General features: G+C 51.2%; 5 protein-coding genes and 1 non-coding gene across 8 annotated transcripts in view; 2 read left to right on the top strand and 4 right to left on the bottom strand.

Annotated features, from left to right (window-relative positions):
* Nucleotides 1–5,857: 5,857 nt before the first annotated feature.
* Nucleotides 5,858–14,583, top strand: PLPBP (pyridoxal phosphate binding protein). Of its 2 annotated transcripts, none has more exons than XM_027962562.3 (8): nt 5,858–6,013; nt 8,481–8,588; nt 8,679–8,714; nt 9,200–9,275; nt 9,803–9,937; nt 11,720–11,862; nt 12,290–12,388; nt 13,262–14,583. In XM_027962562.3, the coding sequence occupies exons 1-8, from the start codon at nt 5,915–5,917 to the stop codon at nt 13,391–13,393; spliced, it is 828 nt and encodes a 275-aa protein (XP_027818363.1). In that variant the 5' UTR covers nt 5,858–5,914; the 3' UTR covers nt 13,394–14,583. The 2 variants fall into 2 exon arrangements, with proteins under 2 accessions (XP_027818363.1, XP_027818364.1); XM_027962563.3 differs by having other exon boundaries at nt 11,744–11,862.
* Nucleotides 14,584–29,700: 15,117 nt separating this feature from the next.
* Nucleotides 29,701–66,173, top strand: ADGRA2 (adhesion G protein-coupled receptor A2). The gene is made up of 19 exons (XM_027962706.2): nt 29,701–30,369; nt 42,242–42,313; nt 53,757–53,828; nt 54,081–54,152; nt 54,290–54,361; nt 54,613–54,776; nt 55,119–55,332; nt 56,135–56,299; nt 56,914–57,112; nt 57,510–57,659; nt 57,780–57,941; nt 58,900–59,124; nt 59,306–59,522; nt 60,146–60,354; nt 61,337–61,464; nt 61,734–61,857; nt 62,273–62,418; nt 63,045–63,134; nt 63,317–66,173. The coding sequence occupies exons 1-19, from the start codon at nt 30,104–30,106 to the stop codon at nt 64,575–64,577; spliced, it is 4,008 nt and encodes a 1,335-aa protein (XP_027818507.2). The 5' UTR covers nt 29,701–30,103; the 3' UTR covers nt 64,578–66,173.
* Nucleotides 66,090–70,386, bottom strand: BRF2 (BRF2 RNA polymerase III transcription initiation factor subunit). The gene is made up of 4 exons (XM_004021774.6): nt 70,173–70,386; nt 69,423–69,482; nt 68,214–68,535; nt 66,090–67,405 (listed from the first exon to the last, which is right to left on the bottom strand). The coding sequence occupies exons 1-4, from the start codon at nt 70,324–70,326 to the stop codon at nt 66,676–66,678; spliced, it is 1,266 nt and encodes a 421-aa protein (XP_004021823.2). The 5' UTR covers nt 70,327–70,386; the 3' UTR covers nt 66,090–66,675.
* A 5,809-nt stretch (nt 70,387–76,195) lies between these two features.
* Nucleotides 76,196–111,307, bottom strand: RAB11FIP1 (RAB11 family interacting protein 1). 2 transcript variants are annotated; one of them, XM_027962502.2, is made up of 6 exons: nt 110,867–111,307; nt 92,963–93,402; nt 91,004–91,793; nt 88,083–89,813; nt 87,314–87,422; nt 76,196–79,381 (listed from the first exon to the last, which is right to left on the bottom strand). In XM_027962502.2, the coding sequence occupies exons 1-6, from the start codon at nt 111,241–111,243 to the stop codon at nt 79,163–79,165; spliced, it is 3,666 nt and encodes a 1,221-aa protein (XP_027818303.2). In that variant the 5' UTR covers nt 111,244–111,307; the 3' UTR covers nt 76,196–79,162. The 2 variants fall into 2 exon arrangements, with proteins under 2 accessions (XP_027818303.2, XP_027818304.1); XM_027962503.2 differs by lacking the exon at nt 88,083–89,813.
* On the bottom strand, nt 80,812–80,885 carry TRNAE-UUC (transfer RNA glutamic acid (anticodon UUC)). Its single transcript has one exon. It is a non-coding gene; the product is annotated as a tRNA-Glu (tRNA).
* Nucleotides 111,308–138,835: 27,528 nt separating the features above from the next.
* The window catches only part of GOT1L1 (glutamic-oxaloacetic transaminase 1 like 1), a 6,422-nt gene continuing 5,176 nt past the window's right edge, over nt 138,836–140,081 (bottom strand). The window contains exons 7-9 of the mRNA XM_004021775.6: nt 139,862–140,027; nt 139,277–139,419; nt 138,836–139,016 (exon numbers count right to left, since the gene is read on the bottom strand). Coding sequence (XP_004021824.1) covers nt 138,865–139,016; nt 139,277–139,419; nt 139,862–140,027 — 461 coding nt within the window. The 3' untranslated portion in view covers nt 138,836–138,864. The remainder of the gene's footprint in view (nt 139,017–139,276; nt 139,420–139,861; nt 140,028–140,081) is intronic.

Raw genomic sequence — 140,081 nt, forward strand, 5'->3', positions numbered from 1 at the left:
GATGGCAAATGCCTTTGTTGTTCACTCCCTGGCAATGCTGTTCAGTTCAGTTCACTTCAGTCGCTCAGTCGTGTCCGACTCTTTGTGACCCCATGAATCCCAGCACGCCAGGCCTCCCTGTTCATCACCAGCTCCCGGAGTTCACTCAGACTTACGTCCATCGAGTCCGTGATGCCATCCAGCCATCTCATCCTCTGTCATCCCGTTCTCCTCCTGCCCCCAATTCCTCCCAGCATCAGAGTCTTTTCCAATGAGTCAACTCTTCTCATGAGGTGGCTAAAGTACTGGAGTTTCAGCTTTAGCATCAGTCCTTCCAAAGATATCCCAGGGCTGATCTCCTTCAGAATGGACTGGTTGGATCTCCTTGCAGTCTAAGGGACTCTCAAGAGTCTTCTCCAACACCACAGTTCAAAAGCATCAATTCTTCGGCACTCAGCCTTACTTCACAGTCCAACTCTCACATCCATACATGACCGCAGGAAAAACCATAGCCTTGACTAGACGGACCTTAGTCGGCAAAGTAATGCCTCTGCTTTTGAATATACTATCTAGGTTGGTCATAACTTTTCTGCCAAGGAGTAAGTGTCTTTTAATTTCATGGCTGCAATCACCATCTGCAGTGATTTTGGAGCCCCCCCAAATAAAGTCTGACACTGTTTCCACTGTTTCCCCATCTATTCCCCATGAAGTGATGAGACCAGATGCCATGATCTTCGTTTTCTGAGTGTTGAGCTTTAAGCCACCTTTTTCACTCTCCTCTTTCACTTTCATCAAGAGGCTTTTTAGTTCCTCTTCACTTTCTGCCATAAGGGTGGTGTCACCTGCATATCTGAGGTTATTGATATTTCTCCTGGCAATCTTGATTCCAGCTTGTGTTTCTTCCAGTCCAGCCTTTCTCATGATGTACTCTGCATATAAGTTAAATAAGCAGGGTGATAATATACAGCCTTGACGTACTCCTTTTCCTATTTGGAACCAGTCTGTTGTTCCATGTCCAGGTCTAACTGTTGCTTCCTGACCTGCACACAGATTTCTCAAGAGGCAGGTCAGGTGGTCTGGTATTCCCATCTCTCTCGGAATTTTCCACAGTTTGTTGTGATGCATGCACTCAAAGGCTTTGGTATAGTCAATAAAGCAGAAATAGATGTTTTTCTGGAACTCTCTTGCTTTTTCCATGATTCAGCAGATGTTGGCAATTTGATCTCTGGTTCCTCTGCCTTTTCTAAAACCAGCTTGAACATCAGGAAGTTCATGGTTCACGTATTGCTGAAGCCTGGCTTGGAGAATTTTGAGCATTATTTTACTAGCATGTGAGATGAGTGCAATTGTGCGGTAGTTGGAGCATTCTTTGGCATTGCCTTTCTTTGGTATTGGAATGAAAACTGACCTTTTCCAGTCCTGTGGCCACTGCTGAGTTTTCCAAATTTGCTGGCATATTGAGTGCACCACTTTCACAGCATCATTTTTCAGGATTTGAAACAGCTCAACTGGAATTCCATCACCTCCACTAGCTTTGTTCGTAGTGATGATTTCCAAGGCCCACTTGACTTCACATTCCAAAATGTCTGGCTCTAGATTAGTGATCACATTATCATGATTATCTGGGTCATGGAGATCTTTTTTGTACAGTTCTTCCGTGTATTCTTGCCACCTCTTCTTAATATCTTCTGCTCTTGGTAAGTGCCAATTTGTAGTTGACAGGGGCATGGCAATTCACTCCAGTATTCTTGCCTGGAGAATTCCATGGACAAGAGGAGCCTGGTGGGCTATACAGTCCATAGGATCACAAAGAGTCAGATATGACTGAGCATGCACGAACCAACAGAAATTGCTTAAAACTATATCAGAACTAAAAGGGCTGCTAGCACTGACTGCCAGGTTGCAGGTCTAGTGAGACTGGAAATCCATGTTTGGCATTTATGCCTTTTGACTTTTGATTTCTGGGCATCACTTTACCATCTTTTGGGAACACTCTTGCCACTTGGGTTTTGATTTCTGGGCATCTTTTTGCCTTTTGTTTTATTTAGAGTGTGACTCCTGGCAGGTGAGGTTCTGGTTTGGTTTGGTATGAGTGTGCAAACATCTGGTGCAAACTTCTCGAGCCAATGTGGGAAGCACTTCCTCTAAGGTTCCACACTCCACCTGGGAACCCCTTGGGAAAAAAATTTTTAATGAGTGGTCACCCTAGCTATGATTCAGTGACAAGAAAACCGGCCTAAAAATATTAGCTCTCTATTGACACAGGATAGGAAAATGGACCCAAGTTCCCTTATCTCTAGGGTTTTCTCCTATAATCAACAGCCTGGGGCTGATCAAACTAAGACCCCCACCCCCCCACTTCCTGAGAAGGACAATCCCTACTGGAACCAATCTGCCCTTGTTATCAGAGCCAATTTGAGCACTCTTTGGTCTAAATGTTGGCTATAAAACTATGACCACAGAGTGGGGAGCTTGCTCAAACTCATGTCCATTGAGTCAGTGATGCCATCCAACCAGCTCATCCTCTGTCATCCCCTTGTCCTCCTGCCTTCAATCTTTCCCAGCATCAGGGTCTTTTCCAATGAGTCATCAGGTGACCCTTCGCATCAGGTGGCCAAAAAAAGATTTTTGACAGTGTGGTCACAATATTCTTTAGACTCCAGAGAAAGCTTGAAGAACTTATCTCTTGCTCTGAGGTAATAACTCCTTCTATGCCTTGAGACCAGAGCTCTCTGGATCACTTATTTAAACCATCTAATTCCTGAAACCAAAAGAGAAAAAAAGGGAAGGAAGCATTTAAAAAATTTTTTTGTTCCAACTGTTATTCACAACTAGTGAGTTTAATATTGTGATATCTGCTTCATAACTAAGTTCGGAAAACAAAGCTGTGAAATATCTTTTGAATCTATTTGTACGTCTCTTTGCCAACAAAGGTCCGTCTGGTCAAAGTTACGGTTTTTCCAGTAGTCATGTGGATGTGAGAGCTGGGCCATAAAGAAAGCTGAGGGCCAAAGAATTGATGCTTCTGAACTGTGGTGTTAGAGGACTTTCGAGAATCCCTTGGACTGCAAGGAGATCCAACCAGTCAATCCTAAGGGAAATCAGTCCTGAATATTCATTGAAAGGACTGATGCTGAAGCTGAAACTCCAATACTTTGGCCACCTGATGCGAAGAACTGACTCATTGGAAAAGGCCCTGATGCTGAGAAAGACTGAAGGCAGGAGAAGGGGATGACAGATGAGATGGTTGGATGGCATCACCGACTTGATGGACGAGTTTGACCAAGCTCCAGGAGCTGGTGATGGACAGGGAAGCCTAGTGTTCTGCAGTCCATAGGGTAGCAAAGAGTTGGATACTTAACGACTGAACAGCAACAATGAGCTGTTAGATAAACTCTATTAAGAATAATTATGCTTTAGGAATGTCTGTCTAATACAGTCGCTCCAGATTAGGGTAACTTTTATTGACTATGCCAAAGCCTTTGACTGTGTGGATCACAATAAACTGTGGAAAATTCTGAAAGAGGCAGACCACCTGACCTGCCTCTTGAGAAATCTGTATGCAGGTCAGGAAGCAACAGTTAGAACTGGACATGGAACAACAGACTGGTTCCAAATAGGAAAAGGAGTATGTCAAGGCTGTATATTGTCACCCTGCTTATTTAACTTATATGCAGAGTACATCATGAGACACGCTGGACTGGAAGAAACACAAGCTGGAATCAAGATTGCCAGGAGAAATATCAATAACCTCAGATATGGAGATGACACCACCCTTATGGCAGAAAGTGAAGAGGAACTAAAAGCCTCTTGATGAAAGTGAAAGAGGAGAGTGAAAAAGGTGGCTTAAAGCTCAACACTCAGAAAATGAGGATCATGGCATCCGGTCTCATCATTTCATGGGGAATAGATGGGGAAACAGTGGAAACAGTGTCAGACTTTATTTTGGGGGGCTCCAAAATCACTGCAGATGGTGATTGCAGCCATGAAATTAAAAGACACTTACTCCTTGGCAGAAAAGTTATGACCAACCTAGATAGTATATTCAAAAGCAGAGGCATTACTTTGCCGACTAGTCAAGGCTATGGTTTTTCCTGTGGTCATGTATGGATGTGAGAGTTGGACTGTGAAGTAAGGCTGAGTGCCAAAGAACTGATGCTTTTGAACTGTGGTGTTGGAGAAGACTCTTGAGAGTCCCTTGGACTGCAAGGAGATCCAACCAGTCCATTCTGAAGGAGATCAGCCCTGGGATATCTTTGGAAGGACTGATGCTAAAGCTGAAACTCCAGTACTTTGGCCACCTCATGAGAAGAGTTGACTCACTGGAAAAGACTCTGATGCTGGGAGGGATTGGGGGCAGGAGGAGAAGGGGACGACCCAGGATGAGATGGCTGGATGGCATCACGGACTCGATGGACGTGAGTCTGAGTGAACTCCGGGAGTTGGTGATGAACAGGGAGGCCTGGCGTGCTGGGATTCATGGGGTCGCAAAGAGTCAGACACAACTGAGCGACTGAACTGAACTGAACTGAATTGAACTGACTGTCTAAGGGTTGTGATTGTCAACTAAAAATGATGCACAACTTTAGAGCTACAAGTTGAGTTTTATCTGGGGCAAACTGAGGATTGCAGCCTGGGAGGCAGTACCTCCTCCGATAGCTCTGAGAGACTGCTCCCAAGAGGCAGTGGGGGAAGCTCAATACATAAGATTTTGTCGAAAAGTGAAAGAAAGTGAAAGTGAAGTCGCTCAGTCGTGTCCAACTCTGCGACCCCATGGACTTCAGCCCACCAGGCCCCTCCATCCATGGGATTCTCCAGGCAGGAGAACTGGAGTAGGTTGCCATTTCCTTCTCCAGGGGATCTTCTCGACCCAGGGATCGAACCCAGGTCTCCCACATTGTAGGCAGACGCTTTACCATCTGAGCCACCAGGGAACTCCCTTTACAAAAGATATTCAGCCAGTATCTGTTGTCCTCATGAAGGGATTTAGTGCTTTTCTAGATATGATGAGATGCAAGCAGCTGTTGACCTTCAGCACCCCCTGAGGGAGTTCAGGGTAGTGAGGTACTCTGTGCTCCAGGGAATCTGATGGCACAGGTCTTTAAATAGGTGGATATTTTCAGGAACAAGTTTTATGATCCTGATCCTTTCATCTCCTCTTATCTAGAAAAGCATAAAATCCCTTCATGGTGGCATCAGATCCTCCTCACTAGGGGAAAAAACTCTTACAAAGTGATTGCATTGAATTTCCCCTGCACCAAAATCTTATATATTGACCTTCCTCCACTACCTCTTTGGAGCAGTCCCTCAGCTATCTGGGAGAAGGAAATGGCAACCCACTCCAGTATTCTTGCCTAGAAAATCCCATGAACGGAGGAGCCTGGTAGGCTACAGTGCATGGGGTCGCAAAGAGTCGGACACGACTGAGCGACTTCACTCACTGATTCGAAACATTTAAATTATATATGCGGCTTACAGCGGGCAGCACAGAGTTGAAGGATAACCAGAGGAAACAGCCATGCATGTAAATCCTGCCGAGTTCTTTAGTAACAGCTTTTTCTCTCTTAACGGTTCCTCCCAAGAATCATCTGAGATAAAAGTCACGTCTCCCCGCTAGAGGAGTAAGACCTTGGCAGCACGCTAGGTTCTCTGCATCCCTCGGGTTCCGCGGGGGCGGCGGGCGGCGGCACCCGGAAGGACGCCAGCGGCACCCTAGAGCCTCGCACGGCCCCGGCGGCGACCTCCCCAAGATGGCGTCCCTGGGGGGGGCGGGGCTACCGCCACACCACCTTCGTCCCACCCCGCGCTGGCGATTGGCTAAAACGACCCGGTGCTTAGTGGTGATTGGGCCTCACGGAAACCCGCGCTGGGCGGGACCGGAAGGGGTCTCTGCCCGGGGTGCGCGGGCCCGGGGCTCCACGTTGGTCCCTGGGGGATGTGGAAAGCTGGCAGCATGTCGGCGGAGCTGGGGATCGGCTTCGCTCTGCGAGCAGTGAACGAGCGCGTGCAGCAGGCGGTGGCGCGGCGGCCGCGGGTGAGGAAGGGGACCGCGCGGGGACTGTGGGCGGCCGCGCCGAGAAAGGGGAACACCTGCGTGGGAACGGGTCGTCACGGTGACGCAGAGGGGTCTCCTGGAGGGGCGGGACCTGCCCGCTGCCTTGGCATTGGCGCAAGCTGCAGAGCCCCCCCCCCCCGAAGGCTAGCGAAGGCTAAGGGGGTCCCCCATTTCCTGTCAGGTTTTCTGAAGGTTAGCGATCCAAGGAAAATGACCAGTCTCTAGGCAGCGCGACCATTGTCCATCCCGCTTCGTGGTAGGGGTCAGCAGCCTTGGCAGAGGGGAGAGGGGCCAGGCCTGTATCCAGAGACTGCAGGAGAAGACGCCCACTACAGGAGCACCCAAAGGAGGCCAGGTCTGCCGGGGGTCACGTGTGTGGCAGCGTCTCAGCCGGTAGATTGCTCATGAAGTAAATGTCAGCGCCCACGCCAGCAAAGGAGAGGGTGAATTGACCCGACTTGAGGAGCACTCAGAGCTGCTCTTGCACGTTTGAGGCAGCAGCGAACTGACATCCAATGCCAAGCAGTTTACGGGGGGAGATTTTTCCTCCCTTGTTTATATTTAGTCTTCTCTTGGAATTTATTTAGACTAAGGTCAGTACCTGCCTCAAGTGCAAGTTTTACATTGAATGGTGAGGAGTGAGCCAGGATTGAATGGAGAGAGGTCAAAGTTCTTTTTTTTTTTTTTTTTCTTAATTTTATTTTTACTTTATTTTACTTTACAATACTGTATTGGTTTTGCCATACATTGACATGAATCCACCACGGGTGTATACAAGCTCCCAATCCTGAATCCCCCTCCCACCTCCCACCCCATATCATCTCTCTAGATCATCCCCATGCACCAGCCCCAAGCATCCTGTATCCTGTATCGAACATAGACTGGTACTTCATTTCTTATATGATAGTATACATGTTTCAATGTTCAAGCATTTATGGTGTCAGAGCTCAGAGTGCTGGCCCAGAAAGAGAAGACCTGCATTAGCGAAGCCTTTGCTTGGCTCTTAAGTAGATGTTTGCTTCCCTGGTGGCTCAGACGTTAAAACATCTGGCTGCAATGCAGGAGACGTGGGTTCGATCCCTGGGTCAGGAAGATCCCCTGGAGAAGGAAATGGCAACCCACTCCAGTATTCTTGCCTGGAGAATCCCATGGACGGAGGAGCCTGGTGGGCTACGGTCCATGGGATCGCAAAGAGTCGGACACGACTAAGTGACTTCACTTCTTAAGTAGATGTTAACCTTGAAAGAAAGTGAAGTCGCTCAGACCAGTCTGATTCTCTGGGACCCCACGGACTGTAGCCCGCCAGGCTCCTCTGTCCATGGAATTTTCCAGGCAAGAATACTGGAATGGATTGCCATTCACTTCTCCAAGGGATCTTCCCAACCCAGGAATCAAACCCCGGTCTCCTTCATTATAGGCGGATGCTTTACCGACTGAGGGAGGGAAGCTTCAGTTTTGCCACTGGTTCTTTTTTTTTTTTTCAATATTTTATTTATTTGGCTGCATCAGGTCTTAGTTGCACCACCCAGGATCTTCGTTGTGGCACGCCCTCTTGTCTCTAGTTGTGACCTCGGCTTAATTGCCCCAAGACATGTGGGATCTTAGTTCCCCTATCAGAGATGGAACTTCCATTGGAAGGCAGATTCTTAACCACTGGATCACCAGGGACGCCCCTCTGCCACTGATTCTGCCACATAAATTGCAGAGTTACCCTAAGGCTGCTTCTGAGAGGCGATATTGTAGACAGTATTGATAACTACCCCAGGATCCCAATGAGTTTCCAAAACTGTTGACCTTGGGGTTTTAGGAGCTTTAAGTGGCCTCCCTTCTAGTCAGAGAGTGATGCCTTTTCTTAACTGATTCTTAAACCTCCAACCTTGCCATGCAAGAGACTCAGCTGAAGAATTTGTTTTAAAGGAAACTCTCAGACTCCATCCTGAGATTAGGACTCAGTGGGTCAGGAGAGGACCCAGATGATACTGGTAATATTGGTTAAAGACCACACTCCTAGGAAATAAAGCTTTTACTTACCTGCCTAGCTCTCCTGAGAGGGAAAGGTGTTCTGCTAGATGTTTGTTTTTAATTTAGTTTTTTTACATGTATTTATTTTTTGGCCATGCAGTGCAGCATGTGAGATCTAAGTTCCCCGACCAGGGATCAAACCCACGCCCCTTGAAAGCACAGACTCTTAACCCCTGGACCACCAGGGTAGTCCCTTCTGCTCTGCTAGATATTAAGGTGGCTAACATATTAGATTTAGATGCCATGCATACAAAAGACATTTCATCAACATTATTTGATACTGATAGCCCTGCTGTATTGGAAAAGTGGATCTTATCAAATGCCAAGTAAAGATCTCTGCCGATCCATCCTACAGGATGCCCTACAGGACTTATCGGGATAATAAGTCCAACATTGACTCATCTGGCTCTTTTTCTCTTGGCAGGATCTCCCAGCCATCCAGCCCCGGCTAGTTGCGGTCAGCAAAACCAAACCTGCAGACATGGTGATAGAGGCCTACAGTCACGGGCAACGCACTTTCGGGGAGAACTATGTATGTGAGGGCCCTCTTCCTGCCTGTAAGCTGCCCTCAGAAGAGTCAGATGTGCCAGGCTTCTGACTTACTCTATTTTTTACCCTGTAGGTTCAGGAACTGCTTGAAAAAGCATCAAATCCTCAAGTAAGTGGAATCTGAATTCTTTGTATCTAAATCTTGACTGTTCAGTTGGAACATTAGACCCACCTTGGTAGTTGAGTTTCAGAGCAGGAGGTCAGGCTGATGGTAGAAATGCCTGCATTCTCTGTGAGCCCCAAATATTTATCATCTAGATTTTCTCTCTTAAGACCGTTTTCTTCTTTGTGGCTGTTTGAAGATGGTGATTTTAGAAGCTTGCTGTAACCTTGGATCCTTTTGAGATCTGAAAGCTTTAGTCAGTTTCTTCTCAAGGGGAGGTATCTGAAAGAAGGGGAGAGTTGACAGAAACAAGGAAGAGAAACAGAAGTCTTCAGTTTTTCTCTAAGTGTCTTTAAGGGCCTGACTGAAGATGCAATAGTGGTTTATCCCTTAGACCAGAAAGGTGAGACAGGAATGTGAGAAGTGTGTGAGCTGGCAAGCCCTCCACAGCCCTCCCTCTGAATTAAACGTGACCACCTCCTTCTCTTCAGATTCTATCTTCGTGTCCTGAAATCAAATGGCACTTCATTGGCCATCTACAAAAACAGAATGTCAACAAACTGATGGGTAAGATAAAACTCTAAATATGAAGACACAGTTTTTTTCATCATTGTATCACATACAGTCCCTTCTGTGGAAGAGAAAATATTTTAGATTATTCCTCATTTATGCTTTGGGGATTCTTTTGGGAAAGAAATCTTTGTTCTTGATTAAAGGGAAAACATCATGATAAGAACAAAATGAACTCACAGTTGGCTGGGTATTATATACTTGGAAACCTACCCTAGCACACATTATGTATTTTTGGGGCGGTTTTTGAAATAAACGAGAAGGAATTGAAGCCCATAAATTTTTTTTGGCTAGCATGGGAAACACTTTTGTCCTTTTCCTTTTTTTTTGTTTAAGGTTCATTTCATTGTGTAATGAACATAATTTTCTTTTTATCTGTTTATTTTTGGCTGTGCTGGGCCTTCGTCGCTGCAGGCAGGGTACTCTTCATTCTGTTATACCGGCTTCTCACTGCAGTGGCTTCTGGTGTGGCGTACAGGCTCAGCAGTTACAGCTACTATAACCTCACCTCCCTCTCGTTACAGCTGTCCCCAACCTCTCCATGCTGGAGACGGTCGATTCTGTGAAGCTGGCAGACAGAGTGAACAGTGCGTGGCAGAAAAAAGGTTCCCCCGAAAGGTTAAAGGTTATGGTCCAGATAAACACCAGCGGAGAGGAGAGTAAGTGAGCAGACGGGGTGTGGCAGACTTTTTCCCCTTAGGACATGGTGGAGCGCAGGACGAGTGGCAGGCCTAAACACCCGATGCAGTAGGTCACAGAAGGAGCTCACAGGGCCATTAAATAAGCTGTTGTATGTAGGGTCTTGGTGGCACAAGGACCTCCAAACCAGTCCACATCTAATTCTTTAATGCGTTCTTAGTTTCTGAAGAGGCCGGCAAGGAGACTCAAGAAGGGGCTTGTGTGACTTTGATCCTGAAAATTCCCGCAGGTCACCCTCCCTCCCAAAAGAGATTGTGAATTTACATGTGTAATACTTCTCAAACCTTAAAAAATCGTGTTTCCATTATTGGGAGAAAATCAAACAAAACTCACTGTGGGCACCAGTCAGGGTGCTTGGGTTAGCAGTGTAGCACAGAAATCAGAGCCTGGGCCTGGAACCAGGCAGACCTGGGGTTTGAGCTCCACCACGCTTCAGCGCTGGAACCTTGAGTGACGTACCTGACCTTCCTACCCTTCATTTTGCTTACCTGCCAGTGATAGCAGAGCGGTAGTTCCGAGGGTGTTGCGAGGCTTGAATGTGGAGATGGAGGTAAAGCTGTTGGTACAGGACCCTGTGCGTCTTACTTGTTAGCTGTTTGCTAAGAATCCGTGTTTACAGACCAGTCGTTTGCTGATGGAGCTTAGGCTGAAGGAACAGGCCTGGCCGGGATCCACATCCCAGTTCTGCACTTCCTGGCCCTGTGGCCTCGAGAAAGGCCCTTAGCCTCCCGGAGCCTCAGTCTCCTCTTTTTTTAGAATGGAGAGAGTGAGAGCACTTATTTCACAGAGCTGCTGCGTTAAATAAAAAAACTGTAGGGACTTGGCGTGTGTGCCTGGTACGTAAACATTCATTAAATCTTAACAATCAGCATTATCTGTACATGCACCTAGATTATACATTACTTTATCCTGATAGCTAAACCTGAAACGGATTCCTGATGGAGTCCATTACAGCATTTCTGGATCAATGGCTATCATTTGCCCTAATTAAAGATTGGAGTGTTACTAGCATCTCTCTTTGTTAAATGAGGGAAGGACAGAATCTGTCCTCATACCTGCATAACAAGTAATGTTTTGCCATAGGCTCCTTCTCTGGTTTTTTAATGAACAAGATCAGGTAAATTTTGCGAAGTTCTAGTCAAAACTGTATGATATATACTTCATTTTTATTTGTTTTTACAATTCCATTAATAATGAAACTGTAGAAGTGCCAGATTTTGAAAAATAATTCTCTGGTTAATCTGGCGTTTGGGCAATGTGAGTCTTCTTGGTGTTTTTTTTTGTTCTTTTTAAATGTTTTGGCTCCACTGCATATCCAACATGCAGGATCTTAGTTCCCTGACCAGGGATATCAAACCCGATGGCTTCCCGCCCCACCCTCACACTGGAAGCACATAATCTTAACCACTGAACCGCCAGGAAAGTTCCAGATATTTTTTTTTCTTTCTATTTTAAGAAAAGCAGTGTTTTGGGTTTGTTTTTTTCCTTTTCCCTCCACTCTATCTATGCTCAGATGCTGAGACAGAATAAAGAGAATCCAGTTTATAGCTCTTCCCTTGAGACACTCAGGACTGGGTCAGAAGGGGAGAAACACAGTCAGACACCTCAGTGTAAAGTCACCATTTCAGTCCTGAGGACAAGTTCTCCAAGAAGTCCTCTTGCCTGAGAGTCGCCTCCCCTGTCCTGGGGAAGGGTGTTCCTCTGGCTTCCTAGAGCCTCTCGGTCTTCTGTCTTTTGTGAAGGCAAACATGGCCTGCCCCCTGCAGAGACGGCGGCCCTGGTGGAGCACATCAACGCCAAGTGCCCCAGACTGGAGTTCGTGGGGCTGATGACCATCGGGAGCTTCGGGCACGATCTTAGTCAAGGACCAAACCCGGACTTCCAGGTACTCGGCCTGGGTGGGGGGCGCTGCTCACGTCCGCTGAGGGTATCCGGGGCTGGCTGCTGCCATCAGCCCCCACAGGCTTTCCAGACGCCTCTTGTCATGCTACTTCATAACCCGCTTCTTAAACTCCTCATACGGAAAACGGGAACAGGTCCCCCGAACCCCCACAGACCCTTCACTCAGTCTGAACCTGCCTGACACACGGTCTCCAGAGAAAAGGAGCTCCGGCTTCCTCTCCAACAAGTGACAGTTTCTTGAAAGAAGGAGAGTTCACTACAAACCCTTTCAGTGACTTGTGATTTTGACAGGCCTCAAAGCCACGAGGAATAAAGAAGTAGTCTCTGACAGAGGTGTTGAGATTCGGCCCCTCTCCACCATCCTCGGAGAAGGCAGGGGTAAAACTGCATCACACTTGTCTCCCGGTCAGGTGTTGCTGTCCCTCCGGAAGGAGCTGTGCAGGAAGCTGGGCGCCACCCCCGAGCAGGTGGAGCTGAGCATGGGCATGTCCGTGGACTTCCAGCACGCGGTGAGTCTCCCAGGCGCCCTTGGGTGCCTGCAGGATGGGTCCAAAGGCAACGCCTCGCCGTCGCGTCAAGGCACACGCAGCAGTGTCTCTCACCTATGCTGACGTCCCCGGCGGCCCCTTCTTTTTTTCAAATGAACTGTATAGAAATTATAGCTTGACCCCTCATTAAAAACAATAAAAATACCACAACTCAGTTTAATTCCCTAAGTGGGATTTAAAGGAAAATTGAAAGAAGTTAAACTGCAGCTTTTTAAAAAGGCGTTTCCCTGTGTTCATGCTTGGGCGTGGTCATATGACACCGAGTCCTGACAAAGTGTCTGATCGTACGCAAGCATAGATCCCCCAGGATGCAGCAGCTCTGAGCACACACTGGTAGATGTGCTGTGTTAGCAACTCACATACACGATCTTCCAGAGCGGAGGCTAATTTGATCAAGTTCCAAGAACCACACTGTAAAACCTTCCTCTGGATCTATAGTAGTCGCACGATTAGAAGATAGAGTATATTAACATGATGCAAAAATGGTTGGTGTTTCTACATAAAATGGAATTCGATCGTTTGCTCGCTCACTCACAGGGAGGCTTGCTCATCTCTGAAACCCCAGCATATGAGAAGGGCGTGTGGGCCACAAGATGGCTCTCTGTCATGCTGCTGTGTCCTACACGGCTGCCACCCCTGTCACCCAGCCCACTAAGTGCCAGTCACCTTCCTCAGTCTCTGCAGAAGCAGAGGGAATCCTTACCTACTTCGTAAACACCCCTTAGGGTGGACCACTGCCCCACAGTCCTTCAGCTGCATTGTCGTATGAGACACAGCTTCAGCATCTGCTGCACCTCATTTTTTTTAAACGTAGCCCCTCCTTCTTCCCCACAGATTGAAGTGGGATCTACCAACGTCCGCATCGGAAGCACCATTTTTGGAGAGCGAGATTACTCCAAGAAAGCAGCCCCGGACAAGCCCACTGCAGAGCTGAAGGCCCCGGAGGTGGCGGCCCAGGCACACTGACCTGAAGCCGGATCCTGGAATCCGGGTCCTCCCACGGGCCCCAAGTCACCGCATCTCCACGCTCTCCTGGGGACCTGGCAAGAGCACGCCCAGGGTGATGTGTGTGGATGGAAAGCGTCTTACTTAGTGTCTGACACAGGAAGCTCACTGCAAGCAGTGGCTTTGGACTAGATTTGAGGAATCCAGATGTTCCTGCAGATTCCAGGCCACAGCCAGGAGTTGAGTTCAGACTTGAACTTTGCCCAGGAATGCATTTCCCAGGTGTTGCCTGTAATTGCCACAGTTAGAGGGATTCCCACTCATCATCCACTTGGATAGAAAATCCCTGTTGCCATCTCCATACAGACCCCACAGAGCAGTCGCCTCTGCCACGCTGGAGCAGCATGGCTTCTGTCCCCCCAGTTTCCATCCCACCCAGTTAACATTGGTCTCCACTCCAGATGGTAGTTCGGGTAACTTCAGGACCCAGCTCGAGTTAACCCTGCACACCCACATTGTGGCCGATGAGAGTTGTGTCATCCATCAACCACCCTGTGACTCTGAAAATTACAGGGCAACTACCATGAGCAGGCCTTGGGCCTTCCTACCATCCCCTCCAGAGACAGGACATTGAGCTTTCACCCAGGGCCCTGTGGTGATGAGTCCAATGATACGATTTTTCCCCCACCGCGGTCCTTGCTGTGGTGATTTCATATCAAACACCAGTGGATCTCCAGTAGCTTCCCAGAGATTAAAGATTTCCCCCAAAGCCAGTTCAGGCTCACAGTTTCACAAGACTTGGCTTTGAGGGTCCTACTCCTGGGAGTACTTTTTAGGCGCATTTATAGCTTCCCCTCCCGACAGTATTTATAAGCCAGGATTTTGCAACTCTAGATTGTCAATAGAGTAGCTAGCTCTTCAAAACCCAGAAAGCACAATTCTCGGGCAGTCTCGACAAACAGCTGTAGTCTGGGTCGTTGTTTGTTTTCTAGGTGGGTTTTTCTTATTTATTCAAACCCCAGTCTTTTATTGTATGAAAACTCCCATGATGCTGCTGCCGAATGCAGTTTTATAAAACTGAAACCATTACAATTCCTATACTGTTTCAATCAAAGCTCTTGTGTGATAATTCAGCATCTGTTAAATAAAAGTATGAGTTTAAATTACACCTGTGCTAATTACAGAGCAATTAAAAGGTTTATTTTCTACGATCTGGTGTAGTGGAGTGAGTCTTAACAGGAGGGGGCATTGGACCCAACTGGAAGCCACCACACCCATCCTGGCATTGCACAGCTTGTGAGGAGGGTGCGCCTTAGGCCAAAGTTCAGTCACTCAGTTGTGTTCAACTCTGTGACCCCATGGACTGCGGCACGCCAGGCTTCCCTGTCCACCAACTCCCGGAGCTTGCTCAAACTCATGTCCATTGAGTTGGTGATACCATCCAACCATCTCATCCTCTGTCATCCTCTTCTCCTACCCTCAATCTTTCCCAGCATCAGGGTGTTTTCCAATGAGTCGGTTCTTCTCATCAGGTGGCCAAAGTACTGCAGCTTCAGCTTCAGTGTCAGTCTTTCCAATAAATATTCAGAACTAATTTCCTTTAGGATTGACTGGTTGGATCTCTTTGAAGTTCAAGGGACTCTCGAGTCACAGATGCAGCCAAAGCCACACTGCAGATAAAAGGAGGGATTCTGAAGTTCAAGGCCAAAGCCTTTGACTGTGTAGATCACAATAAACTGGAAAATTCTGAAAGAGATGGGAATACCAGACCACCTGACCTGCCTCTTGAGAAACCTGTATGCAGGTCAGGAAGCAACAGTTAGAACTGGACATGGAAAAAGACTGGTTCCAAATAGGAAAAGGAGTACGTCAAGGCTGTATATTGTCACCCTGCTTATTTAACTTCTATGCAGAGTATATCATGAGAAACGCTGGGCTGGAAGAAGTACAAGCTGGAATCAAGATTGCCGGGAGAAATATCAATAACCTCAGATATGCAGATGACACCACCCTTATGGCAGAAAGTGAAGAAGAACTAAAGAACCTCTTGAAAGTGAAAAAGGAGAGCGAAAAAGTTGGCTTAAAACTCAACATTCAGAAAACTAAGATCATGGCATTCAGTCTCATCACTTCATGGGAAATAGATGGGGAAACAGTGGCTGACTTTATTTTTCTGGGCTCCAAAATCACTGCAGATGGTGATTGCAGCCATGAAATTAAAAGACACTTACTCCTTGGAAGGAAAGTTACGACCAACCTAGACAACATATTAAAAAGCAGAGATATTACTTTGCAAACAAAGGTCCATCTAGTCAAGGCTATGGTTTTTCCAGTGGTCATGTATAGATGTGAGAGTTGGACTATAAAGAAAGCTGAGTGACAAAGAATTTATGCTTTTGAACTGTGGTGTTGGAGAAGACTCTTGAGAGTCCCTTGGACTGCAAGGAGATCCAACCAGTCCATCAAGGAGATCAGTCCTGGGTGTTCATTGGAAGGACTGATGCTGAGGCTGAAACTCCAATATTTTGGCCACCTGATGCGGAGAGCTGACTCATTTGAAAAGACCCTGATGTTGGGAGGGACTGTGAGCAGGAGGAGAAGGGGACGACAGAGGATGAGATGGCGGGATGGCATCACCGACTCAATGGACATGGGTTTGGGTGGACTCAGGGAGTTGGTGATGGACAGGGAGGCCTGGTGTGCCGTGGTTCATGAGTTTGCAAAGAGTTGGACACGACTGAGCAGCTGAACTGAACTGATTACTGTAAGTTCTAAAGTCCAGAAAGTTAAATGTTCACATTTCAGGAATTATGAAGACAAAGAGGTGGCCTCTTGCTGATAAGAGACTCAGAGCTACCTGTAGGTGGCGACATTGGCTAACCTGAGGGGCAAGCATTGGGGTGGCACTGTTGGCAAATTACCCTGGGAGAGACTCATCTAGCATCACCCTGTTTTTAATAAATGTATTTATTTATCGGGAGAATGGTTTCTAATGGAGATTATTTATTTGGCTGCGTGGCATGGGGGATTTAGTTCTTTGACCAGGGATTGAACCTGGTCCCCCTGAAAGGAGAGTAGAGTCTCAGCCACTGGACCACCAGAGAAAGTCCCATCCCTTCTCTTTTTCAACTTCATCTGAGAGGGTATAGATCTGAGAGAGGGGCCGGGGTCAGGGAGGGCACCCCGCCCACCACACTCACAGCATCTGCCACCTCCCCCTGGCTGCCCTCCGGGGTTCTCCAGTCACCCCTCACCCATTCTTTTTAAGTCAAAACAGAGGCCAGGAAAGACACGGTTTTCCCAAGCGATGTGGCTGACTTCTGCAGAGCCACAAGTTTCTTCCAGATACCTCTTTTTTTTTTGCAAACTTAGCTGAGGGTTCTGAGGGTTCCACGGAAACTTTTGGAGAGACATAGTTGGAACAAGAGACCCCTCAGGCTTGTGCGTGTCTGCAGATCAAGAAAAACTAAGGAGGGGATCCGGGGGGAACCCTGGGAGGCTGATTCAAACCCAGATCACTAAAGGAAACTGAAGTCCAATATGCCCACCGCAGGCCGGGACCTCTTGCAGAGACAGCCAAGTTGTGACTGTCTTGTGTTACGTGGGCCAGGCATGAGTATTCAGATTTCCGTCAAAACCCTGACAGTGTCCACGGCAAGTTTCCTGAGTGACAACCGCACACCATCCTGGATCACACCCACCCGTGCAGCCTGTCTCTGACGATGCTGTCCAGCCCCTGGACCCTGGTGGGCCTGGTACCCAGCCCCAGAAGGTCTGGACACGCAGAGATCCCCCAGTGAATCCTTCAAGGTTTTGTCTTGGGGAAGTTCCTCACAAATTCACCGCATCTCTTAACAGAGCAACCTCTTAATATTCAAATGGTTCTCCTCCATCCCCTTTTATAATCATTCATGTCACACAAATTACCATCCCTACATCCTCTGATTCTGCCCTCACGGCAGCCAGTAGGGTGATTTAGGCTGCTGGGCAGTGTCCCTTTGTGCATGGGGCACCAAGACCCAGGAAGCTTCTGTGTGCTCCTTCCCTGAGGTCAGAGTGTGTTGGTGGCAGGACAAGAAAGAAACTCAAGACCTTTGATTCCTGGTCCAGAGCTTGATCACCACACCAGCCTGGCCTCCTCTGCTGTCTCAGCCTTTAATAATTAGTGAGCGGCATATCCTTAGATTTATAAGCTTCATTTAGTTTATTATTGTTTTGATTTCTTTGGCTGCACCACTCAGCTTGTGGGATCTTAGTTCCCCAACCAGGGATCGAACCAAATGCCCATGGCAGTGAAAGCTCCGAGTCCTAGCCACAAGGGCCTCCCTAAAAATGTCATATAAAAGAAAATTCTTACCATGAAAGAAATGGATGTTTTCCAGCCTGCAGCCATTGTTGAGAACTGACAAGTCTTAATGCAGAACAAATTTTGGAACCCCAAGTAGAGGGGATGGGATGGGAGGGAGGGAGTGAATTAAACCCGGTCTGATTGGACTCACCCTTTGCTTTCTTTTACCCTGTTTCCCTCACGTAGATGCAAACTGTGTCACAGGCTGCAGGGCTCAGAGTGTGTGGATAGTGCCCTTTAGCCCCCATGGCCAGACAGGCGCTGAATTCTGTTCCCCAGGGCTGGGCCAGGAGGAAGGAGGTCAAGTGGGGCATTCGGAAAATCCAGGACATCCTTGTCCTTGAGATGAGAAGTGTCCCCAAAGCACCGAGGGTGGATGCCTCGCCCCCCTGTTCCTAGAGGGCTTCGATGAGACTAGAAGTGCAGCGGTGCAGTTGAGCTGATCTGGGCTGGGAGCCGTGGCTGTCTTTACCATGAAATCAGTTGAATGCTATTACATCAGCCTCGTGACTAAGGGCGAAAGCATCCAACCGTCCACGAGACAGTTTTTGCTAATCTGCCCTCCCCTCAAGCAGCACGTAGGTAGGGAGACGGTCTCGCTCTCTCTTTTTTTTTTTTTTCTACCCACTTTGCCTCAACCACACCCAGTCGTACCCGGCTTTATACCCAGTTTGTAGATATCTCAGGCCGCCTGTGGCTGAGTCTTGACTCGCAAGGTCGAGTCCCTCTCTGGAAAAAAAAATCATTTCAGGGTCCCAAAAGGGACCTCAGAGCTAACATTGTCTTCTGTCAGCTCCAACAGAGGGGGCTGACACGGCACACGGTGGGTACGGAGATGGGGTGTGGGGCGACGGTGGGGGGGGTACTGTAGGCAACTTTTCTTGTATTTAAAAATCAATACACTGTCCAGCTCCTGAGCTTTGAGACCCCAAAGGAGCAGAAGCCATCCTCCTAGTGCTGATGGCCTTCTGGAAGGTTCTCTCCGAGAGCTGGCTGGCTGCGCTCCTGCCTGGAGCTCCCCAGCTTCAGAGCTAGGCTTGACCCAGCTGCCAATCTCCAAAATAAAATCAATGTGTGACCTTATTCACCAGCTGTACCAAAGAAACTAGCGCAAACCAGGGCCAACTTTGAAGCCAAAAAGGGAAGATGAGAAGTTAGGGGAGAGAGAGAGAAAGAACGGGGGTTGGGGGGAGAGCAAAACTTGGCTGGACATGAAAGGTGTCTTGTCTGTCTGTTCCCCATTAGGCTCGATTCTCTTGCAATCTGCAGCCTCGACATAATTCTCTTGACCAGAAACTCTCCGGAGAGATAGTGTCAGAAGGAAAAACAAACAGAATAGCATCTCGGACAGCAAAGTCACTTAAAAAGCTATTGGGGGGTGAAGGGCGGTAGGGAAGAGAAGTCAGCTCCTAGGGGAGGGTGCTCCTCACAGCAGGCCGCCCGTGGAGGACCACTCCCCTGGGACAGAGACACAAGAGAGAGGGCTGGTGGGCCAGGCGAGGAAGCGAAACCCCAAGTCCTCTGCCCTCCCAGCCTCTCTGACACCTCAAAACCCACCTTGGCTGGCTTTCCCAGCTGTGCACTCAACACAAAACCCCACGGTGCTGGGCTTTTCACAGCCCGCAGTGCATGGAGGGGACTTCAGAAGGATTACCTGAGAAAAAAGTGGGCCCAGTTTGTCCTAACTCCACTTCTTGTTTCTGACTGCTGCCAGCAGCCAAAGGCTGAGAACTATAAGCTGGCAGCCAGCTCCCCAGGCTGCAAGGCCTGCTCCCCCAACCCCCTTCGACTTGCCTTTGAGCAAAGCCATCGAGTGTTCCAGGCCCCACCCGCGCCTGCAGGAGCCTAGAGGGGAGGTTAGGACTTTGGAGTCAGGGAGCAGTTCTGCACTCAAGTTTCTGGGGCAGGGATCCTGTGAGAGGAGAAGGTATTGGAAGAAAGACTAATCAGAAGAAAGTAAGAGCTTTTCCCTGCCTTTCAAACTTGTTTATTGCTAGGATATCTGATTTCAGCGGAGGAAGCCGGCACTGAAGCAAGATTTTTATTGGCCCCAAGCAAGAGGCATTCGGGGTTTGCCTTTGAATTGGTTTCCCCAAACCTGGAAGGACAGAAGTGCCCTCGCTGCTTTGATGGTACAGCTCTGTCCTTTGGGGGCCCCCAGACTCCCTGTTTTCCTTAGCATCCTCTAAATGCCCCTTGGAGGATGAGGCGGGGAGCTAGGGGGCCAAGAGTGGGAGGTGGCCTCATGGATATTTCAGAAAGGAGAGTAGAAGAGGGGACAAATAATTAAAAAGTTCAGTAATTGGCTCCAGGGCTGCGCTCTCTGCCCCCCTTCCCCCGAGCAGGGACCTGGAGGAGGGAAGGTCTGGTTTGGATGAAAGCTCAGTGTCTCTAGCTGATGGGGCTAGGCGGGCTGCTCGTAGGGCCAGGCCTGATGGTTTCAATGTGTGTGGAAGATAAAGCCAGATCTGCAGAGGCAGGCCCTGCCCACAGCCCTCCTCAGCTGGGCCGGGGAGGGGGTTTGCCCAGCTGGGCCATAGGCTCCAGAGGCTGCTGCTGACCCCCGCCCCCTCCCTGGACTCCCCACAGACACTTTCCTGCCCAGACAGCAGCTGTTTGCGGGCTGGAGGCCCAGCTCACCTGATCTACCCTTGGGCACAGGCTTCCTGCCTTTCTCTGGCTTCCCAAAGGGGCATCTCCTCCCCTGGAGAAAGAGGGGGGTATACCTACATTTGGGGGCCTCTGGGTGAGCCCAGCCAGCTCACCTTTTACCCTCTCTGCATCTGACAGCTGGCTTTCCCTGGGATTCCCCCTCATCACCCTTCCCCCTGCAAACCACAGGTGACAGGAGGGGCCCCGAAACGGAGGGCTCTATGTGTCTTTGCAGCTTGATCCCTCCACGGGTGGGAGCTTGCTTCTAGGGGTGCCAGGATTTTGGGGTGTGCGCTGATGGTGGAGGGCAGCCCTCTGCCAGGAAAGAGCCTCTGCCCTGGTATGGCCCTCTTCCCAGTCCAGGTTGGGAGCCAGGAGGTCCACAGAGAGCCACCTTTCCCCCCACCCCCCCAAGGGCTCACAGTGTCTCTGTGTCTGTGTGATGGGTTCCTGCCCGACCCCCCACCCCCACCCCCCAGCCCGCTCCCAGAGTGCTCTGCTCACCTGGGACACCCAGGCCCTCTTTGGCAGCCTCCGTGGCTTTTGGCGCTCTGAGCTGAGGCCCGGAGCCTCCTAGGGCAGGAGGTGGGGAGCAAGGAACAGGCCTCTCACTGTGTCCACTGCGAGGAACCCAGGGCCTCAAAAGGGTTTTATGGAGTGAGCTTGGGAACCAGCTCCCAGGGAGAGGAGCTGCAGGCATAGGAATAGAGGGACTGCACTGGGGGAGGGGAGCTGTGTGCGTGCACACGTACTCATACACACGCAGGCGCACGCGTGGCCACAATGCTTGCTCCAAGACTGACACCCGTCTGTCTGGGTCCCAATCCCCAATCTGTGCCCTGCCAGCCACATTCCTTCGAGCCAGAGACTAAGCACCCGTGGTGCCTCCGTCCCCCCAACCTGTAAATCGGGCCTCATGTGTGTCCTTGTGACGTTTAAATGTGATAAAGTCCGTCACGTGCTCTGCACATAGTAAGTGCTCATTGAGTATCAGGGGCCAACGGTGGACCCAGCCCGGCTCGGCTTTGCAGTCTGCTAGAATCTTTGCAGAGCAATGGGGCGAGCGGAGCGCTGATGGATGGAGCAGATAACTGTGGAAGAGGGGGGGAATCGAGGCGGGGGGAACTGCCACCTTCCTTCAGAAATGAAACAGGAGCCTCTGAGGCTGAGGAAGGGGACCCTCCAAGAGGTAATTAAAGCCCTGAGAGCCCGACCGTCTCCCCTTGGGCATCTGACACTGAGAGGGTCACGGGGGCCGTGGTAAGGCCACGTTCCCCTTCACAAGCCAGCCCAGAACAGACACCCAAGCCTCCCCTTCCAGTTCCCCTAGCTTGAAATGAAAGAGCCGGGGGGAGACTGGGGCGCAAAAACAGCAAAAGCTGCCCAGAATGAAACCAAAACTCCACACCATCTCACAGGAGAGGAAAGGAGAGAGAGAAGCACACAGAAGGGGACCTCCCTGGTGGTTCAGTGGCTAGGACCCCTGTTTCCCAAGGCAGGGGGCCCCGGGTTCAATCCTTGGTCAGGGAATGAAGGGCCCACATGCCAAAGGTCCCACAGACTGCAATGAAGATCTCAGATCTCGTGCGCTGCAGCTAAGACCCAGGGCAGCCAAATAAATACTGAAAAAAATAAAAAGAAAGAAAGGAAGAAGAGTACAGAGAGGAAGAAAGAAGCAGAGGGAGGTGACAAGACAAACACCAAAGGACCAGTTCCAGAGCCCCCTCAACCCCAGCCCCACGGGCCCACCAGGCGCCAAGAGGACAGCTGCTGCTGGAATCAAGGTTCCACGCAAAACCCAACTTTTCCAGCCAAATAGAAATCTACGGAATTCCCTGGAGGTCCAGTGGTTAACACAGCCAAGGGCCCCAGGGTTCAATCCCTGGTCAGGGAAGTTAAAAAAAGAAAAAGAAGTCCACTCTGCCAGGCTGTGTGAGTAAGGACGTTTCTCCGAGATCCCTTGTGACTGGAGGGGCTTCCCACGCGCTGCAGGCAGCGGGAAGTGACCTACGGGCAGGGGGCGGTGGCCCTGGGAGAGGGTGACAGTGACCCAGAGGATCGGGCTTGGGAATCTAAGGACCGCCTCTAGGAGGGGCCGCTCCAGAAAGCCTGCGGGTTTCCAACCCACCCCGGAGGCCTCCTTCCCAGGCTGCGCCTACAAAGAGCAGAGAAGTCAAAGGAAGACCAGGTCACAGCCGCCACTAGGAGCAGGACTGGAAAGAGGCCCTGTCTTGCTTCTCTTTACAAGCTCTTGCGCACTGCTCCACTTCTTCACCATATGCGTGTATTCCTTTGATAAAAATAATTCTTGCAAATAGTGGTGAGGGCTGGAAGCAGGCTTGGCTCTAGACAAATGTTTGAGGTTTGCCTCAACCTGGGCCTCCCTGCCACAGGCTTTGAAGAGGAAGAATCACCCCCCACCCGGCCCAGAGCCGCAGGGGGTGACCCCAGACGCGCCAGGCCAGCCTGGGTCGTCCTCCCCTCCCGCCTGCCAGAATAATGCCGCACCCTCCACCACCAGCCGTCTGCTCCTCTTCTGTTTGCCTCAGCCTCCCTGGGGTAAGACGGGGGGCAGATGTGCGAGCCTCGGCCCTGGGGTGCGGAGACTGACCAGGGACTGACACCCGCCCACCGCAGGGCGCTGGGCGGCCGCTGTGGGAGGGGTGTCCTGAGAGCCGGGCCCACCCAGCGGCTCCGCAAAGCGCCCCAGCACAGCATGGAGAGGCAGGTGGCCAGTGAGCCCTCCCCACCACACGCACACACACGCTCTCACACACACACTCATACACACCCAGTCACACATGCACACACACATATACTCACACACAGTCATACACACAATCACATACACACTCACATACACACACAGACATATATACACTCACACACACATACACTCACATGCACTCACAAACACATATACACACACTCAACACACATACACACACACACATACACACACACATAAACACACACACATACACACATACATTCACACACATACACTCACATACACACACATACACACACATACACAGTCACACACATTCACTCACACACACATATACAAACACACTCACACACACATACACACTCACACTCATACACACACATACACACTCACACATATATTCACAGAGTCACACACCCCGTCACAGACGCACACACATATATACTTACACACTCATACACGCAATCTCACACACACACACACACAGGCATACATTCATGCACACTCACACACACATACACTCTCATGTAGTCACACACATGTACACACCCATACACACACATACACACACATACACATGCACTCACACACATACACATACACATACTCATACAGTCACACACACTCAGGCACACACATACACTCACACATACACACTCACACACATTCATACACACATACACACTCACACTCATTCACACACACTCATACACACACATTCACACACATACACACACACCCTGTCACACACACACACTCACACACTTGTGCCCACACACATACACTCACACATATTCACACACACATACACGCACACAGACATACACTCACACACACACACTCACATACATACACACACATACATACACACTTACATTCACACATGCACTCACACACACACATTCACACACATAATAGACTCTCACACACATACACACACTTGCACACACATACACACACTCACACATATATACACACTCAGACACACACTCACTCACTCTCACACACACACACACTCACACACACTCTTCTGGCCAGAGTTGCTTCTCCCCGCTCTAGGCCCTGAATACTCTGACCCTGGTAGGGCTCCGGGAGGGGTTGCCGGCCTGGGACTGGGCCCCAACCTCTTGGCGCCTCTGAGGAGAAAGGCTGTGGCTGGAGCAGCCCCTGCCTGAGGGTTGGGGAGGAGGATCTAAACAATCGTTACGGGCCACAAGGAGCCCCAGCACCAGGTGTGAAGTGAGAAGTGATGGGCACCAGGAAAGCCCCCCGAACCTTGACCTGCCGAGAGGCCCCCTGGGAGATCCCGGGCAAGAGAGGCGCAGTGTCCCCGAGCTCTGGCGCGCGCAGGAGCTCACGGGGGGCTCAAGGGCTGGCCGGAAAGAGGCAGGAGCTGGAGGGGGCCCTCATCCACCCTCCCTGCCACTGCTCCCCACATGTCCTGAGCCCATGGCGCCACGCTCCTCCCTGCCCCAGGACTGATCATCCTCCAGGCCGCTGAGCTGTCACCTCCTCAGAGGCCTGTCCTGACCCCCTCAGGGTTCTCCGGCCCGTGGAGCTCCCGAAGGCCCCCTCCCCTCCCCAGCACTCGTCACGGTGTGTGATTGGATGCCCATTCGTGCCCATCCTGGCCTCTCCTAATGGGCCCATCGACTCCATGAGGGCACCAAGCTGGACTCCCCCAGCTCCAAAGAGTGATGGACCCAACGCTTGATTTTCTCCCCAAATCTGACCCTTTCTGAGGCTTCTCCAGTTTCATAAACAGGATTCCCTTCTCACAGCCTAAGCCAGACACCTAGGGGACCTCCTGGACAGGTTCTTCTCACTCTGCTCACTGTGTCAGGGATCCCAGTGGACGCACTTTCCACCCACACCCCACCTCCCTCACCACCAAGGACTTCACCCACCGAACTGTCACCCCGACCTCTGAGCGGGTCTCCAGGCCCCGTGGTCCTCCCACCAAGTCATCCTCCACACAAGAGGCAGAGAGAAGATGTGAAAGTCCATCTCGGATCAGATCATTCCTCTTTTCAAACCTTCTACACGTCTCTTCTTGTTCAGAATAAAATCCAACATTCTTCCCACGACCTTCAACGCCCTATGTGATCTATAACTGAAGTCTAGGATACCATGTCCACCGCCTTCTTGCCCTCCCTCTCACTGCCGGAGGGGCGGCCATGCTGGCCGCTGGCTCTTCTTTGATGGGTTACAGCTGGGGACCTCCTACCATGCTGCCCTGTCCCCCCAAATCCCTGGGCCACTTCCTTCATTCCTTCAGAATTCTGCTCTAAGATCACCTTGTCAGAGAGGTCTTCCTCACCACTCTTTTTTTGTTGTTGTTGAAGTATAATTAATGTACAATAGTATATAAGTTACAGGTGTACCATATAGTGATTCACAATTTTAAAGGTTATATTCCTTTTTTGCACGCATGCTCAGTCACTTCAGTCATGCCTGACTCTTTGCCACCCTATGGACAGTGGCCCACCTCCCCTGTCCATGGGATTCTCCAGGCGAGAATACTGGAGTGGGTTGCCATGCCCTCTTTTGCGGGGATCTTCCTGATCCAGGGATCAAAGGTGTGTCTCCTGCGTCATGCTGGCATTATCGATCCAGTTATGGGCCATGACCTCATCCACTGTTATCCTGGGTCTGTGTTAGGATCCTGTCTCTGGCATGAGAAGGCACAGAGGGAACTGGAAAAACTAACAATTAAATTCAGACATCCCGATTGGGGCCTCTGACGGCCGGGAGAAGAAACCAGGGCCTGGAACTGGGAGGTGCTGGATATTGTGAGCTCTGATTCTGTATGTGTTTATAATCTCTCATAGCCTTTATTGTTTTTTTTTAATTTATATATTTTTATCTTTTAGACAGGCTGCGAGGCATGTGGGATCTTGGTTCCCTGATCAGAGATCAAACCCAAGTCCCCCTGCATGAGCAACTCAGAGTCTTAACCACTGGACTGCCAGGGAAGTCTCTCTCATAGTCTTTAGAGACTATTCTCTTCTAGCCGTGGTGTGGAGCTCCTTGGGAAAGTCTCTGTCTCCCTTGACTCTGCTAGAAGAATAAGGACTGGGGATCCCTGTTCCACCACTAGCTATGGTTTGGGGGGGGTAGATGTCTGTAAAGGTTCAGCTCAGAGAGGGCCAGAAAATAAAAATGAGACAACCTTAAGCAGAAGTGAGGGGATTTCTTGGGGTGATTACTGAGGGCGCCTTCCTACCCCAGAAATTATAAAGCTCAGTGGTTAAAACTGGACTCTAGAACTTCCCTAGTGGTCCAGTTGTTAAGAATCCACCTGCCGGGACTTCTCTCGTGCTCCAGTGGCTAAGACTCTGAGCTCTCAATGCAGGGGACCCAAGTGCAATCCCTGATCAGGGAACAAGATCTCACATGCTACCGCTAAGACGTGGTGCAGCCAAATAAATAAAGTAAAAAAAATTTTAATTAAAAATAGTTAAAAAAAAAAAAAAGAATCCACCTGCCAATGCAGGGGGGCATGGATTTGATCCCTGGTCTGGGAAGATTCCACATGCCACGGAGCAACTAAATTCCTGTGCACAACTAAAGAGCCCGTGCTCGCAAGCCTTGGAAACGTAACTACTGAAGCGCCAAAAGCCCGTCCTCCACAACAGGAGAAGACACTGCCCCTAGAGAGTCGTCCCCACCTGCTGCGACTAGAGAAAAGCCCACGTGGCAGTGAAGACCCAGCACAGCCAAAACAAGTAGATAAATACATTCATATTTAAAAATCCTGATTTCCATCACTTCCGGGCTGTGTATCCTTGGGTAAGTTTACTATTCAGGGTGCCTCTTCCCCTTTTGTCCATTAAAACAGCCATCCTCACCCTGGTATGAGGACAAAATGAGCTAATTCTCGTAAAATGTAGTCGCAAGTGCCCGGCACATAACAAGCCCTCAGTAAACGCTGGCTGCCCTGTGCTAGCTCTGGTCTGCTCTGGGCTTGGAGGAAGGGGACACGGATAGTGAACCCCCCCATCTCCCATTCTCAGCTGCCCCCAATGGAGGGTCTGGTCAATCGTGGGAAAAGAGCCCCCCAGCCACTGCCTGACGAAGGGGAATGGATCAGCATTGCAGGTGGAGGCAAGAGAGAGGCTAGCCAAGCAGCTGGCACCCAGCAAAGGCACACTTTTTCTTTTATTTTTGGACATTTTTTTCCTCTATTTGTTTATTTGGTTGAGTCGGGTCTTCGTGGCAGCACGCAGAATCTTTGTGGCGCCTCACGGACTCTGTCTTTGCAGCACTCAGATTTAGTTGCTCTGAAGCACATTGGATTCTAGTTCCCCTACCAGGGATCAAGCCAGGAAGTCCCAAGGAAAGCTTCTTTAGAGAGGGCTTAGAGGATGCGAGCCCCAGGGCCCTTAAGGGGACAACAATGGTCTAGTAAATTCAGGTGAGTTACATTTCTGCCCTAGATTGGACTAACATTTTTGATCAGGCCTCCCCCACCCCCACCCCCCCATTTTGTTTCAGGCAGGATTAATTCAGCCTCCTCCCTGTATCACGCTACCTTATCCCGAGTTCACTGAAGAGGTTATCCCACACGATCAGGGCCCAGCTTCCTAACCAGATGTCTTGAGGGTGGGAACTCAGCTTGAGTCATCTTTCTATCCCAAACAAACTTCAACACATGCAGGCAACTCATTCATTCCAGGCCTGTATCTCTGAGAACAGATAACCAGGAAGGTTTTTCATGAGGAAAGCTTTGAGTGGCTCAGAGAAAACAGCATGCAGAAAAAGGAAGCGGAGGATAAGTCCCCAACCCTGTCTCTACCGCTCATCCATCACCTTTCTGGATGCAAAGAGAGATCAAAAGGGATGACCAGCAGGATAGGACAGCATTTTGCAAATGTTTCCTCCCCGTGCCTCATTCCCACCTGTGAGGAATCACTGCCTCATTAAATGTCATTTGGCCTCAATTCAGCCTCAGAAAGTGGCTGTTGCAGTGGAATTCCTTTCCGGACTTAGAGTGTCTCCGCTGAGCAAAAAAAAACAGAAAGAAAGAAATGACAGGAGAGCTGTGTGACCCAGGACTGAGGCGTCCCCTGCTCTCCTCTCTGAGCAGTTCCCTGGCCTGGGAACAGGAGGGCCGGGTGGCAGACCTGCCCGTGGGCCGTGGCTCTGTGATGACCCTTCCTAGGAATGCAGGCCTGCCCCTGCACCCGCCCTGCGGAGGGCTCCTGCTGGGGGGAGGGGGCCGTCCCCTTCTCCCTTGCTCCATTTGCAATCACTATTTATTTATCTTTGGAAGTTGAAGGAACCAGAGCCTGCAACTGGGAGAGGCTTGTGGAGCCAGAAGAAGTCCGTGTCTGGGCTCAGCGTCTGCCGCCCACACAAGGGAAAGAAACCCTTCCCAGGAAAGGGGGTGGGTGGGGGGAACCGGGCTGAAAGGCTACCGTGCTGGAAAAGGTACCACACATACCCGCCGGACCCAAGAAGGCGGCAGTCATCAGAGAGACCACTTTGGTGGCCCAATGGAGGAGGGGGAAAGGGGGCTCGCCTCAGGGGTCCCCCAAACCCCAGCAGCCTGCATCTCCACCGCAAAGGTGCTATTAAGTGGCAGAAAAGGCCGCCTTCGTGGGGAAACTGAGGAACTAGGCACACTGGGCCACACCTCACTCTACCCTCTGTCCCCAGCCGTGTTCCTAGCCTGCATTCCAGCCCATCTAAGACCTACTGAGAGTTTTCATAGCCACCGGAGTGGCCCCCGCCCACTCACTCATTCTCAGGCCAAAACTTACAGTCATAAACTAGGGGGTGGAAGGGCCCCTTTGGACTGCGGAGATTTGACATCCCAGAATGTTAGGGACTGTGTCCTTAGTCAGAGCCGCCCAGACTGGGCCCTCCTGACTCACTGCAGCGCTCTTCTCACAGCCAGTGGGAATCCCTGCTTTTGCCTTCTCAGTTCTGCTCATTCCCACCCACCCACGCCCCCTACACACGCGCCTGCTCGTGTGGATGTGGAAAAGATAGGCCCCTAGATCAGATCTGTCTCGGCCTTTGACCCTTCCTGGCCCAAAGACATGCAGCCCCCGCTGGGCGAGGTCACCCGGAGGGTCCGAGAGCCTCCTTCGTCGCCAGCTCGTTTATATCCTGCACTGACTGGAGCAGGGCTGCGAGAGTGAGCGCCGGGCTTCTAGCCTGGCCCACCAGGTCAGGGGTCAGGGGAAGCCGAGCCTCAGCAACCCCAAAGAGGGGTACAAAGTTCATTCCCACCCAGGGACATCTCTGGTCAAGCCCGCGGGTCGATGAAAGCCCCAGAAGCGTCGGGGTGCAGGCTGGACGGGCAAGAGTGAGGCAGGATTCCGTGGGAAGTGCTAGCGGTTGGCTGGGGTTGTGGAGAGGAAGAACCTCGGCTCCGGGGAGAGGGGCGGCCGGGAAACGTCCAGGGGTCAGGGCGGGCGCGGAGGACGCGCGGTGCCTCCCGCCGGCGGGCCGGCTGCGACTTGGAGGAGGGAAGCGGCCTGGCCGCGCATCGGGAGGCGCTAGGGCCTCGCGGACGGACGAGCTGGCAGGAGGCGCCCTCTCCGGAGGGCGGGCGGGGACTGGAGGCGGCGGCAGCGGCGCCGCGCCGAGCTGCCTCCATCCATGGCACGGAGAGGCGGCGGCAGCGGCGGCGGCGGCAGGAGCCCGGCGCGATCCGCTAGGTCCCAGCCCCGCGCAGAGCGAGCAGGCGACGCGGAGGGGCCCGGCCTCATCCAGCCCGGGCGCACGGCGCCGAAAGTCGGGCCGCGCCGCCGGGAGCCGCCAGCGCCTCGCTGACAGCCGCGCCCGCGTCCTCCCCGCCGGGGCGCTCGCCGGACATGCCCCCGGGGCGCGGCGGCGGGGACCCCGGGGCTCGCCTCCGCCCAGGGCCCCCCGCCCCGCCCTCGGGCGCCCCGGGCCCCCGCTGAGCACGCCTCCCGCCCGCCCGGATCCCTCCGGCCGGCGCGCAGACGGGCCCTGGCGCTGTGGGTCCCCGCGGGGAGATGGGCTGATGGGCGCCGCGGGACGCAGGATGCGGGGGGTGCCCGCGCGCCTGCTGCTGCCGCTGCTGCTGCCGTGGCTGCTGCTTTTGACGCCCGAGACTCGGGGCGCGCCCGGCTGCCCGGTCCCCATCCGCAGCTGCAAGTGCTCGGGGGAGCGGCCCAAGGGGCTCAGCGGCGGCGCCCCCAACCCGGCACGCAGGAGGGTGGCGTGCGGCGGCGGGGACCTCCCGGAGCCTCCCGATCCCGGCCTTCTGCCGAACAGCACCGTTACCCTGTGAGTACCCTATTCGGCCCGGCCGGGCCCCAGTCCCGACGAGGGCACGACAGGAGACCAGACGGGAGGGCTGGGGAATGGGGGACAGAGACGATGCCACCACTTCAGAGACTTCGGGCCTGAGTCCAGAAGCCGAGAAGGGAGGCTTGGGAGAAGCAGGGGAAAGATCAGGGCTCCAGGCGTGGAAGGAGAGAGGAAGGAGCACTGGGGACGGATGCGCCCCAAAGAGAGGCACCAAGGGGCGCCCACTCACCTGTACAGGTGAAGGGGAACGCGCGCTGCCGGGACGCCCAGACCCCTTGGCTTTCTAGCCCGGGCTGGTGTTGCGGACTTTGGGGACCTGAGATGGGTGGGATGGGAGGAAGGCTCAGCGGAGATCGACGCCTGCGGCCCAGTAGGTGCCTGTGGTCGTCACCACCGCGGACGCGTCCCTGGCCGCACTGGGGGAGTTTCCCGGGTTCAGCCCGCCGGCCTGGATCCTCCAGATGGGGGCGCCCCATCCGACCCCGGGGCCTGCCAGCCCCGCTTGCAGCCCGTCTCTCTAGCTCAGACAGCAGGGTGGGTTCGGAAAAATGTCTATCCTTGGGGTGCAGGCGCTTCTGATGTGAACGAGACCCCCCGGCGTCCCAATTCCTCTTGGGCCCCTGTCCCGCCGCGCGCATCTGTGAATTGACCTGTGCTCCTAGTCCTGCATCCCTTCCTCCTCCCTTCCTCCTCGGATGTGAAGACGAACTTTGGCCGTTTCTCGATTGACTTCTTCGCGCAGATTGCAGAGAAGGAAACCTGGCGGAGGGGAAGGAGGCTGCCTCCCAACCTCCCTCCGTCATCCCGTCGTTCCCTTCTCAGCCCGGGCCTTATTAAGCCCTCATTGGCAACCGGCTCTGCCCGCTGCGCCACAGCCCGACCCCCAGCCTCCCCAATGAGGGTCCGAGATCCCGCCAGCCCGCAGGAGAATTACGGACCGCTCCCCACCGCAGCGATTTCCTGCGCGGACCACGTGCTCGGAGCCCCACGCATGCCGTGGAGTGGGGGGCCCGGCCCTGGCGGCGGCCCCTTCCTGTCCTGTCCTAGACCCAGCCTCCAAGCCGCTTCCCCTTCCCTGTCCTCCTGACCCCGGTGGCGACCGTTTCCCCACCACCCCTTGCCCCGGAGTTGGAGCTGGCTCAGGGTCTATCCGATTGTGTCCAGAACAATACAGTAACGACTCTGGTTGGGTGAGTTCAGAGGCTGTGCGCTTCCTGACAGGACACGACTGGTCAGCCTCTGACGTTGGCCGCCTGGCCTGCATTCTCCCCAGCCTGGGGTGGGTGTGTGCCTGTGTGTATTAGTGGGGTGGAAGCCGTGTCCCTCTGCTCTCTCCCGGGTTCCCGCCGCCTAGGGGACAGGGCCATGGCCTGGGAAGACAGCTGTGGCATCTGATTCCCATCCCCCTGAGAGTCCACTGGTGTGGAAGTGTCCAGACAGGCCTGGGCATTCCCCAGCCCACTCAGTTCTGGAGGAGAAAAATGCTTGCTGTGTGGAATGATTGGGCCAGTGTGTCTGTGTGAGTCCCTGCTGGGCAATGAGAATTGAGCTCCAAGAGGGGTGTGTGTGTGTGTGTGTGTGTGTGTGCGCCCTGGATCTTTCAGCCCTGCTCACACACATATGCTGAGATTAGGACATCCTAACGTACTGACGACGGCAGAAAGAAGGGGAAAAACATTAAAGGTGGTTTTGCAGTACATCTTAGAATGATTTGGCAACTAATGCTTTCCAGCCACAGCTAATTCCCATGGATGCCACTCCAAGGAGACAGAGTGGGGTGAGAAGATACATTCTCAGCAAGAGAGACGCTGGGTGAAAAGATATGAGGACAGGGTGGCAGCCAACAGGACCCCTAGCTCACCTTCCCGTCCTTAACCATCCCCAGAGGAAGGGCCGCCCCCCTTTTGTTCCAGGCCACTGACCTACCTGGCCCAAGATACCTTCCAAAGAACAGCCCTCCACCCCTCAGCCTGGCCAGACATCTCAGCAGGGACAACAGACAGGGCAGGCCAAGCTGGAGCAACCCCCTGAGAGCCCGCTGGCCCGTCAGCCCGCCCCGGGGTGAGACTGGGACCTGCCATGGACATTTGCTTCAGAGACCACCCAACAGACTCCACCTAATCCAGATCCAGACTGCAACCCGTCCCCCAAGCTGGCTTCTAAAGGGAAAGAGCCCACATTCTCCTTCAGCAGAAGCTGTGCACGGATTCTCTTCTGGGGGCTCAGTCCCCCCAGTAAACCCATCCCTAGCCAGCATGCATCTCGAGGGAAGAAGGGCTGGGAAGGGGCTTCGGCCACTCCAGTCTGGCTGCAAATGGAGACTGAGAGTGTGGAAACCACACCCTTCCAAACACTTCCCTCCTTTATTATTATTTTTTCCCCCAAAATTTCTCCTTTCCCCATTCTGCCCATGACCTAGGGCAAACAATGGACGCGGGCCAGTAGCTTTTGCATTATAGCTTTCCCCTCTCTCCTCCTGTTTTCCTCCAGAATGGGCCGCCAGCTGTCAGTCCCCTCCATGCACCACCCTGCCCATGTGGGTCCTGGGTGGGCAGGGGGAAAGTCAGGCCTCCACCTTGGGAAGTCTGGCAGGCTCTCCAGGCAGAGAAAGTGCTAGATAAGGTGCCCGTCTGCAGCCAGCCTCCAGGCTGATCAGGGGCAACCCTGTCAACAGAGCCGCTCACCTCAGGGAAAACCCTTCCGCTCCCACCCTGTTATCTGCAGTCCCGCCTTCTGTTTTGCAGGCCCCTCTCTCCACCCTTGGCTTTTTTTTTTTTTTTTTCTTTCCTCTAATGGATTTTCATTCGAAGTTTTTCCAGGAAAGTAGAACTCTTGGCTTTCTTCCTGATCTGTCTGCCCACCCCACCCCCTAGTCTCCCAGCTGGTCCAGGGGGCAGCTGTGGGCATGTCCCTGCCACCCTACCCCCTCCCCAGCCCAGAGCAGGAGCCTTTATGGGCCTCCCTTGAGGGGCAAGTTCTCATGGGGGAGAGTGGCTTATCACAGGCAGGGGATGAAGACACAGACCACTGTGAGCCCCCCACTCACCCCTGAGCAGCAGCTGATGGGCCTGTCCTCTGATCCTGGGCTCTAGGAGTTACAGAGATGGGGACAGTGGAGAGGGGATATTCAGGGATTCCACAAAGAGACTGACAATGGGTAACTCTAGAAGGAAATCTCCCCTGAGGACCTCCCAGGACCTCTGAGCAGGCCCTCAGAGGATACCGGGCAGTGTCATAAGTTTCTGGGCCCCCTGGGCCAAAAAGGGCCTTAGAGACCAGCGGGTCCAGCCTCTACATGAATATCTGACAGCTGAGCAAACTGAGGGCAGATAGGGAGAAGGCCACGTCTTGCTCCAGAGCCGCACAGCTTAGCTGACTGATGCCAGCGTCAGGATTAGCTGGTGGGGTTCCCCTCGTGTTCCTCTCAGGTAAGAGAGTCAGTGTTCACCTGGCTGGACTTGGGAGCCAATGGACACAAAGGCTGATTTAGAAAACCCGGTTCCTTCCCAGCAGGACCCAGGCCCCTTTGACCTGGGAACATTCCAAGGCTGGGTGGGGATGGGAGGCAGGCATGGATGAACCCTCATCCACTCAGTCTGGGGGGCTGCCCACGACATAGGCTGCCCCCACAGGAGAGAAGGAGCTTGGGCCCTTTGCTGTGAGTTTGGTGGTCTTCAGAGCACCATGGGGGAGGGAGGCCCCTTCCCAGCCCTCCCCCCACTCCCCTTGTGCCCTCCCTTCAGCGTTCCTCGCCCCAGCTGTGGGGTCCAGTTGGGGGAGCTGGGGGCAAAGTGTGCCAACGGCCTGCAAGGAGGGGAGGGGAGAGATGCCGACTGAAGGGGCGGGCCCACGCAGCCTCCCCACCCCCTTCCCTTCCACCCTCTTTCCCCCATATGGTTCTCATAAGGTCTGGGCTCAGAGACAGCAGCCAGAGGAAGTGGCTGTGTACAGAGAGCTTTTGTGCGGGAGAGGAGGGGGAGGGGGAGGGAGAGAGGAGAAAGGAGGGAAGGAAGGAAAAGAGGGAAGAGGCCGGGGACTCCAGCACACTCTTCCCCTCAGCGGGGCTCTGGGACCCCCCGCTTGTCTGAAGTGAGGAGCCCTGAAGAAATCCACGTGCCTCCCTGACTCCCCCGACCACCTCCTGGCGTTGCTGGAGGCCACCAGAGCCCAGGTTCCTGGACTCATCAGCCCTTCCTGGAGGTGTTAGGAACCCTGCCCATAGGTGCAGGACCCAGGGTTTCATCTCAGAAGCTCTAGGCAGACAGCAGAGCCCTCCATGCTTCCCTGGGTTGAGTCCTTCTTGCACCCGAGACAGTGGACCTAAAATTCAACCCCCATTCATCCCGAGTCGGGCCAGGACCCAGAATGGGTTATTTGCAGAATTATTCAGAACCCATGCAAGAACCCAGCCACTCCTGACCCCCCAAGGAAGTCTGTTTTTGCTACTACAGCTCACCCCTCTGGGCTGGGCTTTGGGGGAGTGGGGAGTGGGCTGGGATGCAATCTTCAGTCCCGGTAAGTCTGAGAATTTCCCGCAAAGGCACAGGCAAACCAGTGTAATTTGAACCTCACCATAAATTGACCCTTAAATTTGGGGTCATGTGTTTAAAGGGAGCGAGTGTTCCTAAGTTTATGCCACATGGGAGTCATTGGGGTAAGAACTCTTTCCTGAAGGAGAAAAAGTTCCAGCCACCTCTGAGTTGATCTCCATCCTTCCATTCTGGCAAGCATGTCATCCCCAAAGCCCAGAGAGGGGAGGCGAGTTCCCCAAGGCCACACAGCATGGACTAAGACCCCTCCTTCACTCCCCCATTCCACCCTCCGCTCCCCACCCCGAGGTAGAGCCTTGGCCTCCAGGGGCCCAGACGGAGAGCAGGGGAGGGGAGGGGAGGGAAATGGCCCTGGGCTGGGGAACCAGAAGGAAAATCCGGTTGACGGCTAAGACGGGGCTGTTCAGAGGGGCTGTTTATTTTCATTCCCCCAGCCCAGCCGCTCTGTTCTATTTAGAGCTCAGACACTGACAGGACAAAGCTGCCTCCTCCCCTTCCTCCCTCCTCCTCCTCCTCGGGGTGGGGGTGGGGGGCCCATCCTTCCCAAACTCCAGAACATTCCTTTGCTTTTAGGACTGGGTGATGGGGGTGGGGGAGCAGAGACGCTGCGGAGTGTAGCTAACGCCCGGCGGCCTCCCAGGACCCCGCTTTCCCAGCCCTGGGAGTGGGGAGAGACCGGCTGGGGGAGACGGGTGTGCAAGATGGATGGGGCCAGGTGAGGGGCAGGGGACAGTCTGTCACGGTGGAGCAGGGAACCGGCTGGAGGGAGCAGCCCGGGAGGCAGTTCCAGCCTGAGCTCGAAGGCCCAGACGTCTCCCAGCTGGAAAGCAAAGAGGAGGTCGAGAGCCCCCACCTCCCGCTTCTCTCCCTCCCGCTCCGCCCCCCCCCCCCCCCCCGCCCCCAGGGCGCTTCGCCTGCTGGGAGTTGTGTGTTGGAGCAGAAATTCTAGATTTCAGGAGACTCAGGGTGGGAAAAGCCATCACACTAAGGAGTGGGCTTTTCCAGTCCAAACCCTTCTTTTCCTAAGAAGGCACCCCATTGCGGCTGACCTGCCCAAGGTCACCCAACTCCCAGCCAGATCCCTTGACTCCAGCTCCTGGTCAACCCCCTGTTCCCACACTGACCAATCAGAGCCGTCCTCCCTGGGGACCGGGCAGGGAGATAATCAATCCGCTTCCTCCACGTGGATAGTGAGCAAGGAAGAGAGGCCTCCCCCCACACACTGATACACGTGTGCTTAGGGGACCACTGTGCAACATCACTGCACAGAAGACTTGGTGGGGAAGTGGAGGCAAAGAGGAAACTGCCTCCTGACTTGGGAAAACTGGGGGTTCATGGACCATCCCCACTTCCCCTGGAGCTGTACCCCACCAGACTCCCGCGCACCCACCCAGTCCGGCAGTTGCCTGTGTTGTGTGTCTTGCCTCCACTGCCAGGAGGCCATAGAGAGCTGGTCTCTTCCCTCAGGGGGCCTTGCAGTCTCTTGGTGGAGGCTGGATACAGGCTCACAAAGAAGGAAGGAAGGGGAGCCTCCAAGTTCCCAAGAAAAATCTCGAGTGGAAGGATTAAAGGACTAATTTATGCTTAGGTGTAAAAGATTGATAACAGATCCTTTCAGGTTTATTTGTATTTAAAAAAGAAAAAAACACTTTCTTTGCCTAAAAGTCTGAGTCCCCAGTGGTGAGATTTTAGGCCGTGTCTGCAGGAAGTGTGACTGGGAGTAAGTTACCAGCTTCCTGAAACCAGGTGGACACAGCTACACAAATAGTCCACCCTGTCTGACACACGTTCTTCCACCTTGCCTGAGTGGGAAATGGTAGACACCAGGTTTCATTTGTGTTTGCAGTGCTGGTGTGTTCCCCAGGGCCCAGCACACAGTAAGTGTCCATGTAGGATTGAATAATGAGTGAGTGGATGCCCAGGGGTGAATGCTCACAACAGACTCAATTCCAGTGCTGGGGGCTCCCACATCCCAGTCAAGGCATATCAACTACCCACCATGAACAGCTGCAGGTTCGCCTTCTCCAGTTTCTTGGTTTCTGCCTGCTGATCGCCCAGATGCAGTGCCCCTGCAGAGAGGGCAGGTTAGAGAAGAGGACCGCGGGAAGGCCCCGTGTGTAGGAGCCATTGCAAGGCAATTTTCCCTCTTTACCTTGACCTCAGGCCCTGCCTGCACAGCTCAGCTTCAAGGCTGAGGTCAGAGGCTGTCTCAGGACATGGCCCTCTAAAGCCTGGGGAGAAGAGGCCCCACCTGGGTAACCTCCTAACCAGTAGGTGTTCAGGGCTGACCGGACAGTCTTCCAGCCAAGGGAAGGATGGCAGGAGGTCTGGGAGTGCTGTGTCCTCTCCAGCATTTCTGTGCCCCGCAGTCAGGCTCAGTGGACATGGGCACAGCCTTTAGGCAAAGGTGTGTGTTAGAGCCAGGCCCGTGGACCAGAGGCAGTCTCACGTTTGGAGGCCCCATTGTCCTAACAGTCATGCTAAACTGCACCCACATCCTTCATGAAACTGAACGATGATTGCTAATTGGCAATAATATGACATTTAGTAGTTCTGTAGTTAAACTTTCATTAATTTACACTTGCAGCATCTATATTCAGTAGTGATTTTTTTTTTTTTTGGTTTCAGATGCCCTTGTGGGCCTGGAAATGCTCCAAGGCCCTGGGTACTGTGCCCACAGGAGGGGGCTTAGGGGAGAACAGTCTCACATTGATGGTTATGAGCCTGGGGCTCTTCTTGCGTCAGCAAGGAGACCACCCTGCTCCCCACACTGACAGTCTCCCAAAGACACAGCCAAGGTGCCAGCAGCAGGTGTTGGCGACAGGGCCCTCCCAGCCCAGAGGACCCTGGCAGCAGCCTGCATTCCAGGCTCAGGATTCCTGGAGAGCGTGGGGCCCTGGCATGTGTGTGTCTGCTGGGTCGGGTGGGGGCTGGGAGAGCGACACGTGTGACTCTTCCAGCACGTGTGAGGCCCTTCGGTGCAGGCATGCGCTGGCCCCACGCCCCACTGAGCAGGTCCTGCGGGACCCCTACAAGGGTCATCTTGGACATCAGGCCGGGATCTGGCGAGTTCTTGCGGCTGCCTGGAGGCCACAGGGCCCCAGCCGATGCCAGCCACTCGCTCCTGTGGCCTCCAGCCTCGTTAGCAGTAACGCTGCTTGCTCCTCTTCCCTAAAATAGGACCCGGGCGCGAACAGAATTCTGGAATGGACGCTATGCGTCCCCTCTCCTTGGCCAGGTTTCAAATTCTGGAGTAGAGAACAGGGGCCTCCAGAGACTGCCCACCCCCCGCCACCCTTCCTGTGAAAATGTGACCCTGGGTGGTAGTCGGAGGCGGGGGGAGGGAGGAAGATGTTGAGGATGCTGGGCTGGGCCAGCTGGACAGGCAAGTGGCATGGTTGGGAAGAAAACCCACCTGGTGGGCACACTGTGCTGGGGCTGGGAAGGCTGCTGCTGCTGAGGCTCTCGGGAGAGAAGGGTGGCTGAGGGTATTAGGAAGAAGGGGTCAAGACTGCACCGTGTCTGCTACTCTGGACAGAAGCTTGGGGCCGCCCTGCCTGTTTGCCTCCCATGGGAGCCGAGTGTGGTGGGAACATTTTGCTTCCTAATGGATGAGACTGTGTGTGTGTGTGTGTGTTTCATTTACCCCCATGAGCAGCCTTGTGATTGCCAGCTTCCTACCTCCCCCAAACGCTGTCCCAAATTCCTGGCCAGACACACAAGGGGCACCTCCAAAGAACTGAACCCGCAGGCACCATTATTTCAGTCCCCACACTCTGGGACAGAAATAAAATCTCCTCAGCCCAGTCTAGGTTGTTAAGACCAAAAGATCCAGTTTTGGGTACTTGGGGGCTAAACCATAATGGTATCGGTGACATCTTTCCAAGAACTGGAGACGTGGCAAGAAGGGGTCCATTGGAGGGGGAAGATGCAGTGATGTTGGCCTGGGGTCCCCACTTCTGTGAGTGGCTTAGAGGGTAGGGGATCGGGAGAGCATGTTCTCAAACACAAGAGGAAAAAAAAAATCTCATTTCAAGACTCTCTGGGCTGGGAGTTTGCACTGGGGCCGGCAGCTGCGTGGGCTGCAGCCGACCCCTCTCCCACGCCGCTGTGCCCTCTCCTCCCCAGCCCACAGAGCCCGCTTCAGAGCGGGGCAGGAGCCAGGAAGGAGCTCTCCTAGACCAAAGGCTCAGCCTCACCTGCCTCGGGTGCTGGGCCCCATCCTTTGCGCTGCTCCCAGGCCCCATGCACACAGACACACACAGACACACAAACATACACACACATACACACACAGCACCCTGGCTGCCTCGGGATCTCCCCGGCAGCCTAGACTTCCTCATGGGGGGCACTGCTGGCTACAAGCAGACTAGATCAGGGATGAGGGTTAAGGTCGCCAGCCCCATGTGACATCCGAGTACTTGCAGTGTGGCTGGTCTAAATTAAGTTGTGCTGGAAGAGGACAGTGCACACCAGATTCCAAGATAGCACAAAAAGAAGGAACATAGCTCATTCATAATTTTTGTTATGTATATAATTTATATTGTGCATTTATCATATATAAGCATATATATGTAATGTTTCTATTTATAATATAATTATATATTTATAATACATAATAACATATGTATTACATGTTAAAATGATAACATTTTGGATATACTGGGATAAGGTCTATTATTAACTTAATTTTTAACTTCTAAAAAGTGTGGCTGCTAGAACATTCTGAATTACATATGCAGCTGGCTTTGTATTTCTGTTGAGTGACTCTGGGTTAAATTTGGGGTATATGAAAGGTGTTCAAGGGTTAAAGGCTAAAGAGTCTGGGGAATGTGGGGTACCTACTCCCCAACACTACCTCTAGACGTGTCTGGATGGGGTTCTCCAATTACGATCCTGAGTTTTAATATCAGGGATTTGGGAGTTGGAGACTTTAATTTTCTGTTTTCAATTCAGCGATCTGTAAACAAAAATCTTTTAATGATAATTTTGAGATAATTTTTTCTTAGAAGGTATTTATTTTCATTCCTGAGGTCAGTGTTTCTCAAACTGGGATCCACAGATATATTTGCAGGAGATAAACCAGCTTTCCCCTCCCTTTAACAGGTCCATACGCCACTCAAGTTTGGCAGTGTTCTTAGGCTTCCCCCTTGGTGCTCTGGGCTGTGATAACCTGGCTCCCCCATTCCTCTGTCCTTCCATACCCCTGACCCCTCTCTGTGCCCCCCACCCCCATCAGCATCCTAATCTGTCTTCCTCCCAAGACCCAGGCACGAGTCATCTCTGGAGAGACCTTGGGGTAGGGGAGGCTGAAACAGATGCCCTTTCTCACCCTTCCTCCTGGTATTTCAGGATCTTTCCCCCACATAAGGATACTGAGGGTCCTCTCACCTTTTTTTTGACAATTAATGCAACCTCTGAGCCTCAGGCCCTGAGGCTGTATGAAGAAATGAGGTGCAATTGACGAGGGGCAGGTTTGGATTTAAAACTCACACCATCAGGAGCCTGTCACCACCAAGGGGGCAACCTCAGCCCCACCAGACCCTTAGAGCTGTAAGAACTGACAATATTATTTACAATCAGCCACCATAGGTAATGGGAAACAAAACTGTCCTCGGGAAGATCGCCTGGAGGAGGAAATGGCAACCCACTCCAGTATTCTTGCCTGGAAAATCCCATGGACAGAGAAGCCTGGTGGGCTACAGTCCGTGGAATCGCAAAGAGTTGGACACGCCTTGGTGACTAAATGGAACAAGAACAAAACGCATAAAATGAGAATAAAGGGGTTCAAGAAAGTTCTAAGTATTCATATGATGACTACTGTGATGTGCTTTTTGAAATATCAAGGGGCGTGTGTGTGTGTGTGTGTGTGTGTGTGTGTGAAGCACTTTGGAAACAGCACTTCCCCGGAACCTGTGCACACAGTCACTGTGGATGATGAGGTGGAGAGACAGTGAGGTGGGGTCCAGGAGGGGAGGAGGGGCCTCTCTGCAGAGCGGAGAAAGCGCAGAAGGAGATGAGCTGTCCACCTCTTTCCCTTGACCCACAAAGCCCTTCCCGTCCGTGCCTCCATCTGGCCACGGTCTGTCCTCCACGTGCCCCTTGAACTTAGAGTAGCGCAGGTGTCTGGGGTCCTCTCACTGTTGGGCTGGTGAGTGCACCCACCCACTTCCAGGAGGCTTTGCACAGAGCTCCGACAGCCCCTCTCATGCCCAGTCCCTGCCCCCTGCCCTCTCTCTTACTGTCCAGCCCTGAGGCTGCCCATTGGCAAGGAGGCTAGAGGCCTGCCCCTCTGGCCTTCCCAGGTCTGCTCTCCACCACGCTGAGCAAAGATGGGAAACCCTTTGCAAGAGCTTGAGCTGAGAGGCTCATTAAAGCCTTTTTTTTTTTTTTTTTTTGGTCTCACATGGCATGTAGGATCTTAGTTCCCCGACCAGGGATCGAACCCACGCCCCCTATAGTGGAAGCGCGAGTCTTAAACTCTGGACCACCAGGGAAGTCCCTCATTAAAGCTTTTTAATAAGCAATTAACTCAAGGGATGAGCCCTTTGACTGGTCTGGATCTCTCTCCTCCCAGCGGGGAGCCTGGCAGAGAAAGACTGAGTGGGTGGGCAGAGTGGGTTCCGTCAGGAGCTTGGGGCCCCCTTTCCGCCTCCTGCCAGTACAAACGAATAAATAAACAAAGACTCAGAGGCAGAGCCTGAGGCTTGGGCTCCCTGGGGGGGCCCAGGACTCCATCAGTTTCTGGTCAAGGTTGTAGATAGGGACACATGGGCACTCTGTTCCTCTGAGATGGGGGCCTTTGAGGGCAGGGAAGGAGGGGTCACCTTCTGGTGAGGCCCTGAGCTCCCAGAGTGATGAAGACCCCAAGGAAGGGCAATCCCTTCCACTTGCCCCCACACCTACTGGGTTTCTTGTTCTACTTGCTAGACCCTTCAATCCCCATCACTGTCCTCAGGTCAAGGCTGATAGCTTGAGCAAGACAGAGCTATGGGGCTGGGTATGGGGGGAAGAAAGGGCGGGCTGTGGGCGTGGCCCTGTGATTCCCAGGTAGAAACGGGGTGGCGTGCCTGCTTATATGGAGCCCAAGTCAGATCCAGGCGTGGGATCCCGGGCAGGTTGACACGGCCGAGCTGGGGCTCAGGGGGCTGACTATATTCTGCCTGAGCTATTGGCTGGCTCCTCCCCATGGTCTCCTGGAGCCCAGGGTGGGGCTGCTCCTTGCACAACCTCAAGGGGCGCCACTTACATGGAAGGCAAGTGTTCTTCTCCCATCTGTGTTCTCCCCGGTCCTCCAGGCTCTTGAGCAACAACAAGATCACCGGCCTCCGGAGCAGAGCCTTCCTGGGACTGTCCCTGCTGGAGAAATTGTAAGTGCTTGGGCAGGGTGGGCCGGGGAGGATGAGGGTTGCTAACTGCTGAGGGGCACCGTGACCCAGAACCTGCTGGCGGAGCAGGGCCCACAGTCAGACTTGACCACCAAGCGGAGGGGCTGGTCTGGGAAAGAGAGACCCGCTCCCTCCCCAGGGACAGCAGAGAGGCCTGAGGACACCTCGCTGGTCCAGGCAGGGGTGGGGCTGTGGGAAGCTCATTAACGCTCTTTAATGAGCAATTAGCTCCAAGGGCTGAGCCCCTTAACTGGCCAGAAGCCACCGCCCCCCCCAGCTGGGGGCCCAGCAGACCCAGCCGAGGGAGGGTTTAGTGTGACTGGGGCCTCTTTCCTGCTTCCCTAAACACAAGCAATAACCAAGCTCCCAGGGGCCAGAGTCCCGGCCAAGGGTGGGGACAGCGGGTCACATCCAATTCTTCTGCCCCCTGTTCCCCCACCACCCTGATTACTGTTGCATCAGCTGCCCTGTGGGGCTGGAGGTTGGTGGTGGGGCATTAGGTTGGCAAGGGTCCTGCTAGCCTGAGAGAAGCTCCTTCCCCGAGTTGGGGACCTGCCTCCATCACGGGTAAAGGAGGGGACTGAATCGAGCCCTCTCTCAGTTCCCCGTTCAGTTGGCAGCTTCTGATCCACGGCCTGTACAACAGCTTTGGGTCCTGTCTTCTCCACGGGACACCTGGGCCTCCTGTCCCCGCTGGAGCCGGACCCTCTCTAGCTCCCCCACCTCCAAGCCCTCCGCCGCCATCTCCCATCTCTGCTTCCACCCCCTGGGCATTCCCAAGGCCTCCAGCAGGGCCCTGTCCCCTCCAGTACCCTTTTGCCTAAAAAGCTTAGATCAGAGCGATGGAGTCTACTCAAGGATAAGGCGGACGCCTGCTCTCAAAGAGCCAAAGAGATTACCGTCTCGTGAGACCACAGACCATGCCATATATAGAAAAATGAAGCAGGTCAGTCAGGGTTTCTGTGAAGTCCAAAGGAGGGCTCAGGGAAGGCTAGAAAGTTCAAGGGTAGTAGAGAAGCAGTATCTACGTGACATCTTTAACCGGGACAACAATCTCATGAGGTTGTCTCTATGATGCCCACTTCCCAGGAGAAGGGCAAGCCCCTCTCCCAGTCCCCCTGGGGCTCAGGGAGAGCTTGGTGGCCGCCTGGCTGGGTTTGTTGGGGTGGCAAGGCAGAGCGTGTTCCGTGTGATCCGGGCATCTTGGAGTTGGGAGGGGTCCCGGGGTTGCTGGCCGTGAACACACACAGCCATGACCAGTCCTGCTGACCATCTGCTCCAACAGGGAGGCAGGGCTGCCACCAAACTCCTTTTTAAAAGACTCATTACCGACTTCCCTGGCAGTCCAAGTGGTTGAGACTCTGAGCGTCCACTGCAGGGGGCATGGATATGACCCCTGATCAGGGAAGTAAGATCCTGCATGCCAAGTGACGCAGCCAAAAATTAAAAATAACTTTAAAAAAAAACATTCATGGAGATAGAAATGGAAACCCACTCCCCTGTTCTTGCCTGGGAAATCTCATGGACAGAAGAGCCTGGCAGGGTAGAGTCCATGGGGGTCTCAAAGAGTTGGATATGACTTAGCAACTAAAAGATAACAACAAGTTTGCATTTTATAGTTATTTTTTCACACAGAGTATTTTAAAAAATGTTTTATTAATTAAAAAAAAAACTTTGTATAAAAGCAAAAAAAAAAAAAAAAACTCACAAAAAACCACTCGGTAGGTACAAACAAAAAGGGAAAGATTTTCTCTCCCAGGAGCAGCTAAGCACTCGGGAGCTATAATTCCTGCACTCAGCCCAGGTCTTAGAGGGCTGAATTGCCAGAAACCAGATGCTCCCTCCAGGGATCTTTTGGAGAAAGACTAACCGCAGAAGCCTCTGGAAGCCTCTAGGACATCCTTCCAGCTTTACCGTCTTGCCTCATCAGCCCCAGACATGCTAGGTCTGCCCACTTGCTGGGTCTGCCGGGTCATCCTTCAGTCCCAGGAGGGTAGATTTTCTGATGAAGATGAGAAGATGGCCCTCTCCCCCCTACCCCATGCAAACCTATAGTACCTGCAGGGACCTGAATCACTGCACTGCAGGTGTATTCAAACCACGGTGAAAGTGAAAGTGAAGTCGCTCAGTCGTGTCCAACTCTTTGCGACCCCATAGACTGTAGCCCTCCAGGCTCCTCCGTCCATGGGATTCTCCAGGCAGGAGTACTGGAGTGGGTTGCCATTTCCTTCTTCAGGGGATCTTCCCGACACAGGGATCAAACCCTGGTCTCCCGCACTGCGGGCAGAATCTTTACCGTTTGAGTCACCAGGGGCGCCTGTCAAACCATGGAGGCAGGCAGAGAACAGTGGGATGGGAGTTGGGAGTAATGACTAAATGCTCCTGCCCTGTTAGGAACCACCTAGTCGTCTGCTCCCAAGATGTTTCTTGAGCCCCCTCTGTGTGCCAGGCTGCACGCTGGGCATCAAGAATGAACACAGCAGGCCAGGTGCCTGCCCCATGGAACTCACCTGCCACGGACAGGACCCAGAAAATAGCCAAGAACTGAATAGTAGATCGGGAGACCAGGAATGCTGCAGAGAAAAACAACCAGCAGGGGAAGGGGGACAGAAAGCACTGGAGTGGAGATGCTATTTGATGTAGTGAGGTTAAGGCTGCGCTGGAGGTGATGGAGCCTGAGCGCGTGGGAGGGAGGAAGCTGACCTGCAGGTAGCCGTCTGGAGGCAGAGGCAGCAGCAAGTAGGAAGGCCCTGGGGTCCAGTCTGGCTGGTAAGTTTGAGGCGCCGAAAGAGGGCAGCATGACTGGGGAGTGGTGCGAAGTGGGGTCAGATGGAGCCTTAGGTTTGCTTGATGGTTAAAAGTGGAGAGACAGGGTGGTTTCTAAAGTGCCTTCTGGATTTTAAACTCTATGATCCTTGGGTGTGGGCGATACCCACGGTGTTACAGGAGAAGGAAAAAATATAAAAGAGCCCAGTGACACGGCCACCTGGGCTTTCAGAGGAGGGGAATCAGAGTGGGTGCTGCGTTCAGCAGGCGCCCGCACTTCCCCGGGATGGAGAGGCAGTGCAGGGCTGGAGGAGCCCAGGGCCTCGAGCCTGGCTGAGCACCACTGTATCAGTCAGCCTTCTGCAGAGAGACGGCACTGAAAGGAGATGGATGTGTGTGTCCGTCTATAAATAGGCAAAGAAATTAGTCAGTTAGTTGGACTTCCCAGGTGGCACTAGTGGTAAAGAATTCACCTGCCAGTGTAGGAGATGAAGAGCCACAGGGTCAATTCCTGGACTGCGAAGACTCCCTGGAGAAAGAAATGGCAACCTCCTCCAGTATTCTTGCCTGAAAAATTCCATGGACAGAGGAGCCTGGCAGGCTGCAGTCCATGAGGTTGCAAGGAGTCAGACATGTCTGAGCCTGCACACATACATTTAGTTAGTAGTTACATTTTTAGCTGCACAGCAAACTTTCTAGATCTTAGCTCCCTGACCAGGGATTGAACTCAGCCCCATGGTAGTAAAAGTGCCAAGTCCTAACCACTGGACTGCCAGGAATTCTAAGAAATTATTTCTTTATCCACCTGCTAATGCAGGAGACTTCTGTCAAAGTGGATTCGATCCCTGGGTCAGAAAGAGCCCCTGGAGAAGGAAATGGCAACTCACTCCAGTATTCTTGCCTGGAAAATCCCACAGACAGAGAATCCTGATGGGCTACAGTCCATGGGGTCTCAGAGTTGGATGCAACTTAGTGACTGAACAACAACATAAAGAAATTTACTTTAAGAAAATGGCTCGTGTAATTGTGTGTGTGCGTGTGCATGTGCTCAGCTGTGTCTGACTCTGTGATCCCATGGACTGTACTGTTAATTGTGGGGGCTAGCAAATCCAAAATCTGTAGGACCGGTCAGTAGGTTGGAGAGTCAGGTAGGAATGAATGCTGCAGTCTGAAGGCAGAACTTCTCTGGAAAACCTGGGTTTTACTCTCAGGGCCTTCAAATGGCTGGACGAGGCCCACCCATGTTATCAAAGTCATCTCCTTTATTTAAAGTTAACTGATAGATTCATCGGTAGATGTTAAAACCACATCTTCAAAATACCTCCACAGCAGCACCTAGATTAGTGACTGATTAAGTCACTGGGTGCTGTAGTCCAGCAGTCCCCAACTCTTTTGGGTACCAGTTTTGTGGAAGACAAATTTTCCATGGACAGGGTGGGGGGTGGTTTCTGGATGATTCACATGCATTACATTTATTGTGCACTTTATTTCTATGTAGTGGCAATCTCAGGATATTCCACCTTGATTTTAGGGTGAGGGTTTATGCTCCTATGAGAATCTAACGCTGCCACCGCTGATCCGAGAGGAGGCGGAGCTCAGGCAGTAATGCAGGTGATGGAAAGCAGCCATAAACACAGATGGAGCTTCAGTTGCTCACCTGCTGCTCACCTCCTCATGTGCAGCCTGGTTCCTAGGGGCCACGGATTGGTACCAGTCTGTGGCCCTGGGTTAGGGACCACGGCTACAGTCTGACACATAAAGTGATCATCACAGTCACTCCCCAGAGGTGGAGAGAGGCCCTGGGCCCTGGTCCTGGAGATGCTACTGATCAGGTCAGCAAGGGCCTGGGAATCGCTGACAAGGTAGGCAGGCGATTCTCATGCTCGTCGGGGTTGGGAACCAGCGGACCAGATGACCCCTACACTGTGGGCCTATTCATTGTGAATGAGACGCCGTGGCCTGGTGTGCAGTTGGTGCCAGGAAACACTGATCTCTCTGTCCTCTCAGACTGGGCCGTCCAGGCTGCCTCGGTGAATCCAGTGGCAGCTTCACATCCCACAGGCCGGGCAGCAAGTCCGATAACTCAGTTACATAACTCCCATAACTCAAGTCCTGTAACTCCACCTGGTAACTCAATCTGTGCTGCTCCAGAAAGTGCCAGAATTGCCTGCCCATGCCGAGTGCCCCTCTGGCCTCTGCGGATGGGTGGGGTGTAAGGGGCCCCTGTTTTGCAGTGCAGAGCCCGGAGGTAGGGGAGTGGACACAGAAAGGGCACCCCGAAGGAACGTGCCTGAGACGATCCCATGGGTGGACCTGTGGCCCAGGGAGGGGTAGGGTGGGGTGGGGTGGGGTTGGGAGACACACCTTTATCAGCTAGGCAGGCTGGACAGGAGAACCTGAAATAGCTTGGCAGAGTTCAAGGATAGTCCAGGCCTGTGGCTGAAGAGCCCAGACTTCTGACGCCCTGCCTCTGAGCCCCATGGCCCACCGCCCCTCAGCGTGGACTAGACTGTTGTCCAGGGGAAAGACCTTTGGGTGAAGGGACGGATGATGAAAGGGCACAGGACTTTGCCCTGGAGTGAAAAGAGACTGGGATGGAATTGCCCCTCCATCCTTCACCTTCCGGGTGCTTGTGCAAGCCGTGGGCTTCTCGCCTGGATCAAGGGGCCAGGCGCGGCTCCCTGATGGGCGATCACGGAGGTAAGAGGCTCTCACCCAGGAAGACAGCAGGGGGACACTTCGGGCTCTCAGTACAGGTGGTCCCCTGTTCCTCAGAAGAGTTATAAGTGGCAAGATGTAACACCAGCCGCCCCTGATCGCTTGATTCATCCGCAGCCCCCAGCCCCGGGCATGCGGTGGTGGAGACGAAGTGTCTGCGCGAAAAGGTCTCGCCGGCGATCGGATCATTTCTCGGGTCCCGCGCATCTCCGTGCGTTCAGCAGGGACCCGGCCACCGGACTTTCCCAGCAGACCCAAGCGGGCCACGGGGCAGACAGTCCCCCCGGGGGGTGGGGTGAAGGCCGAGGGAGCCCCGGACTGGGCGTGCGGGCCTGCGTGTGGGTCCGCGTGGATGCGCGCACGGCCCCAGTGGCCTGAGCACGCCTGGAGCCGAGGGCCGGGGGTGGGAGCCTGGAGCCGAGGCCCGGGATGATTTGTCGTTGCCTAATGAGATTAATGAGCCCCGGGGGCTGGTATGCGGCGGCGCTGGGGCTCTCATTAGACGCGGATGTTCACGGGAACGGTGGGGGCCGGGCGGGGGGCTGAGGCTCCCCAGCCAGGTGGCTTCCATTAATCTATGGGCGGGGCCGGGGGCCGGGCTCTGGCGTACCCCCGCTCCCACTGCCCTCCCGGCCGCGCTGCCGCCGGAGAGGAACGCGGCGCAGAGGCTGCCCGAGGGCCCGAGCAGGGAGGCTAATGGGTCCGGGGACAGCCCTCCTGCTCGCTGCTGTAGGCCCAAGGCCTGGCACGGGGTATGTGCTCCATAAATACCTATTGGATGAGGTCAGAGACAAGAGGGGCCCGGGGCGCGCGGGTGGGAGGGAGCCTCGGACCGTCTGGGTTTCCCTCCTGGCCGCCAAGACCTCTGCCTTTCCCCGCCCGCCTCCCCTGGACAACCTCTGTACCTGCGTGGGTGTCGTACCCACTCCGCAGCCAGCCCTCCCCCCCGCCCACTTTCTAAGGAACCCTGAAAGTCCTGGAGGGCCCAAGGGAGCTGCTCTGCGGCCTCCAAACCTATAATTTGGTTTTCAAACCCACAAGCAGGGAGGTCTGTGGGGGCCAGAGGGAGCCAGCTTCGTGCTGCCCCACCCTGTCCGAGTGTGGGTACACACTCACACACATACACACACACACTCAAATACATACTGTCATACAAGCTCACACACTCAGTAGTTTAGTGAGACCTAATTTACGTACCATAACGTTCATCCGTTTAAAGGGTAGGATCCAGTGGTTTTTGAGTACACTTACAGCTATGCATTCATCATCATAATCTAATTTTAGAACATTTTCATCATCCCCTAAAGCAACCTTGAATCGTTAGCAATCACTTCCCCCATCCTCCACCTTCTGTATTTCCCAGCCCTGAGCAAACGCTGGGCTTCCCAGGTGGCTCAGTGGTAAAGAATCCGCCTGCTAATGCAGGAGACTCTCTGGGTCAGGAAGATCCCCTGGAGGAGGAAATGGCAACCCACTCTAGTATTCTTGCCTGGGAAATCCCATGGACAGAGGCACCTGGAGGGCTACAGTCCATGGGGTCCCATAAGAGTCGGACACAACTTAGTGACTCAAACAACAAGGAACTACTAAGCTACTTTCTGTCTCCGTAGATTTGCCTGGACCACACCGTATGTGATCTTTGGTAACCGCATTCTTTCAGGAAGCATAGTGTTTTCCAAGTTCATCCATATAGCATGTATTAGCCAAGTTCATCCATATAGCATGTATTAGCACATCATTCTTTCAGGTTTATTTCATTATTATCTTTGGCTGCATTGTGTCTTAGTTGTGGCACACGGGATCTTTGTTGTGGTGCGTGGGCTTAGTTAACCCACGGCATGTGGGATTTTAGTTCCCTGACCAAGGATTGAACCTGTGTCCCATGCATTGGCAGGCAGGTTCTTAACCACTGGACCACTAGGGAAGTCTCTACATCATTCTTTTTTTATGGCCAAATACTATTCCATGTATAAAGATACCATATTTTATTTCTTCATAAGGTGATAGACATTTGGGGTGTTTCCACTAGGGGCTTATGAATAGTTCTGCTATGAATGTTCCTGTGTATGTTCTTGTGTGCGTGTGTGTTCACTTCTCTTGGATGTTGTGTGCCGAGGAGTGGAATTGCTGGGTCATGTAGGGCTTCCCTGGTGGCTCAGTGGTCAAGAATTCGCCTGTTAATGCAGGAGACACAAGTTCAATCCCTGGGTCGGGAAGATCCCCTGGAGAAGGAAATGCAACCCACTCCAGTATTCTTGCCTGGGAAATCCCATGGACAGAGGAGTCTGGCAGGTTCCATTCCATGGGGTTCCACAAGAGTCAGACACAACTTAGCATCTAAACAATAAAACAACAACAAACAATGGTAGCTTTAACTGCCAAGCTGTTTTCCAAAGTGGCTGTGCCATTTTACACTCCCATCAATAACATACAAGGATTCCAATCTCTGTTTTTAAATTATAACCATCTTAGTGGACAAGTATTTCTCTAATGGTGTTGAGCACCTCTTCATGCATTCATTGGTCATTTGATTTGCAAATATTTTCTCTCATCCCATGGGTTGCCCTTTCTTGGGTGATATACTTTCAAGAGCAAAGCTTTAAAATTTTCAAGTCCAACCTATCAATCGATCTGCTGTTTTATTGCTTGTGCTCACACAGTCTTACACACTCAGCTCCTTGCACTCACACACTCAGTCTTACACACACAGCTCCTTGAGCTCCTTTTTCCCAAGAAGGGTATAGGGTGAGATTTGTTCCCAGGAGTCCCCTGCCCCCAACTTCTGCCACAGGGGGATCCTGCTCCTCCGTGTGGGCACAGATAGGGGGAGATGGATATGTCTGGAGTCGGGGAGCCTGGTCTGGGTTAAGCATGGTGAGAGGGTGGGGAGGGAGGTTCCGCACATAAGCTGCCTTTTCTCCAGGTTCCAGGACCAGGGAGGGCCCTGTGGAAGCAGACAGGGGTGGGAGATTACAGAAGGACGCACATCATGGATGCGTCCGTGTGTCCTTGTGACCTCACCTAAGAGATGAAGGGGTCGGATGAGAAAGACCAGAGCAGGGGTTTGTAACCTGGGTTCCACGAGCCTCTGAAATCAGGTGCATAGTACTGGGGGGTAGTGCATTCTTCTGGGGTGGGACTCCATAGCCTGCAGCAGATACTCAAAAAAGGATTCTGCTCAGCCAGGAAGGTGCTGAACCAACTGGTAGGGGCCTCAGAGGCCCACAGAAATACCCAAGTTCTACATGAGCATCTCCTCCTACCTCTTGGGAGGGTACAGCCCCAGAGCTGTGCCCCTACCTTGGGGACCAGGAGGCCTGAGCTGCTGGGGGTGGAGGGGGGCAGCCCGCATCAGGCTATCAGTTCAGCGCAGGGAGCTGCCCCTGACCCTTGCTCCCCTCCCCCTGGAGAGGACCAGGACTGCTAGATCCAGGCCAACTCTGAGGGCACTCCGTCCAAGGGCTGCCTTGCCCACCCCGGAAGCTGCTCTGCGGGTGTGAGACTAGGGGGTCAGGACTGCAGATACTCGCTGGAAGCTCCCCTTTCTGAAGGCCCCGGTGGCTGGCGGGGGCTGCAGGAAACCTGGGGCAGGAAGGGGCTGGGCCCAAGCCGCCTGCCTTGCTCCCATCTGTGGAGCATCAGTGGGGCAGCTGGGTGGGGGTTCTTGGTGGGGGGGGCAGGGAGGAAATGAGAATAAACACAGTGAGCAGAGGGGGAAGGGGCGGGGGGCTGCGGCCGGGCCCCTTGGCAGCCCATGAAGGGAAGTGACACAATGAGGAATGTGTTTCCCCCGCGCGCGCGGGGTGGGAGGCAGAGCCCTGAGAACGGCCAGACCCCCAGAGGGGCCAGGGGGCACAGGCCGGAGAGGCATCGGAGGCGCGGGCTGTGCGGGTGGGGCTCTGGGCAGCAAGGGGGGCGGGGAGCGGGCAGGAAGGGCAGCTCGGGGTGGGGGCCATCCCCATCTCCAGACTCCACCCTGGAGGAGCCTTCTGGGCCCTGCGTTCTCGCACATTCCCTGCCTGCGCCCTGGGGGTGGAAGTCACCCCGTGGGACGCACCCTGGTGGCTGCCTCTTCTTTCTCAAGGGGCACAGGGTTAGGAAGCCAGGTCCTCGGTGGGAGAGGGCGCGGAGGTGTGAGGCCCCCGGGCCAGGGGCAGGGCTGGGCAGGGGACATGTTCCATTTCTCTGTGTTTGTCTCTCTCTATTTATGTCTTTGTCTCTCTGTCTCTCTCTCTCTGTTATTGCCTGTCTCCATCTCTCTGTCTCTTTCTGTCTGTGTCTGACTCCATCTCTCTGTCTCTCTATCTCTCTGTTATTGTCTGTCTCTGTCTCTCTCCCTGTCTCTCTGTCTCTCTCTGGGTGTTTTTGTCCCCAGCTGGGCTGGCCCATGTGAAAACAGGCCCCTTAGTGGGAAGGCGCCTCCCCATCCTGGACACCCATTTCCTCTCCCCCAGCAGGGAGCTGGCTCAGTTAACCCCCTCCTGCCCAGAATCCAGAGGTGACCCCGAGGCTTTGGCCTGCAAAGCCAAGAGCCCCTTCCTGGAGCTGGGGCTGGGGGTGGCCAGGCCTTAGAAAGCAGGTTGGCCCCACCTGCCGAGCTAGTTTGGTTACTCCAGGAACACCACCGCACCCCTGACTCCCAGCCATGCTCGCCTCTCTCCTGGGCGTTCCGGGGGGTCTGAGAGGATGCTGGAGAGCAGGAAGCAGAGTGGAGAGCCTGCAGCCCCCTCCCAGTGGGCAGTGAGGCCTCTTGGTGGGGTCTCTGTGAGCCCTGAGCCTGTGCTGGTTTGGTTCAGGAAAGCCCCAGGTGGGCCTCGGGGAGCGTAGGCAAGAGGCTGGTGCGGCCAGCCCCTCTCCCGCTGCTGTGACTGCACAGAGGATGCGGCGCTGACACAAGCTGGGGGCCAGCCCTCACCTTGGTGGTCCCAGAGGGCTGCTGGGTCTGGTAGGGGTGCTGGGGCCAGGTGGGCACTGGCTGGTCCCCAGGGATGGCCTCTTCAGTTTCTGCCACTCCTCTGGGATGTGACGGAGGGGAGGGAGAGTGACACTCTGGCCCTGCCGTTGAGTCTGAGCCACAGACTCGGCCACCCTGCAGGTCACTCCTCCTGGGGGAGGTGCCCCTTGGCCCTGGGGAGCCCCGGGGGCGGTCACCATCTTTCCTTCCGTCCAGTCTGTGACCCGCTGGAGGCCAGCCTGAGGTGACACTTCCCCTGGCGCCTTCTGTCTGCACTGGGGGCTCCGAGGAGACCTGGCGGAAGCTGGCCCGTGGCCCCCGTGGCCTCAGCTCCTCCAGCTGAGGGCTGAGGGGTGCGGCCGGGTGATGGATAGCAGGCAGCATCCCGCAGCAGCCAGCCAGCCGGAGACTCTTCCTCACCTGCCAGGAGGAGAGGGCCACAGGTTTAACTCCAGAATACCTCCCCGCAGCCAGGCTCGAGGAGACTGTACCTTTGTGTGGCAGATCCCCGTGGTCGGAGGAGGAGCCCGGCGGGCTACGGTCTGTGGGGTCACAGAGGGTCGGACGCAACTGGGGGACTGAGCGCGGCACGGCAGTCCACAGAGGACCGTCACGCCCATTTTCACATGCTACCACAGCAGCCCTGGGAGATGGAGAAACTCGGGGCAGCTCGTGGCAGCTGGGGCCTCCTGACAGCAGGCTCGGGGCCCTCCCCTCCCATTTCCACGGGGTTTGCCGCCTCGTTCGTCCATCCAAGGCCCTTCTGCACCCTCCCTGCGCCGGTCTGACCAGGGAGCCGGGGAGGCCGCGGGCACCCATCTGAGGGGCCAGGTCCTTCAAGCGGCCTCCTGGCCGCCACTGAGGACACCAGGGATTTCGAGGGCAATGGAGACCCCAGCCCCGACTAGGGCAAGAGCTGCCCACCCAGGTGGGCCATGTGCCCCCCGAGTGGGCGAGGTGTCAGGGCCCTCCGCTTGTCTTCCGCAGGGACCTGAGAAACAACATCATCAGCACGGTGCAGCCCGGCGCCTTCCTGGGTCTGGGGGAGCTGAAGCGCTTGTGAGTGGTGTGTCCTGACCACCGTGCCCCCAGGCCCCGCATCCCTGAAGGAGGTCCCGTGGATCCCAGTCACCCACCGTCCCTCTTCACCATACATTCGGTGGGGGGTGGGGGGCAGACGCTTCATGCCCCAACCCCATCCCCTTTTTCTCCGCTCCCCACACAAGCCCCAGCCTCACATGTGTGTCCCTCATGGGTGGACCCACGTGCTGCCACGTGGCTGACCTGCTGAGGGTCTGCATGTCTCTCCAGGGACCTCTCCAACAACCGGATCGGCTGTCTCACCTCCGGGACCTTCCAGGGCCTCCCCAGGCTTCTCCGGCTGTGAGTGCGGGCAGGGAAGGCGGGGGTGGAGGGTGGGGTGTGAGGGAAGGCTCCCCAGACCCTCATGGGCCCTGCATTCTAAGGGCTCACCCCAGCCCAGGGAGAACCTAAGATCCCGTCTCCCTGTTCCACTGCAGAAACATATCTGGAAACATCTTCTCCAGTCTGCAACCTGGGGTCTTTGATGAGCTGCCAGCCCTTAAGGTGGTGTGAGTATCCTTTCCCCAGGCCCTTGCTTCCTTCCTCCGCCAGGAGGGGGACACATAAACACTGCAACCACGTGGCCAGCCTTCTGAGGAGGTGGGGCTGGGCGAAGCCCCACCGTCTGCGGTGATGCAGGGCGCAGGCTCGCGAGCAGAGTTTGCCCTCTCCAGCCTCAGTCTATCCCTGGGGCTCCATCCCCACCCCGGGAGCCCAGGGAACCCCTCTGCTCTACCCTGGGTCCCTCCACCCTCTGCAGGGACTTCGGCACCGAGTTCCTGACCTGCGATTGCCGCCTGAGCTGGCTGCTTCCCTGGGCCCGCAACCGCTCCCTGCAGCTGTCGGAGCGCACGCTCTGTGCCTACCCCAGTGCCCTGCATGCCCAGGCCCTGGCCGGCCTCCAAGAGGCCCAGCTGCGCTGCGGTGAGCTGACCTGAGCCCTCAAGGCTCCCGAGGCAGTGGGCTTGGTCTCCAGGGCGTCCTCTCCCTTAGGCCCCACTGGGGACCCGTCCTCCATCCGATTTTCTAAACTTCCTGGGGGAGTGCTGCTTGGTTTATGGTTTTCATCTGGTCCCACCTCTTGGGGTGACAAAGCGTGCTATGGAAAGACGCACTTTTACTCGTTCAAAACCTGCCTGCTCCTCTCTTCTGCTTTAATCTCTGGAGACACTCCAGCCCCCTTCTTCTGAACTAGGGTGGGCTCCAGACAGAGGGGCCTTGTCCTCACCTGGCACTCAGGCTCACTCCCGGTGTCCTCGCCCACAGAGGGGGCCCTGGAGCTCCACACACTCCACCTCATCCCATCCCTCCGCCAAGTGGTCTTCCAGGGCGACCGGCTGCCCTTCCAGTGCTCCGCCAGCTACCTGGGCAACGACACCCGCATCCGCTGGTACCACAACCGGGCCCCCGTGGAGGGCGACGAGCAGGCGGGCGTCCTGCTGGCTGACAGCCTGGTCCACGACTGCACCTTCATCACCAGGTACAGGCCCTGCAGCCCCTTCTCAGCCCAGAGCATGGGCGGGGGGAGCCAGAACCCTCACCCACCCACCCACCCCCGAGAGGAGCTGGTCTGCTCCTGGGAATATCTGTGGGCGCGTTTATGCAGATCCAGAACTAAGTCAGAAATGGTCCGCGTGAGGGATACAAATTGAATTGTTGTTTTAGTCACTAAGTCATGTCCGACTCTTCTGCAACCCCATGGACTGTAGCTGCCAGGCTCCTCTGTCCATGGGATTTCCCAAACAAGAATACTGGAGTGGGTTACTGTTTCCTTCTCCAGGGGATCTTCCCGACCCAGGGATCCAATCAGTCTCCTGCAGTGGCAGGTGGATTCTTAACCACTGAGCCACCTGGGAAGCCCTACAGATTGCCTGATAGGAAAAAAGCTGATTAAATCTGACATTTCTTCAGTACCTTTACAAGGATACAGAGGGTCTCACCTATATTGTTGGACTTGCTCTCTGCAAACGTCTTGCAAGAGAGGTTTTATTACCTCCGTGATGAGGGTGGGGAGATTGAAGCCCAAAAAAACACTATCGTAAGGCCAGCATTAAGGGAGTATGAGCCTGTACCCTTGGCTCAGAGCCTGGGGGACTTCCTTGGTGATCCACTGCCGGGGGGCCCAGGTTCCATCTCCGGTGGGGCAACTAAGATCTTGCATGACTCAACTGAAAAAAAAAGAGAAAAGAGCCTGAAGCTGGCACCCGGGCGCTCAGGGAGGGTGGCGTGGCCGCCAGGAGCGCCTCCAGCCAGCCCTCGCCCGCCTGCCCGCCCGCCCGCAGCGAGCTGACCCTGTCTCACATCGGCGTGTGGGCCTCAGGCGAATGGGAGTGCTCCGTGTCCACGGTCCAGGGAAATGCCAGCAAGAAGGTGGAGATCGTGGTGCTGGAGACCTCGGCTTCCTACTGCCCCGCTGAGCGTGTCGCCAACAACCGCGGGGACTTCAGGTTTGGGACCACCCCTGGCCGTCCCCTGCCCCCAACCCAAGCCTCTGCGATGCGAGTGAACAGTGCCCCCACCTGCTCTAAGATGGAGAAAACACTTCCTCTTGTCATTCAGCTCCGAGTCCCGTTGGTGTGTTTAGAGAGACCATATATCCTTTTGTATAAAATCACCCTTCAAGATGTGCTGTGCAGAACAAACAGGGGTTTGGGGTTTCTTTTTTTGGGGGGGGGGTGCAGTTGCTTCCCTACGTGGATAGTTGACAAAACTCTCCCATGACAGATGTCACATTTTAATATCCCAGGGGCCTCTCCCTTAGTCAGGACAGGTGTTATTCTCCCATCCTACAGTTGAGAAGACTGAGGCCCAGAAAGTATAAGTGACCTGAAGTCAGGACTCCAAGGCCAGCCTCACAGCAGTGACAGCACTGTCCCAACAAACACAGCTTAAGAACTCAGGGGGAGCTTGGGAAGCCCTTGAAGTCCAGTCCACACGGCCTCTTCTGGACCCTGCCTCCAGCTCCCAAGGGGTCTGGCCTCACAGTTCTCAGGGCAGGGAAGGGACGGACCCTGGCCCTGAGGAGCCTGGGTCATCAGCAACTCTCCACCTCTGCCCCCAGGTGGCCGCGAACTCTAGCTGGCATCACAGCCTACCAGTCCTGCCTGCAGTACCCCTTCACCTCGGTGCCCCTGAGCGGGGGAGCCCCTGGCACCCGAGCCTCCCGCCGGTGCGACCGCGCTGGCCGCTGGGAGCCGGGGGACTACTCCCATTGTCTGTACACCAATGACATCACCCGGGTGCTCTACACCTTTGTGCTGGTGAGGCCGGGGCGGGGGTGGAGGCCATGGGGAAGGGGAAGGGGAGAAGCTGGCTGGCCCCACGGGGCTGGGGGCCCCTGCGTCCTTGGGAGGCACGGCGAGGAGCCACAGGGCCAGCACTGTGTCTCACACTCGTCTCCTCTTCCCGGGGATTCAGACTCCCCAGGGCCACACTCGGCACGGGAGGGCCACCCCAATCCTCTGTCCCCCAGTACAGCAAGGTCCGACTTAAGAGGAAAGCGTGAGGTCATCCCGTTGTCCTTAGGGGTGGCGCAGCCGGAGGGTGGCCCTGAGTCGTGCAGACCTCTCTTTACATCTGCCTCGCCCATCGGGATCAGACTCAGGCGTGGGCAGGAGCCAGATTGGATGGTGTCCTTTCCTCCCCTCTCCAACTCAGATGCCCATCAACGCCTCCAACGCACTGACCCTGGCCCACCAGCTTCGAGTGTACACGGCCGAGGCCGCCAGCTTCTCCGACATGATGGACGTCGTCTATGTGGCTCAGATGATCCAGAAGTTTCTGGGTTATGTTGACCAGATCAAAGAGGTGAGATTCAGTCGGGCCTCTGGGTCCCTTGGAAATCACCCACCCGCCTTCAACTGCTCAAGCCTTTGTCGCCCCAGCCCCGCTCCTGCCCGCCGTGACTCCCGCCCCTCCTGCCCCCAGCTGGTTGAGGTGATGGTGGACATGGCCAGCAACCTGATGCTTGTGGACGAGCACCTTCTGTGGCTGGCCCAGCGCGAGGACAAGGCCTGCAGTGGCATCGTGGGCGCCCTGGAGCGCATCGGGGGAGCTGCGCTGAGCGCCCACGCCCAGCACATCTCCGTGGTACCGTGGGCCAGCTGGGAAGCCACCCCAACCGGGGAGGCACAGGGAGGGGCCTTAGAGGTGACAGGGGTGGTCCTCCAGGAGCAAGTCCAAGTGTGGGCTGGGCGTGTGCCTGATTTATCAAGAACCTGAACATGACTAGGGTCCCATCCCGGTCATGTGGCATCAAATTCCAGCTTGTCAGGGGCAGTGCAGAGGAGAGGGAGGCCAGTGACACCACAGCAGTTACCCAAGGCTTCATGCGGGGAACCGAGTTGAAAGGCTGTGTCGTTGTTTAGTCACTAAGGTGTGTCTGACTCTTTGCAACCACATGGACCGTAGCCCGCTGGGCTCCGCTGTCCATGGGATTCTCCGGGCAAGAATACTGGAGGGGGTTGCCATTTCTTTCTCCAGGGGCTCTTCCCTGCCCAGGGGTTGAACCCACCTCTCCTGCCTTGGCAGGAGGATTCTTTACCACTGAGCTACCTGGGAAAACCCTGAGTTGAAGGGCTAGACGGATGGAAATACACAAGAAGGGGCAAGGAGGAGGAGAAGAACCAGGAGGAGGGTTTGGAAGCAGAGGGCAGCACTGGGATCGAGTGGGACCTAATGGAGACTTCAGATCCCCAAGAAGAGGGGACGTGTCCAGTGAAGGGTGGGGAACTATTAACAGTCAAAAAGGAGGCCACCACATCTTCTCTGGGCACCGGGGCGGGGGGGATACGAGGAGGTGGCACATGGCCCCTGCTCTCCGGCTTAGCTGGGGCAGGAGGACCAGGGCATGTGGGGAGCTGAGCAGGCTGCAAGGTGGGGAGTGAGTGAGCGGGAGGGAGGGCGGAGCAGCACTGGGGGGACTCCACAGCCGACTTGGGGCTCCCAGGCCCTGGGCGACGGGCAAGGGACCAGGGGTCGGTCGGAGCAGGTCTGTGGTCTCGAGCAGGAGCAGGCCAGGAGAGGGTGACGGGGTCCCTGTCCCTAGAACTCGAGGAACGTGGCCTTGGAGGCCTACCTCATCAAGCCACACAGCTATGTGGGCCTGACCTGCACGGCCTTCCAGAGGCGGGAGGCGGGCATGCCCGGCACGCGGCCCGCGGGCCCCGGCCAGAGCCCGTCGCCCGAGCCGGAGCCCCTGGCCGACCAGCAGCTCCGCTTCCGCTGCACCACCGGCAGGCCCAACGTGTCTCTGTCAGCCTTCCACATCAAGGTGGGCGCTGGGGAGGCAGGGTGCTGAGCAGGTGGGGGGCGGGTGGGAGGCGAGGTGCCTAGAGGGGGCAGGGGGGGTGAGGGGATGCAGGCAGGGGAGGGGACACGTGGAGGTGGCCCTGGGGACCAGCAGAGTCCCGGGGACCCCAGGCGTCTCTGAGGAACTCCCGTGTCCCCCCCAGAACAGCGTGGCCCTGGCCTCGATCCAGCTGCCGCCCAGTCTGTTCTCGACACCCCCGGCGGCCCTGGCCCCTCCGGTGCCCCCAGACTGCACCCTCCAGCTGCTCATCTTCCGCAACGGGCGCCTCTTCCGCACTCTGGGCAACACCTCCCGCCCCGGAGCCGCGGGGCCTGGGAGGAGGCGCGGCGTGGCCACCCCTGTCATCTTTGCGGGGACCAGTAAGGGCCTGCGCCCCGCCCTATGCCACTGTAGGGGCGGCCGGGCCCCCGCCCTGCCTGGCCTTGCCCTCACCCCTGGAGGCAGGGGACGGTGGCTCCCGCACCGTTTCTGAGGACGATGCTGGTCAGGGGCGTCCCGTGAAGGAAGGGACGGGTGGAGAAAAGGCTCTGGGCACCCAGGGTTTCACATCCCAGACTCGTCACATTTCCGAAGGGCTCCAAGCACAGACCTTCCACCCGCATGGGCCTCCCTCTCCTCCCCGTCATCACCTGGTGCCAGCTGCCCCCGCAGGGTGCCTGCCCTCCTGTATCCTCCCTTCACTCTGGCTTTAGCTCCCTCAGTGTCACCTTCCCCCTTCTTGTCCCCGACCCCGGAGTCCTCCCTTCCTAGCCAAGTCACCACTCCCTTCCTAGCCAAGTCACCACGACCCCTTTGGCACTAAAGAGGGCCACCAGCTCGCCATGGCTTTGTTTTGATTCATCTTTGCAGCTCCCCAGTTAGGCTGAGGCTCCGGGGTAGGGGGCGGGCCTGCATGTGGCATCTAAGTCTATCCCCCAGGTCCCCCCAAGCCCCCACACACCCACCCAGGCCTGAGTGGACCCCCTTCCCCTTCCCACCCTAGGTGGCTGCGGCGTGGGGAACCTGACCGAGCCGGTGGCCGTCTCACTGCGGCACTGGGCTGAGGGGGCTGAGCCCGTGGCGGCCTGGTGGAGCCAGGAGGGGCCAGGGGGGCCCGGGGGCTGGCGCTCTGAAGGCTGCCAGCTTCGCTCCAGCCAGCCCAATGTCAGCTCCCTGCACTGCCAGCACCTGGGCAACGTGGCCGTACTCATGGTGAGCCGAGTGGGCACTGGGGGTGGAGGGCGGCGGGGCACCCTGACCGCCTGGGGCCACAGGGAAATACGGAAAGAATGGTGGCAGGCTCGGGCCTCGTGATGGGGAGGACTCACAGGGACCTGTCCCTCTGGTCTGCCCCACACCTCTTCATCTCGCAGGAGACAGGGAGGTCCTCAGGCCCTCTATCAGGAAAGTGAACGTGTTAGTTGCTAACTCGTGTTTGATTCTTTGCGACCCCATGGACTGTAGCCCGCCAGGCTCCCCTGTCCATGGGGATTCTCCAGGCAAGAATACTGGAGTGGGTCATCATTCCCTTCTCCAGGGGATCTTCCTGACCCAGCGATCAAACCCAGGGGCTCCTGCATTGTGGGTGGATTCTTTACCGTCTGAGCCACCAGGGAAGCCCCAGACCCTTTTGTGGGGGGAAAAAAGGAAAAAAGCCCCACAGCCTTTTGGGGGGGGGAAGGAAAAAAAGAAGATAGACAGGGAGGCCCTCTATTCCCATGTCTAGAGAGAGAGAGATGACTCAGGAACCACCAGGCGGGGTCTCCACATCCTTCGCTCTGACACCCAGGTTGTTAAAGTGAAAAATGAACCTGGGCATGTCTGCCCTCTGTCCCCCTCCCCACCCAGCCCTGTCCAGCCCCTCACCTCCTGCACTACACTTTGTAGCCCGAACTCCCGGATCCTGAGCAGGTGTGTGGCTGTACCATGCATAGTACCTTCTTTCTCTTTCCTCATCTCTGATTTTCAGGCTGAGAACCTGCAAAGCTCCCAGAAAGGCAGGTCAGAAATGCCATCTAGACCAAATGTGGTGGTGCTTCCATCTTTGCTACCCGGATAGCAAAGGGCCAAAGTTGGGGCCTAAGGCTGACTGGGCTGGGAGGGGAGAACGGGCCTGGGGGACCGGGCCGGACCCCACAAGGGGGCCTCGCGGCCCCTGGCTTCCTGTTGCTCACTCCCTGTCCTGTCTTTCCAGGAGCTGAGCGCCTTCCCCAGGGAGGCAGGGGGCTCTGGGGCGGGGCTGCACCCTGTCGTGTACCCCTGCACGGCCCTGCTGCTGCTCTGCCTCTTCTCCACCATCATCACCTACATCCTCAACCACAGGTGAGCTCCTGCAGGGGGAGCGGGTGTGTGGGGAAGGCCAAGCGGGTCGCTCAGCCTTGGCGAGTGTCCCTTCCCCAGCCTCCTGCCCAGTATTTCCTGCGAGTGTTCTGAGGTTGAAAAACACGTCTGGGGCTTAAGGTGTCTGTCCCGTTTCACACACGCACACAAAAGTCTGCCTTCTTCTCTTCGACTCTACTGGTGGTCTTGAGGGCCCAAGGGCCCAACCTTGGGTTGTGCAGTCCACTAACTTGAGACTGTTTCTGCGGCAGCTCTATCCATGTGTCCCGGAAGGGCTGGCACATGCTGCTGAACCTGTGCTTCCACATGGCCATGACCTCTGCTGTATTTGCGGGAGGCATCACGCTCACCAACTACCAGATGGTCTGCCAGGCGGTAAGCAAAGGAAGGGCTGGGGTCTCCAGGATGGGTGCCATTAGCCTGGGCACAGAGGAGGGAGGCACACAGGCCGGAAGTGGGAGTGGGCCATGGGCTCCAGCTCCACGGTTCTGAGTCCAGCCTTGTTTTGGAGGGCGGGGGGTGAGAAGCAGAGACACTAGGAGCAGGGGTGAAGTGCAGGGTGGGGGGCCTGCGATGGAAGAGCAGTCGGGGACGAGGCCGGCAGCAACGACAGCCACCCTGGCGCATGGAGAGCCCTGGGCTGGAAGTAGAGAGGGTAACAGCAGGGACGCAACCCTGGGGAGGGTCTGGGTGGAGCGGGGGCGGGGCACGTGGGAGGCAGGGGAGAACACTGTGGGGGCTGAGGCTTCAGGGTGGCCGGCCCCCCAGCCCTCAGCCCTTGACCCCACAGGTGGGCATCACCCTGCACTACTCTTCGCTGTCTACGCTCCTCTGGATGGGCGTGAAGGCCCGCGTCCTTCACAAGGAGCTCACCTGGAGGGCGCCCCCTCCACCAGAAGGGGACGCTGCCCCGCCTGCCCCCCGACCCATGCTGCGGTAGGCACTTCCATCTGTCAGCTTTGCGGTGGGGAAGGGCTCCAGGGGTGCGGGAAAGACATCAAAGGCTGTTCTCCCAGGGTGGATGCAGGGTGGGTCCAAGGTCCTGGGAGATCACAAGAGGAGGTGGGGGGCTTCCCTGGCAGTCCAGTGGTTAGGACTTGGTGCTTTCACTACCATGGCCTGAGTCCGGTTGCTAATTGGGGAACTAAGACCCTGTGGCCATTAAAAAAAAAAGGCAGGAGAGGCAAGGGCCTAGGTGGCACCAGGTTTGCCCAGTGCCATGGAGGGGGTGCCCCCTTGGGGTTTTGAGGCATACCACGGCAAGGAAGTAAGCAACTTTGCAGGGCACTGGGCAGGGATCCTGGGAACCAGAGCGGCACTGGGTTCCGTGCCGTTTAGAGGGACAGAAAGCAATTCTGGCCTCTGTCTCTTAGAGCAGTCTTGGCCAAATCCCCTAGGGACCTATGACCTGCCCTAGAGGGGCCTTGCATCCCTGGAAAAAAAACTCGAACACGACTTTTCCGGGGAAGGAGAATGGGGTGGAGACCCCTCGGTGAGGGTTCTGAGTACCAGGTCCCCTCCTTGTTCCCCATCTCTCTGACCCCCAAACCCCCTCTCTCCAGGTTCTATCTGATCGCGGGAGGGATCCCACTCATTATCTGTGGCATCACGGCCGCTGTCAACATCCACAACTACCGGGACCACAGCCCCTAGTGAGCGTCTTGCCCCCCACTGACCTCCCTGCGTGGTGGGGTGCCTCCTACTCCTCACCACGGGGGGTACCACCCACCTGCCCAGCCAGTCACCCAGCCCCAACCCCTGCATGTGGCCGGAGCCGCCTCCCCACCCACCCGGCCTCGGGGCCCCACCTCATACACGCCGTGTCTCCCCACAGCTGCTGGCTGGTGTGGCGCCCAAGCCTAGGCGCCTTCTACATCCCGGTGGCTTTGATTCTGCTCATCACCTGGATCTATTTCCTGTGCGCAGGGCTGCGCTTACGGGGTCCCCTGGCACAGAGCCCAAAGGGGGGCACCGGCCGGGTCTCTCTGGAGCCGAGGGAGGAGCTGAGGGGTTCCACCAGGCTCAGGAGCAGCGGCCCCCTCCTGAGTGACTCAGGTTCCCTCCTGGCGGCTGGAAGCACAGGGATGGTGACGCCCGGGCCCCCGGAGGACGGCGATGGCCTCTATTCTCCGGGAGTCCAGCTGGGGGCGCTGGTGACCACGCATTTCCTCTACCTGGCCACGTGGGCCTGCGGGGCGCTGACGGTGTCGCAGCGCTGGCTGCCCCGGGTTGTGTGCAGCTGTCTGTACGGCGTGGCGGCCTCCGCCCTGGGTCTCTTCGTCTTCACCCACCACTGTGCCAGGCGTAGGGACGTCAGGGCCTCCTGGCGCGCCTGCCGGCCCCCGGCCTCGGGATCCCGCGCCTCCCCGCGGGCCGTGCCTGCTGGCCCCGAAGACGGGTCCCCGGTGTTCGGAGAAGGACCCCCGTCTCTCAAGTCGTCCCCGAGCGGCAGCAGCGGCCACGCGCCGCCCCCGGGGCCCTGCAAGCTCACCAACCTGCAGCTGGCGCAGAGCCAGGCATGCGAGGCGGAGGCGGCGGCCCGCGGGGAGGGGGAGCCCGAGCCCCCGGGTCCCCGGGCCGGCCTCGGCCAGCGCCATCCCAACAACCTGCACCACGGCCGCCGGGGCCACAAGAGCCGCGCCAAGGGGCACCGCGCGGGGGAGGCCGGCGGCAAGAACCGGCTCCGGGCGCTGCGCGGGGGCGCGGCCGGGGCGGCCGAGCTACAGTCAAGCGAGAGTGGCAGCCCGCACCACAGCCCGTCCGAGAGCTACCTGGGCAGCAGCCGCCACAGCCCGGGCGCCGGGCCCCGGCTCGAGGGCGAGGCCGCGCTCACGCTGTCCGAGGGCAGCGACACGAGCGCAGCGCCGCCCCCCGAGGCCGGCCGGCCGGGCCAGCGCCGCAGCGCCAGCCGCGACAACCTCCGGGGCGGCGCGCTGGAGAAGGAGAGCAAGCGCCGCTCGTACCCGCTCAACTCGGCCAGCCTCAACGGCGCTCCCAAGGGCGGCAAGTACGATGACGTCCCCTCGAGCGGCGCGGAGGCGGCTGGCGGCGGCTGCATGAAGACTGGCCTCTGGAAAAGCGAGACCACCGTCTAGGGTGGGCGCGGGCGCCGCTTCGGCACGAGTTGGCCGTGCGGGCTCCTGACCCCGCTTCTCGCGGAGGGGCGGGGGGCGCCCCAGAGACGTCGATCGGTACGCCCCCAGGTTGGAGTTGAGGTGCCTCGCTGCACCTGGGCTCTCCAGCTGTAGTTCTGGAGGCCGGGGGAGGAAAAGGCGCAGGCCCACCACTACGGGGCGGGCCTCCCCGGCGTAGCGACAGACAATCCCTGGACCGCGGGCGGGGTAGGTTTCCGTCCCGGCCCAGGCCGGTTTTCGGCAGCACCTGCCACCCAGGCTTGCGGGCTAAAGTCCTGCCAGTCTGCGGTGCGACCAAGAGTGGCGGGGACAGCTCGGGCGGGCCCCTTATAAGGTACACCCGCCTCACTGGCGGCATCCGCCTTACTGGGAACACTGTGATGGAGCCTGAGTGAGGCGTTCTCGCCTAACCGCCCTCCTCCGAAGTCTCCCCTCTGTGCCCACACCCCAGAGCCTCTCTCCCACCCCGACTCTGGCTAACTAGGGAGCCTAGCAGATGAGCCAGGTGACCAGGACAAGCCAGAGGGAACAAGGTGCTGCTTTTTGGAATTAACTATGCAAAAGGAGAAGGCGGGCCGCGTGAAAGGCAGCTGGGACCAACCAGCTCTCTGGAAGGGAGGGGGCAAGTGGAAGGAGGGGTACAGGATTAGGGCTGGAGGCCATTCCCACAGGACCGGGACAAGACCCACATGGGAGGGCTCAGGGGGCCTTTCAGGACAAAGCTAAGGTCTTACACCTAAGACGCTGACTGCCAGGTACCTGGGGAGGACAGCAGAGCTAGTACTTCGATTTGGGGCTGAAGGTAGTCCTGCCTCAAACCTAGTCCTACTGAAAAAAACGCTCTGAAGAGGGGCGCAGCTGCCAGGCTTCAGGTGGTGCTGGAAAAGCATTACTGTTAATGGCACAGCCTTCCACCTCCCAGGGACTAAGAGGCCTCCCCACCTCCATGAGGCCAGACAGGAGAATCATCAATGATCTGATGTCTAGGTCCCTATCAGAAACCTCCAAAAAAATAAAACCAGCTTCCTGCCCCACTGAAGCCCAATCCCCAAGGCAAAGGGTAGGGTCCCTGCCAATCACCTGGGACCTGTGCCTTCACTACTTTTAAACTCCAACACTCATATTTTCCCCAACCTAAAGAGCAACCACCAGCCTTTGATTACAGTACATGATCAAAGTGGAGGGAAACTCAGCCCAGTCTCCATATCATTCCAGCCTGATCGCCAAGGCGAGAGCAGACAGACAGGGGAAAGGGAGAAAACCCACACGCCCTGAGATGGATCCTGTTATTTATGCTTGCTGCACAGACAATATTAGAAGAAAAAAAAAAAAAGGCAAAAAAAGCGCTTCATATTATTCTTCCACGTATGCTGGCTGCTGTTTACATACCCCGCCAATGCCTTAGCACTGGAGAGCTTTTTGCAATACGCTGGGGAAAGGGGAGGGAGGGGATGAAAAGTGCCAAAGAAAACATGTTTTTAAAAGCTCGGGTTTTATACAATAGAATGTTTTCTAGCAGATGCCTCTTGTTTTAATATATTAAAATTTTGCAAAGCCCTTTGAGCTATGACCTTACTCCTCCACCCACGGTCCTTTTGTGATGAGAGAGGATCTGTAACACTGTACACATAAGCCCACAGGGTCTGTGAACAAACACAGGGCCAAGGGTTGCTCGGTTCCCATCCTCTGAGGGCTGGTAACGCTGGGAATACCCATGATCCACACCAGCATAGGTTCCACCAGCCCCGCGGCAGCCGTGTATCCAATCCAATCCGGGAGCAGAAGAGCCCCTGACGCTGCCCCAACAGCCCGAGAGAAAGCCAGCCCACAGAACCCGGACGGAGGCAAGCCGCTCTCTTGGACCAAGGGATGGGACTCTCTCCAACCCAGGTGTCCCCACGCTCCTTCTGACTTCACCTCTGGGATGCACAACCCCTCTTGGGTCCCTTAAATGAGAATAGAAACACCCGAGGGCTTGTAGACAGTGATTCCTCTGGCTGTGTCAGGCCAGTTAGCAAGTCATCAGATGAGAGGAAGCGCCCTCAATGCCCAATGTGCATCAGGTGGGGTTTGGAACACTCTGGGCAGCTTGTCTAGCTGCCTGGGCCTTCTGGAAGTCCCTAATTTCCTGAGGGGTACGCAAATACTGCTCGATTTCACTATCAGAAATGTCCTCATCTCCAGTGACCGTGGAGACAGGGGGGATGGGGCAGACTCGCTTTGGGGGCTTCAACATGCAGGGTGGGAGGAGGAGGGCGGGGCTGGCGGGCCGCTTGCCCACAGGCAGCTCTAAAGAGCTACTCCCCACATCCCTGTCTCCCAGTCCTTGCCCCTGCCCCTGGCCCTGCGGCTCCTTCTCCCCAGCGTCCATCTCAGCTGTTCCGTCCCGAAAGGCCTTGCGGACCAGCATGTGGCGGTGCTGGAGGAGGTCGCCGATATGCTTGACCACAGACCGTTTGTCAAGCTTCAGAACCTGCAACCAGGCCAACTGCTCGGCCATCCGCAGCAGCACAGCCAGCAGCTCCTGCAGGCGGGAGGAAGCGGGGTAGGGCAGGTCTACATTCGCCAATTTACAAAATCGGGCAAGGGAACAGGTCAGCCGATCTGAGGGCCGCAGGGACTGCCACGCCAGGAAAGTGGCGGCGGTGATGACAGGCAAGGGGTGCCGCCCAGTCACCAGCCACGTCTCATCGGCCAGCTCCACCAACTGCAGTGTTCGAGACAGCATCTTCTCTTTGTCTTCCACGTACTTGGCTGGCACAGATGGGGAGGCTTCAAACAGCTTGAAGCTGAAATAACCAAAATGAGGGTCTGGTCTCAGTACCTCAGGGAGACAGCTCTTCCAAAGCGCAGAAGATAGGCAAGCTATGCTAGTCTTTCGGGAACACACAAGCCTGCTGGGTAGCAACTTTATTCAGGTACCAAGAGAAGTCAGGGAGAGTCTCCTGCAGGAGAGGCGAAGGGCGAGAGAGTGCGGAAGGGCACTAATGTCTACCGACAACCCCGCCCGCCCCCAGCATCAGCCCTCATTCTGAGTGAGTGCTTTACAAGATGTTCTCTAATCTACTCAACAGCCTGTTATGTACATTTAAGAGTCGAAAAACTTGCCCACAGTCATCCAGCGTAGAAGTGACCAAGCTTCAAACTCAAGGTCATTCGACACTGACTGCCTTTGCTTTCTACCATATTTGTCAGAACAAAAAGAAAAGAACACAGCTACTTATTAAATAAAAAAATTACCTTCTAACTCCAGCTCTGTCAGTTTGCTCATACTCTTTCAGCTCTAATCACACACAACGTGATCCTGCTGAGGCAGGGCTGTGGCATCTAGTCAAGCAGGCCTGAGTGGTAGAACCCAGAAGCCCCGTGCCAAAGCTGATACTTAACCCTCCTACAGCATCAGGCTGCTATGACAGCGAAGGGGTTTGAAAATGATTCAACATTCTAGAAACGTAAAATGGGATTCACCCGACCAGCGCCAGGCATAGGAGGAGAAGTCCATCCTCGTAGAATGGACTTGCTCAAAAAGAGACAGCTGGAAGTAAAAGGATTCGGGTCTGAACCCATGCCACCCCCGTGTCTCCCCCAGGCAGGTACCTGCTACAGTAGGTCTTTACTAGATCCACCAAGCACAGAGATGGCACATCCAGCCCCAGGAGCTTCACTATCTGCATGTAGGTTCCAGAAAACACATCCAGATCTGCATACAGCAGGGTGCAGATGGTCCCCATGGTCAGGGGCCAGTTACGCTGCCGGCAGGTGATTAGGACGCAGCAACCAGCCAGCACCTCCTTCTTCTGCAGCCTGGCTGTGCGGATGCCAGCGAGCTGGTGTGCCTGTTGGTAGTAGGCAACTGCCATGTCCTCAAATGTTGGTGGCAGCTGCAGCACTCGACAGAGGTCTCTCACTCGGCGAAGACCTAGGAAAACCCACGGCAGGAGTTAGAGGCATTTCCAACAATATGTTAACAGGATCAGACAACTGGATTGAGTGGGGTTTATCCCAGGGATGCAAAGATCAGTGTGATACACCACATGAACAAACTGAGAATAAGCCTGATCATTTCAATAGATGCAGAACAAGTTTTTGATAAAATGCAACATCCATTTACAATAATAATAATATCTCCAGAATGTGGGTCTAGAGGGAACAACATATAATAAATGTCATATACGACAAACTCACAGCAACATCATACTCAATGGTGAAAAGCTGAAAGCATTTCCTATAAGATTAAGAACAAGACAAAGATGCCCACACTCGTCACTTTTATTCAACATAGCTTTGGAAGGTCTAGCCATAGCAAACAGAGAGGAAAACTAAAAGGAATCTAAATTAGAAAGAAGTAAAAATGTCACTTCATATCATGTTTGCAGATGACATGATACTATACGTGAAGGAGTCAAAGGAGCTCCCAGCAAGTTCTGTTAAACTCACCTCAGATACCACATGCACAAATAATGGACCTTTCTACAATGATAAGAGTGACACTTGGTAAGGCCATTTGAAAAGCACAAAGACATTTGTGGAAAGAAGTCAACACTTCAGTGCCTCATCTTTTGGAAGTTGGTTTGATTTGTGACCAAGCTTTGACCTGGGTTCCTCGAATCTACCTCAAACATACCCAAGCAGACTTAAACCTTCCACCTAATTGCTACCTCTCTTAGAACCACCTCAATCCTTTTACCATTCTCTTCTTCTCTACCTTTACATAATAATGCTGAAAACAGAAAAAACAAGCAGACGAGCTGGACCATAAGGAGAATTTTCTTTAAAGCCACTGTGTCATAAAAGGTTGATTCTCACCTCGTTGCTGGCTTCGACTAACTTGTTCGTTTTCCCCGGTGCTTCGAGAATATGTTACTTCTGTAAGACAATGGACAAAAAATAGCTTGTTTAGTCTCTATTCACGGACCCCTGCCCTCCCACCACACAAAACCAGGGAGCAGAATCCAAATCATCAGGTATCCGCTCCCCAGCTCACAGAAGGTGCTCATCTTTGCAGGTAAAACGTCCATCTGGTTTTCTATAACCACAAGCAGTACCAAATACACAGAAAGCTTTAGAAAATTAGGACTAGCATTAAAGCAGTTCCAAGTGTTCCAAATTTCCAGCCACCCCTCCTGTACATTCAATTCAGGCAATTTTCCTGCCTGTAGATTTTGAGGGCTGCACTGGTCAGGGACTTTGAACACAAATGAAAAAAAGAAAAATAAGTTTTTGCCAATTAATTTTCAAAACTGCTTTGGGGTAGTAGTAGTTTCCACATTCACACAACACTGACCTATTGATATAATGCTTCCAAATAGGCAAATTAGGTAAATTCAGTGGAACTTTGTTTCTCTCTGTTTCATTTACTACATGTAACAGATATGGTGCTAAGAAAACAGATAATGGCAGCCCCTGATCTGAAGTTCACTCGTTCACTTTCACTGTTTTCTCCCATATCTAAGTGTGCTCAAGACAGGGAGACGGCAAGAGATAAGAAGCATCTGACGTCAATCCCTCCATCGCCCCAGGCTGTATCCATGGCCTCCGAAAAGCCCTCACAGGTACCTCGAAGGTTGCCCTCGTCACTGAAGGTGGTCGTAAGAACGCCCTCGGTGACCACGCAGCCGCAGTCGGAGCACACCAGCTGGTTCTGGGAATAGTGCGAGTCTTCCACTAGCTCAGCGGAGCCGCAATCGGGACAGCGGCCTCCACCCGGCATCGCACAAGCGGTCCAGAGCCCAAGCAGCTAACCGACCCTACCGCCCACAACAGCAACTGTGCCGAAACAGGAAGTAGGAGCGGACTCTTGTAGGGTTGCACCTTCCTCTTCCGGCCAGCGTAACAGCCGTACTGTAGGTACCTTCTCCGCGGCTTCCGGTCCGTTCCTCTGCGGACTCGGGTAGAAACGTGATCGAGGAAAGGAGGTTCCTGGTCTGGACTGTCTCTTCGGATTCCCCGCGATCTGTACTTAGTTTGAGGTTGGCCGTCTAGGCTCGGGGTTACTCTTGAGTGAGCTTTCTATCGCTGTGGACGCACGTAACAAACAAAAAACTGTTGCCAGCCACAAACAATTCTTTCTAAAGCGCCAAGGGTATCGCCGACTCTCCTTTTTCTCAATTCAGTTCAGTTCAGTCGCTCAGTCGTGTCCGACTCTTTGCGACCCCATGAATTGCAGCACGCCATGCCTCCCTGTCCATCACCAACTCCCGGAGTTCACTCGGACTCACGTCTATCGAGTCAGTGATGCCATCCAGCCGTCTCATCCTCTGTCGTCCCCTTCTCCTCCTGCCCCCAATCCCTCCCAGCATCAGTCTTTTCCAATGAGTCAACTCTTCTCATGAGGTGGCCAAAGTACTGGAGTTTCAGCTTTAGCATCATTCCTTCCAAAGAAATCCCAGGCTGATCTCCTTTAGAATGGACTGGTTGGATCTCCTTGCAGTCCAAGGGACTCTCAAGAGTCTTCTCCAACACCACAGTTCAAAAGCATCAATTCTTCAGCGCTCAGCTTTCTTCACAGTCCAACTCTCACATCCATACATGACCACAGGAAAAACCATAGCCTTGACTAGACGGACCCTTAATAAATGTTGATTCTGGCCATAGTACAAAATTTGTGGCCTAAAAGGGAGAGTAGTGTATTGAGAGAGCAGGAAATTGTGTTCTTTCCAAAGCAGCTTCCCTACAAGCACGTTGTTTCCTCTCTTTGCAGAGTGACAACCTGGGAGGCTTCCAGAGACTAGGCAAGAAATGTCTAAGGGAGTTGGAGAGAAAAACTATGGAGGTTAGTGAGGCCCTTGGCAGTCTGAAGAATTTAAGCAAATTGAGATGTTTTTAAAACCTTAAGCTTTAAGATGCTCCAAGATTCTAGCTCCGAAGTTCCTGGCATGGTATAGTATAGATCAAAGAATCAAGCAAAAATGTGCCTCTAGTAATGTTCCAGAAACCAAGCTCACAAATGAGAGATTTTGTATGTCATGTTTGAATATAACATAAGTGTCAGCAAAGAGGATGTGTTTTCTCATAAGTAAATCCCAATTGCACTCATCAAGAATAAAGGTTTTCAGGAATTCCCTGGTAGCCTAGTAGTTAGGACTTTGTGCCTTCACTGCTGAGGGCCCAGGTTCAATCCCTGGTCAGGGAACTAAGATTCCACAAGCCATGTGGTGTGGCATAAATACATAAATAAATAAATGTTTTTTAACACTTGAAAGTTTTAGAATCAATTATGTTTGAAAAATAAGACAATTGAGTTAAAGTTACAAAGAACTGTGGCCAGTCCCTCTGACTCCAAGAAAACAGACGGGTGTTATTACAGCCCATGCTGAAAGTATGTGGGGAATTTCTGCTTCTCTGTTTGATCTTGGAGAATTTCAGGCAGTCTCTGGCATTAGCAGATTTTAGAAGATGTTAGTTTCAGACAGTGCAATCGACATCCTTACTGGGAGGGTAAAGTGAAAGTAAAGTCGTTCAGTCGTGTCTGACTCTTTGCGACCCGTGGACTGTAGCCCACCAAGCTCCTCTGTCCATGGGATTCTCCAGGCAAGAATACTGGAATGGGTTGCCATTTCCTCCTCCAACTGGGAGGGTAAACATGTCCCTAAAAGGAATATAACTGGCCCTGGGAGTATGTCTTTACATTACCATAGAGAACAGTATCTGACGCCGCTCATCCCAGTTTTGTGCAGATCATGAACTTAACTGCATTTTTTTTAAAGTGGGATTTCACTACAGAGTCATCTACCCATGACAGAAGCCCTGAAATTCTGCTTTCCCTGACATTTCTCATAGTAAAGTGGAAGAGCAGTTTTATGATCCAGCAACTCTGGGCCTTCCCAGGTGGCACAGTGGTAAAGAATCTGCCTGCAATACAGGAGATGCAGGAGACTCGAGTTCAATCCCTGGGTCAGGAAGATCCCCTGGAGGAGGAAATGGCAACCCACTCCAGTATTCTTGCCTGGAAAATCCCATGGACAGAGGCTCCTGGCCGGTTTATAGTCCATGGGGTCCCAAAGAGTCAGTCAAGATTGAGCACACACACAGCTAGCAACTCCAGGGGTGGAGAGGTAATTCTCTTCCAGCTGCAAGTGTGTGATGGTCTCAGAGAGCCTCACCCTCAGACGCAAACAGGCAGGGAGGTAGTCAGGACCCAGGCCAGAAGATGGCGCGCTCTCCTAAGACATGCAAGTCTAAGGTTCACGTTCTCATGAAGAAAACCATTTATTTAGGAAATTCATTTGTCTTCCTCTGGGAAATCAGGACATACGTATCATCCTTGGTGCCTTTCCTTCCAATACAAACTCTACTAAGACTTAGGGCTGCCCTGGTGGCTCAGACAGTAAAGACTCTGCCTGCAATGCAGGTGGCCCGGGTTAAGAATTAAGTGTCCTTCAGTGACAGTGATGATCTGTTTAACAGATGCTTCTCAAAGCCCTCTCCCCAGCTCCTCCCCAAGCCTGTGAGGCTGGAGCCATGTTTCTTGTCCCTAAAGCCAGAGCCCACAGGGTACTTGGCACATCAGCTTTTGGAATGCTGAGTGCCCAGATGGGCTGGATTAGAGCAGAAAGCTACTGAGGAGTGAAGGCCATTGGAAAAGATGCCTCAGACGTGGTCCAGATGTGAAATTCTGACCTCGAGGCCAGAGTTCTTTCTGGAGAGGAGGCCAGAGAGGAAGGCCAATGGAAGGCCTCTGGCCTGTCATCTCTGGTTACATGTGTGTGTTCGTTAGTGGTCTGCCTGTCTGACTTTGTTACAAGTCTCCCTGAGAATGACCTGGCTGTCTCATCCCTGTGTCCCAGGAATGCCTGTTACACCAAAAGGCTGTTCAGCTCCTGTGGACACCCGTCCTGGGTAGGCCTGTAAGAGGCCACACATAGATGGAATTCCTCAGTGGCAGGATCATTTTTAGTCTGGAGTGAGTAACTGAGGGGAGGTGGGGTTGGGCTTCTCTCAAGGCCTCACCCCGGGCTTCTTCCAGCTCAGATGACTCTCTAACCCAGTTTCACTCTGAGCCTGGAGGACCCACTCTCCTCGCCAACCTGGGCCTTGGAGCTTTTCTGACTAGGTTCTGGTCATCTCAGCTTTTCAGCAGATGCTGATTCTCCTCTGACAACAGTGGTGACAGCCTCAGTCCAGGGCACGACCAGGGCCCTCGCTCATATTCACTTTCCCTTTTCCTGTTGTTTACTCTCTCCCTCCCCCTGGCTGAGGATCACTGTGTTGGGTTTCTTCATCTCCCAGGAACAAAGGCACCTGGCAACTCTGAGGAGGTGGCCACAGGCCTAGAGCTCAATCACACCGGAACTTCCCTCCTCGGGAGCCGTGGCTTATAGGCCCTTGCTTGAGTGGGGTTGGGTCATGGGCTCCACTTTCCCTGCCTGTTCCCATCCTCCAGTATTTCAGGTCACTCAGAATATTGTCTCTTTGGCCCCCCAAAGTAATCCTAGACTGGGTGTCCACAGACATTTTCTTAAAAGGGCCCGAAAGCAAATATTTAGGTTTGGTGGATTCGAAAGTTTTTGTTTTAACCACTCAAGTCTGCTTTTGCAGGATGGACACAGCCATAGACAATTACTCAGACATAGACAATGAACTCAGCTGTATCCCAATAAAATTGTGTAGACACCGAAATTTGAATGTCATGAATTATTGTTATTTTGACTGTTTTAAAAAAATGTAAAAATCTCCAGTATTCAGTGCAATGCTGTTGACTACAGTCATTCTGGCCATTTGATCTCTAGACTGGTTCATCCCACATTAAAAAAAAAAGAGGAGAAATCATCCTTGTTTTGTTGTTGTTGGGGTTGGGTTTTTTTGTGTGTGTGGTTTTTTTTTTTTTTTTTTTTTTTGCGTATGGGATCTTAGTTCCTTGATGAAGGATTAAATCCAGGACCATAGGAGTGAAAGTGCAATGTCCTTCCCCTGGACTACTAGAGCACTGCCAGGAAAAATCACCCTTGGTTTGAGGGCCACATGAACAAGAGTGAGGTCATAGTTTGACACCTGTTCTAGAACCCCAGGTTGGATAGGTGAGTTCAAATCCTTTTTTAACTACCTGCTCTGGGACCCCAGGCAAACTCCAGTTCTGATGCCTCTGAAAGTCTCCGTTTCCTCATTTGCACAATGGAGATATTATCTACCTTGATGAGAACTGGAAACAGTGCTCAGCAGTGCTGAGTGAAATGCAGGAACTCAACAAACAGGCCTTCCTTTTGTGGTCAAGTTTTAGCCTGAAGTGAGCACTTGATGTACAAGGACGGAGCAGCTTCCTCTCAGTTCTGAGGACCTGCTGGTGTCACCAGGGTGACTGTTTCTAGGGCTCAGGATACAGGTGTGTGTAAGATAGTCAAACATCACAAGGCCACATGAGGACATCTTCCCTTGGAAGGTTTCGTGGCTTTGTGAACCGCTGGCCCCACAGAGCTCAGCTTAGAGCTTTGAACTTGAAGGCAAAGAGATTGTTCCCACCTTCTCAGGATGGGGAGACTGCAGAGTCCAAAAGATGGCGCCCCCGATCGGCTTAGAGACAGGGTCTGAGGGCTGGGAATGTGCATGGTGCTGATGCTTTGGCTGTGGTCAGAGTGGGAACGGTACCCTGTGATGTTTTCCATGGGGGGGTAGGTAGGGTGCCCCCCCAAAAAAAAGCAAGGGAGATGAATCTCAGGGCAGAATTGGGGCTCGTTTGTACAAACATTCCTTCCTTGGAGACCCTTTCCAGAGAGCTTTTTGATTGTTTGGACCAAACCTGGAAGGTTGTATGTTTTAAGAGAAACCAGCTTTGTATCATTTTACACGGTGGTTCCACCATCTACATCCGGTTGGGTAACAGACCCCTCCACCCAAACGGGGGAGGCCCTCAGGAAGCTTCCCCCACGCGACCTGGAAGCGACCAGGGTCCACCTGCGTCTGTCCCTCTACAATGTGACTTTCATCCCTAAGAGCATCCCCTCCACTCGGAGAGCTTGGGACCCTGGGTTGAGGCAGGCAGACCTCTCACTTCTTCGGGGAAGGGTTGGAGATTAGTAGAATGAGCTCAGGAGGAGTCTTTTACAGCCATAATCCCCTCTACTCAGAAATGAATGAGCTACATTTGTGGAACCAGAGACCTGGGTCCTAGATCTGGGCAGTCCTGAACGCAGGGTGAGTTCAAACGAAGCTCCAAAAGTCAGGATTTCACTCTTTGGGAAATCAGTGGGGCGGGGGTGAAGAGGTGTGTGTGTGTGGTGGGGGGTGGTGCAGGGTGGTGCAGGGTGGAGGTGAATCAAGAACGTGGCTTGTTCCTCTGCTCAGCTTAAGGAAAAGGTGTTAGCCTGTATCACTAGGGACAGGAAATTCAAACAATGTTCAGCTAATAAATGCTAGAGTCCCTTCCAGCCCAAAATATGGGTTGTGTCATAGGGAGGTCATCAGAGATACCCCAACCCCCGCAGGAGAAAGGGCACTGGGGCCCCTGGGCACCAGATAGAGTGGCAGCAGCAGGAACCCAGGCAAGAGACCCTCATGGGCTGAGAAACACTGGTCACCCCCTAAAAGAGATTCTGCAGGAAGCCAGAAATTCTTATCACACCCATACAAAACCACAAACACAAAACTTTGAAAGGTAGTACCAGTACCATTTTATTTAGTGTTGTAGGAAGTTTTTAGGTTACTTCTCAAAAACAAAAGCAAAGAAATTCAAAATTCCCAAAGTAACAAGGCAGGAAATAAGAATTCTATAATCCAGAAATGCTGGGTGAGCTTTCAATCAGAGGGAGGAAGAGGTCACGTCAATAGCTCACACGATAGATACTGAGAAAACCACAGGTTTGAGATTGGTGTAGAAACTGGAGGGGTAAGCTCTCCGCCCCGCTGAGGGCAACAGATCCTTCAGCCTTGAGGGACCATTCATCGGTGAATGGGTCTAAAAGAGAAGGGGCATGGGGAGTGAAGATCGTGCCTAATTTTATAACAAGTTGCCTCTGGCCTTCAGTCTGGCAGGTGGCTAAGGGTCGTGGACCCTCCCCACTCTGTGCCCTTCTGAGCCCCCACTGTCAGCAGAGCTGGAAACCACACATGTGTGCCACTCACTGCCCACACACCCTCCACTCCGGGTCAATGGCTGTTCATGTGGCGAAGGACAGACTTTCTTGCTCTTCCATCCCACTACCTGGGGAGGCTAACCCACAGGAAATAAAAGGGGTGGGCAGACATCTGTCAAAGTCCAGCGACAGAGATGATATGAAACAACTGGGCAAAGGATTGACTATTTTTTTCCTAGATGCTGACCTCCAGTGGAAGTTCATCACAAGGTGTTTGGTATTTCACTGGATGCTTCACTGAAGTACTGACTGGTCTTCTGGGGGTGGGAGGTGGGCAGCCAAGCAGGGCCTCCCAGGACTCATCAGTTCAGTGAGCATGAACTCAGCGGCCAGAGGCTAAACCAGACTCTCCTGGTGCAGACACGTGGGTGTAAGCCCTCAGACCCACACTGGCTGCAGGAGCTCCAGCCCTCCAGTCCACCTGCCCCTGTGAACAGCTCAGAGCTGTTGCTCCAGCTTTCCCAACCGAGTTCTCCCTCACAGCAGAGTCCTCAAGGACAGGTGTTAACCAGCATCCTTGAGAGGTGCAGGAATGCTACCTGTGGAATTTTTTTCCAGCAGTTGGTAGAAACCAGGCACTCTTGAAGTTGATTGTCCTTCATTCTTCAGAGTTCTCGAGTGGCATCTCAGAGCAGAGGAATTCACTCTTAAACACGGACCAGGTCCCATCCCCGAGGTCCTAGCAGCAGATCTCCCACAACAAAAAGCTTTTGGGAAGAACTCGGGTCTCCACGTGAGCTCTTCCTGGGAGAAACCACTCAGGGCCCCTGCCACCCAGTGTACGAGGGTTATCACAGTCCAAGTACACTGACATCAAGTACAAAACACTGCATAACAAATACATACACGTATATCTCCAGAGTTCAAGCAAACATCCAGTTCTCTTTATAGGGATGTAAATAAATCTTGTAGCACTATAAAAATACAAGTCATCTGAGAGGTTTACAGTGGTCCCCAGTATGTAGGAAGGTATTAAATAAAACAGCTATCGATAATTAAAAGTGAATTAGTTCAATCAAGTTACAGTATCATCCTTCAGATTAAAGTGCTGATATTAACTACTGTGGCAGCAGATGTGATCCTGAGAAGGAATCCCACTGCCAATCATCTTGCCTCTTAACTTCAATACAAGAATGAACACAGAGAGAGTCCCGTTTAATAACTGCTCTCTCCTCAAGCCCTACCCACGCCCTTGGCCTATGACATTCTCTCCCGAGGAGAGATGTCGGGATTTGATGAGATTCTGTCTCAACTGGAACAACAACAAAAAATGAGTAATATAGAAAACATTCTAATATCGGGTTACTAACAATGAAATTACCTGAAGAGTCTCCAGGGGATCTTCCCAACCCAGGGATAGAACCCCCATCTCCTGCATTGGCAGCAGGATTCTCTACCGCTGAACCACCAGGGAAGCCCTGAAGAATCTGAACTGGTGCTATTAGTTAAGGGGTCCTAGTTTAAAAAAAAAAAAAAAAAGTGTGTCAATCTAGTTTTAAAAACACAGCCATCTAAAAATAGATATCATCTTGCTCTTCACAATGTTATACTAAGGAGGGAAGAGGCCACGAAGAGCTGCCAAGGAAACCAGGGAGCCAAGCGAAGACATGGGGGGAGAGGGCCAACGGACCCCCTGCCATCGCTCCACACCTGGTAGAACCATTTTAGCAAGCGCCTGGGGCACTCGATGGCTAATCAAGGCACTGTCTCGGCCACTCCAGTCACAGGGGCTCTGTGATCACCAGAGGAGGGGTTTTGACCAATTCCCTTGAGTGCAAAGTGACTCTAAGTCTCCTGGTCTGCTTCCCTCCATAGACAGCCCCTCTCCATTGATAAAGAGCAGATTTTAAAGGCTACTGTGGTGTAGAGGCTGATGTCTGGAAAAAGCAGCTTGTTATAAATCTCAAAGGCACACTCTGCACTCCTCTGCTCCAGTCAAAACAAAAGACCAAGTCCGAGGAGTCAAGCACGTTTACAAGGTATCAAAAATTTAGCATCTGCAGCCAAAATGCCAAGCCTGAGCTACTCAAATGCCAAGAAGGTATGTGCAACACAGCCCCAATCGCCTGGTCCTTGTCATCTCACCTGAAGCTTTAAAGACCGGGGGGAGATGTACTTTAAAAATCTCAAATTCAAAGAAAGAAAATCCCAATGTTTAAAATACATTAATTAATACCCCCCAGTGCCATCTGAACCTCTGGGCCAGGATCAGATCTTATGACCATGTCTCCGGTCAGACCATAAAATATTTACAACGTGGTTAAAGGCACAGTGGCATTTAAAAATGAAACCCTGGGAATGGACAGTGAAAAGATCCATTGTAGTCATTGACCTGGCTTACGTGGGTGGGAGGGACTCCTGCCAGATAACCTAGGAGGAAGATGGCAATCTGTGCCCGGCTGTCGGGCACAGCGAGTCCTCGGCCTCAGGAGCTGGTGGAGACAGACTCACGGCAGAGTCTCGATGCTGGAGGCCGGCGGATCACATCTTTCCTGCTTTTTTGCCGACCTGAGAGGGAACCCGGAGGATGTTCGGGGTCTCCTCCATGACCCTGACCAGCAGGTTGTCGATGTAGTCTTCCAGTTGGCGCACCTGACATTCCTTCTTGCTGATCGTTTCCTTCTGTTTGAGGACCAGCTGAATGAGCTCGTCGTGGGTCAGCTGCACGTAGGCAAATGCAGGGTCCGAGGGCTTGTATTTCTTTGGCGGGAGGGCGGGAAGGGGAGACAACAAGAAAATTGACAAAGTCAGCCAAGAGGTCAAACATCTCAGAGAAATACCGGGACTTCCTTGGTGGTCCAGTAGCTAAGACTCCACGTTCCCAATGCAGGGGACCCAGGTTCAGTCCCCAGCCAGGGAACTAGATCCCACATGCTACAACTAAGAGTCCACAAGGCACAACTAAGACCCTGTGTGGCTCAGCTAAAACCTGGCAGAGCCAAGTAAATATTTATGAACAAATAACTAGTTATAAGTAAATAAAAGAAATACAGAAGAGGTAGCTTTTAGTGATTGAGTCTGTGATCTGAGTCTCCTGGGAATTCATTTGCAATTTCAGTGAAAATCTGTGCCAACGAAGCTTTCTGTAAAGGGCCAGAGAGTTAGTATCTCACGTTGCCCAGGCCACAGATGGCCTTTGCTGCATGTTCGTCTTTTGGTTTGGTTTTTTTGTTTCATTACCTTTTCTTTCTTTTTTTTTTTCCTTTTGGCCCTACCACGAGGTTGGTATATTTAACTTATATTTCACTTATATGCAGAGTACATCATGAGAAATGCTGGACTGGATGAAGCACAAGCTGGAATCAAGATTGCCGGGAGAAATATCAATAACCTCAGATATGCAGATGACACCACTCTTATGGCAGAAAGTGAAGAACTAAAGAGCCTCCTGATGAAAGTGAAAGAGGAGAGTGAAAAAGCTGGCTTAAAGCTCAACATTCAGAAAACTAAGATCATGGCATCCAGTCCCATCACTTCATGGCAAACAGATGGGGAAACAATGGAAACAGTGACAGATTTTATTTTCTTGGGCTCCAAAATCACTGCAGATGGTGACTGCAGCCATGAAATTAAAAGACGCTTGCTCCTGGGAAGAAAAGTTATGACCAACCCAGATAGCATATTAAAAAGCAGAGATATTACTTTGCCAACAAAGTCTGTCTAGTCAAAGCTATGGTTTTTCCAGTAGTCATGTATGGATGTGAAAGTTGGACTATAAAGAAAGCTAAGCACCAAAGAATTGATGCCTTTGAACTGTGGTGTTGGAGAAGACTCTTGAGAGTCCCTTGGACTTCAGGAAGATCCAACCAGTCCATCCTAAAGGAAATCAGTCCTGAATACTCATTGGAAGGACTGATGCTAAAGCTGAAACTCCAATACTTTGGCCACCTACTGGGAAGAACTGACTCATTAGAAAAGACCATGATGCTGGGAAAGATTGAAGGCAGAAGGGGACGATAGAGGATGAGATGGTTGGATGGCATCACTGACTCAATGGACATGAGTTTGGGTAAACTCCAGGAGTTGGTGATGGACAGGGAGGCCTGGCATGCTGTAGTCCATGAGGTCGCAAAGAGTTGGACACAACTGAGGGACTGAACTGAACTGAACTGAGGTTGGTGGGATCTTATTTCCCCACCCAGGGATTGAACCCGGGGCCCTCAGCAGTGAAAGTGCAGAGTCCTAATCACTGGACCAGTGGGGAACGACAGATTGAAAGTGTGAAAATCATACTTGACTCACAGCCTGCAGACCCTTGACTAGCCTCTAGGCCTGGGATTTAGAGACGTCACGACTAGAGGTCTGTGAACATCAGAACTGGCACAACCAGGTATCCAAGCGGATCTGAGCCCCAGGCTGGGGGGGACCCATGAAGAAATGCTAGCGGCAGATGACGCAGTAGGCAACACTCTCCTCCCAGTACAATACGTGGATGTTTATCCCAGACGGTCTGCTACTGCCTCCACTATGCTCAGGAGGCCTGGCGATTAGGAGGACAGCCTGGGAGACCCCAGTCTAAGTCATCTCACTCTCAAAACCTATGCAGAGTCAAAGCCAAGGGCCAGCACACAGCCATTGGTGGTGTCCTCTCAGGGTCCAGTGGCCGCAGCTGGAGCGGCCGCCCCTCTCCTGACAAGAGCAGGAGCCCCAGGGATTGCGATCATCACCTGGGAGGCCTGGAGTCTGACTGCAAACTGCTCAGGCCCCAACCACGAGGAGACACAAGATAAGCATTATGTAAACTAACATGTTGTACCAAGTCTCCAGAGAGATGGGGGAAATTAAAAAAAAAAAAACCTAAAATAACTTTTCCTGAAGTCTATGACTCAGGTTCGAAAGTTGAAAGAGATGAGGTTGTGGGGCAACCTCAAGACAGTTTTGCCTGCAGAGCTCTGAGGTAATCATGGTTTCGCCACCGTGAGGGTCAAATAGTTTCACTGAGGAAGGCCTAGAACTATCTGCTCCAAGAAGCAGTCACGTCAGGAGCAGGTGAACCTTGACACAACATGAGAGAAGCCCCTGTTCGGTCCAGGGATGCAAACTGCCTGCACACCAGCCAGAGTTCCAGAGAAATTGTGTCCCTCTTGTCCTGGCTACAAGGAACAGCACAATGATGGCTACTTAGAAACTCCTCACACTTCCACACATGCAGCAGGCCTAACTTCACACAGGAGGCCTGGAAATAGGTGAGATGGTGGTGACTGTTTGGTTGCTAAGTCACGTCCTATTCTTTTGCGACCCCATGGACTGTAGCCCGCCAGGCTCTTCTGTCCATGGAACTTCCCAAGCAAGAATACTGGAGTGGGTTGCCATTTCCTCCTCCAGGGGATCTTTCTGACCCAGGGATCGAACCCATGTCTTCTGCATTGCAGATGGGTTCTTTATCACTAGGGAAGCCCCTGAGATACTGGACTACTTGTCAAAAACGGTTTCTCTCTTTTAATCTTTCTTTTTTTTTTTTTAGCTTGTTGAAGGCAGACACTCACAGGGTCCCCCCCTCTGGACCTCCACATCCTATTTGTGACTTCCACAACAACCCTTTCAAAAAAGTTGCATGTCTGAGAAAGAACTCTGGAGATTGGTTGTGCAACAATAGGAATGTCCTTAACACTGCTGAAAATGGACACTTAAAAACAGTGGAGGGGGTAAATTTTATGTTTATTTTATCACTTTTTTTTTTTTTCAAAGTGGCATGTCTGTTTACATATCCTACCAAGAAAACAAGTAGTCTTTGTAAAAACAATAGCCAAGAATATATCCTCAAGGAGTTTTAGATTATACCTCTGTCACAGAAGGATTTTATCTGTTCAACAATATTGATTACAGGACTTCCCTGGTGGCTCAGTGGATAGGAAGGCAATGCAGAGACACAGGTCCCACCCCTGGTCGGGGAAGATCCCACGTGCCATGGAGCAACTGAACCTGCACACCACAGCTGCTGAGCCTGTGGCCGAGGCCCCACCAGGCACGACTACCGGAGCCCACACGCCCCAGAGCCTGTGCTCCCACTAGAGAAGCCGCCGCAGTGAGAAGCCACGAGGAAGAACAGCCCCTGCTCGCCGCAACTAGAGAGAGCCCTTGGGCAGCAACGAAGACCCAGGGCAGCTGAAAATAAATAAGTAACTTCCTCTTAAAAAAAAAAGAATACTGATTACAGAAGACGTTCGCAGGAGCGTCTGGGGGATAGAAGCAGAAGCTGACATCTGGAGGGAGAGTGCTCGTCGAGAGGAGGCACCAGGCCCCAACAGGGTCTGACACACCTGTGGTTTCACCTGAGGTGCAGGGCGTCAGGGTCCAGGGGGACAGGACGTGCTCCAGGAGCTGCACAAACCAGAGACCCTGGCTTCTGGGTGATGGGGGCAAGCTTCAAAGATGGAGTAGTAACCTCTGGCCCAGACTCTGGAGATGAGTTAACATTACTATTCTGATCATGTTTGACAGGAAAAAAAAACAAAGTTCTGAAGGCAATTATCTTTCAATTAAAAATTAAATAAATTTTTTTAAAAAATTAATTTTGCCTGCAATAACAGAATCGTGTTTCGAACAGTGAAAAACTATTTATTTATCATAGAAAATCTCAAATCTAGAAGAAGGGAAAAAATTATTACCCATAACTCCAACATCTAATACTTGGGTCTCTTATTGGTAACAGGTGTTCTTTGTGATAACTTTAGCCTCACACAGAATCAATTTTTATGGCTTTTGAAAGTTGGGTATTTTGTGAGCATTTTCCCATCATTAAATTTTAGAAAAATTGCTTTCTAAATGGATGTTTTAAACTTAGTTGTATTTTAACCATCTCTCTGTTGCTGGTCATTTAAGTTGGTTTCAGTTTTCACAATTATATAAGAACATATTCAAAGGCATGAACATAAATCTTTGGTCATATCCATAAACATTTCCTTAAGACCAAGACACAGAATTGAAATGGCATGCACACTTAAGGTACCTCCTGAGTGTTAGTCGCTTAGTCGTGTCCAGCTCTTTGTGACCCCATGGACTATAGCCCACCAGGCTCTTCTGTCCATGGGATTTTCCAGGCAAGAATATTGGAGTGGGTTGCCATTCCCTTCTCCAAGGGATCTTCCTGACCCAAGGATCAAACCCAGGTCTCTTGCACTGCAGGCAGACTCTTTCCATCTAAGCCACCAGGGAAGACTAGCGGGACCTCCTACAAACTGTCAAACAGCTCTTCCATTTGGATTCTGTAATCTGAAGAAGAAATGATGCAGGACTTTGAAATCATCAGAAATTCCTATTTATGTGATGACTAAAAAAATTAAAAAGCAATCCAGCAGTCACAGAAAGTGAGGAAGGGCCACGGAGAGGAAGAGGTGCAAAGAAAATACCCATTAACTCAGGAAACAATAGTGCCATCGTCACATATTTCCTTCCAGGACTTTCACATTGGACTTTTCCCCCATCGTTTTACCAATAATGACATATATTCACATTGGTCTCCCACTTTTCCCATATAATTTGACAGAAGACTTTTGGCTCTAGTTGGCTGTGTTATTTTTAAATGGAAGTGTGGAAGCCACCTGAATAAATAATACATTCCTAGTTATTAATCATCTATAAAAGATGGTGGCCCTAACACAATAACCAAAAAGAAAAGAAAAAGCCATTAAAGTAATGATTCAGCTAGGTTTCCATAACTTCAGCCATGCAGTTTCTTTCCCTAACCTCCCTCTCACTTTGCAACATTCCAAAGAGTAGCTATTTTCATAAGTACTGTTTATGCCTTAGTACAAAGCGCCTATTCTATGGCCGGCCAATGGCAGTCTCCAGGAACACTTCCATATTTATTCAGAGGAGTTACCAGGTCTGGTCCGGGACCAACAGCTCTGTTACAGCCAGGCAGAGGGGCAGCAGCGGGGCTTACAGATCATGAGCAACATAAGTAACGGTTGCCTTGGTTTTAAGGCAAGTTACTGTCAGTCGGGGCCCGGAGATAAGCCCCTGATTAAGTGAGCTTGGATGAGTAAACAGAGCGGGGGACCAAGGGTCTAGCTGACTTCCTGAAAGCTAGGTGTTTGTTTCTCTTTGGAGCCAAGATGCATTCCACTGTTAAAGGAAGAGGGGTGGGGAGCTGCGAAATGACCCTGGTTTTTGTTATTGTCCCATTCGTGCTGTTCTTTTGCCCAATTTCCTGGTAAATATCATCCATGCCAGGAAGACAAGTGCTGCTGCTTCTAACACAACCAAAGAAGCCAGCCGAGCTGGGCTGGTGAAGTTACAGCCAGTCCATCTTTAGGCTGGGGCTAAAAGACCATAGGTACACAATTCTGGCTACAGCTGATCATTTTCAGGCTGGTGCCCTGTTAGCACGGACTACAGGGAGGAGAAGGCAAGATGGCTAGAAGATGCTAAGTGGTTTTCAGTAACAGTTCCTTATTATCACTCTGTCTCTTGACCCGGAACTCAGATCTCTGGCTTTCAGGGGACAACCTTCAGCCCAGTTCCTAGAGTGGAAGGTGCAACAGAGCCAGAGGCATCAGCCCATCACCCCGCACTTAAAAACACCTGCAGGAGTGAAGGACATGTGAGCAAAAGTTTTGTTTTTAAAAAACACAAAAACTGGGACTTCCCTGGTGCCAGTGTTTTAGAGTCCATGCTTCCACTGCAAGGGGCACAGGTTCGATCCCTGCTCAGGGAACTTAGATCCTGTATGCTAAGTGGTGTGCTCCAGAATTGCCCCCAAAAACAGAAAAAAAAAAACACACAAAAAAACCACAAAAACTATTTGACATCCTGGAATCCGTGGGACTGTACAATCTATGATTGAGTGAAACTTCTAGACACCTGCAGTAAAACAGAAATGAAGTTTATGTCTCCCAACTATAGTCTGCAGGGTCAGAAACACAACACATCTCCTCTCATTAACAGTCCCCTGTCACTCAATAGATCATTCTTCTCTGTCCGTGTGACAATGAGTCAAAGACAAAGAGGTTGGTAGCAAGGCAGGACTCAATCCCTCTGGTTCTAGAACTGGAAAGGGCAGGATGGAGACACTCCCCAGCAGAACTCATGGGGGTGGGAGGTGGGGGGTGGCTTTGGTTTTTGGGGGAGGAGCTGCTTTTTTCAGTGGTAGCCACTCAAGCTTTTTTACAGAGCAGAGATCCTTTCATCAAGCAATAGTCTTCCTGGAAATTCAGCTTAAGGAAGTCAACTACAAGAAGGGAAAAGTCCTATGCAAGAAACTACGGACTACAGTGTTATTCATACCGAAAAACAGAGAATAAGCTAAATAGCCAATTACCCAACTGGGGAGTGGGTAAGTCTAGACTAGCATAACCATTTCAAAGAATAATTAAGTAGCAACGTGCAGAAGTGTGTATGATTAAAAACTAAGCGAACACGAGGATTTCAGAGGGTTTCCACGCAGGCGATGGAGCTGGAGACCCATCCTTCTGCTACATTCATCAGTCGACATTGAGGCCTATGAATGGGAGGTTGACAAAGAGCAGGAGGTTGCATGGCCTGAAATGAATTCCTCACACATTTCCTACTAACTATGAAGGGGAAAAAATAGCTACTCTGCACTGAATAACCCAGTGGACACCACCTAACCTAAGTCACCAAGTTAACACCCCACTAAGAGGACAGGGTGCCGTGGGCCCTTTACACGATGCACTGGGAAGGGCGTGTTTTTCCTATAGTTAATACTAGCCAAAAAGACCCAGCCTCCATCAAACCACGAGTAGACGTCAGGCAAACCCAAATGGGAAAATTCTACCAAACAACTGTTCTAAACTCTTGAAAAAGGTCAACGTCTCCAAAGACAAAAAAAGCCGAGGAACCGTTCCAAAATAAAGGAGATCCTTGAGACAAGACATCAGGGTCTCTTGGTGACCCTGGACTGGGAAACAAAGAAGAAAGGCCACCACTGGGACAAACTGGTGACGTTGAAATACAGATGACAGATGAGAAAACAGTGTGATATGCCTGTTAAATTTCTTCATTTTGATAAATGTCCTTATTCTTAAGAATTACACACTTAAGTATTTAGGGGTAAAAGGAGCATGACGTGGGCAAGTTACTCTCAAATAATTCAGGGGGGGAAAATGTATGTACATACAAAGAGAACGGAGAAGGAGAGGGTGAGCATGATAAGCAAATCTGGTGAAATGCCAACAAGCTGGTGGACTGGGGTGAAAGGCGTACAGGAGTTCTTTGTGCTACGCTTGCAACTTTTTTCAAGTTTGAAATCACTTCAGAATAAAGTTACAAAAAAAGGCTATCTGTGCCACAGTTACAACTACAAGAATTTTACCTTCTTGCCAAAAGATACGAAAGGATGCATGGGGAAAAGGAGAATGTCTATTTGGCATGACCCGGGGTGGAGGTGGGGGGTTGGGGTGGTGACATTTTCTTCTCATTAAAAAGAAGTACTGGTTGCCAATCGTGTTGCTTGAGACACACACACACACACACACACACACACACATCCAACAACAGCCGAATAACTACGAGGGGAAAAGTTGAGTATGCCATGGGAGGTGTAGGGGCTTCCAAAGATCGTCCAAAGTAGAGATGTGTGGTTGAGTCATCCCAGGGTTCCCCACTGCCCCCGGGAGCTGTCTGCCATGGAGACTCAGACTAACCTGGCTGCTCCCCAAGAAGACATACCTTCATCCCGGCTTCGTTGATCAAGTTCTCACTCACGATCGCGGCAGTTCCCGAGGTGGAGTTAGAGACCCTGGGGGCTGTGGTGTTCATCGGCTTCACGGGATGAAGTCTGGAAGAGAAGGGGGAGAGGACCCTTAGACCTGCGGGAACCACAACACGGAGGGACCACCTCTCTCAGGGGGTGGCAACCAGCGAGGCAGGCAGCAGGGGAGCCTGGAGACATGCGTGCTCACACCTCCGCCCTGGAGCCCTGCAGAGCTCCAACAGACAAGCCAGCTTCCCACCGGGCGGGGTTTTTATAGAGTAAGCTGTCTGCCGGACTGGCTTTTCCCACTCAAGTCTCAGCTGGTCTCTGAGACCAGGAAAGAAAACTCAGCTCCTGATGCTTCTCTGCAAGGAGAGCTCCATATCAGACAGGGCAGGACAATCCCCACTCTGCCTCTGAGGATGGCCGCTGCTGCGACTTTCTTGCTCCAAGCAAGAGGGGGAGGGAGGAGGGGCTCCATCCTCCAGCGGGGGGCCGTCCAGCCTGAGGGGGAGAGGGCGCCCAGTGAGGAGGCTGGCGGGTCAGCAGCCTCTCCAGCCCAGAGGACGGCCTTCCCAAAGACGCCCTGCTGTCAACACCGGGGCGGGGTGGGGGACATACACCGCCAGGACAGCTATGCGTGAGCAAGCCCTCACACCGGAGACAGGAGCAGGGGTGGGGAGTCGGGGCTGGGGGCTGGCGTACACTCCCGAGGACGGTCCCCCCGCTCCACACCGCTCTCACCTGTGCTTGGCCGGCCTGCTTCCAGCGCTCGGCTGTGTCTCTGAGGGGGAGACCCGGGCCTGAAGAAGCGGCTTCCTCTTGCCGGGATTTTCCACGTTACCCGCGGAGCCCTCGGCTGTTGCTTTTTTTTGAGATTCTGCTGTATTGGTGTGGGGGGTGTCAGAGTGTGCAGAGGGGGGAAAGGAGCGTGTGGCAGGAAGTGGGGGGAGGGTGGGGGAGCTGGACACAGGGGACCCCAGGGCAGCAGCTGGAGGCCGAGGCAGGCTCCCATCTCCGGCTGGTCCTGCCTTCCCACCATCGCCGCCGGGGCCTGGGGTCTGTTCTGCAGAAGCCGGGGCGGGCGCTCTGGGTGCTCCCAGCGTGGGGTCATGCAGGCTTCCTGCTGCTGACCCGCCAGCCTCCTCCCTGGGCGCCCTCTCCCCCTCAGGCTGGACGGGCCCCCTGCTGGAGGATGGAGCCCCTTCTCCCTGGCCTGACACCAGGGCCGCCCCTCCGCCGTCTTCAGGCTGATCGCCTCTCTCGTCCTCCGACTCGACCTCGGGGATGGAGGGCAGGGTCAGGTCCAGATGGGCCACGCCTGGGGGCTTGGCCTCGCAGGGGGCCTGGAGGCCCCGCAGGGGGTCGGACAGCAGACCTTCGTGGTCACTGGCTTTGCTCTGGTTCCGTGCCATCCGGGTGTCGTCTCCCTGACTCCTGAAGAGGGGACCAGCCCTCCCTGAGCCGGTCGCCCGCTGGGGACCCCCTGAGAAGCTCCCCTTGGAGGAGGGGCGGGGAGCACGAGTCGCCAGGGCCGAGGGTCCAGTCGCGGCCGCCCCCTCCTCGAAGTCTCCCGTGTCCATCGCGTTTCTGGGAGCTGCCCCTGGTGCCGTTGGCTCCTGTGGGGCCCCTTTGTCCCCATGGACCAGCCTGGGGGCCTCCTCCCCGGCCTCTTCCGCAGAGAGCTGCTTGGAAAACAGCGCCTGCTTCATGGTATCCTTTCCGCTGTCACGGGCATCCGGACCCATCTCTTCATGTCCCTGTGTTGTTGAGGAGTCGGGTGTGGGGGCCGACTCCCCCGTGTGGAGGAGGGGCGCCGCTTCTTTAACTGCAGGACTCAGCCTGCCACCGCCACCTGCGTCCTTCGCAGAGTCTGGGTCCTCCCTGCTTGGGGGCTTTCCAGCGGGGCTGCCCCTCCTGCCTCTCCCGGGCGCAAGAGCAGATACTACTTCTCGGGCCTCGTCCGATGAAGCGATATCACCTTGTTGTTCTTGCCAGGGAGACCCCAGAAGCCCTCCTTCTTGTCCCTCTTCAGGCTGTGTACGGAGAGACTGTGCCAGGTCGTTAGAACTGGTCTTCCCTGGTGAATAGTCTTCCCTCTCTCCAGTCACCGGAACGGGTGTCTGCTTGGAAAGTGAGCCCACAGCGTGGGGATCAATATTTGGAACTCGGGTCTGAGTCTCCTTTTCCAGCTCTAGTTCCAGGAATGAAGGCGGTTCTTCGGAGCCAGCTTGGCCCGGGTCTGCAGAGGGCCAGTTCTTAATTGGGGTGGATGTGGAGATGGGGGCCGCTATGGGAGAGGAGACAGAGGAGGAGCCCGAAGGGGACTCAGAAGACGGTGTCTCTGAGTCAAGCCCCGGTTTAGAAGAGACAGGTATCTGCCCAGAGCCGGAAGCAAGAGTGGAAAGAAAGAGGCCAGAGTTAGTGGAAGGAGGGGGCCTGGGTGCGGGCCGAGCCTCTGGAGACACTTCTGGCCTGCAAAAAGGACAAAATAAAACCTGCAGGTCAGTTGCAGATGCAACATGAGAGGCAAGAGATGTGTAAAACTATAGTCTTTCCAAAGACAATAACTTTTTTTTTTTAATTTTTTAATATATACTGGGGGCAGTACCTTCAGAAGTTAAAGAAGGAACACCAATATATATATTTTTAAATATATATTGGGGGCAGTACCTTCAGAAGTTAAAGAAGGAACACCAATTTTTTTTTTTTTTAATATATATTGGGGCAGTACCTTCAGAAGTTAAAGAAGGAATGCCAATACTTAACCCATAAAAGGCAAGCTTTTATCACCAAGCACATCTGCTACAGAAAGATCTGTTGCAATAGAAACAGAAAGGTCCTGGGAAAGCAACAGCCTGCAGTCTCTTCTGGTGATTAAAAAAACCATCTGAAAAAACTCAAAGCCATTCGAGGCGCACCACAGGGCAAGAGGCAGATTTTGAAGGGGAACTCTGTGTGTGTCTGTGTCTGTGTCTCTGTCTGTGTGTGTCTGTGTCTGTGAAATCAAAATAGGCAGAATCTCAAAAAAAAGTCTCTCCCACCCCAGCCAGTAGGAATATCATGACAGTGAATATGAGTCATGCCGAAAAGCAGAACCCCCAAGGCTCTTGCAACAAGGTGCAGAGTGAACACACAGAGGACCACCCAGGCACACTCGACAGGGGACCAAGGGGCTCTTGTATCAGCAAACCCACACCAAAGTGCAAGGAGGAGAGAATACATCTGCCTCCAATGAAATACGCAGGAAGAGTGGACTGATCCCCAGTTTGGCACACACCACCACCACGCAAATCTGTTGTTTTTCCCAGACCCTGACACTCAGAATCTGCTACAAAAACCTGGGTGCTCTACTGAGCTCTGCTTATCTCACTGAGATGGACAGACCAGTCCTGCGTACTTTTGCCAGAAGCAAAAAATATTTGCAGGGGAAACACTTGTGGCCAAGATATCTGGGGCAAAGATACTTACGGGGGATAGGCCAGACAAGGGACAGACCACGCCTGCTGGCAGAGGCCCCGGGCTGGGACACACAGGGGCTGGCTAAGAGCAACTTAGACTAATAAACCCCCGGCAGCTACAGGGACCACCATAGACCAACAAGCAAGGCCTGCTCTACAGTAGGCCTGGCTGCCAGGGCCCCCACAGGGAGGGCCGAGACTCACCGGGGTTTCACAGCTCTGGTCTGGGGAGCCCTGGGCGAGAAAACAGGTGGGACAGGTGCAGCCTTGGGCTCTGGGTCAGCTTCTGGTTCTGGGAGCTGCTCGTCTTCAAAGGGGTTCGGCGCTTGGCCTAGTCCAGAGGCAACAGGCACAGCCTCTTTGTCCGATCTCTTCACAAGGTCATCGGCAGGCCCCGGCTGGTGCTCCCCGGCCCTGAGCGCAGCGGGCACTCCCTCCCTCTCCTTCCCAGAGGCGGCAGCAGGGGGGCTTTCGCCCTCGCTGCCCTTGGCCGTGTCCTTCCTTCCCGGCACCAGGAAGAGCAGAGCCGGCTTCTTGTTCTCCTGTTTCTTGCTCTCTTTGGTTTCCTTTGCAGCCTCCAAGGTTGCTGGGGCCGCATTCTCCCCAAGGTCCCTGCTGACCTGTGGCTGGTAGGACGGCAGGGACATAGACTTGAGGGCGTCCTTTGTGGAAGACTCAGAAGGCACCGCGCCTACTTCCCCAGGCTCCCTCCAAGGCCGAGAGGCCAGGTTTTCCATAGATGAGAACCACCGCTTCTTCCTGAGGTCTTGAGGGGATGGGGAGGGGGAGGGGGAGTTGTCCTTGGTCTCCGTCTTGGCCTCGGGCGGCTCCACGTAGACGTGGTTCCCATTGATACAGACGTTCGAGCGGGAGAGGACATCGTTCTTAGACCGGAGGCCGCCCAGGAAGGAGAGGCCTTCCTTCTTGGGGAGACTGAAGCTGACCTGGTTCAGCTGCTTAGGATCCGCGCTTGCTGTCCTCTTGTGAGACAAGACTGCAGGGAGAAGACCCAAGAACCGAGGGGGTTAGAAATTAAGGGAAAGCAGCACCTGAGTCCTTTTTTTGGTTGTCACAGCTGAGCGGGGTGTGCTACTGGCATCCAGCAGGCCAGGATGCTGCTAGAGATGCCGCAAAATACAGGAAGGCTCCAGTAACAAAGAGCTATCCACCCCAACTGTTAGTGGTGCTGAGGTCAAGAAACTCTGCAAGAACCAGGGAGAAGGGCAGCGCTCTTGGCTGGGTTGCAGAATCTGGCCAGTAGTAGGGAACTGGTCACTGAATTTTAAAATACCTAGTTAATTCAGAGTTAATGGAACTGGATTCCTCAGCTTTCATTAGGAATGTATTTCATGGAAGCTCAATATAATACCTGGTGAACTGATGAACTATCAGAATTATTGTAAGGTTCTATGGTTTTATCCTTTATCTAAAAACAAAAAAGCAAAACAAAAATATTGCATGCCAGCCCCAAAAGCTTGTACGAATGCTCAACAGTTATAGAGCCAGACATTATGAGAAAGGAATTTACACATTCCTAGAAACTAGAGGGGAGAAGGCAATGGCACCCCATTCCAGTACTCTTGCCTGGAGAATCCAATGGATGGAGGAGCCTCGTGGGCTGCAGTCCATGGGGTCGCTAAGAGTCGGACACGACTGAGCAACTTCACTTTGACTTTTCAATTTCATGCATTGGAGAAGGTAATGGCAACCCACTCCAGTGTTCTTGCCTGGAGAGTCCCGGGGACGGCGGAGCCTGGTGGGCTGCCGTCTATGGGGTCGCACAGAGTCGGACACGACTGAAGCGACTTAGCAGCAGCAGCACCAGAAACTAGAGGACTTAGAGAAGGCTTCCTAACCTTAGTTAGTACTCTTAAGTACCCACCATCATCATCACTATGACCATTGGCACCAGCACCAGCATCTCCAGCACCATCAGTAAAAGCACAGTCCCCACCATTATCATCACCACTACTGTAACCACCACCATCTACACCATCCCCCAACATCATCCCCATCACCATTACTGTAACCACCACCATCTACACCATCCCCACCACCATCATCATCACCATCCCCCCGCCACCACCAAGATTTGTTCGTTTCTTCTCTCCCAAAGCAAAGGAGGGGGAGAAGCCAAGTGAGAAGGAGGAGGAGGAGACTCACCATCCGAGGCAGAGGAGGGCTTGTCCTCGTCATCGTCCTCCCACCGGGACTCGAAGTCTCCAGGACGAAGCATCACTTTGTCTGACTTTGAGGTCGGCAGGACGGACATGGACTGGGAAAGCGGTGTTCTCTGCAGGTTGGACTTGGAAAACAAGGTCTTGATCTTTGACTTCTTCTTCTTGTCTTTGGAAGGAGACTCGTCATCACTGTCAGCCAAGGGCGTCACGTGGGGGACGATGGCTGACACCGTATCAGACGCGCTCTCCTTATTCTTGCCCTTGATCTTGTCCTTCAGTTTCCCAAACGGGTTCCGAGACTTGTCTTTCATGGAAAGGTCAAACATGCTCGCAGTCATGTTGTTTCTCATAAACTGGATGTCAACCTCAATTTCTCCTCGCTCTTTATCCTTCTTCCCCGGTTTGGATTTCAAGGTGTACCACCTAGGAGGAGAAAGGCTGAGAGGTTACCTTTGAATTCAAGAGCCTAAAACAACACTCACAGTCCTTTATGTGGTATCTCCTCTCTGCTACTGCCAGCCTCATATAGAAACACATGCTATGCTCCCTTCTTTGGGGAATGGGGGGAGAGGGGAGGGGAGGGGAGGGCAGAACTCGTAGTTTTATTTCCAGGAAGACATCCACTAGGCAGTACAGGATCTGATTCTGTGCTTAGTGTATGAGTGACAGTCACTCAGTCACGTCCGACTCTTTGCAATCCCACAGACTGTAGCCCGCCAGGCTCCTTTGTCCATGGAATTCTCCAGGCAAGAATACTAAAAAGGGTTGCCATTTCCTTCTCCAGTGGTACTTAGTGTATAGTCACCTAAAATCCTGACTGAGTAGAGAGTTATTTTCAAGAATAATAGACACATTCCATCAGATCATTTCCTATGACTGGCTCTGACTGGTTTCTTCCTTCAAAGGGGTAAAACAGTTACAAAGATAAAGTGCAAATTTACAAGAGTATCTCAGAGAAAAGCAAGAGTTTGTAGAACAGTCCCTGCCAGGGAGTAATGGAAACTGCAAAACAGAGTGAAAAATAACTATTTTTTTAAAAAAGGGTGAAATAAGCCAGAAACAAAGTGGCAAACACTGCATGATGCCAGGGATGCGAGGCTTCCCCTGGGTGAAAGTGTTCCTCGCTCAGTTGTGCCCGACTCTTTGCGATCCCATGGACGACATCCTGTCAGGCTCCTGTGTCCATGGGATTCTCCAGGCAAGAATACTGGAGTGGGTGGCCATTCCCTTCTCCAGGGGATCTTCCCAACCCAGGGACAGAAGCCGGGTCTGCTGCACTGCAAGCAGACTCTTTACCGTCTGAGCCACGAGGGTAGCTTAAGGCCCCTCGACGAGCCAAAATCAGAGACAGGAAAGAGAACAGTGGGTGCCAGGCGCTGGGGGTGGGGCTGAATGAGGAGTTAGTGTGTCACGGGTACAGAGCGTCAGCTGGGGGATAAAAGGTTTTGGACCTGGGTGGTGGGGAAAGTCGCACAACAATGTGAAAGTAAGTAATGCCACAGAACACGAAACATGGTTAAAATGGTCACTTCTGTTACATGTATTTTACCACAATGGGAAAAAACAAGAACCTGAGAGGAGACTCTCATCTCCAGCTTAATGATCAGAAAAAGCAGTTTCAAGCATGATTCAAGCATTTCACTTGGTCCTTTGCAAGCAACCTCACGATACGGCAAATGATATTCTATCAGCCCATGAAAGACAAACTGCAGAGGAAGGAAACCTCTCCTTGGTGTGTTCCATCGGGTGAATTGCAAAAATATGAGCCCAGTAAATGGCACGATTTCCACTGAACAAACAACTCCAAATACAGGGCCTCCCCACAGCCACCCCCGGGGTCACGCTCACACGCTGAGAATCACACTCTGAGGCTCTTTTCAGTGACCTATTTAAGAGCTGAGGGCTATGGACTTTAAGGAAATGATGGTTTTGCCCAAATAAACACAATTTCCTCTTTCACCTTCAGCTTGTCTTACTCACCCGGTGGATTGCTGCCCCCACTGTCTTAGCTCATTCTGCACTTAAAGGCGCAGAGGGAAGCAGAAACACACTGAGAAATGTCCTCCTTTAAGTATCATGAGAATGGCATGAAGTGGACAGTATACCCACTTTACAGATATACCCACTTTACAGATGAGGAAAGTTGAGGCTCACAAGTTAGGTAACTTGTACAAGGTCTTGCAACTGTTAAAAGGCACAGCCAGGACTTTGAACCAGCTCTGCAATCTCCCCAAAGCTCCTTTCTCTACACCAAGATTCCAACTTAGCACTCTCTGAACTCATCCTGGCTGGGCCATCTTTTACGATACACAGGAAAAAAAAGGGCTGGAATTAACATTCTTTTTGAGGGAGGCTTAAGCTTCCAATTTAAATGTTCTAAGTCAAAAGACAAGAAGGGGGAAAGCCCCTATCGCCGACCTCAGCCCTAAGTCACAAGGCTGTAAGTAAAGGCCAGACTTATACTGGGTTGGCAAAATACAACCAAGACCTGAGAACATGGTGGGAACTGCAGTTTTGGATCTTTAGAAGAAAGCGTTTAGGATTTTCAAAACTACAGTTCACAGCTGGAGGGGAAGGGAGATGTACAGGCTTTACAGACAGCCTCGCCTGCCAGCCTGGTGTCTTTCCATTACACCTCCAGGGCCTCTAGGAGAACAGTTTGCATATCTGTCATTTAGATGTTGAGAGGATTATTTGTATCTTTCTCTCCTGACAGTCATGTGCTGACATGGTAGCCCTGGTGATGAGGAGTGGCTAGCCTTAGTAAATACCAAGGGTAGGCACCTGAAAAGGGGAAGTTGCTGAGAGCTGAACTCTGACGCTCAAATGACTACACAGGCTACAAGGGGAGACCTCACGTCTCCACCAGGGCCTCCTCCCAGCTCTTTCACACAGTCGCTCTGCTCACCCTCTCAGGGGATGCAGAGACTCCCGACCTTCAAAGAATACCACTTGCCCATTCCCCTGGATGGGGCTGCCTTCCCCAAAGTATCAACACCAAAGCCTGTTTATTCTGAATGAAACTGCAGCCAACCCCAGGATCCTCCCCGAGGGCCTATTACCACCTGATCCATGGGTTCAGTCCCTGGGCACAAGAATGGGATTTGTTTTGGAAATTTCCAACACCACCAGGAGGTGTGAACATGCACTTTTGACTGTTTCTGTCGCTTATTATCACCAGCAAACCCCAAACCAAAAGCCAGATAGCCAAGAACAACCACTGGGCTATTTAAGGATGTGAAAGGCAGGCTGAATCACAGGCAAGGAGGCAGCGCCCTCTCAATCTGTGCTGGATTTATCAAAGCTAGAAAGGAAGACAGGAACCGTTTCAGCAACATTATCCTGACCATTAAATCCACACAGCTGAAGCAAGGGAGTTTTGAAACAAGCATAACTTGATAGTTCATGAAAACCATGATCCAGAAATGTCTCACCCTAAAAAATTTCAAACCAGGACGTATTTGTGGGTTTCAATACTGAAGCATCGGTTCAGTTTTTCAGTGTTTCTGTGAGTTTGATTTTCAGTGCACTTAAGTCCAGCATGTCAGGGAAGTAATTCATAAATAATCAGGTCCCAGTGTGGCCACATAGCACGTGATGTCAGCCTGGGTAGGACCCAGTACCACCCTTCACGTCAGCCCAGAAAGTTTGAGTTATCTCAGAAATTAGGGCTGGGTTTTCCCAGTACAAAGGGCAGAGTACAGACAGAAAGCCATAATTCTAATGCAGAAGGTTTATTTTTAAGCCTCTATTCTTAAAAAAATCCTGCAACCTAGCAAAAAAGTGAAAAGTAAAAGGATCCCCTCTATAAGCAGTCATCTTTACTTATAATTAAAATTTAGATCTTCCAAAGTTAAGAGGATCTTTGAATATATAGCAAGTGATAGGACACACATATAAACTATATTTTAAAGTAATAACAGCAACTGTGATTTTACAATGATGCTTTTACAGAATGAAGATTTTCAAGAAGACTCGTAAAAAGAACTTTTCTTAACAAATGTAAGTTTCTGATAGCCTTTAGATAACACCACTAAACCAAGTAACAAATGACAAAAATTTTGCTGTGCTGTGCTCAGTCATGTCTGACTTTTTGCGACACCGTGGACTGTAGCCCTCCAGGGTCCTCTGTCCCTGGAATTTTCCAGGCAAGAATACTGGAATGGGTTGCCATTTCCTATTCCAGGGGATCTTCCTGACCCGGGGATCAAACTCTCGTCTCCTACATTGGCAGGCTGATTCTTTATCACTGCACCACCTGGGAAACCCAATAAATGACAAAACTCGACTGAAAAACCTATTTACTTCGTCCAGATCAACAGGAATCAATTACATGGAACTGAATGAACCGACGAGTATGGTTTACAACTTTATGACTTTGTGGAAACTATACTAACTTTAATCTTTGTTTCACAGAAAAACCTTTTCTCCTATGCTATGACCTACAACAAATTGATAAAGTATACCTCTGTAAACAAACAAATGAAAAAGTAATAACAGGCATAGGGTAAAAATCCAATCATACAAAATGGTCCAAAATGAAACTTTAATCTCCATGTCCCTCAGTCAGGCGAGGTGTCAGTAATGCCGCAGGAGCCGCGTTAGGCATTACTGACAGCGAGGGTCTTGGGAATAAACATTCAAGCCAAAAAATGCCTGTTATCCAAACAGGCTGCCCAACTGTTTGGGGGTTTTTTGGTTTGAGGTCTTCTTGGTCAAACATAAGGCTAAACAGCTAAAAATACAGAAAAGTTCATTTCAGGCTTTTACCCTTTCAAAAAGATGTCTTATGAAGAAAGCAGCAAGGGAATGTAAAAAAAGAAAATGAACAGAGTACAAGAAGGAAAGCATACAGAATGCAGGACACAGGGCCTGCCTCCCAAGGGGCCTGGCTGGGGGACTGGAGTCCAGACACGCGTTGTCAAATCTCCTGGGTGTTTAAACACTCAAGTTTTGAAACGGCTAAAACAACCCAACCATAAGCAATTCTCAGGGCTGGTTTGCCTCAGCATGTAGGTTTCTCAGGACAAGGAAAGCTGATCCCAGGGGCCCTCCATCGGAATGTGGGCAGTGTGGTTTCTGCTCTGGGGAAATGAAAGGTCTCGCAGTGCATCCCAGCAGACGTGCGGGCTTACGGTTGTGTAAAGGACGGGCCGGTACGCCTCCAAAATAATCTGTCTGCAGCTGAAGCAGACGTGTTTTTTCCTTTAAAACATTCCACAGGGTAGACAAAGAAAAAAAAAAAAGACAGCTTCAGAGATCCAAGGCGGAGACAGGGAAATAATGGCTACAAAGACGTGGTCCATGTGCTCTGGCACATCGGCCACTGGAAACACAGAGCCAAGAGGCCAGACAGTGGGAGAGGGGACCGGCTCACCCGACGGTCACGGAGTGTCTGTTACACTGAATCAAAGGCTGTTTTTTCTTTCTGATTATGAAGCGTGAGAAAATAATTTAACATGAAAAGAAATTCCTGCGAGCGTATACAATTTCATCACAGATAAGGACATGTGTGAAGTCACTCAGTTGTGTCCGACTCTTTGTGACCCCATGGATTGTATGTAGCCTGCCAGACTTCTCCATCCATGGGATTTTCCAGGCAAGAATACTGGAGTGGGTTGCCATTTCCTTCTCCAGGGAATCTTCCCGACCCAGGGTTCGAACCCGGGTCTCCCACATTGCTGGCAGACTCTTGACCCTTTGAACTACCAGGGAATCCCACAAATAAGGACTGTTATACACAAAGAGAAGGAAATGGCAACCCACTCCAGTATCCTTGCCTGGAAAATCTCACGGACAGAAGAGCCTGGTGGGCTGCAGTCCATGGGGTCAAAAAGAGTCGGGCATGACTGGGCGACTAACACTTACACTTATACACAAAGAAGTTTCTCAGCTAAGTGAAATCACAAGGGGCTATAAGAACCACCTACTTGGGGACCCGGCAAAATGAATTAAGGCTCTACCCTCCCATCAGACATAGGAAGCTCCAGGAAATACAAAGGCAAAGACGACCACCAGCTCCTTGTTTTAATGTGTTAGTGTTCGTTTCAAGGGATCCTGTCTATATGGGCTCCAGGGTCAAGGGTGGACCGCCTAGTTCCCTTCCGGTGCAATATCTCCACCCTGACTTGTAGCATGAGTCATCCCCATGGTAACTGAACTTCAAGACACAGGGGATTACGGCCTCGGGTGAGGGGAGAAGCAGGAAGAACAGAAGAGCACCTGAGTTTCATGTGTTTGAGATGGAGGATGCACTTGATGGAAAAATTTTAAAAATCAGTTCCTTCACTGTCTTCCCTGAGGAAGAAAAATAAGGCTGAGAATCTCGCAGGGTCAGCAGGGGAGGATATCTAAAAGGGGTTGTAAGAAGGAGTGACTCCACGTGGGTGAAGTGTCCAGACTCTTCTCTTGGTAGTACAGAAGCAATGCATAGCAAACAGGGACAAAGACGTTTAAGACCTTTAGAACTTGTGGGATGTACCTGGCAGAAGCTAAGCAGTTTAACAGGTTTTGTTACTAACTAAGATAGCTGGTCCTCATTACCTAACTCTGAATACAGAATCACTGATCAGCCATTCTTGCCGCCCCGCTCCCCTCCCCAGGTGGATTTTCCCATCTGCCCACCGCCAGCTACTTGGTGGTAAATTATGAAGATTGCAAATGGTTCGTTTTCGACCCTAATCCCTGAAACAGCCATTCTGCAGCACTGAAAGGCTATCTGTAGCCACCAAATTCAATCCTAAAAAGTTAGAAAATGATACGGGAAAGGAGAGATCATATAAAAAGCAGGTTGAAAACGCTTTTGATCTTCCCATACTATTTGCTCTACAGAAAGTCCCTTAGAAAGTAATTAAAGCAGGTTATAGGGAAAAAAAATTTAACTGACTCTCTCTAATGCTAATTCAACCATTCCCTTTTGATGTATTTTCTTGAAGTCTTTTTCCTGCATGTTTTAACTGAGAGACGTCAGACAAGTTGCTTGACTTCTCTGGCTCCTCTGAAACAAAGCTAAAAGCACCTACGATAAGGTGCTTACAAAGGATTTTACAAAGATTGTGTGTGCTTAGTCGCTCAGTCCTGCCCGACTCTTTGCAACCCCATGGAGTGTAGCCCACCAGGCTTCTCTGACCATGGGGATTCTCCAGCGAATAATACTGGAGTGGGTTGCCATGCCCTCTTTCAGGGGATCTTCCCAACCTAGGGATCGAACTCAGGTCTCCCACATTGCAAGGGGATTCTTTACCACCTGAGCTTAAATGGCTTAATATATGTAAAGAGGTTAGCATAGTGCCTGGCACTTAATAAACACTTGGTGTTAGCTATGATCATGACTTGGTAATAACCAGAGAACACATGCAATTCTATTTGTAGTGTGTTAAATATAGCTCTCATACAGTTCCCACATCCACCATTTTTAATGGCTGCATGATATTCGGGGAGTGCATGTATACCATTGTTCAGCCATGCACGTGGTTCTCAGAAGGGAATTTAAGATACCAACAGTTCAGACTGACGGTAGTCCTAGGGATCCAGACTGACACCATCAAACACAAACAACAATGATTTGCATTTGAAGGGAGTGGAGAAAAAACTCAATTATAAAATTAGTTTGTATGATACAATTTCCAAAATTAAAAAGCAGATATGATATTTCAAAATATCATGTTGTTGTTCAGTCGATCAGTCGGGTCCGACTCTGCAACCCCATGGACTGCAGCATGCCAGGCTTCCCTGTCCTTCCAAGTGAAGTGAAGTGAAGTGATCAGTATGTAATCCTGTAATTTATCATGAGATTTAATGACCCTCAGAACTCTTCAGAACTTCTACGGAGGTGGGAGAGAGAAGAAACAGAGAGTCCCCAAATGATTTCAGGCACATGCCAAGATGACCTAACTGGCTGAAGTGTAAGGATCAAGGCATATTTTCTAAGTTGAAAGCAATACTCCACTCCTTGTAGGTAAAGACTACAGGAAATAACCAAGCATCAGTATTTTAAGATTCGCTAAGAATTAGAAAAATTGACACATTTATAAACAGGCAGTCTGCCACTCCTCCTATCATCTAGTTACCAATGTTCTACTTGACCATATCGTAAAAAGCCACAAATGTTAATGTTCTAACACCAGATCGGGTATCTTGCCTTTTGCCTCAAGGATTTCTTTGGAAGGAATGATGCTAAAGCTGAAACTCCAGTACTTTGGCCACCTCATGCGAAGAGCTGACTCATTGGAAAAGACTCTGATGCTGGGAGGGATTGGGGGCAGGAGGAGAAGGGGACGACAGAGGATGAGATGGCTGGATGGCATCACTGACTCGATGGACGTGAGTCTGAGTGAACTCCGGGAGTTGGTGATGGACAGGGAGGCCTGGCATGCTATGATTCATGGGATTGCAAAGAGTCGGGCACAACTGAGCGACTGAACTGAACTGAACTGAATGTATTTTATGTGATCTGCCAAAGAAGGGTCTCCGTGGGGTCCTTTGTCACTCAGGCACAGAGACCCTTAAGGATGGAAAAAGGAAATGAGATGGTCTGGTTCACCACCCCCTGGCCAGGACGAAAGAAACAAACTTCAGCACAGTAGACATCAAAGAGCTTTCGGTCCTCTCTCAGCCCCCCAGACAGACTCACACTTCTTTCCTTGGGAACCCCTGGTGGGGAGGGTGTGTGTTAGTCACTCAGTTGTGTGCAACGACTCTTTGTGACCCCACGGACTGCGGCCCCGCCAGGCTCCTCCATCCATGGGATTCTCCAGGCAAGAATACTGGAGTGGGTTGCCATTCCCTTCCCCAGGGGATCTTCCCGACCCAGGGATCGAACCTGGGTCTCCCGCATTGCAGGCAGAATCTTTACCATCTGAGCCACCAGGGGAGACTCTGCTTCCTGGTGGGGAAGCAGAGCATCTGACTCATCTGGTTATCAAGGCGAGTCCCAAGGAAGAGGGGAAAAGAAAACACATACTGAGAGCATTTCAAAATCCAGTTCTAACAACAAACTTCAGTAAGAATGCCCAGTGCTATGGGAGGCGGCACCCTTGAAGAAACAGCCCTGGGGCCCACCTGTCCCTCACACAGGACATGGTACTCTGGATTACAAGAGGCCTTTTCAGACCAGGCCTTCTGGAGGCCGTGGTGGCTCTCCCTGGGCTAGCCACATCTCTTTTAATAAACAAGAAGTTTAAAAATGAAGCGTGCAGCCGTCACACCTCTAGAAAGTTTTTCTGGCATTTCTTATAAAACCTGTTCCCTCAGCTCCACTAGGGAGGGCAGCGTTCAGGAAAAGACACTTAATTCCAGCTGCCTTTTTTCTCCCCATGGGCACATTCCTAAATGTGTCCTTCAGGGACACCCTGGAGACGAAAGCCCTTGATTTCTCTCTAACAGATTATCTACACGCCTCTCTCTGCAGGAAAGGAATTTCTCATCTCATTAGTGCCTAAAAGCGGCTCCTTTGCCAAAGGCACCAGCGAGCCCCCGAGCTGCAGGTGACCTGCTTCTCTGGTGCTAAGCAAGCCAGACCCCAAGTTCACACCGAGGCCACCCTTCATCTCTAATCTACTCGGCTAAATGTAAGATGGCTTAAAACTCAGCTTTCAAAAACCGAAGATCATGGCATCTGGTTCCATCACTTCATGGCAAAACAGAAGGGGAAAAAGTGGAAACAGTGACAGATTTTATTTTCTTGGGCTCCAGAATCACTGCAGATGGTGACTGCAGCCATGAAATTAAAAGATGCTTGCTCCTTGGAAGAAAAGTTATGAGAAACCCAGACAGCATATTACAAAGCAGAGATATCACTTTGCTGACAAAGGTCCAAATAGCTAAAGCTCTGGATTTTCCAGTAGTCATGCATGGATGGATGTGAGAGTTGGACCATAAAGAAGGACGAGGGCGGCCGAAGAATTGATGCTTTCAAACTGTGGTGTTGGAGAAGCCTCTTGAGAGTCCCTTTGGACTGCAAGATCAAACCTGTCAATCCTAAAGGAAATCAACCCTGAATATTCATTGAAAGGATTGATGCTGAAGGTGAAGCTCCAATACTTTGGCCACATGATGTAAAGAGCTGACTCACTGGAAAAGACCCTGATTCTGGGAAAGATTGAAGGTGGGAGGAGAAGGGGGAGACAGAGGATGAGATGGTTGGATGGCATCACCGACTCAATGGACATGCAACTGAGCAAACTCCGAGAGTTGATGGTGGACGGGGAGGCTTGGGGTGCTGCAGTCCATGGGGTTGCAGAGTTGGGCACGACTGAGCAACTGAACGACAACAACAAATTTTTGAAATTAGAGCACTAATATTAAACTTCTTGTTTATTACAAGAGATGCGGCTACCCTGGGGAGAACCACCACGGCCAACAGAAGGCCTGATCTGAAAAGGTCTCTTGTGATTCTCTTGTGATCCTCTTGTGAGTACCGTGTCCTGTGTGAGGGATAGGCTGTTTCTTCAAGGGTGCTGCCTCCCACAGCACCAGGCTGTGGGGTTTCCTCTTACACGAAAGGAACTCTTCATTCTTACTGAAGTTTGTTGTTAGAATAGGATTTTGAAATGCTCTCGGTATATGGGTTTTCTTTTTTCCTCCTTGGGACTCACCTTAACCAGAAGAGTCAGATGCTCTGCTTCCCCACCAAGAAGCAGAGTCTTCCCTGGTGGCTCAGACGGTAAGGATTCTGCCTGCAATGCGGGAGACCCAGGTTCGATCCCTGGGTCGGGAAGATCCCTTGGAGAAGGGAATGGCAACCTACTCCAGTATTCTTGCCTGGAGAATCCCATGGACAGAGGAGCCTGGTGGGGCCCCAGTCTGTGGGGGTAGAAGTGTTTAACAAAGATTAAACACTTCTCCACATCCCACTGGCAAATGACCGCCTGCCCTATGTCTCCAAGGACTGTAACCACTTACTTGCCCGTTCAGAGATGTCAGAACACCTGGGCTGGGTCACACAGCAAATGAAGAGATGGAAGTGGGCCCTGGACAAGGGGAAAGAGGGCCAGCTGGCCTGGTCTCCTGCTGGGCCAGCTGCGGCACGAGGTCCGACCTAGGACACCTTCAGGGAAGCACAACCCGCTCACCAAGTATTTCCACACAGATGCTGGTTTTCTTCAAAGGCTGATCAAGGTTCTGGTTGTTAACCCTGCTGGAATTCAAAGGCCCTGAGGCTTAGAGATCCAAGTAGGTTCTGAACCAAAGGCCACCCAGGGCCTGGTTGTGAGATGAAATAAGGCCTTAAATGCCTCATCTAGAGCTAAACCACGGCCAGCATCCTTCCCAATGTACAGGGTGAGAAGCAGCTTTCTCAGACATAGAGCAATTAAAAACCAGAGCAGCGAAATGGAGACCAAAGATTATTGTCCAGGGGGATGGAAGGATGATGTCAGCAAATACAGGTTGGAGCTGATGACAGTTTAATAAGCACGTGTATTGTTTTTAATGTCATCATAACATTTTTAAGTTAATAACTACAATTAAAATGACAGAGATACTATTTATAAAAAACCTTCCTCTGATGGTGGTTGTAGATATACAACAGAGGTCTTTGTAACCAAAGGGAAGTTAAGCCAAACAAGGCTCTTTTGTACATTCACCTTCCCCTGATGAGAAAAACCTTTACATGGTTGGAATGGTTGACTTACTTGCCTCCAAAGCTGTGTTTTTCATTGACGGGTTTACTTCCCTTCGTGTTGTGTATCATTTATTTTTTCTTTTCTTGGTCCTCTGTTCCTTGTGGCAGTGACTCCACCCGCCGTGTTGGTGCAACCGGTGAGGTCACATCAGTTACGCTATTACAGAACAAAGACTTGGCCTGTGCTAAAACTGCAAACACTTCAGGACACACATGTACACGCCCTGGTTTCGATGGGGTTTCCTACTCATTTGCTCCAACTCATTTGCTCCAACGGAAGACTCGACACACAGGCATCATGGCCTATGTTGTCTTTGCCAAGACATGTTGACCTCACTCTTGTATCACGGTGACTGCTGGGGAAAGCAAGCCGTCACCGTTTCCTGGTTCACGTTCAACAGCAAGTTCTCCTTATTTTATTTGTTCGTTCTTATCACTTCCTCTCACTCTCCCCCACCCACATCCAATCCACCACCAGTAAGGCCAACTGAACCTCAGAAATATTTCTGAAAGCCACCCACCTCTGTCCGTGCCCACGCCTGTCACCCTACTCCTGCCAGAGCCTCCCAGCCCACCTGTCAGGTTCCAGGCTAAACCTGCTCCAAATCTGCTCTACATCAGATAGCCAGACTTTCATAAACTGGATCACGTCACCCCTCTGCTTTCAACGCTCCGCGGTTTCCATTGCTCTTAAAGGAGGCCCGGCCTTCCTCTTCAGCCTCAACCTAGGCAACCTCTCCAGCTTCCCAGGTCTTCCTGCCTCAGGGCCCTGCACAGGCTGCTCCCCTTCCTCTACTTTTCACTGGAAAAATTCCTCCAGGTCTCTGCCTCAGAGAGGCCATCTGCAATCTTTGCTCTTTTCTCTTATGATATCCTGCTCTCTTCCTCTACCACACTCATCGCAGCACAAGATTACTCATCTTTGTGTTCATCTGTGTTCAGTCGCTAAGTTGTGTCTGACTCTTTGAGACCCTGTGGACTGCAGCACACCGGACTTGTCTGTCTTTCACTATCTCCCAGAGTTTGCTCCAATTCATGTCCATTGAGTCGGTGATGCCATCCAACTATCTCATCCTCTGTCACTCCCTTATATTCTTGCCCTCAATCTTTCCCAGCATCAGGGTCTTCTCCACTGAGTCAGCTTGTCGCATCAGGTGGCCAAAGTATTAAAGCTTCAGCTTCAGCATCAATCCTTCCAATGAATATTCATGGTGTGTTTACTGTCTATCTCCCCAGAAGGCTCTGGGCTTCCTGAAAGCAGGGATCACTGTTTATGCTGTCTACCCAGTGCCTCAAAAATAGTAGGTATTAAAAAATAATTACTAAAAGTATGGATGAACTTTAAAAACAAGGGGGAGAAAGGCAGTGAGAACTTTCCGCATTGCTAACTGAATGCCTTGTAAATGAAATCACCATCAAATCATATCACAAAAAGCACACCTTTCACATCACAGGAACCGTGACTGTGATGCACCCTCCCCTTTTGAGTCACTCCATTCCCCCGCTGTGAACAGGCTGGAGTTACTTCTTCCAGAGCCCATAGATCACCCGTCCTGGACACTGAGCTATCAGTTTCCTATACTGGGTGGGAGGGGCCTCTGCCAGTTTGGAGGTGGGAGGGTTTCCAATAAAGCCCCAATGTCATCTTTAAGACGAATCTCAAAAAAAACAGAAATACTTAACCAGTAACAGCATTGCTCAAATTTTCCAGTCCGTTACAAAAAGCCGAAAAGTGCTTAGGAAACCCAGAGGTATTCTATAAGTGCAAACACTGACGGCTCAGAGTTGTGAAGCTGAGATCTCTGTGCTCATCTGCAACTTCTCTGCCTCCCACTCTCCCAGAAAAACAATGGTCTCACCTTTCTTCTTAATCACCTGAATTTCCTTTGGTAACATATTACACCATCTTACTACACTTACAGTTCTTCAAAATGTCTAATCTTTACAGTATCCAAATCCGTTCATATGCAACCAAATTCTCTTTTGAATCTTTGAGAAAGATGAGAAAATGACCCTCCATCTTTCACTCTCTCTCCATATCTGAAAGGCTATTGTGGTATCAAATTTCATCCTATCTGGTTACACAATGGCCTTCCAGTCACCAGCCTCAATATTTATTTTAATCTGTCTTTAAGCGATTACTGCCCCCATTTTTATTGCTGTTGGTATTCTTAAAAGATGCTTGGTTTTGAGTTTGGTGTTTTTGGTCCAATCTAGGACCCTTAGCTACTCAAGACCAGACAGCAGAGGAGACCACATGTTGATCCCCTTACTCTGCCTCTCAGAGTCATGTCTGTTTCATGATCACGGGACTTAACTGATTTCCATTTAACCAAAGCTCAGCTGAGACCACAGAGAAGTATGGATGAGTCTGCCCTCTGTATCCACAGGTCCTCAGATTCAACCAAAATATAAATATCTCAAAAATATTCAAGAAAAAAAACTCTAGAAAACTCCAAAAAGCAAAACTTGGATTCATGCACTGGCAACTATTTATATAGCATTTCCATGGTATTTACAACTACTTACAAGAAGCCTGCCATGCTGCAGTCCATGGGTTTGTAAAGAGTCAGACACAACTGAGCCACTGAACGACATGGCATATATATCATATTAGGTATTATAAGTAATCTAGAGATGATTTAAAGTATACAGGAGGATGTACAAAGGTTATACACAAATATGAAGCCATTTTATATAAGGGGCTTCAGCATCCACAGATTGTGGCATTGGTGGGGGAGCTGGAACCACTCACCCTTGGATATGAGGGACAATGCATTAATATCAGTGCAAAATCAGTTTATTTTGATTTCTTCTTACCTAAAGGGGCCACGCACTCTTCCCTATTAAGTGGATCGTATCTATATGTCCATCTCTGTCTAGTGTTTTAAAGATATGTATTATCACACTGCAGCCATGAAATTAAAAAACACTTACTCCTTGGAAGAAAAGCTATAACCAACCTAGACAGCATATTAAAAAGCAGAGACATTACTTTGCCAACAAAGATCCATCTAGTCAAAACTACGGTTTTTCCAGTAGTCATGTATGGATGTGAAAGTTGGACCATAAAGAAAGCTGAGTGCCAAAGAATTGATGTTTTTAAACTGTGGTGTTGGAGCAGACTCTTGAGAGTCTCTTGGAAGGCAAGGAGATCCAACCAGTCCATCCTAAAGGAAATCAGTCCTGAATATACATTGGAAGGACTGATGCTAAAGCTGAAACTCCAATACTTTGGCCATCTGATGCAAAAAAATGACTCAGTGGAAAAGACCCTGAGGCTGGGAAAGATTGAAGGCGGGAGGAGAAGGGGATGACAGAGGATGAGATGGTTGGATGGCATCACCAACTCTGTGGACATGACTTTGAGTAAGCTCCGGGAGTTGGTGACAGTCAGGGAAGCCTGATGTGCTGCAGTCCATGGGGTCACAAAGAGTCAGACAAAGCTGAGCGACTGAACTGAACTGAACTGATCATCACCCTAATCTGAGGTTGGCAAAATCTGAGTCATTACAAAAGCATATTCTCTTGATTCCAAATATGTGATATGTGGGGTCTTATTAGGAGAACAAATGAAAATATCAGCACAGTTAGCTCTTAACACCTTGAGTTTTAACTTCTGAATGGCAACTGTTTTCTGTAAAGATTAACATACATGCAGACACGCGCACACACACACACATAAAACTACAGGCCAAGATGTGAGCTTTTCTTTTGATTTTGATTTTAATGTCTAAGGTAAAGTCAAGCCATTAATAACCATTCAAATGATCCTCCTAGCCCAACCAGTTTCTTTCTGTTAAACTTCCACCTAACAGTGTATATCTCATGCTGCAAATCACAGCTATCTTGAGCACCCGAGTGACGTAGCAGGATATCAGACAGGCCTGGTTTAACTGAGTTCCCCCAGCATTTTGGAAAGTCCCAGGAAGCGACAGATGGAAAGCTTGCGATTTTGCCTACTGCTGGAGGAGCGAAGAAGGCTTCCTTTGTAGTTATTAAAAAATCAGCTAAGCACGGTTTTCCTACAAGCTGATATTGTGACTAAGTGGTCACAAGCTCATATAACAGGGACAGGAGTAATCACCAAGGTTTAGAATTACATCAGAGAGGATGAGAAAAATGAAGGCGCAGAGACTGAACCCTTCCTGAAATAGGGAACTTTGGGAGGTTTTCGTTCCTCCCAAAGCAGTAACAGGACCTTTTGAATCTACACATGGGGTTCCATTAATCCAGGAATCCAGAAACATCTTATAAATATCAGCTAAGTCTGGCCACAAGCTCCATCTGTACATGGGGAAACTTGGGTATTTAGAGACGGAGCATCCTGAAGCCCAACAATGAGTCAGGGCCAGAGTGGGCACCAGACCCAGAGATCTGGAATCCCTATCTCTATCAGGGAGATCCAATCTACTTTTCAAGGGAATAAGAAGAAACAGATGGTAGAGACAGACATGATATCCACACATTTGGGATGGGACAAGGCAAAGGACAGTAAATCCAAGGCCCCAAATGTCATTTAATCAAGCAGAAAGTTAGGACTGCTTCAGCCCCTGGTCAGCAAAGATGCTGCTGCTCACCTTACAGCTTGTAAGCTGATGCCACAAAAATACCCCATCCATCCTCACCTCTAGGCTCTCCCTTTTTATCTGATTCGAGCTCAGAAATGCCTGTTGATCTTTGGCTGGATAAAGGAAGCAGTGATAACATTTGCAAGAACCTACAGAAAAGAGAGTCTGGTAACATCAAATCTTCTGGCTCTTCCTGCTTCCTCCCCAAGGGAAAGTTAAAATACCATGTATATCTAAAACATACAGCGTGAATCAGAGTGCTTCATAAACCACAGAAATTAGGTGATAACATGACTAGCATATTTAAGGTCCAGCAAAGCAACCAATTAAGCTAAGCGAGGCTGTGTGTGTGTGTGTGCTCAGTCATGTCCAACTTTTGTGGGACCCCACGGACTGTAGTCCACCAGGCTCCTTTGTCCATGGGATTTCTGGGCAAAAATACTGGAGTGGGTTACCATTTCCTTCTCTAGGGGATCTTCCCCACCCAGGGATAGAACCTGCATCTCCTGCCTTGGCAGGTGAATTCTTTACTGCTGAACCAGAGAGGAAGCTCTAAGGGAGGCTAGCTCTGGGTATACCAGATGAGCATAATCAAATGTTCCATTCCAAACACTGAGAGAACACAAACCGGTAACAGTTCAGAATGCACAGGGGTTTGCTTTGCTTTCCCTAAAGGAGTGTGATACCCTAACACAAACATCGTAAGGAGGGAGGGGAGCTACAGGTGGGCAGCCATCCTGCCCCCTCAACCCCCTCCCCGCCCCACTCAGTAGGACCAGAGAGAACTTTGCAAACTCCAGAGCGAAATAAGGCCTACTTTTCAGTTCAACCTGGCCAACCGCAGGCCCTGGTTCCAGCCATCACTGGGAAATCCTTACTAATTTGGGGCCGAGGGCAAAAATGGTTAGTGTATTTCAGCCTGAAAGTTAAGACCAAACTGTTCTAGCATTCCTAGAGGAGGAGAGGAAGGAGGGAGGGGCAAATTCTCCCGATCGACCCTTAAGGCGTTGGTGAGAAGGGGGTAGGGGATAGCCCTCGCTGGACAGCCCCCGTTCCCCTTTCCCCACCCCTCACCCACACCCACCCAGCACAGTAACGCCCCCAGCTCGGCCCCTGAGCGAGGCTCTAGGGCTTTGGTGTCAGTGGATCTAACTGCTCCAGTTGGTTTTCCCAGCGCCCCGGCCCAGCCATTCACAGCTCGATGTCCAGTACAATGAAATACCCAGGAGGCTTTACACGTAAGCTGATGCCTACATCAAATATACACAGCTACTCAGCTAATAAGAGGAATTCGTCAGCCCACACATAGTTTCAATTCATCAAAAATTCATGAAGTGATTACTAAATGCCAGACGCTGAGCTCCGTCCAGCAGATTCAAAAAAAAAAAAAAAAAAAAAAATCCCCAAGTACCGGAACCCACCTACTGGGAGAGCCGGGGCAGGCCAGCCCAAGAAGAAGAAGCTAGGCGAGAATCCTAGAACCGGCCGAGCGGGTGGGAGGATTGGGGGGAGGGATTCGGGGGAGGGGGATTGGGGGGGGGGGTGGGGGGTGATTGGGGGGTCCCCCTCTGCAAAGGCGTGGCCCCGGCTGTCCCCTTGGGGAGACACATTCTGCAAGGGTCTCGGCGCTCCGGCCAGGCTTCGTGCTCGCTCCGCCCGTCTCCCCGCGCTCGCCACCCGCCCGCACACTCACTGGGTCCTCCGGCGGCCCTGGTCCTGGTGCAGCCCCCGCAGGTCCACCTCGGCGCGGCCCAGGAACTTGTCGAGGCCGAGCAGCGCGCGGTGCAGCACGGTGAGCTGCAGGGTGGCGGCGGCGGCGGGCGCGGCCTCAGCCGACAGCAGCGGCGGCAGCTCGAAGGTGGCCTCTTCGCGCCACACGGGCGCGCCCAGGCTGCGCTCCGACACAGAGGTGGCGTACTTCTCCTTGCCCACCTGGATCACCGCGTACGCGTCGCTCGTGCCCCCGGGACCCTTGGCCCTCAACCCCCGCGCCTGCAATACCGTCACCTGCACGTGCGTCGGGGACCACACGGCCCCGGGGCCCCGGCCCGCCGAGGCTGCCAGGGACATGGTGACGGTTCTGCGACCCAACCGAAAAGTAAGGAGGTGATCGCCGCGACCGGCGGCCTCTACCGCCCGGCCCAGTCGCCGCGGCCTCTTTAAGGCTTCCGGTCACGCCCCCTCGGTGCCCCGCCTCAGCCAGGCCCCGCCCACCGCCCCACCTGCAGGACCTGGCCGACTCCGCCCCTTAGGGCCCGGGTTGGGCCGCGCGGGCGGGGGCGGGCCTTGGAGACTTCTACCCTAAGGGGTGGTTGGTTGTGTTCGGTTCACTCTCAGTCGTGTCCGATTCTGCGACCCCATGGACTGCAGCAGCACGGGCGTCCCTGTCCATCACCAATTCCCGGAGCTTGCTCAACTCCTGTCCGTGCAGTCGGTGATGCCCAGAGTTGATGCTAAGAGGTGGAAAGGTGTCCCCAACGGCCAAAGGTCGCCCAGCCCAACCGGATCTGGCCGGAGCAGCGATTAGGCGAGGCAGACCTCATTTCCAGTCTGGTCTTGCCCTCTGGCAGGTGTTTGGCTTTGTACAGATTCCTTAGTTACCTTTGGGTCTCAGTTTCTTTATCTGTAAAATGAGAGAGCAACCACCTCAGAGATTGCTGTTAAAAAAAAAACAAACAGTCATGTTACCTGGCACAGGGCGAGTTCTCGATAAATGTTAGATATGAGGATGAGTGGTAAAGTATCCGCGTGCAGTGCAGGAGACGCAGGTTCGATCCCTGGGCGGGGAAGATCCCCTGGAGCAGGAAATGGCAACCCACTCAGTATTCCTGCCTGGGAAATCCTATGGACAGAGGAGACTGGAGTCCAAGGGGTCGCAAATGTGTCGGACACGACTTAGCGACTAAAGAACGAAAACAATGCGAGCGACTGCGAAGGCGATCCCAGATTCCTTGCTCTTCCTACTTTGGCCGCTGGGGCCATTACTCTGGGGGAAAGTCGGTCCGGGGAGGGTGTCAGGTGGGTGGCAATTGATGAGGATGTTCTGAAGCCCTGAAAAGGGGAAGCAGGGGGCACCTGTCGTGGCTTGGGAGCGTTCTACTTTGCCCTACCCTCACCAAATAAGGTGAGGCCGAGAGGCTAAGTCAGGGAAGGGGACTAAAGGAGGAACTGGAAATGGGATTGCCACACGGACCTCCTCGGGAGCAGAGGCCCTCCCTCCACCCCCACCCGCGCAGTTCCCCATTTCTCCTCGCTGGACCCTCTGCAGTCTCTCCTCGCTCTTTAACCCTGGGCTCTCGATCAGGCACTTCCTGGTTCGCAGTTTCCTTTAGATTGGCGATTCCCTTCATTTCCAATATCCTGGGGACTCAAGTATCTATTGAGCATCAGATTGCAGAGGTCGCAGAAGGTTTTTAGATTTTAGAGTTAAGGAAAGGCCCAGAAGTGATTTGTTCAAGGCCCTACAGCAGAACCAGGACTAGAGCCCGGGGTGTCTGACTTCCATCCAGTGTGTCTGCTGTATCCCTTACTTCTCCCAGATCCTCAGAACCCGAATCTTGGACTGCTGTCTGTAGGCTCCTTTCCTCTTGAGCCACACTGCACATTGCCTGCTGGGAATTCTGCAACATTACCTCCCCATCAACTGCCTTAACCTCAGACTTAACAGATATTCAAGGCATTCCTATGTGGGCCCCACCCTGATTCCCTCTCCTCTATCTCCTGAATAAACTGTAGCCCAGATAAACTTCCCGCTTCAGCCATTTACTCACTAGGCTGGCCCACGGCTGCCCGGCACACCTCTCTCTCTGGCCAACCCACATCCTATCCACTGCAAAGCTTCACTCAGGTTTCTCCAAGCTTTTTCTTCCAACAGTCCTCTTCAGGGCAGAACCAGGTGGTGACTTGTCTCCTCCAGCAGAAACCTGGACACACAGTAGGTATTCAGGAAGTGCTACAAAATTGAAGAGTTGGCAAGTTATGCCAGTCAACCATGTTGTGCTTGCTTTTTACCATGTAAGAAATTAAAAGATGGGGACTTCCCTGGTGGTCCAGAGGCTAAGGCTCTTGCTGCAAATGCTGGTGGCCTGGGTTTGATCCCTGGTCAGGGAACTAAATCCTGCATGCCACAACTAAAGATCAAAGATCCTGCTTGCTGCAACTAAGACCTGGTGCAGCCAAATAAATAAAAATTTTTTAAAAAGAAAGAGAAATTAGAAGACAGACATTTTGCCTCAGGTTTCCTCCTGAGAGGTGCTACAGTGTGGGAAAGGACTATTTAGTACATTGTAAATGTTTAACGGTGATCGGAAGGGGAAAGGAAAGGAGGTATCAGCCATCTAAGAGGCAGGAAAACCTAGCAGAACTCTGTTGTTTTAGTGCCATTTCCCCTGTGTGACAATCTGTTAACCTCATTCAACCTCGTGGCTCCATTCATTACTTTAAAGATTTATTGAGAACTTACTGGGCACCCAGCATGTGCTGGGTGCTACTGACTGAGAGCACACAGTCCTTTCAATGAGTCCTGGTCCCTCAGCTGCTGCTGCTGCTAAGTCGCTTCAGTTGTGTCCGACTCTGTGCGACCCCATAGACGGCAGCCCACCAGGCTTCCCCGTCCCTGGGATTCTCCAGGCAAGAACACTGGAGTGGGTTGCCATTTCCTTCTGCAATGCATGAAAGTGAAAAGGGAAAGTGAAGTCGCTCAGTTGTGTCCGACCCTCAGCGACCCCGTGGACTGCAGCCTTCCAGGCTCCTCCACCCATGGGATTTTCCAGGCAGGAGTACTGGAGTGGGGTGCCATTGGTCCCTTGGCACACCCTGATAAATGCTGTAAAGGGAGTCCTGTATCCATAAAATGCTTAGGGTATTTTGAGAAGGTCGTGATTTCTCTAAGCTAGTGCATTTTTTTTTAATCATAGTTTTTTACAATGTTGTGTTAATTTCTATTGTACTGGGAAGTAATTCAGTTATACACACATTCTTTTAAAAATATTCTTTGTTATGGTTTATCGTAGAGTATTGAACATAGTTCCTCATGCTACACAGCAGGACCTTGTTTATCCATTCTAGATATAATAGCTAACATGTATATAGTCAATTGATTTTTATGAAGGAAGTAACATTGAGCTGGGCCCTAAAGGAGATGGCAGATTTGACAGGCAGAGAAGGGAGCATGGAAGAAGGGCTTTTCAGGAGAGAACAGATAGTCAAAGCAAAAGTGTGGGGGCCAAGGTACCCCGCTGGGGCTGGACTGTGGGCTGCTTTAGGAGCACCCTGTGGATGGGTGAGGGAGATAAGACAGCCCTGATAGATCAGCCCAGATTGTGCAGACTGTGGACACCAGGCTAAGGAGTGTGCACAGAGTGCTGGACCAGGTGAGCAGGCCTCCAGGGGACTTTGAGCAGTGGCGTGATCAGCCCGTAAGGCAGTTATGAGCAGAAGCAGCCCAGCAGCCAATAGCAGAGCAGGTCACAGCCAGATACCTGCCTTTGGGACTTCCTGCCTCTGGCTGTATTTCACCCCACCTCTGATCCATCCATGGAGACGATTCTAAGTTGTGGGCGCGTGCCCGTCACACAGATGTGTCTGACTCTGCCACCCCATGGACTGCAACCCGCGAGGCTTCTCTGTCCATGGGATTTTCCATGGCAAGACTACTGGAGTGGGTTGCCATTTCCTCCTTCGGGAGATCTTCCCAACTCAGGGATCAAACCCCTGTCTCCTGCACTGGCAGATGGGTTCTTTACCACTGAGCTACCTGGGAAGCCGGTTGTACTGATTTAATAACTCATACCATGCTCCCCTCTGGTTGCCCTGCCTATCCCCTGCTCCCCTACATTGCACCTGGACAAAGAGATTTGACATCAAAACTGACCCTGATAGTCAAGATTTTCATATCCGGCCTCCCCTCCTCCCCCACCCTCATGAGGTTACAGCCCCCCCCACAGGAGACAGAATCAAGAATGAAACCCAGCAGGACAGCCCCACAGGCTGAGTAGGACTCCGAAGCATCGCTTCCCTTCAGGGAAAAGAGTCGAGGACAGAGAGAGGGGGTGGGGGAGGGGAGGAGAAACCTGATGACCTCATGTGTTTGGGTTTCTGTCAGACACAAATAGTCTCTGTGGTTAAACAGAAGCGGGAGGCTGGGGGAGAAGAGGGCAGCCGGGGGAGAAGAGGGCAGCCTGGCTACCCCCTAAAACTCCCCTCAAGATTCTTCTCTCTAGACGCCGGACACAGGCAGGGGTTAACTCAGAGGAGGGGGCCTCATGGGAGGCCGGAGTTGGAAACCCATCAGAGGAGAGATGTCAAGAGGTCCAGCCCAGGGTGTGCTTCGGAGCTGGCTTCCTGCCCTCCACATGCCTTGGGGTGACTTACTCCCCTCCTCCAGGCTGAGCGCCTTGTCGATCAAGGCCATCCAGAGTCCAAGAGGCTGTCTTCCTCCAGCTTAATAGACCCAGAGTCCAGGTGTGGAGGCGAGGGCCCCAGCGACAAGAGCAAGGCTGGCGTCAGGCCTGTGCCCCCCCAGTCCCCGGCCCGCTGACCCCTGGCCGGCTCACTGGATTCCTCAAGTGTTTGTAAACACCTCCCACGCCCGCCCGGGTGTGGAGGAGGGTTGGCTGCTCTTCCCTCTCACCCCGCCTGCCCTGGTGCTCTGAAGGGGAGAGGAAGGCGGTTCAACAGACAAGGTGCCTGGCAGGTTGGACTGGCCGGGTCAGCCGCTTGTGTTCCCAGAGCAGCAGAGCAGAGAGGCCCGGGGCCTCTCCCTGGGCAGCGCCAGGCTTTGCAATGGGTCTCCAGCACAGATCTGCTCTTCCGCTCGGCTGGAAGGCTCTCTCTTTGTAAGACATTGTGCAGGTCCGGGCCAGGTGGGAGGCAGGGCCTGGGAACCACAATCGTCACCACCCTGTTAACTTCGGCCTCCCCCTCACCCCCAACTCCTGTCCCCTCGGCATCCCCCAGCAGCAGGAGCACGACCTCAGAAGTCGTCCTGGGGACCTTAGATGCGCCAAGGTGCTTGCCCCCCACGGAGGATGAGGCAGGGGCTGGCAGGGCTGTGGGTCTTTCTCCTCCACCTCAGTCTCTGGGGTGTGGCGACAGCCGTCCACACACATGACTCACGCCCTGGGCGCTGCCCAAACAGCCCTCTGGCTTCTCCTGCCCACTCGGTGGACAGAGTTTCCTTCAGAGAAGCAAGCGCCCTTCCTGGAGTCAGTGAGCACCACACTCAGGCTCTTTTCCCTGTGCCCAGGGGCTGGGAGGAGGTTGAAACCATGGCCAAAGTACCATTTCCCTCCAATCTCCACGACAGTGGTACTTGGTTTAACAAAGCTTGCCTCACCGATAAAGCAAACGTATAGCGTTTCCAACTTGTCAGGTCCCTTCAAAAGAGGCCCCCAGACCCCGCCGCTGAAAGGCTACAAGGAATGTCCAGCCCTCCCCTTCCCTCTTTCTGCACAAAGCTTTCTTTCCATCCTGCCTTTTCTGCCCACACGAAGGCATGCAGGATCTTGGTGCCCAACCAGGGATTGAACCCCTGCCCCCTGCAGTGAAGTGTGGAGTCTTAACTACTGGATCACCAGGGAATTCTCTCTAGCTTATTTCAGGGCTTCCCTCTGAGTACAGCACCAGGTTCCAATGAGTTTCTCTCCTTAAAAGCCTCCTGCTTCCTGGCCCCCATCATACATACCTCTTACAGAGCTCTGTGCCTCTTTGGGAAATCCTATTCCTTACCCATCCTAAGATGTGTAACACCACTCCTAAGTCTGAATCATGCACCCTGGAGTAGCATTCCCACCCCAACTATCCACACTCCAGGTCTGGAGGATGCCTTTAGCCAGGAAGCGTAGTGACACTAAACTCTTAGAGAACAGTTGGGGAAACAAATTACAAAATAGTCTGTTCCATGGCACAATCAGATCCTCCAATTCAAGTTTTCTTCAAAACCTTTTGGACCAGAAATACATACACATGTCCCTTAAACAGACATTCCTGAGAGAGGGTACCACCTAAACCCATAATGAGAATGAAAATATTGTCATAACCATTCATAATTCTAATATACATATGTATTAAAATCTAATATATTCATGAAGGGCTTCCCTGATAACTCAGTCAGTAAAAGAATTTGCCTGCAATGCAGGAGACCCCGGTTCGATTCCTGGGTTGGAAAGATTCCCCTGGAGAAAAGAAAGGCTACGCACTCCAGTATTCCGGCCTGGAGAATTCCATGGCCAGTCCATGGGGTCGCAAAGAGTCAGACACAACTGAGCGACTTGCAACAACAATATTCGGGAAATGAAAGAAAGATGCTTATATAACATAAGAAGAGATTTTTTTTTTTTGCTTGCTTGTTTTCTATTTTTTTTAACTTTTTATTTTGTATTGGGGTATAGCCAGTTAACAAACAATGTTGTGATAATTTCAGGGGAACAATGAAGAGACTCAACCATACATACACCTGAATGCATTCTTCCCCTCCCATCTAGGCAAGAACAGATTTATTTTATTTTAGCCACACCTCATGGCATGTGGGATCTTAATTCCTCACCCAGGGATTGAACCTGGCTCCCCTGCGTTGAAAGCAAACTCTTAACCACTGGACCGCCAAGTAAGTCCCAGGAACAGATTTTTTAAAATAAACTTTATTATAACATTACAGCTGAGCTATAATCAAGGAAAGAAGAGGGAAACGTACTGTAAATGTTATACAGAGAAACATACAAAAAAGATGTCCAGCCTGGTGAATTTCACCACCCAGATCAGGACGCAGTACAGGGTCAGCCCCTGCGGAATGTCCTCTTGGCTCACCCCCAGTCACTTGGTGTCCTCCTTCCAAATGTAAGCATTACCCAGACTTCTGTCCCGCAGATCACGCTTGTTATTTTTTGAACATGACGTAAATGAGTCATACATTAGGTATTTATTTGGGGCCTGGCTTCTTTCAGTCAGTATTATGTTTAGGAAATTCACCAACGGTGTTCGTATAGCTGTCATGGGTTCATCTTTATTGTTTTGTAGTATTCCACGGTGTGACTATACCACAGTTTTTCATTCTACTGTTGAACTTCTGGCTTCCAGAACTGACAGCCAGAGAATAAATTACTAAAGCTTTAAGCCACCAAATGTGCAGCCACTGGAAACTAACACAGGCTTTGTTGCTGTTGTTGTTTAGTCATGTCCAGCACGATGCAACCCCATGGGCTATAGCCCACCAGGCTCTTCTGTCCCTGGGATTCTCCAGGCAACAGTACTGGAGCGAGCTGTCATTTCCTTCTCCAGGGGATCTTCCCGACCCAGGCATCCAACCTGCAGCTCCTGCATTGTCAGGTAGATTCCTTACCACTGAGTCACCTCCTCTAGTGGGAATAAATTCGCTGGACATTCTCGTATGTCTTTTGGTACATATGAGTAAACGTACACACACACCGAAGAATGCAATTGCTGGGTCACAGGGTGGATGTATGTTTAGCGCTAAGAGAGATTGCCAAATCATTTTCCAAAGTAGTGATACCAATTTGTACTCCCAGCCACAATGTCCGAGAGACCCAGTTTCTCTGCCTGTTTGTCAGCCTTCGTACTGTCAGTACTTTCCTACTTTGTCATTCTGGTGGGTGTGAAGTGGTTTTGATTTGTACTTTCCTGATGACTAAGGGGGTTGTGAGCTTGGTTATTGACCATATGGATATGGTCTTTTGTGATATGCCTGTTCTTTATATATATATATATGTAAATTTTTAAATTTTATTTCTTTTTGGCTGCGCTGGGTCTTCGTTGCTGCTTGGACTTTTCTCTAGTTGCAGCAAGGGGGGCTACTCTCTCATTGTGATGTGCTGGCTTCTCATTGCAGTGGCTTCTCATTGCAGTGGCTTCTCTTGTTGCAGAGCAGGGGCTCTGGAATGTGGGCTCAGTAGTTGTGGCTCCCAGGCTCTAGAGCAGAGGCTCAATAGTTGTGGCACATAAGCTTAGTTACCCTGTGGCATGTGGAATCTTCCCAGATCAGGGATTGAACCCACGTCCCCTGCATTGGCAGATGGATTCTTTACCACTGAGCCACCAAGGAAGCCCTGCCTGTTTATTTCTTTCGTCCATTTTTCTTTTCAGTTGTCTGTCTTATTGATTTGTAGAATATATAATATATATATGTGTACACTATACCTTTGTAAAAAAAAAATCTAATGCAAATATTCCCTCCCACTCAATGGTTTCCCTTTTCACTCTCTTCGTGGTGTTTCTGGTGAACAGAGATTCTTACATTTAATGAAATCTGAGTTAACAATCTTTTATAGTTGGTGCTTTTGTATCCTATTTAAGAAATCTTTGCTGCCTCAGAGTCAGAAATATCAGCTCCTTTATAGTCCTCTAGAAGCTTTATTGTTTTACTTTCACTTTAAGTTAGCAGTCCATCTGAGATTAACTTTATTGTAAACATAATTTTTCAAAATAAAAAATGACTCATAGAGATATAAAAATGAACAAATGTTAAAGGTTTACTTAATGAATTAAGAAGGAAAAGTGGCAAGGTTTTTCAACCTGTTCCGAGGTGAATCAAGAAGAGACACGTGTACACATCAGGAATGCTCTAGTAAACGTGCAAAACTGAAGCAAATCCAGTTTTTTTTTTTAAGATTGAGGGTGTGTCCCTCCACCAGATAGAATTCATTTTCATGGGTTTTGTATTTCTATCAGTAATCTACAAGTTGCAGAGTTTCTGTTTGTTTGAAGAGGGATTTTACTTGGCCGAGCAACACAGCGTGCAGGATCTTAGTTCCCCAGCCAAGGATCAAGCCAGTTAGTTCCCCTGCAGAGGAATTGTCCAGTCTTAACCACTGGACCACCAAAGAACTCCCTCAGAGTTCTAAAACAGCCACCATAAAATCAAAATCAGATAACCCAGAGAAGATGTTACAGAAAATGCAGTTTTCCCTGAAGCACAAAATTTTCCCTACCAGATCGTATCAGATAGAGGTCAATCTTCCATTGGTCTATTAGTCTATTGGTGGGGGGAGGTATTTTTATACATTTATTTATTTCATTGAATGAAAGATTATTTTAATTCTGTAGTGCTTTATAATTTTTAAAAGTTTCACACACATGATTTCATATAGTCCCATGATAACCCTTTTCTTAACCCTCTACCTTGTAGCTCAGTCGCTAAAGACTCTGACTGCAATGCAGGAAACCTGGGTTCGATCCCTGGGTGGGAACATTCCCTGGAGAAGGAAACGGCAACCCACTCTGGTATTCTTGCCTGGAGAATCCAATGGACAGAGGAGCCTGGCAGGCTTCCGTTTATGGGATCGCAAGAGTCGGACACGACTGAGCAGCTAAGCACACAAAGCACAAAAGCACTGCCTTTATACTGCCCCCTGTGCTTCCCTCTCCCGACTAGTGGCTACTAGGTTACTCTGAGTCTGCTTCTTTTTTGTTTTATTGACTAATTTGTTGAAATTTTTAGATTCCATGCATAAATAATATCTTATGGTGTTTGTCTCTCTCTGTCTGACCTATTTCACTTAGCATAATGCCATTTGCAGCAACGTGGATGGACTTGAAGGGCATTATCAGTCTACTCTTGAACCAATGCCACACTGTCTTAATTATCATAGCTGTTTAAATACATCTAGATGTATAGATACTTAGATTTCTAGGTATCTAGTCACATAAAGTCTCCAGCTTTGTCCTTCCTTTGTTTAGATTTCTTGGTTATTCTTGGCCCTTTGCATTTTCATATATATTTTGGAATCCATGTTTCAATTCTTTGAAAAAAAATTTTATTGAAATTGCATTGAGTTGATAGATTCATTTTGGGGAAATTTGACATGTTTACAATATCGAATCTTCCAAATAATGAACAGGCTGAACTACACCTAAACTATCCTATAGAGCATTTATGAAGTGAGGAGAAGGCTTCTCTGGTGGCTTGGTGGTAAAGAATCTACCTGCCAATGCAGGAAACACAGGTTCAATCCCTGGTCCAGGATGATCCCACATGCCACGGAGCAACATGCCAGGAAGCAACTAAGCCCATACAACTAAGAGTAGCCCCGATTTTCTGCAACCAAAATAAAGCCCGCATGCAGCAACTAAGACCCAGCACAGACAAAAATAAATAAATAAATAAGCATAAAGGAAGGAGGACCTCACAGTCTACCATCATGAGCTATTTTAAGTAAGCATCATTAAACATTCATATTGTACCAGGAATGATCTTTATAAATGTTAACCCAAAAACAGAGTACGAGTAAATTCTTCTCAGAATTTATGTCTAATAGAAAAAAAAGAGGGAAACATATTTGATAATACTTTCCAAAATTTCATAAAGAAAGGGAGAAATGGTTACAGCCTCGATGGTCCTTGATTAGATCTTTGGTCTCATGTCAAAAATTTACAAGTTGAAAAAACTTTTGGCAGGAAATAATTTACATGCAAACATTAAAATGAAACCACTATAAGTTCTATGAGATATCTCTTGCCAGCATTTTTCAAGATGTTTTGACTAGCACTTCTCCATAAAATACAGTCTCCTCAGGACCTACAGGACTTAATACCGTAAACTTCTCTGACAGTAACATCCAGAGGATGAATAGAAGTTAAGTTGGACCATGAAGAATGGTCCAAGCAGAGAAAGCAATATGTGCAAAGGCCCTGTGGCAGGAGAGAGCAGTGATGGGAGGCATTGTAAAAAGGGGCTAATTGATTGGATCTAAAGAACAAGAGCAATCATTGCGTGCAAGGAGGTTGGAAAAGTGCTCAGAAGCCATGGCAAGAACACTTGCCTTAGGATCAGATTTGTGTTTTGAAAAGATCACTGGCTAGAGTGGAAGACAGAGGTCAAGGGAGGTGAGTTAGGAGGCTACTGCAACAAGTCCAGTGAGAAGTTATGGGAGGTGGATTGAGTAGCAATGGTGGAGAGGGAGGGAAGTGAATGCAATCTAGAGACTGCAGGCAGTAATTAAAACCCACTCTGTTCCGTGCACTGTTGTAGGTCTTGAAAATACAGCAGAAAATAAGACAGGCCCAGGTCCCTACCCTCCAGGAGATTATAATCTGGCTCCAGGCTTCTGGCTTGCATAACTGTGTGGGCGTTGGTGCCATTACTGAGCTAGGGAACACGGGAAGAGGGACCAGTTTCCAATTTGGACTTGTTGAGTTTTGGGTACCTTTGAGACATCCAAGACGATGGTAAACAGACTGGTGGAGAGGAGAGTTCTGGACTGGAAATGCATTTCCTTCATCAGATGTACATAGAATAAAACCAAGGGTTCCTTATGAGGCTACTGTGTAAAAACTGACTTTAAAGTTTTTATAAGTCTGGCTTTTTCACAGAAAGGGTGAAAGTTGGCTTCATCTTTACCCTGAAGCCACATTTTCGTGACGGCACCATATAATTGATTTTCCCTCCCCCAAGCCCTTTGTACCAGAGAAGGTAATGGCACCCCACTCCAGAGTTCTTGCCTGGAGAATCCCAGGGACAGGGGAGCCTGGTGGGCTGCCGTCTATGGGGTCGCACAGAGTCGGACACTACTGAAGCGACTTAGCAGCAGCAGTAGCAGCTTCCCTAGTGGCTCAGACGATGAAGAATCTACCTGCAATGTGGAAGACCTGGGTTCGATCCCTGGGTTGGGAAGACCTCCTGGAGAAGGGAAAGGCTACCCACTCTAGTATTCTGGCCTGGAGAATCCCCATGGACAGAGGAGCCTGGCAGGTTACAGTTCATGAGGTCGCAGAGTCAGACACGACTGAGCAACTAAGCACAGATAGGCCCTTTATAACTCTTCGAACCCTTTGCTATCTGTAAACATTGTCATAGGGTTTCTCTAGGGGCTCAGCAGTAAAGAATCTGCCTGCAATGCAGAAGCTGCAGGAGACTTGGGTTCAATCCCTGGGTCTGGAAGATCCCCTGAAGGAGGAAATGGCTGGAGGAGGAAATGGCAGTCCCCTCCAGTAATTTTCCCTGGAAAATTCCATGGACAGAAGAGCCTGGTGGACTACAGTTCATGAGGTCACAAAGAGTGAGACACCACTGAGCAACTGAGTGCCCACACACGCACACAAACACTGTCATGAACTCTCTATATCTCCTTGAAATTCTACCTGAAATACATAACAATTGATACAATTAATACAGTGTGATTTTTTTACCGTTAATATGACAGATTATCTTCAATGAATTTTAAATATTGATCAAGCCCCACATCACTGGAATAAACTCCATTTGTTTGTAGTATATACATACATATATATATAATACATATAAAAGCTGAAAGTGACACAAGAATTCATCTCAGATGATGCCATCTCTAGAGATACTACTTATCTCTACACATATAACGATACACCCACTACATATTTATACACATTGTCAGCAGTAACAATGTTCATCAAAATCTGCTCTATGTTAGAATTATTTAAGCATGTCTATCCTTCGTGAACTTATAAAAGATAGGACCAAGGATTCTCTGATGGTCCAGTGGTTAGGATGCTGCTCTCTCACTGCCAGGGGCCAGGGTTTGATCCCTGGTTGGGAAACAAAGATCCCATAAGCCTTCGGGCATGGCCAAAGAAAAGATAAATAAAGGGTAGGACCACATCTAAATTTCATTGTTTTCCCTAATTCTGCATTTAGCTTTCTTCTCCTTCAGACACATTCATTCATTCCACCTACTAGTGATCTGGATTTGCTTCTGTGCATATCTTAAGACACCTGAGATGAGCAGTTAAAATTGTGTACATAACACAGAGTCATTCTTTGAATACTTTAATTCCTAATTCTATTATCTTGCATGTGTGTGTATATAGTATGTATTAAGCGTTTGTGTATATATATCATCTACTTCTGTAGAGAAAATTCCAGGCACAGTTATGCTTCTATTTAGACGTTTAAGAAACCAATATGGGCAGTGAGGTGAGAAAAGGAGTGGTCTGTGAATCAACAGCCATCAATCTTAATGTAGACACTTTAGCTCTGGAAACTTCAGCAGGTCCTCTAGTTGTTTCCAGCCTCAATATTCTGCAAGGATGGTATCCAAAGATCTCTATGATCTTGAGTGTGTGCGCGCTCAGTCGCTCAGTCATGTCTGACTCCTATGACACTATAGACTGCAGCCCGCCAGATTCCTCTGTCCATGGGATTCTCCAGGCAAGAATACTGGAGTGGGTTGCCATACCCACCTCCAGGGGATCTTCCCAGACCCAGGGATCAAACACTAGTCTCTTATGTCTCCTGCATTGGTAGGCGGGTTCTTTACCACTAGAACCACCTGGGAAGCCCCTCTATGATCTTAGTCTCAGAAATTCTTTGAAATCTACTTGTATGGTAAAAATGACTTTTCAACATTGAGATGTCTCTGACCACAGGTCTTTGGTTGAAATACCTCATTGAAGGCAGGGAGTTATTTCTAAGTATTTGATATGGCTACATTCATCTTTTAAGACTAGAAAAGCAAAATAGAAAGTACTGAGGGTATAAATATTGATATTAAATCTTCTGACAGATTAAGCTGATTAGAAAAGTGTCTCAACTCTTCTGTATTAGAAATGGAAAACTTACAAGTTTAAAAAAATATCCACTTATAGAAATTGTACCTTATTTGTTACCAGTTAAACTTTTTTTCTGAGTGGGAAACAAGCCATAGCTTTGTGGCAAATTTCTTATTTTGTGTTTGTTGTTTGGTTATTTTCTTTTCTAATGAGAAGTTAAGTTGGTTACCTTTGTATAGAGGAAGAATACTCAGTTTTGCAGACAATAATTAGCTTGTAAACCTCAGAAATAATTGTTTTTTTGTATTAATAACCAAAAAAAAAAAAAAATCTTCCAGTCCAGTTTAGAAACTTCCTTTCTAGTTCCCTACAAAGTTTAGAAAATCTCTAGATATAAAACATTGTTTCAATAATGCTGAAATATTGCATATTGAAGGAATGGATGACTTAAAATTTAGGAGTAAGAAGTAAAGCAAAGTAGTGTTAGGAATGATCCTAGTCTTTCAATATTGTAAGAATGTTGATTGATTCTGTTTTGTACTCGTAGTAATAGATTGTAACCTCTACCACTTGAACCACATGGAAAAGAAGGTGCTTGAATGAGTGAATAAAAATCTGGTGTGAAGAATAAAACAAAAGATTGGAGGAGAAAATTGCGAGTTAAAACTGAAAGCCAGGGCTGGTGCTGGAGGCTGTGAAGCATCATCTGAGTTGAAAGTGATTCTAGGAAAGGAAGGACCACCTGCGGGGGAAGGGGATGGGTGGTCTTACAGTTTGAGAATAGCTCAGGTTTGTTCAGTTCAGTTGCTCAGTCGTGTCCGACTCTTTGCAACCCCATGGACTGCAGCATGCCAGGCCTCCCTGTCCATCACCAAGTCCTGGAGTTTACTCAGAGTCATGTCCATTGAATCAGTGATGCCATTCAACCATCTCATCCTCTGTCATCCCCTTCTCCCCCTGCCTTCAATCTTTCCCAGCGTCGGGGTCTTTTCCAATGGGTCAGTTCTTCACAACAGTTGGCCAAGGTATTGGAGTTTCAGCTTCTACATCAGGCCTTCCAGTGAATATTCAGAAATGATTTCCTTTAGGATGGACTGGTTGGATCTCCTTGCAGTCCAAGGGACTCTCAAGACTCTTTTCCAACACCACAGTTCAAAAGCATCAATTCTTCAGTGCTCAGCTTTCTTTCCATGAACAGTATGAAAATGCAAAAAGATAGGACACTGAAAGATGAACTCCCCAGGTTGGTAGGTGCCCAATACGCTACTGGAGATCAGTGGAGAAATAACTCCAGAGAGAATGAAGAGATGGAGTCAAAGCAAAAACAACACCCAGTTGTGGATGTGACTGGTGATAGAAGCAAAGTCCAATGATGTAAAGAACAATATTGCATAGGAACCTGGAATGTTAGGTCCATGAATCAAGGCAAATTGGAAGTAGTCAAACAGAAGATGGCAAGAATGAACGTCGACATTCTAGGAATCAGCGAACTAAAATGGACTGGAATGGGTGAATTTAACTCAGATGACCATTATATCTACTACTGTGGGCAAGAATCCCTTAGAGGAAATGGGGTAGCCACCACAGTCAACAAAAGAGTCTGAAATGCAGTATTTGGATGCAATCTCAGAAATGACAGAATGATCTCTGTTTGTTTCCAAGGCAAATAATTCAATATCACAGTAATCCAAGTCTATGCCCCAATCAGTAATGCTGAAGAAGCTGAAGTTGAACAGTTCTATGAAGACCTACAAGACCTTCTAGAAATAACACCCCCCAATAGATGTCCTTTTCATTATAGGGGACTGGAATGCAAAAGTAGGAAGTCAAGAAACACCTGGAGTAACAGGCAAATTTGGCCTTGGAGTACAGAATGAAGCAGGGCAAAGGCTAATAGAGTTTTGCCAAGAGAACACACTGGTCATAGCAAACACCCTCTTCCAACAACACAAGAGAAGACTCTACACATGGACATCATCAGATGGTCAATACTGAAATCAGATTGATTATATTCAATCTAATATATATTTATTATATTCAATCTTCTCCAAAGATGGAGAAGCTCTATACAGTCAGCAAAAACAAGGCTGGGAGCTGACTGTGGCTCAGATCATGAACTCCTTACTGCCAAATTCAGATTTAAATTGAGGAAAGTAGAGAAAACCACTAGACCATTCAGGTATGACCTAAATCAAATCCCTTATGATTATACAGTGGAAGTGAGAAATAGATTTAAGGGATTAGATCTGATAGACAAAGTGCCTGATGAACTATGGATGGAGGTTCATGACATTGTATAAGAGACAGGGATCAAGACCATCCCGAAGAAAAAGAAATGCAAAAAAGCAAAATGGCTGTCTGGGAGGCCTTACAAATAGCTGAGAAAAGAAGAGAAGTGAAAAGCAAAGAAGAAAAGGAAAGATATACCCATTTGAATGCAGAGTTCCAAAGAATAGCAAGGAGAGATAAGAAAGACTTCCTCAGTGATCAGTGCAAGGAAATAGAGGAAAATAATAGAATGGGAATGACTAGAGATCTCTTCAAGAAAATTAGAGATACCAAGGGAACATTTCATGCAAAGATGGATTCAATAAAGAACAGAAATGGTATGGACCTAACAGAAGCAGAAGATATTAAGAAGAGGTGGCAAGAATACACAAAAGAACTATACAAAAAACATCTTCATGACCCAGATAATCATGATGGTGTGATCACTCACCTAGAGCCAGACATCCTGGAATGCGAATTCAAGTGGACCTTAGGAAGCATCACTATGAACAAAGCTAGTGGAGGTGATGGAATTCCAGTTGAGCTGTTTCAAATCCTAAAAGATGATGCTGTGAAAGTGCTGCACTCAATATGCCAGGAAACTTGGAAAACTCAGCAGTGGCCACAGGACTGGAAAGGGCAGTTTTCATTCCAGTCCCAAAGAAAGGCAATGCCAAAGAATGCTCAAACTATCGCACAGTTGCACTCATCTCACATGCTAGTAAAGTAATGCCCAAAATTCTCCAAGCCAGACTTCAACAGTACATGAACTGTGACCTTCCAGATGTTCAAGCTGGATTTAGAAAAGGCAGAGGAACCAGAGATCAAATTGCCAACATCCGTTGGATCATAGAAAAAGCAAGAGTGTTCCAGAAAAAAAAACATCTATTTCTGCTTTATTAACTATGCCAAAGCCTTTGACTGTGCAGATCACAACAAACTGTGGAAAATTTTTAAAGAGATGGGAATACCGGACCACCTGATCTGCCTCTTGAGAAATCTGTATGCAGGTCAGGAAGCAACACTTAGAAATGGACATGGAACAGACTGGTTCCAAATAGGGAAAGGAGTACGTCAAGGCTATATATTTCCACCCTGCTTATTTAACTTGTATGCAGAGTACATCATGTGAAATGCTGGGCTGGATGAAGCACAAGCTGGAATCAAGATTGCTGAGAGAAATATCAGTAACCTCAGATACGCAGATGACACCACCCTTATGGCAAAAAGTGAAGAAGAACTAAAGAGTCTCCTGATGAAAGTGAAAGAGGAGAGTGAAAAGATTGGCTTAAAACTCACAATTCAGAAAACTAAGATTATGGCATCTGGTCCCATCACTTCATGGCAAATAGGTGAGGAAACAGTGGAAACAGTGACAGACTTCATTTTCTTGGGCTCCAAAATCACTGCAGATGGTGACTGAAGCCATGAAATTAAAAGGCACTTGCTCCTTGGAAGAAAAGTTATAACCAACCTAGATAGCATATTAAAAAGCAGAGACATTACTTTGCCAACAAAGGTCCATCTAGTCAAAGCTATGGTTTTTCCAGTAGTCATGTAAGGATGTGAAAGTTGGACTATAAAGAAAGCTGAGCACCGAAGAATTGATGCTTTTGAACTGTGGTGTTGGAAAAGACTTTCGAGAATCCCTTGGACTGCAAGGAAAGCCAACCAGTCCATCCTAAAGGAAATCAGTCCTGAATATTCATTGGAAGAACTAATAGCGAAGCTGAAACTCCAATACTTTGGCCACCTGCTGGGAAGAACTGACTCATTGAAAAAGACCCTGACACTGGGAAAGATTGAAGGCAGGAGGAGAAGGGGAGGACAGAGGATGAGATAGTTGGATGGCATCATCGACTCAGTGGACATAAGTTTGAGTAAACTCCAGGAGTTGGTGATGGACCAAGAGGCCTGGCGTGCTGCAGTCCATGGGGTCGCAAAGAGTCGGACACGACTGAGCAACTGAACTGAACTGAACTGAACTGAATGTGTCTGCTTTTTAATATGCTGTCCAGGTTGGTCATAGCTTTTCTTCCAAGGAGCAAGCGCCTTTTAATTTCATGGCTGCAGTCACCATCTGCAGTGATTTTGGAGCCCCAAAATATAAAGTTTCTCAGTTTCCATTGTTTCCCCATCTATTTGTCATGAAGTGATGGCACCAGATGCCATGATCTTTTTTTTTTCTGAATGTTGAGTTTTAAGCCAACTTTTTCACTCTCCTCTTTCACTTCCATCAAGAGGCTCTCTAGTTCTTCACTTTCTGCCATAAGGGTGGTGTCATCTGCATATCTGAGGTTATTGTTTGTAACTAGTATTAAGAATAGTGCATTGTTTTGACAGGAACATCCCTGAAAGGCATCATTCCAAGTGTCAAGAGAGGCAGATGTGCAATAGAAAATGAAACCAGGAAAGGAGTGGCAGATAAGGATGTTCCCTCGTTCTGTCTAGGCCTTGCTCGCTAGCTCTCTAGATTTGGAAGAGATGTGTGCGTATATCCGAAGATGGTAGCACTGTCTTAAGGTAGGCTAAAGACTAGGGAAGAGGGGCCCCTCTAATGGAAAATGAAATAAAAATTCCTAAACTGTCACTTGGATGACCTAGTTCCCTGTTCTGCCTCCATTTTGCTTATCTGTTTAGAAGTCATTTCACATGTTCTGACCTTCTGGGTTTAGAGCTTGAGAAGCTCTGCAGGAAGTTTTAAAGTAAAGGTCACAAGTCCACCACAGCAAAACAGTTAAAGGGACACAGCATCCTCAGCCCCCACCCCACCCTAAGGTTTGGTGGTAACAGCAGCAACCTTAGAAAGATGCTGGGGGAAGCCCCAGAAGTGCCAGGGTGGAAGTCAAAGTCAAGGCTCTGTTGTTCTGTCACCTTTTCCCATAAGCAGATCCTCTCTCTGTCGTCAGCCATGAAAGATTCTGGATGTTATGGTAGCAGAGGGATGGAGTCATTTTCTTATGTTAGCACAAAGTTCAGCCGATATCAGAGCATCTAACCTTTCAGAGCCCTGTTTTTCTGTCTATTTATTTACCCTATCTTGTTTCAAAAAGGACTTAAGGCTGCTTACAAAACCACATGACGAAGTTAAAGCACATAAATTAGATCAGTGCTAGAAAAAGGCGAAGCAGAGGAAAAACACGAGTAGGGGCGTGAAACTGTGCTAAGAGTGAGCGACAGCCCATGGAGCCCCAAGGTCACGCTGGGCTCTGGGCTCTTAAAAACTTGCTGAAGCTGTCAAACCAGTGTTGTTTTCATTCCCTAGAATCCTGTCATTGTTGGGGACAAAGCCCAGTGAAACAATCAAATCCGGATTCCCAGGACAGAAGCAGACCTCCTACCTAACCCGGTGCTCTAACCCATGGGGAGAGCACAGCCAAGTTCACCGACCAGTCCCTGCACAGGCTTTCCGGAACCTGCAATCACTGGACCGAAGCCTAAAAATTAAAAATATGTTTAAGGAGGGACTTCCCTGGTGGTCCATCGGTTAAGAATTCGCCTGCCAACAGAGGGGACAACTAAGCTGCTGAGCCACAACTACAGAGTGTCCCAGCACCCTAGGGCCTGTGCTTTGCAATGAGAAGCCATCGCAATGTGAGGACCACGCACCGCAATAAAGAGTAGCCCCCGCTAAATGCAATAGAGAAAGCCTGCATGCAGCAACAAAGACCAGTGCAGCCAAACATAAATAAATAATTTTTTAAAATAAGCTTAAGGAGATGGCTTTCAGGTGTTTGCTGTTTTACTGTGGCCTCGAAGATGCCTCAGAGTAATTTGAGCTTTCAGGGAAAAGGGAGACTCCTAGCACCAGGGGAAGCAGGCAAAGTCATTGAGGCCACCTCCAAGCTGGATGGAGAATGAGTCAGCCTGGCGGGTGGAGGGCAATGTGAAAACACCTCCAAATTTCCTGACCCCTCCTAGACAAGCTGCAGGTGGCCCCCACCCAGGTCTTCACCTGAACTGCATTCCAAAGACATCAGGGATGCCAGCACACGTGGGAAGGACACCTGAGAGCAGATCCAGGGCTCCGCCTCCCTGGGGCCAGCTAAGGAGTTGTTTAGAGGTTGAGGAGGAAGGAGGTTCCTCTCCCCCACCCTCCTCTGCCTGGCCGGTGGAAGGAGAGAATTACCAGGCTAGAGCTGCCCCACTTCTCAAATTGAGAATTCAGGATTCTTCTTCCCAGTTCCTAAGTTTGCTAAACAGCACCACCTACTGTCTCAAAAGTCGAGAAATGGGAGAGAGCCGATGCGTGTGAGCCTGGGAGAGTCCCGTTTAGAGAGGAAAGAGTTTCCCTCCCACTGCACCCATGAGCCTAGTGGGAGAAGCAAAGATTGAGCAGGACAACCGGGCAGGCCATGGAGACGGCTCCGTGTCCCCCGCCTCAGTTCAGTGCAGTTCAGTTCAGTCGCTCGGTCGTGTCCGACTCTTTGTGACCCCATGAATGGCAGCACGCCAGGCCTCCCTGTCCATCAACATCTCCCGGAGTTCACTCAAACTCACGTCCATCGAGTTGGTGATGCCATCCAGCCATCTCATCCTCTGTCGACCCCTTCTCCTCCTGCCCCCAATCCCTCCCAGCATCAGAGTCTTTTCCAATGAGTCAACTCTTCACACAAGGTGGCCAAAGTACTGGAGTTTCAGCTTTAGCATCATTCCTTCCAAAGAAATCCCAGGGCTGATCTCCTTCAGAATGGACTGGTTGGATCTCCTTGCAGTCCAAGGGACTCTCAAGAGTCTTCTCCAACACCACAGTTCAAAAGCTGCCTACTCCACTCCAACCCCTCCTCCATCAAAACCCACCCTTTTGATGGTGGGTTGATGCTCACCTCAACTGTGCTGTTGGAGAAGACTCTTGAGAATCCCTTGCACTGCAAGGAGATCCAACCAGTCCATCCTAAAGGAAATCAGTCCTGAATATTCATTGGAAGGACTGATGCTGAAGCTGAAACTCCAATACTTTGGCCACCTGATGTGAAGAACTGACTCATTGGAAAAGACCCTGAGGCTGGGAAAGATTGAAGGCGGGAGGAGAAGGGGATGACAGAGGATGAGCTGGTTGGATGGCATCACCAACTCAATGGACGTAAGTTTGAGTAAACTCCAGGAATTGGCGATGGACAGGGAAGCCTGGCATGCTGCAGTCTGTGGAGTCACAAAGAATTGGACACAACTGAGTGACTGAACTGAACTGAACTGAATGCTCACCCCATCCCCACACCAACCACATCAGCGATACCCGACATACTGTTGATAAGACAGGTCCTAAACCCAAATTCTATCACTGAACTTCTGGACTTTCCTGGTAGGAAAGGGTGGTTAGCAGTGAAGGGACTCGTAGGGTAGACCGCCTAAAAGTTCTCATGGACAATGTGTTGTTGCCCAGTAACTTTTTTTTTGCAGTAGTGGTAAAACACACATAATACTAAATTTACATTTTTTTAAAACAATTTTCTTGGAGTATAGTTGATTTACAATGCTGTGTTAGTTTCTGCTGTACAGAAAGATGAATCAGCTATACATCTATATATATCCACTAGTTTTTAGATTCTTTTCCCATATAGGCCATTACAGAGTATTGAGAAGAGTTCCCTGTGCTATATACAGTATAAAATGTACATGTTTTAAGCTGTACGGTCCAGTAGTCCAAGGGGCTTCCCGAGTGGAGCAGTGGTAAAGAATCCTTCTGCCATTGCAGGAGATGCAGGAGACTCCAGTTCAATCCCTGAATCAGGAAGATTCCCGGGAGGAGGAAATGGCAGCCCACTCCAGTATTCTTCCCTGGAAAATTCCAGGGACAGAGGAGCCTGGCAGGCTACAGTCCATGAGATCACAAAGAAGCGGGCACAACTGAGCACCAGCAAGCAAGTCCAGTAGTGTTAAGGACACTCACATCCTTGTGCAACCAGACTCTGTAACTCTTTATATCCCTACCCTTGTATCATTTTTAATATCATTCTCCTTCTAGGTCTAACCTCTATTCCCTGTCTCATAGCTCAAGTTCCTCTTGATTCTGAAAAAAAATATATGATCTTAAGATTTTTAAAATATTGTTTATTTATTTGGCTGCGCTGGGTCTTTGCTGCTGCACGTGGGATCTAGTTCCGTGATTAGAGATTTAACCAGGCCCCCTGCTTTGGCAGTGTACTAGCCACTGGACCACCAGGAAAGTCCCCACATTTTTTTTCTAATTGATGCTATGAATTCCCATGCAAGGGCCCAGGAATCCTGCCCCTCAGAAGTAGCTGACTTTGTCTCTAAGGGAGGAGTCAGGAAGTGAAGACCATGCTTAGGTACCAACCCAATACCCCAGTAGACTGGAGCTGCTGCAGACAGCACAGGTTTCCTGCAGACTGCCCTATCCCAGGAGGCATCTTCTGGTCCTAATGTTCTAAGGAGCAAGGAGGCCATTAGTTAATAAAAATGCTATCACAAATACTGGAGAAATAATCTTATGTGCCAGTCACAGGCTTGACAGCACAAATATGTTCCTTGAGCTGCTGTTGCTGCTGCTGCTAAGTCTCTTCTGTCGTGTCCGACTCTGTGCGACCCCATAGACGGCAGCCCACCAGGCTCCCCCGTCCCTGGGATTCTCCAGGCAAGAACACTGGAGTGGGTTGCCATTTCCTTCTCCAGTTCCTTGAACTATTATACGTTAAATTGGCAAAGTTAGAGAATAAAGCAAAATAAGTACAAACTGCAGGAAGTATAGAGCCAGCAAGAAGGAAAGGAAATGAGGTGTTTGCGGAGGAGGGGAGACCTTACTTTGCAGGTTGTGAGTATTAGTCGCTCAGCTCTGTCTGACTTTTTGCTACCCCATAAATTGTAGCCCGTCAGGCTCCTCTGTCCATGGGCTTCTCCAGGCAAGAATACTGGAATGGGTTGACATTCCCTTCTCCAGGGGATCTTCTTGAACCAGGGATGGAACCCTGGTCCCCAGCCTTGCAGGCTGATCTTTACCATCTGAGACACCAAGGAAGCCCATACTTTATAGGCTGGTTACATAAAAACCCTTGAGTGTGTTGAGGGAGAGGAGTGGGGGGCGGGGGGCAACATTTAAGCTGAGAGCTGGAGGCCATACGATGAGAAAGAACAGACCTTGCAAAAAGCAGAGAAAGCAAGAGAGACTGCCAAGGCCCTGAGAAAGGAAGGCTTGTTTATACTGGAGGAACTGGAAAAAGACCGGTGTGGCTGGACCGTGGTGAGAAAGCGAGAAGATGGCGCTTAGATCTCAAATCACGGGATGGGATAAGGGTTCTTGTTAACACCTCCACGTCGAGAGAGGAGTAGGCTGCCCAGGAAGACTCTAGTTCCCAGGCAGGAGGAGAACCGCGAGCGAAGGCGAAGCCTGCTGGGGGCGCTCACGAGCAATCCCGAGCCCGTCCTCCACCAGGGCATCTACCCCCATAGCACCGCTGATCGGCCCTCCAGCCTCGTCCGGGGACGCGAGCCCCAGCCTTCGAACAGGGTCCCAGACTTATTCCTAAGTAGAAAACGCCTTTCTCCCAGCCCTCGGCTCCCTTCCACCCGCCAGCGGGTGGTTGGGCCGGTAACCCCGCCACCCGCAGTCGGATGCTCTGTTCTGGGGTACCTTCCAGTTCTTCCACGGTCCTCTCTGTCCCGGGGCCTCCTCGCTTGCCCCATCACAGAACCCCATCCTCCACTTTCCTCAGCCCAAGTTGGGGGTCCTCCCAACCCTGCCTCCCTCCAACACACACACAGACAACCGGGATTTGGAGGCGAGCCTTGGGGCCATCTCTACCTACGGAGAACTGGGTTTCCCAGAAGCAGCGCCCCGTTCGGGCTTCTCCTGGTACATTTGCAGCCACTCGCCGACCATTGAAAATCGGGAACAACCTCGCAGGTTTTCTTTCAGTGGAAGGTCTTGCTGGAACCTACAGCCAATGTAAAAAGGGAGAAGGCAGCCCCAGAAATGCTGGGAGAGCTCAGGGCACGCAATCACAAACTGCTGGACTCGGCGCCCGCAAGCGTGAGTAGAGACTAGGGGAGACACATCCCTGGATCCTTTGGAATCTTCTGGAATCCCGGCGCGTCCTGGCGGGGATAACCTTGGAGTCTCAGGGCACCGACAGAGGTGAATTCACTTGAAGACCAAGACTCCTCGAATGGCAGATGTAGGAGGGAAAGACGAGCGCACCGTGGAATACTTCCTCCCTGGCGCCCTGCCCCCCAACACTCATACATCAGACAATTGAAGATGCCTGGGCCAGTGGGGTCCATGGGAGGAACCTGCCTGGCACCAGGGAAAGCAGAACCACAGTGTCGGTGCAGAATTGTCAGACCGGAGCCTGAAACCTGGCCTCCCTGCGGTCTCGCCAGACATAGACTGTGCATTTTATTTTATTTTATGTGCAGCGCAGCACATGGGATCTTAGTTCTCCCACCAAGGATCAAACCAGTGCCTCCTGCCTTGGGAACCGGGAGCCCTAACCGCTGGGCAGTCAGAGAAGTCCCAACCCGCTACCCTAGAGCGGTTGGTGGTGCCTACCTTCTCCAGTAGGGTTTTCCTGTCCTAAGAAAGCCTGTGGACCCATCCCTCCCTCTTATGGTTCCTTCATCTCCTTGTCCTGATCAGCCCTCTGCTTAGAGGGCTGTATCTGCTGGGCGGGGAAGGCAGGGGAGGGCAGGGTGGGGGTTTGGGGGGCAAATAGTTGTGCAGCTCTTAATTCTCTGCTAGGCAGGCGGTACACCTGGCTCTGGGCTCATGGACCCTGGAGGCCCCTCTAGACCCTAACAGTCTCCCTCTGGGCTCTGCTCTGGGTGCTTATTACCTCCTGGGGGTTGGGGGGCAAGAATGAAGGGGTAATGGAAGCAGCCTGCCTGGGGGAAGGCAGCACCCCGAAGCAGGGGTCAAGGCACCAAGGCTGGTCTGCAGCTCTTGTCAGCTGTGTGGCCCAATCTGGACAGGTTACTGGTGCTCACCAATACTGTAAACAAGGATGATAATAATAATATTAACTTAACCTGCTTGAAATGAGGATTAAGTGAGAAGATGGACCTAAAGTGCTTAAATAGTGCAGCTCCAGGTAGCATTCCACAACCATCAGCTATGATAGTAAAGGTCATTGTTACAGTCTGGACTCCTTGGAAGAACCAGATGCATTCACTGACAGTTTACTCAACCCAAGCTCCCATGTCTCCAGTGTCCTACGCTGTGTTTCAAAGAAAGACTGGCTCCCAGGAATAAAAAGTGAAAAAATATTTCTTCCCCTGTTATCACCACCCCAGTATGAAGAAATCCAAATGGAAAAATTGCCCACCTCCTACTGTTCCTAACAAATCATTATTTTCAGTCTTTCATATTACTCCTGGCTTATTTATATGCATGGAATTTTGTATTCTTATTACTTATTATATAAGTATTTCCCTAGTTGCATGTAAGTGTACTGCTGCTGCTGCTAAGTCGCTTCAGTCGTGTCCGACTCTGTGCGACCCCATAGATGGCACCCTACCCGGCTCTCCTGTCCCTGGGATTCTCCAGGCAAGAATACTGGAGTGGGTTGCCATTTCCTTCTCCTATGCATGAAAGTGAAAAGTGAAAGTGAAGTCATGTCCGACTCCTAGCAGTCCTGTGGACTGCAGCCTACCAGGATCCCCCATCCATGGGACCTTCTCGGCAAGAGTACTGGAGTGGGTTGCCATTGCCTTCTTACCTGGTATTAATAATGATCATTTTAATGAATGCATAATATTCCACTAAGTTGATATGATTCCTTCACTATATCCATATTGTTCAGCTCTTAAGATGTTCACAAACTTTCATTAGTAATGCTGCTATGTAATCTTTGTTACTAAAACTTTTAAAGTAAAAGTTTAAAATAACTTATTTTAGGGAGTTCCCTGGTGGGCTAGTAGGGCTTCCCAGGTGGCTCAGTGGTAAAAAAAAATCTGATTACCAACGCAGGAGATGCAGGAGACACAGGTTAGATCCCTGGGTTGGGAAGATCCCCTGGAGTAGGAAATAGCAACCCACTCCAGTATTCTTGTCTGGGAAATCCCATGGACAGAGGAGTCTGACAAGCTACAGTCCATGGGGTTGCAAAGAGTCGGACATGACCAAGCGTGCATGCCCATACTCTACGCACTGGTGGGCTAGTGGTTAGGATTCCAGACTTTCACTGACATGGCCCAGGTTCAGTCCCTGGTAGGGGAAACTGAGGTCCTGAAAGCCAGGTGGAGCAGCCAAAAATAATAATTATTATTATTTTAATATTTTCTTTTAAAGTTTATTTCTCCGAAAGCCATGCAAATCCAATCACCAAGACTCACCTCATATGTATGTTTTTTAAAAGTAGTTTTTCATAAAAGTTAAAATACACAAATATGAATGTTATTTGTAATCCCATCAGTGAGAGATGCCTTAGAAGCTTATCCTTCCAAACTTTTTTGAATATAAATATATATCGATATATAACCTGAAAGTCACTAGGATCATTTTATTAGGCTCAGGAGGTTGGGGAGAGCCTGGCTGAATAAATTCTATCTTTATGCTTTGAGGACGGTTAAAAACGCGACCCACAGGCACTAAGGGTTTTTCTAGAAATCTTCTGGCATTCAGATTAGAAGCCCTTAGAACCTGGGACATAGGAATCTTCAAAAGACCTGAGAGAATAATCTTCATCTGTGGATAAATACCGACTCAAGATAAATTCATCTTTAAGCACCAGGAAACCAAAGGAGATGACCCCACTTGCTCTATGAACTTGCTTGCAATCCTGCTCACTTACAAGACCTCTAGACAGAATCTCTGCTTCCTCTCACAAGAATTACAATTTAGGGGAAAGGAACTATTTATTTTCCAGGCAGGAGCCTCCCAGCCTTTACAAATACATTTGGGGATCTTAAGCCCAACCCCACAAGGCTGCTCACTTTGTCTGCACTCCCTTGAGAACAATCTTCAGGGAATTCAAAGAAGCTAAAAATGGACTTGCCTAAATCCTTGTACTGTTACACTCATAGTTACAGTTTATTACGGTGAAAGGATACAGACTGAAATTAGCAAAGGAAAAGGGTAAATAGGATGGAATCCAGGAGATACCAGGCAGAAGCTTCCAGTTTCCTGTCCACCTGTCCTGTTCCAATTGCACAGACAGTGCTCAATTCTCCCAGCACCAACATGTGATAGTACGTGTGAGGTGTTGCCAGTGAGGCACACCACAAGGGCTCAATCACGTGGGCATGCAGGGCCTGTATAACTGACCTCAACTCCTCAGTCTCCAGCCCCAGACACCAGCTGGCACAGAATGACCCAAGGGCTTCATCACACAAAGCCACTCTTGTCAGGCAGGAAACTCTGAGAGCTCAGACTTCATTTCTCAGCCACTGGTCAAGGGCCATTCCTGAAGTCCCTTAGAATATATGAAGTTTGGGCACTTAAGTCCTGCTACGTTAACCTTTCCCTGAGACTTGCTTATTTACATGTCATCTCTTATGATTACCTCCATTTTTACCATGTGAGTTGTTTTTCCCCAGCTGGGGTGGAGGGTGTCGTCATAACTGCTAGGGGTTTGCAGAGTTCTATGTATTAACAAACTCCCAGTAGTCACTTTAGTGGCTTAGAGTGAATTTATCTTGAGTCGGTATTTATCTTGGGTCGGTGAATTTATCTTGAGAGCTTCCCAGCCCAACCCAGGGATCGAACCCAGGTCTCCCACATTGCAGATTCTTTACCAACTGAGCTACAAGGGAAGCCCAATATATGGTATGGTAGGTGCTCAACAAATACGAGATGGTCAATGAATGCAAACATTCCCTTCTTCTCTGGGTCTGTTTTACCCCTCTTTGCTGAGGCCAGGCCAATGCTTTGTAGATAGATGGGGAGAGAAAGAGTGCTCGGCAGAGAAATGAACTATAGCAATGAATAATCAGCACAGGACTTTTGTAAAGACTAAAGCTTTATTCCAATCAGGGGTCATTTACTTTCAGAAGCTATTTCTCTGAGTCCTTTGTGAAGCAGACAGCCTCATTGATGCTCGAAGTGATGTAATCTATGTTGTAGGAATTGATACAGGTGAAGTTGATCCGACCATTCTTGGGGATATAGATATGCTTTTCACTGATCAGGTATTCCACCTGTTGGGCTGGTGACGAACATAGGGTCTCAGATCCTAGGCTGGTACCATCCCGCTCCCCTCTAGCCCAGGATGAATTATGGACGGCAGGAAGTCTCAGGATTTCTGGGGAGCCACAAGAGTTCCAAAGCAGCTCCACTTTCCTCAGGAAAGAATCAAAGTCTGAGGTGAAGCTAGGGACGGGTTATCTGTTCCATGAAGTTTATGCTCAAATACAAGCCCAAATCCAAGGTCAGAAACGAGAGAGCTGTCCCTTCCTAGGTACTTACAGTTGAGTCCAAGATAGCTGTGGGACCCTTTCTGCTCAGTGATGTGATCCCAGGAGCCAGGGGTTCCCAGAAGCCGGAGCTTCTCCTTCACCTTTTCCTTGGTCATCATGACATTCTCTACAACCCCTTCCAGACTCTGTCTCCTGCCAAGGGAAGGACAGCAAGAAGTGGAGAGCGTAAGGTCTCTCCAGGCTCTCGACCTCTTAATTGCCTTTCCCCTCTTCTCCCTTCAAGAGTAAGCATCCATCTGGGATGGTTATAAACGGGAGGGGGTTTCAGCCCATATTAGTGTAAGCAAAGGGAGCAGACTCTCCAGCCGACTTTGCCAGAGGAGCAGGTCCTTGGTGCTTCCTCATAATCTCTTGCCAACTGAGAGCATTCAAACAATTCGATAATAAGCCGACCTGTGCCCCCAAAGAGCATCCCGTTACCCACTCCCCCAACCTTCAGCACTGCCACTGGGGCTCCTCAGTAAAAGAGGCAACGTGGGCAGGAAGGGAAGCAGCCAGGGCATCCTGTGAGTCAGCGGGTCTGTGGGAATGCAGAGCCTCTGCCCACCCGTCCTGCCCCTCTCCCTGCCCTTACCATTCTCCCTGCATAGCAGGGTTACAGAGGACGGAGGTGATGATGCGAGCACCCGTGGTGGGAGGGTTGAGCCACAGGGCCCGCGCGAAGGTCATCAGCTGGGAGAGGACGCGCAGCAGGAGCTGGTTGTTGAGCGCCACCACCACGAGCGTACCCACTCCTTCGTCTGCAGCAATGGGACAGACAGAACCCCCACCGTGTCTCAGCACCCCCACCGTTC

The sequence above is a fragment of the Ovis aries genome, chromosome 26 (assembly GCF_016772045.2).
Source record: "Ovis aries strain OAR_USU_Benz2616 breed Rambouillet chromosome 26, ARS-UI_Ramb_v3.0, whole genome shotgun sequence".
Lineage (NCBI taxonomy): Eukaryota > Metazoa > Chordata > Mammalia > Artiodactyla > Bovidae > Ovis > Ovis aries.

What these genes read in the sequence shown, in the direction of transcription:
- PLPBP (XM_027962562.3), top strand. Translation starts at nt 5,915, where the DNA reads ATGTGGAAAGCTGGCAGCATGTCGGCGGAGCTGGGGATCGGCTTCGCT. An exon ending in AAAAAGCATCAAATCCTCAA is followed by an intron (nt 8,715 to 9,199) that starts GTAAGTGGAATC and finishes CCTTCTCTTCAG; the next exon opens with ATTCTATCTTCGTGTCCTGA. An exon ending in GACCAAACCCGGACTTCCAG is followed by an intron (nt 11,863 to 12,289) that starts GTACTCGGCCTG and finishes TCTCCCGGTCAG; the next exon opens with GTGTTGCTGTCCCTCCGGAA.
- ADGRA2 (XM_027962706.2), top strand. Translation starts at nt 30,104, where the DNA reads ATGGGCGCCGCGGGACGCAGGATGCGGGGGGTGCCCGCGCGCCTGCTG. An exon ending in CTGGGGGAGCTGAAGCGCTT is followed by an intron (nt 53,829 to 54,080) that starts GTGAGTGGTGTG and finishes ATGTCTCTCCAG; the next exon opens with GGACCTCTCCAACAACCGGA. An exon ending in GCCCCCCGACCCATGCTGCG is followed by an intron (nt 62,419 to 63,044) that starts GTAGGCACTTCC and finishes CCCTCTCTCCAG; the next exon opens with GTTCTATCTGATCGCGGGAG.
- BRF2 (XM_004021774.6), bottom strand. Translation starts at nt 70,326, where the DNA reads ATGCCGGGTGGAGGCCGCTGTCCCGATTGCGGCTCCGCTGAGCTAGTG. An exon ending in TAGTCGAAGCCAGCAACGAG is followed by an intron (nt 68,536 to 69,422) that starts GTGAGAATCAAC and finishes GGGTTTTCCTAG; the next exon opens with GTCTTCGCCGAGTGAGAGAC. An exon ending in GTAAAGACCTACTGTAGCAG is followed by an intron (nt 67,406 to 68,213) that starts GTACCTGCCTGG and finishes TGGTTATTTCAG; the next exon opens with CTTCAAGCTGTTTGAAGCCT.
- RAB11FIP1 (XM_027962502.2), bottom strand. Translation starts at nt 111,243, where the DNA reads ATGTCCCTGGCAGCCTCGGCGGGCCGGGGCCCCGGGGCCGTGTGGTCC. An exon ending in AGCAGGCCGGCCAAGCACAG is followed by an intron (nt 87,423 to 88,082) that starts GTGAGAGCGGTG and finishes CTTCTCTTCCAG; the next exon opens with ACTTCATCCCGTGAAGCCGA. An exon ending in TCAACGAAGCCGGGATGAAG is followed by an intron (nt 79,382 to 87,313) that starts GTATGTCTTCTT and finishes CTCCCGCCAAAG; the next exon opens with AAATACAAGCCCTCGGACCC.